Source organism: Dermatophagoides pteronyssinus, unplaced genomic scaffold (assembly GCF_027571235.1).
Source record: "Dermatophagoides pteronyssinus isolate colony J.1.1.1.1 unplaced genomic scaffold, Derpt_VIB-CSIC_2022.12 sq0001, whole genome shotgun sequence".
In the NCBI taxonomy this organism is placed as follows: domain Eukaryota; kingdom Metazoa; phylum Arthropoda; class Arachnida; order Sarcoptiformes; family Pyroglyphidae; genus Dermatophagoides; species Dermatophagoides pteronyssinus.
Window position 1 is genome coordinate 282,209 of NW_027461525.1, and position 106,734 is coordinate 388,942.

The window sequence follows — 106,734 nt, forward strand, 5'->3', positions numbered from 1 at the left end:
AAAATAACCAAATAAAAATTCATTCCAAAAAATTTCAAAAAAAAAGTAAGATTTTGAAAATATTGTTACCTAAGTGTTATTTTTCCTCTGTTTGCTTCCTCCATTTTCGATGATGATCATAATTCATGTTGGGCGCTTTTGTTTAGTGTTTTTTTCGGAAGGAGTTTCTGTTTAATTGTTTTCCAATTTTCATCAATCAATCGATTGATTGATTGATTGATAAAGTAAAAGCCACATGATAATTATTCATTTAAAATTGAATAATTATTATCATAATCAAGCAAGTTTTTGTTAACAAAGTTTACAAACAACAATTGTTTGATAATTGTTTTTAATTGATTGATTGATTGATTGATTCAATGTCAAAACATTCATTCATTCATTTTGTCAATTAAAAAACTAAAATTAAAAATTTTTTTTTGTTGTTTGATTTGCGGAAATGTCATTTCTTTCTAGAAACTTTCTCGAAAAACAAAAAAAACTTTCTCTTCTCCCTTTTTGTCTTTTGTCTTCGTCTTCTTCATTGGTTTTTTCTATGTCAAAACATTCAGTGTGTGTGACTTGTTCATTCATTCATAATGATGATGATTCGCATTTGTTTTCATGCAAAACAAAACAAAAACAAAATGCAAATACAGTTCCGGTATATATGATTTCTGTTTCTTTCAAAATATTATATCCGCATCTAAATTTGTCGAATAATCATGAGGATGATGAATTTCAAACACAAAAAAGCAAAACTAGAAAAAATAGACCATGATTAGAATAAGAATTAATGATGATAAAATCTGCTGCTTCTGGATTTTTCCATTTCTTCTTTTCGAAATTTGTCAAAATGTTAGTTTCTTTAGATAAGATTTTCGAAATTGAAAATTCGGCTAAAGAAAATCAGGTTGTGTGTGTGATATGAGTGAGATTTTTTTCGCTTTTTTTTGGATGATGGCACCCTGATTTCTCTCCCTATTTAGATTAGCAAGAAAAAACTTTTGATTTCATTCAATATCGGCAACACAGGGTGTTTTTGTTTGTGTTTGGTTTGATTTGGTGCAAAATTGTCCATGTTCAACAAGTTTATCAAATAAAACTTTGATCAAATCAACAAATATAAATCAAAAAAAAAAAGTCAAGCAAAAACAGCAGAAAAAATGTTTGAAACCGATTAGATTTCTGAATGATGCAATTTCTTTTGCTTTTTTTAGCCACAGAAAATAAATCAAAATCAACAAACAAATGGAAAAAGCTAATCAGGAAAAACAACTTGTTTAGGGAAGTCAATTTCTTGAATTTTAAAGGAAAAAAAAGTTTATTTTAAAAAACCAATTTGATAATCGATTCGGTTGAAACTTTAAACTAAAAAACTTTAAAAAACTGAATCCTAATTGCCAATTATTTATTTTGTTTCTTGATTAATTAATCAATTAATTATTCAGCCCTTCAATGTCCTTCTCTTTTCAATCATCCTGTGCAGCCATTATCAGCCCTAAAATCATAATAATGATAACTTGATGCATGATGTTTCAATTTTGAATCGCGAGATATGTATGAATTTTTCAAACATCTGTAAACATATTTTTTTTCTAATGTAGAAAAAAATGACAACGAGGCGTTCGCTGAGCAGAGAAAAACAGTTGAAAAAAATTTAATTAGAAGCAAAAATTACAAAAATGAAAAATTGTCCGGCTAAATTATCAATTTTTTTCTTTCATTCAGAAAGATGTCTTTATCTTAATTGTTTTTTGCGTTTTGTTTTTCTAAACCAATTTCAACAAAACAAAAACAAGCAAAATCTAATTGGGCTTGTCATGTTCGTTGTTCGTTGTTCGTTTGTTGTTTTCATCATCATCATCCATAATCATTAATTAATGGATAAAATTCATTATTTTGAAATGAAATGAAAAATTTCATTCATTCAACACACACCGCACACACATACATTTTGATAATTTTTCTTTCACCTGTCTTCGATGATTGTTTTGAGATTTTTCATTTGTTTTCTGTTTTTGTTTTCGTTGAAAACAAAGCAAAACATTGTAATCATCATCATTGAAATTGCTTTATGTTTCGTTTTTGCCATTTTCAAGTTTGTTTTGTTTTTGTCACGTTTGTTTGTTTGTTTGTTTGAATGATGAGAGAAATAAAGAAAAGAAAATCTCTTTTTGTTCTGTTTGTTGATCAAAAAGTGTTGATAGGATTTTTTAAAATGTTTTTCACTTTTTTCTGTCTGTGTGTAAATCACGTTACTTCATTTAAATTTTTCTATTAACACTTTTTTTGTTTCTTTCTTTCGTTTGTTTTTCCATTCAGATCCAGGATTCATCCATATTGTGAAACAAAAAAGTTTAATTTTGTTTTTTTTAATAATTAACTGATGTCATCAACAACAACGACATAACAACGATAATGTTTAAATAGTTGCGATAACGTCGCTATTACGAAAACAACGATTGTGATCATTGTGTCATCAACGACGACGACGACGCACATTTGTGATACCCAAAATACACACAATCCATTGACAAATCAATCGATTTCATCATTTTTTTCAAACGAATTTTCAGGATCGATTCTTACCTTCTTCGACACACACACATACTATCATCAACGAAAACGAATTTGAATACTGTTTTTGGGAAAAAGTTTTTTCCATTCCATTCATTTATTATTCATTTTTTTCCCAAAAAAAAAAGTTTCTCCAATAGTTATTGGCATATCCAGGAAATGATTTTCAACAAACTTCAACAACAACAACAACAAAAATCATTCGATTATAATACAATCATCAAATCAAACTACAACAACAATTTTCAACAACAACAACAACAACAATTGATCCATTCCGAATGTCTTTTATAAATTTTTCAAATCAACAACAACAACAACCATCGGTTGTGTCCATAACTTCAACAACAGCCAATAATAATAATAACAGCAATTCATCACGTCGTGGTTCCATACACAACAACAATGATATGACAAGTAATAATATTTCTTCCGGTGAATGGACCGCTCGTACTGAAACATATAATTCATATAATGATCCATTTGGTGATCAAATAAATCAACAACCAAAACAACAAAACGATTTTGAATCACAACCATTAATAGATCCATTTGATCAGAATCAAAATCATACAAGAACTGTTATTAGAAAATTAGGTTTAAAAAGAAATAGCCAAAGTAATAGTTCATCGACAACATTAGATTCAAAGGTAAGTTATATGTTTTGTTTGTTTTTTTGTTTCATTTAACTTGAATTAAAATGGCCTTTTGATGAGAGAAAAAGAAAGATTTATAACTTTGTAACAATGTTTGTTTCTATAGAAAAAGAAAAGAAGAGAAAATGTATCTTCTCAACAGAAAAACTAAGATGTTTAATTTGAGAACAAATGTACGGAGAAAAATAACTGAAAAAGTTTGTCATTTGGAATGTGAATGATACAAAACAAAAAAACAAAAACAAAATCCATGACTATCCTTGACTTGGATTTTTTTTCGTTCCTGTTTTATTTTTCACAATTAAACAATAATAAGGCCATTGATCGATCGATCGATTGATTGATATTCAAGGTTTTTATCTGTATATCATTAAATTAAAGCAAATTTGTTTCAAACAAATCTAGAAATAAATGTCCGGTTTTCTAATATCACCTTATAAGATGATGATCATCAGGTGATGATGATAATAGTGATTAAAAGGCAAGGATAAGGCTATTTCTACTCGAAATGAAAGATATTATTATTATTATACCAAACTATGTCTATTTTGGACAAAAAAAAATCAAAATCGAATCGATCAACCGTCATTGAATCAAATCGGTTTTCTATTTTCTTTTGAAATCTTTTTTTATTCGAATCGCTGGTTATATAATCGAAACGATATTTTCTTGTTTTTTATCTCACTCTTTTCATTCTCCTGAAGCCAGAAAAGATCAATCAAAAATCAATTCAATCGATATTCAAGCGTAAAATTTTTATTGAAAAAAAAATCCAATGATCAATTTCATTCGTTTTTTTGTTTTGATCGATTCGATTGAAAATTTGATTTGATTTCTTTTCTGAAAATTTTTTATTATTATTTTGGTTGTTTCAAATATTAAATTTAACCCTACTGGACATCACTTTAAATGATTGATTCGTTGTTTCTTACTTGATACACTTGGTTATTACGAAATTCAAGTTCAAATTTCCAAACAGAAGAATAATAATGATGGCAAACAGAAGAAAAATTAATAAAAATAAAGTTTTTTATTCGTCTTCTGAATGATAATGACAATTTTCGTTGTCGTCATTGTACCATTATATCATAATGGTCGATGGTTTTTATTGATTTTTAAATGAATTCGTTTTTTTCTTCTTCTACGAATACCGGCTGGTTGAATAGATAGATAGATAGATAGGGTTGGTTGAATATATTTTTGTTTTCTTCTGCAAATACATTTTACCTGTATTCTCTATACCTGTAATGTGTTGTTGTTACCTGTGTATTGTGGTTAACGTTAATGTTTCGTAAAAAAATGACCTTGTTCATGATACTTGAATTACTTGGCAGTTTTCATTTCTGTTTTTCGTTCTCTCTCTCTCTCCATTTAACATTTATCGATTCTTTTTTGCTGTTTTGTTTACCCTGATCATCATCATTGAAATTCGTTTCTATGGTAGTTTCGAGGGGGTAGTTGAATGTGTTTTTTCTCTGTGAAAATCAACCACCACCACTACAAAGTTCGTGTATAAAATTTCTACTCAACCTTCAAAAATAAATGTTTGAACTTCAGCCTTTTGTTTTTTTTTATTTGCTGAAGAAACCTGTAAGCAAACGAAGCAATGTTTTTGGTTATTATTCTGCATTTTGCCTCTCGATCGAAAGACTTGTTGCTGCTCAGTTTTTGGTACAGGTGATGTTTACATTTACAATGTTGTGGTGGTCGTCGTTGGATGAATCTGAAAAAAAATAGAAAAAAAAAGATCATTGAACAATAACGAAACGAGATAGAGAGAAGAGAATAACATGCTAGTAGCAGGCATGTTTATCTTTGGCCAGTTTTTTTCCCAATCTGACCATCATCATAATTTCAAAAATACGTTACTTGCAAAACATCCAATTCTTCTTCTCTCTCATTATATGGACATTGTTCTCTTTTTTTTCACCATAGTGAATATATTTTGAGTTTTTCAACTTTGTCTCTCTCTTTTACTGTGTGATTTTCTCTCTCTGGATTTTTGTTTTTTCTAAATGCCCAATGTTCAAAAATATGTTTCACATTTTAAACGAAACAAAAACTAGAGAAAAAAAACATCACATCACCCAAAACATAACCAATATGGATATGGTGGTAGATTGTTTTTTTTTTTTTTTTTGTAAACATGGTGGATCAATCACCAATTATCATCATTGATTAAATGAAATCATCACCATAATCAACATAATCTCAATCATGTGATATCAAAATCAAATTTTCACTTATAAACCACCGCCATAACAACAACAACAAAAAAATATCATATCCATTGTCATTTTCCTGTGTGTGTTTGTTTGTTTGTTTTACTTTTCTTCATTAAACATCCATTGTTTTGTTGATTGTGTTGTTGTTTTCAATTTTACCAAACTAAATTGTAAAAATGAAACCAATGTTTCTCAATTTCATTGATGATTTTGATGATGAAAATCATCATCATCATCATATGTAATTTACATTAATAATTAATCTACATTAGATGATTTTTCAGTATGTTTGGCCGTATTTTGTGTGTGTAAAATGATCGTTTGAATGGAAAAAAACACTCCCTTTTTTGTTCCTGGCTTGTAATAATAAATCTGTCAAAAAAGTCATATTTTCATCATCATCATCGTTTTTGATCTACAACGATATTTACTACATCCATTTAGATGATGAAGAAGAAAACCAACTTCAAAATGAAAGATTATTATTAATATTAATAATTTAATTTTGATTGACGTTTCGTAAATGATAAACAAAACAACATTGCCATAGAAATTGTTTTCATTCATTCATTCATTCATATAATTTTCCAATCTAATCTAGTTTCAGGTTTACCTCACTCACTCTCTACAGATCAATTTAAATTAGATTAGATTAGATTAGATTAAGCGTTGCTCGAGCCAAAAGTGATACCGAACACACATATTGGTTAAGAGAAAAACATCAACCTAATACGATCATTTAGTGACAACCAATCAACCAGATGTTAACATCAGAAGAAAGAAAATGACATTTTTGTTTTTGTTTTTTGATATCGGATTGAATTATCCAATTGCCAATTTGATGATTTTATTTCATTTCAATCAAATGAAATGAAATCGGATTAATTTTCCCGGGAAAAATAAATGGAAAATTTCCGAAAAATTTCCAATGAATTCTTTCTATATTCGTCGGTCATTGAATCTTTGTCGTCCTTGTTGTGTTGGTGGTTGTACGATCACAATGATCAAAGCACATTCACTTTGATTTTGATTTTTTGACTTGTAATCATCATTATTATACCCTTGTTATATAACAAAAAAAAAAACGATGAATTAATCAACAACGAAAACAAATGAGAAAAAATCATTGTCAATTTCAAAGTTTATCGATCTTTTCATGTTCTGTGTTCAGTGTGTGTGTGTGTTTTGGTGAAGTAAAAATCTGTGTGTGTTTAGTTAAACCAGATTGAAAAAATTACCGTTTATTCTGGTCGACGCCCGGAATATCATTTGGATCATTGCACTGAACCAAAAAAAAAAAAAAAAAAAAATGTTAAAAAAAAGATCCGATGATGATCCAACCTTATGTGTGTTTGCGTGATAATTTCATTTTGTCACATTTTTTGTTTTGTTTTCGTGATAATTATCAGTGTTGTTCAACAAAACAAAACAACAACAACAATGATATCAACAACAACAACAACAATGAAACAAAAATTAGCCCTGAGAATCTTGATCTGAATCTGGTAGCACATCTCATCATAATAACGGCAGCCATCAAAATTTAAAATTTAAAAAAAAAAAAATAATAATAATAACCACCACCTACATTCTTTTCTCTGAAGATATGTTATTCCTAGTTTGAATTGATATTTGGCCAACAGCAAACAACAAAGATTGATTTTTTGAAAATGATGATCATTTCATCACTTTTTTCGTTTTGATTGCTTGCTTGTTTGAAAAGAAATCATTTCGGATGTGATTTTTTTTTTCGTTTCGTTTCGTGAATCGTGTTTGAATTATTATCATTTTGGTTATCTGAATTCTCGCCATAATCATCATTATCATCTTCAACAACAACAACAACAACCGAATAACATTAATTTTCCAAACAACAACATTGGTCATCATCAAAATCACTAAAGTTTCTTTTCGTTGAATACTTGATTAACGAAAACAGCAATCAAAGAAAAGCAAAAGAAAAATCGTGATTCAATCAATAATCTTTCTACCTGAAGAGATTCTTTTTCGGAAAAAAAATCAATGACAATCAATTTTTTTTTCTCGGTTTCTGTAAATTTATTGTCCGACTAATCATCATCATTGTTGAAGAAAACCATCATATAACCTACAACAGCAAAAATGGACAGTGAAGTGGTCAATATTAACAACAACAACAATCAAACAGGGTCAAATTGTGGATCAAATAATGTTGGTGGTTCAAATGGTTTTGGTAGTCTACAATTTAATAGTTTTATTAAATATCCAGAGGTAGGATTTAGCTTTTATTGAATTGAGTTTTGAATCAAGAAAACTACTACCACCACTGTCAATATCCTAACGCTACAAATAAACATCCGCCGCATCAATCAGAAAGAAAGAAAAAACATCTGGTTTTTGGTTTTGTTTGTTTCGAGGTTTTCTGTTTTTGTTTGTTTACAAGGATTGATTATTAGCCAAACACTGATTGTGTGTCTGTGTGTGGGAAACAAATGTGTTTTTTATCCTTGGATCCTTTATGGTCTGCTGTATCTGTTTGTTTTTTGATTTTATCATAAATCAAAAACAAACCGAAAACAAAAATGTCGTGAGTTTGTTTTTTTTCATGGATGTTTTATTCAATGTTTGGTGTGCGACAAAGAAGAAGAAAAAAAAAATTTACTTTTTGAAAAATTTTACGAGATTTTTTCATTCAAGATTTGACCGAAAAAACATTCATTTTTTCTCACACACAACATTGACATTTCAAGTTCCGTTCACACACACACACAGGATTTGAGAATCATCATCTGACTCGTGACTTTTGTATTTGACTTGAGTATTTTGTGATTACGAAAAAACAAAAGATTTTCTTTTCCCAAAAGGATTTTCAATGAAAATCAAAGAAATTTTTCTCTGTTTTTTCTCTGTGATGTTCTGTCTGTGCCTCATTTAATCTAATTAATCAATGTCTAAGTATGGCAAAATGAGGATTTTACTGTTGTTTTTGATGGATAAGATTTTGTCGAATGTCGATTTGATTAGAAATCAGATAATCGATTGAGCTTTTCTCTAGGATTTTCTGATTGATAAACATTTCAACTGATGATCAAATTGATCGGATTTTTTTCCCCTTTTTTTCTTGATCCAAATTCAAAGATTTTTTCCATCCAAGTTATACAATAATCCCCTCTTTTTTAGTTTTTCCATTGCGAAAATTCTTTTTTTTTGATAATCAAATTGAATGAAGAAAACGCCCGGGTGTGTGTGTTGTACATTTTTGTTTCTTTTGATCAACACATAATCAAGTTAAATTATTACAGTTTTTCTGCTTTTTGTTTGTTTGTTGTGCGTGTGTTTGAAAATTTGACAACAACCAAAAAAGAAAAAAAGAAACTCTAAATAGTCATTTATGACATGATTCACACCTAAAAAAATCATCATTTTTTGTTTTCGTTTGCGTGTTTTGTTTCCATTTTTGACACCGGAAACTTTTTTTCCCAAAAAATTTCTCTGTTTGTTTTGTTTTGGATTACATTTTTCCAAAGAAAAACAAAATGCCTTTTGATGATTTTGGACGAAACAATCTCAACTTTGAGAGAGATAGAGAGAGATTAATCCGTTTAATGTAGAAAAAAATGAAATATTTCTTGATTTTGACCATTATTTTGGCCTAATTTCATTAATGTTTTTCATTGTTGTTCATTCACCAAATGATTATTACAGGTATTTTTTTTATGTGTAATGGGTTCATTCAATTCTTCTTTGTTTTTTTTTTTTGGTGCTTTTTTAACGATTGTTGTTGTTGATTGTAATCTTTTTAAATAAAATATTCAGAAACACTAATAATTTGCATCATCAAACACAATACCTGAGTTTATCATCCATTTTTGTTTGGTGTTTTACTACACACCAAATAGCATCTCAGGCATACTTCTACATAGGTAATGTGATGACCAAAAAAAATGATGATGGTCATAATATTTTTGCCAAACAAGAAACAAAAATGTTCATCAATTTTGAACTATGGGCCATATGATGATGAACAATTATCCCTCTCCCTCCATCTCCTTGTTTTCCTCTTTGCTTGTGATAATTAATCCATTTCTCTCTCTCTCTCAACCTTATTTCATTCATTCATTCATTCATATCTCTTTGAAAAAATATGGATGTTTTTTTTTCTTGGTCGGCTGAATGGTTAATTTGTTTTTTTTAACAACAACAAAAATCAAGATCATCATCTTGATGATGATCAATTTATTTTCTTCATATCTTTCAATAATGATGATTATCATCATTTAATGAGAATGATGATTATCATCATTTAATGAGAATGATGATTATGATGAAAGTCTCTTTAACCCTCGGCTATCCATGTGGGGTCAAATTTGACCCCAACGACATTTAAAACTTCGCCATTCGAAAATCTATCGACATAAATCAATTTTCTCTTGAATGATCAAAGATCTATGTTTATTGAACATGATAGGCAATTTTCACCGTTTTCCGACTAAAAATAGTGGAGAAATCATCGATTTTCGGGATGAAGTCTAAATGTGCATAACGTAAGTGCTGTAGGATCCCTACCTACAACACTTACGTTATGAACAGACCCGAAATTTAATAGGAAAATCAAAATTTGTTTGCCGCTTTGTATCATTAATGATATGCTTTTAAGATAGAATTTTTTGATGAAATTTTAAAATTGATAATATTTTCTAAGAGTTGAGCACAAAATTTTAGATTATTTTAACTTTCTAACATAATTTAAAAGCGATCAAAGTTGGGGTCAAAAATGACCCCACATGGATAACGACGTGAGAAATGCTGCGTGAATAGCGGAGGGTTAAGGATCTTTTTTTTCTTCGGTTGATTATTATTAAAATCTTTCGGAAACAACAACAAGAAGAAATTATTATTAGCATCATGATTATCCTCATCATCTTGATGATGTTTGCCAATTTAATTTTTGATTTTTTTTTTGGGGGATTCTTTTCTGTTGTTTTTAGATAGAGAGAAACAGAAACCTCGATTGAAACTCGATTCGGTTTTAAATTGATTTTCTTTGGAATTTTGCTAGACGCGATTAAATTGCTAATTGAATGATTTTATTCTATTTTATTCCCGGAAAATTTCCCGGTTAAAAAAATACACTTCCGTAAAGATTTTTAAATTGACCAGACTAAGATTTTCAATATCGATTGATCAAGAAGATTTTTTCATTTCAAAAATCAATTTTTTTTTGCACCCTCAAGGCATTTACCAAAATATTTCTTTTTCGGAAACTTTTTAAAATTGTTCATTTTAACCCGTCTTCCAGGGCAAAAATTACATTACGAAAAGTATCTAGTATTTATCAATTGATAATTTGTCCATAACCATAATTGGATTCTATTCCATTTAGTAAACAACAACAGAAAATTTCTTTTTTTCTTTGAATGAAAGAAAAATGATGATTGTCGAAACTGAAGACAAAACAAACCTGGAAATGAAACTTTGATTTGTTTGGATTTTTTGATTGGATTTTTGCTGATTTTCTTGTTTTGAAAAAAAGTTTATTGTAATTTGTAAAAATGTTTTCTTCGATTTTTTTTCCGTCCAATCACTTCCCACTTATCCAAAAGTTTAGCCAGATTATAATCAGTTTTTTTTTCTTTTTCTAAATTACATAAATGATGAACATCTTTGCATCTAATTATAATGATGATGATGATGATTTGACTTTTGAATGATTTGAAATGAATTTTATGAATGAAATGTTGACCAACACCTTGAATTTTCTTTCAATTCAAATCAAATCAAGAATCTAAATCACTGTCTTCCAGTAGAAAACATGATGGATTGAGTTGAAAATTATCATTTTTTTTGTTGATGGATGCTAAACAGATATGTAAATGAAAAAAATTATGTAACAAAAAAATGTTGATGCGGATCGCCAACAATCGTCAATGATCGATGCTTAATTCATCATGCTAAATTTAGCATTCAATCATCATCAATTCATGAATGTGATAATCAAATTTCTAAAATGTTTTTCGTTTTTTGCTATCAATTTTTTCTAGGTCAAACTTGATCGTGTCATTGGTTTGACCGTTTCAAATAATGCCTCATTGGATTGTGATTTTTATTCCGGAACGGTTGTTTATACATCTGGGTAAGTTTGTTTTATTGCAAATTGATTTTTGATCTGCTGATTTTTTTAATTTTTTGAATTTGTTTTCAGCTGTGTATTGGTTTTATATAATCAACGAAAAAATAAACAATTTCATATAATAAATTCATTGAAAAAACCAATAACATGTTGTAAATTTTCAAAAGATGGTAAATATATTGTTACCGGTGAGGTAAGATCAATGATTTTTTTTTGCTGAAAATTTCCTTCTTGTTTAATCAACGGTTATCCATTTTTTTTTATTTATCCATTCATCGAATACCAGTGTGGCCATCAACCACAATGTAGAATTTGGGAAATATCAACTGGTGAACAAGTTGCTTGTTTATCTGGCCATAAATATGGTATCAATTGTGTGGTATGTATCCTATCCAAATCTTGATCAAAAACTTTCAATCAAATTATATCCTTAGATGAATATGCATTGATAGTCCAGTCAAATCAAATAGAAATTATTATTATTATTAGTTAGTTTTGACATTGAAATTTTGAATGGAAATCTTCTTCTTTTCATTGTCATTGCCATTCACATTTGAATCACTTCTTATCATTTCAAAAGAAATCAATTCTAAATAATTGAATTCAGCAAACAAAAACCGATATTATTATTATTAAGTTAGTAGAGAATTTTCATTCATTTTTTGATTATGATGATGGCCATAATTTCATTCTTTTTCTTTTCAAAAGACTGGTTTTTTTGGATTTTCTCTCATTCCATTCCCCATTTGATTGTTTTATCACAACAACAACTGGCCAACCAAGGTGGTCAGTTATTGTTGACCCATTTGTGTTAAATATATCTGTTTTACCTGTTTGGTTTGCAGTTGTTTCGGCTCTATTTTTTTGCAGTTATGTAAGTCTAAGACAACAGTAATTTTCGGCAAAAACTGTACATCTCGTCTTTTTGTCTTTAAGAATATCCTTTGAATGGAATGGTTGTAATTGAACCGATGATGATGATGATGATGGCTTCCAAGCACAATCATCATCAAGCTGTCAAGCCTTTTTTTTCTTGATGATGATGATGACGGTTAATTATCATATGGTTGTCAATTTTAGCTGTTTTCTTTTACCTTGATTTTTTCTTTTGGTTTTCTGTTCGCAATAAAAAAAATGTTCAACCATGTCAGTCAATTTTAAAATGACATTGATTGATTTGAAAAAGGTGAGGTTCGATTTGAAAAGGTGTCGATTAATAGGTGTTTGATTCAATGTTGTGTTGAAAGAAAAAACTTGTCACCACCAAATTGGTATTTATGTGAAGAAAAAGAAAAAAAAACATTTATCGTATTTTGATTGATCGGGTAACCCATTTTGGCTTCCAATTTATTGGTAAAAAAAAAATAAAATGATAAAAAAAATAATAATCATAGTAAAAGTCATCAACCTAACCTCACTGAACTATGAATCACTGGCATAGTCATAGTCATCAACCTAACCCCACTGAACTATGAATCACAGGCATAGTCATGGTCATAGTCATCAACCTAACCTCACTGAACTATGAATCACAGGCATAGTCATGGTCATCAACCTAACCTCACTGAACTATGAATCACAGTCATAGTCATGGTCATCAACCTAACCTCACTCAACTATGAATCACAGTCATAGTCATAGTCATCAACCTAACCTCACTCAACTATGAATCACAGGCATAGTCATAGTCATTAACCTAACCTCACTCAACTATAAATCATAGTCATGGCCATCAACCTAACCTCACTCAACTATATAAAAATTGATCAAATCTTTTATTCATTATTTTAAAAAAAAAATTCATTTTGCATAATTCGTGCGTTTCTAATGATGATGATGATGTGAATATTTTATTTGGAATTAATGTTGTTGTTTTTTTCACACAATTTTCAAACAACAACAACAAAAACAAATCGATAAGATTAAGATCTACGATTAAGAAGAAAGAATGAAAAAAATTGATCAAATTAGATATTTTATTCATCATCATTCAATCTGATAAACAAAAAAAAATCATTCGTATAAATCGTGACAAGAGAAAAAGCTAAACAGATTGATTGATAATGAGGAGATTTTCACCTGTATGATCAAACTCTATGTATGTATGAATAGATAGCCACGAATTATGTTTGAATTTTTGATGATGTTGATGATGATATGAATAAAATAACATTTAATCAATTTCAAGTTTTCTTTCTTCAAATCTTGATTTGATGAAATGAAATGAAATGAATGAATGATGAGATGGCGAAAAGAAAAAAACATGAAAGATTTTCGTTGTTGTTTTTTTCGGGGTTAATCAAGATGATGATGATGATGATGATGAATGTTTCAGGTGCGCGAAGGGTTGTTTATGGCTGAACATAATATAATTTTTTATTTCAAAAACTTTGCACATTCAAATGGATGCTATTGTTTTTCGGTTTTTTTCCAGGTAAATTTGTTTCATAAAACATCATTGTTTTTTATGATTCAAATGATGTTGATCACCTTTTTTTTCACCTCCTTTGATAAATAATGCTCTTATGAATGAATAAATAAGAGAGAAAAAGCTGGAAGGAAATCATTTTTTTTTCTTACCTACAATGATAATGATTTACCTTTTTTTCTATTGTTACTTCATAATATTGGATAATATTCACCGCTGGTTGTAAATCAAGGGTTATTATTATTGTGAATATATATTTGTGTTCCATTTATTTTTTCTATTTGAATTGTTCAATTGTTCAATATATATTTCCCCCCAATTTTATGGACGACCTTATCTCAATCTTTGAATATTTTTTCATTTGTTTGTTGTTGATTACACATTTATACAGTGATAATAACTATACACAGACAAACAAAAAAACCTATCCTCTTGGTTCAGTTCATCAAATATTTACTTTCATCATAATCATCTTTTATTGACCGGCGCCAAATATGATTTTTTTTTCTTCTTTCTGGTTGTTGTTCATTCGTTCATTTCTGATCTGGTTCATTCATTCATTCATTCTCGATTGTCTTCTCACAATTTTAATGGCTTTTTTCCCCTATTCAAATATATACAATTTTTTTCCAATGTAGATCGACCTGGAAAAAAAACATACTCAGGATGTTTTTTTTTCAATTTAGTTTTTCATTCATTCATTTTTCATGGCTATTTTAAGAATTTTTTTTCCATCAATTTCAAATTCAATAGTTCACCATAAACAGAACAGAAAAAAATAGCAAACCAAACCGAACACAATCATATCTCGATAATGTTAAATTGATTGGATTTTTTTTTCGATCGATCAATATGAACAATTGTCACCGATCGATTACCGAAATTGATTGATTTGGATTTTTCTTTCTTTCAAAATTTGTCAGTTTACCTAAAATAGCTTGCTGAATTGTGTGACTTTTTTTTGTCAAATTTAATTTCTGTTTCAAATGATATGACGCCTTGTAACTTTTGCTTGATCCTTATCATCATCATCATCATTTTTGAATATGATGATGATTTAATTGAAATGGCAAACTGAATTGGCCAAAATGATGTTTGTTTTTCACATGTAACTTTTGACTTTCAATATGACATTTCAATATTCAGTGTTGATGATGATGATAGACTTATGTAAGAAACAAAAAACCTGATTTTCAAGATTAAAATGAATGAATGTCAGCGAGATGAATGAATGTTAATTAAGTGAAAATCTTTTTTTTTTAATTGAGCAATTTGCAAATTCATTTGAATAATCTTTTTCATTTACTTTCTCTCTCTGTAAATATCTTAGGCATTTTCACCTGATGGGAAATATGTTGTTTCGATCGGTTCACAACATGATATGATGGTTAATGTTTGGGATTGGCGTCAAAATCATATTGTTGCATCGAATAAAATTTCAGTAAAAATAAAATCAATATCATTTGCTGAAAATGGTCAATATTTTGTTACTGTTGGTAATCGTCATGTAAAATTTTGGTATCTTGATTATCATAATGATACTACCAATGCCAATAATCAAAATAAACTAAAAAATAAATTTGAATCATTACCGTTGATGGGTAGAAATGCCATTTTGGGTGATCAACGTAACAATTATTTTTGTGATGTTGCTTGTGATCGTCGTGGTAGCAGCGGTGGTAACGGTAGTGAATCAACATATGCCATAACTAAATCTGGTCTACTTTGTGAATTTAATAATCGTCGTTTATTGAATAAATGGGTCGAGCTTAGAGTAAGTTTTTTGTTCAACGATTTTTGGTTTTCCGTAAACAAAAAAACTAATTTTCCCTTTTTTTTTATCAACAGACTGAATCTGCCAATTGTATAACTCTAAGTCAAAATTTAATCTGTGTTGGTTGTTCACAAGGTATTATTCGTTGTTTTCGTCCACAAACATTAGAATTTGTAACATCATTACCACGACCACATCAATTGGGTATTGATATTGCAAAAAATTTTCAATCATCATCATCAAGAAATGAATCGTCCAAAACAATGTTGATGATAAAATCGATGCCAAAATATCCGGATACAATTGCCATTGTTTTGGATGATTTAAATAAAATTGTTACAGCTATTTATTCGGATCGTAGTATATATTTTTGGTCATTCAATGATATGAAAAGAATTGGAAAATTGAATTCATTTTTATATCATTCTAGTTGTATATGGGATATTGATGTTCGTATTTGCTTATTTTTAATTGATTTTTTAATGAATTTTTTTCTTGTTTCACACAGGTATATCCATATAATAATTCGAAAAACAACCGGCCCTTATTACCACCAGGTACATTTCTTACCTGTTCAAGTGATGATACAATACGTTTATGGAATATTGAATTGGATATGAAATCCGCAGCAGCATCATCAGCGAATTATATTTATAAGAAAAATTTTTACAGTCCAGAATTGATGAAAATTCTGTATATGGATCCGGATTTAATGTATTTATGTGATCAGGATTTGGTTCCACCACCGTCAACAACAAAATCGACGACAACAGCAACAAACTCAAATGGAAATACCGATCAATATGATAGTAAAAATGGAATACGTGCCATAAAATTTTCAAATGATGGAAAACATTTAGCATCAGGTGATCGTTGTGGAAATATTCGTATATTTGATTTAGAAATGCAAAAAGATTTGTTTAAAATTGAAGCACATGATGGTGAAGTTCTTTGTTTGGAATATTCAAATGAACAACAATGTGGACGAGCATTGCTAGTATCGGCAAGTCGTGATCGTTTCATACATATTTATGATGTACATCGACAATATTCTTGTATACAAAATATTGATGATCATTCATCATCGATTACATCCGTTAAATTTGTTTGTTGTAAACAACCAAATTCATTGAATTTAAAATTAATCAGTTGTGGTGCCGATAAATCGTTAATATTTCGTCGACAAACAGATCCGGATTCGGATTTTCGTCTGGAACATCAGGTGGCTGGAAAATGTACATTTTTTGATATGGCTGTTGATCAGAAAAAGAATCATATTGTAACTGCATCACAAGATCGTCTAATTCGTACGTATGATGTTTGGACGGGTAAAAATCAAAATAATTTTAAAGGATCACTGAGTGAAGATGGTGCATTAATCAAGATTGCTTTTGATCCAAGCAATACTTTTCTAGCTACATCATGTACAGATAAAAGTATTTATATTTATGATTATCAATCGGGTGAATGTTTGGCAACAACAAGTGGTCATTCGGAAATAGTAACTGGATTAAAATTTTCATTGGATGGACGACATTTGATTTCTGTATCAGGTGATGGTTGTATATTTATATGGCGTTTGCCAATCGAAATGACTAATGCAATTGCATCAAAATTGGGTTTACCATTAATATCTGATTCATGTCATACAACAATGTTAACAAATCGTTCACTGAATATTCCTTCTTCAATTCATAATGACCAAGATGGTATTCTGAATCGTTTGGATGTATCAACATTACCGAAATGGGTACGAAAACAAATGTTTGAAGATAGACAACAACAACAAGATAAATATTCACCATCGAATTCTGAAACAAAAGAATTTTCAAAAACATTACCACGTGGACGTTGGGCACATCGATTTATGGAAGAAAATGGTAATGAAATGAATCCCGGTCTAGTCAAAGCATATGCAACAAATTTTGAAGCATTAGCATCATCACGTAGTCAACCAACAACACCATCTGGTATTGGTTCACCATCGTTTAAAGATTCACTGAATAGACAACAACAACAAAATAATAATCGTCTTAGTATGATCAATATTACTAGCAGAGATAATCCAAGAACAAAATCATCAATGTCAAGCGGTGTTGATGAAGATGATGATAATACAACCGATTCTGATAATACAAATGATTCATCATATAAAGTGAATAAAATTATAACCAATGATCATCATCATCGTGGTTCTTCAAGATTATTAGGTACGAAAAATCCAAATGATTATTCATCAATGGTATCATCAATATCGATGGCAAATATACCATATGATGATGATGATTATAATGATGATAATCAATTATCAAACGAAATGAATATAAAAAATCAATATAATTCCTTGTATATAAGTCAAGAAAATTTAGAAAAAATTGATCAAAGAAATCGTTATTTGAAAAATGTTTTTGAAAATTTAGATAAAAATATTAATAATGATAATAATTCAGATGATTCGGGTATTAATCAAATTGATAATCATAGCAGTCTGAGTAGTAATAGTACATTAGTTAATCATCAACAACAGAATCCGAATTCATTATCACCACCACAGCCAAATATACGTCATAGTCTTTCATCAAGATCATCAACAACAACGAATAAAATAATCGAATCACCACCATCGACGACAAATGATAGTAAAGATTGTAATGAAACAATAACAGATGACGCTACATTAAGTGATATTACCGATATTAATCCAGATCAAAGATTATCATCATTATCTCCTGAAGGGTTAACAACTACCACCAATAATGAAAATGATTCGACAAAATTTCCTATATTGGATACAATCAATGAACAACAACAACAACAACAACAATCATCATCAACTTTGACTAATAAGGAAAATGGCGACGGCGGTAAAAACTTATCGTCGACGTCCAAGATCAATAATAATTCATCAAGCGTAACGCCAGCAACGGTCGATACCATCACCAAAGACAGTAAAGACAATGCCAAATCAACACCAACAACAACGTCAGCAACGACACAACAACCAACATTTATATCAAAAAAACGTGAAGAATTATCAAAAACATTAAGCGAAGTTAAACGTAGATTACAATCGGTAAGTTCATTCATTTTTTCATTCATGTTTCCTATGATATGATTATCCACCATATTGGCTAGTTTGTTTTGTTTCTTCTTTTGTTGTTTGGTTGGCTCCCTAAAAATAAAAATACCATATATAACAACAACAACAACAACAACAATGATAATCTTATGTCAAGCTTCATGTACTCTTCTCATGTTTGATAATAATGATGATGATGATCTTATCGTGTATGTGATTAGGTAATGTCATAAATGATAATGATGAAAATATTTATGATTTTTTTTCTGTGAAATAAAAAAAACTGGACAACTCTAGTTAAGTCAGTTGTTTGGTGCAACACCTTAGTTGTAGAATTTATTCATTATTCTTTAATGATGATAATAACAGGACATTTTTTTTTTGCTGTTGTTGTTGAACTAATGTTGTTCATTAACATTCAGTGTGATTTTTGCTTTGACCTTTTTTTTATACTTTACAATGAAAAACTCTCAAATCGTTTTTTATTGTAAAAAAAAAGCTGAATACGAAACAGCAGCAGCAAAAACAAGTTATTTCTTTATTGAGTTTTTTCGTTTTTTTTTGGGATTTCTTAATGGACATTTTTTTCCTCTATAGTTTTTTCACATTAAAATATCAATTTGCTAGAAGCAACAGGTAAAGCATGACACATACACGATGAATGCAACAATTTTATTGCAATCAAACCTTTACACAGGTAATAAAAGCTAGGTAGAAGAAAAATCAAAGAAAGAGAGAAAAGATAGCGAAAGAGGAATGGAAATTCGGGCGCCATATGCCATATAACTACTACTACTGTTAACTAATGATGATGATCATCGAAATGAGAGAGACTTCCAAAACACTGAGTATCATCTGTGAATAAACCATTACTCCTTGCATGTTTCGTTCATTGATTGAAATGAAAAAAACAACTACGCGACAATTCAATTCGTTGTTTGGATCGTTTTTTTTCAATCGTTCAGATAGAGATTGCTTCGATTCGTTTATTGTTCGCTTGTTGTATTTAGTCGTGTTGTTTTAGTTATTTCAGTTCGTCATCATCGATCGATTGATTGCGATAAAAATTTGAAATTTTCATTTTTTCTGTTCAAAATATTGACATTATACAAAGGATATATCGTCTGTATATCTTTTCTTCTATCTATCTCACTCTCTATGCGTATGTGAATGTGCATGTTTTATGATCATCATCATCATTAGTAATTGGGTGTAAAAATTAATCAAACAACATTATTTGATCATTGAAATATCAAATTCCATCTGTGTATTGTATTGTTGTATGTAAGTTGATTACATTCATTTCATTCCATATTGATTGATCAGAATCATTAGAGAAATAAAGCTTATTAATAATCTTTTTGTGTGTGTGATTGTTTGATTTTTGTAATCAGAATAAATCATTGTTCAGTTCATCGAGTTCATCGTCATTTTCAATCTGACTTTCCTATCAATCAATCATTTACTAAATTAATGTTCATTATTCGTTTCGTTATGTGAATGTAGGTTGGTTCAACAACACCAACATCATCATCATCATTGATGACCAATTCAAGATCGGTTATAAATCTTCGTCAATCAACATTATTTTCAACTGCAGAATCGGATAATCAACAACAACAACAACAGCAACAATATTCACATCGTAATATTCGTCATAGAAATCGTCGTATTGATTTAACTAGTGGTGATGATGATTATGATAATGATGATGATGATGATGGTCAAAATAATTCCTATCATAGTTTATGTAAGTAATCATTTTTTGCAATCAAATCAATCAATGTTCTGATCGATCACAAAAATTCAATCAATTTTTTTCCTTTTCCAATCAAATAGCTGTCGATGCATTTCGTAAATCAATTTCATTAAGTGATTTATCACATCATTCATCTTGTACATTACCAAGAAAATTGAGTATATATCGTGTCAATAATCAACAACAAACTGCACAAACATCAATGAATAATTGTAAGTAAAAATCAAGTCAAGTCAATGGACAAAAAGTTGTCGAGATTTTCGTTTCGTTTTGTTTTGATTGAATTTTTTTCACATTATGGCCATCATCATCATTGTAGAAATCTAATAAAATCTCTTATGGCCATGGTTATCATTCATGATTTTGAATGATTCGTTTTAGCAGATCAACAAAAAAATATCGTTCCGCATGTGCCAGGTTCCTAATAATTTTTTTTTCTCTATTAGATTTTTATTGCTATAGCAAAAAAACTAATTCAAAACAATTTTCGTTTGTTGTTTCAATTGTTTTTTTCTCTTGACAAATTCATCTATCTTTGTAGTTTTGTTTTTGTAGTTTTTTTTTCTTCAAATTGCATTTAGTTCATTGTTTTTTTTGTTGATCAAAATTGATCCAGTTTGTTTTCGTTTTCAAAGTTTTCAAAGTTAGAATTTTCATGTGATGATAATATGTGATGTTTAACCATATCAACCATATGTTGTTTGATGTTGTTATTTGATATCTCTGTAGGAAGCATCGAATACATACATCCAAAATGGATTTTTCATTTTTGAAATGTTTGTTAGCCAAGTGCTGACAAAACCACACATTATATGGTGATTTAATGTGATTTTTTTTTGTTGCATCCTTTTTTTATTGTTTGTTTGTTTGTGTGGTTATTGTTGTAATGATGGTGTTTTGTTTGTTGGAAAATTTTCCGGGAAATTTTCCTGTTTCGTTTATGTGTTTGATTTGATTTTGATGTTTGTTGCTGACAAACTTCTTTCAAAAGAAAACGAAAAAATTCATCTTAAATGATCAAACAACTGGTCACTATCATCATAATCACCCGAAAAATGTCTGACATTTCAAAGTTTTTAATCATCCTCGTCTCCACATTGATCTCATTTATTTTTTTTTATCAGAAAAAATCGATGATTACGATGATAGATTTGCATAAATAAACTATTTGATTTTCCCTTTGCTTATCATCCACGTATATATCTGACAACAACAGAGTGAATCCCAGACAAACAAACAAACAAACAAACAAATTAGGTAACTCAAAACAACAACAACGATTATCCCCCTTTTTGTTAGTCAAGTTATTGATTAGACAATAATAATCATAGACCATTGATTGATTGATCGAAAATCATTTAATTATTGGTTATCTCAGTAGATTTTCAATCTCGAATCAAGTTATCCTTTGTTGCTTCTTGATTTATTTTTCATGCGGATGATTTCAAATGAAATTCGTTGATTTCTTCGTAAATTTAGATTTTCTTCATTTTGATGGAATTTTTCCGTTTGAAATTTTTGTTTGTCCAGTTTTTAAAATTATTAGATCAAAAAAATTTTCATTTTAATTAATAAAATGAATTGAAAACAAAAACTGTCATGATTTTTCTGTTCACCAATCATCAATTTCAAAAACAAAGTTGTCAGATGATTAAAAAATAATGAATTTTTTTCTGGATTACAAACCTTGTAATTAACCTTAGTTATTTTGTGGTTGTTAGTTGTTGCTCAAAAAGGTCATCGATCATCATCATCATAGAAATAATATTTCAATATAGACATTATTTTCATCAAGTGTTTTGCATTGTGTTCATCAAGTGTTATTTTTTCAATGAAAATTTAAAAAAATCAAATGAAGAAGTGTAGGGAGATATGAAGATGAAATGTAATTTTCAATTGAATTTTTATTCAATAACAACAACAACAACATTATTACCAAAAATGGTTAGAATGATATATAAGGGTTAAATAGGAAAAAAATGTAATTTCATTCTTGTTTCATCGTTTAAACATCTTTATATCATTTAGTTTTTGATGGCATAGTTTCTCCCTCATATGCTACTTTTATGTTAATTTTTTAAGCTAATTTTGCATTTGATGATGCTATAATTAAATCGTCGTTCAGTAAATCGATCAATCCAATCAGCAGTTAACTCTGATTTCTCCCTATTTGAATATTTCATTTCATTTTTTCACGTTTCCCATTTCGTTTTTGGGATTTTCCGAAACTCTTTTTCTGATCATATTCAAGATGGGAAAAAAATAGTTATCAGATTTTTTAATAACTTTACTAAACTTGTCACTTGTTTTAACACTGTGTGTGTGACTTTATCTTTTATTTCGTTACTTAACCCAAATATAAAGTTTAAAACAAAAATTTATCCCGAATTGAAATTGGGTTGAAAAAAATGACTTCTATTTTTATGAAAACTTGATTTTTTTTCTCAAAAATTTCATTTTTTTCCATTTTTTCTCCCATTCATTTTTTTACAGATCAATTTGCACCACTTTGGGATCAACGACGTGTTGGTCAATCAGCCACAAACGGTACAGGTTCATTATCACGAACACCAAGTTCAAATCAATTGAATAAAGTTGATATGATGCGTTCACAATCAACACTTTGTCGTCAACCTCAACAGCAACAACCTGGATTATGGAATAATTCTGCTGTTAATACAAATCAATCGCAGGCATCCGGTACACCGGTTGTTAACCCTGCAGCCGTTCATCTGAAACCACCACCAACAACAACAACACCGAATGGAATGATAAATCCACGTTCTGGTCGTAGTTCGGCACCACCATCACAATTTCGTAAATCAATTGCAACCGTATCATGTGCTAGTTCATCACGTCGTGGTGATAGTACTGAAGATGATGAAGAAATGGAAAATGATGGTGGTTCAGCAATCAATTCTGATGATGATAATAATTCAACATCGGATGAACGACGAATTTTACGTCCACCACGTCCAGTTACACCACCAAAACCAAATATTTTAAAACAAATTCGTCGTAGTTCAAATTCGGCCAATGTTAATGGTAATGGTAATCCAATGATGATGATGACTGCTGTAGCATCACCAAATCCATCACCTTATCTAAATCAACAACATCCACATCAACATTATATTCAAAATCCACATCAACCAATAATGTCACATCATCATCATCATCATCAACGTCCTCGTCGTTTATGGTCAACAATGGATACATCGATGAGATCATCAAAAAGTGAATTTAATCTGGCAAATATTGGTCGTGATGTACCATTATCGTCATCTCCATTGTCGTCGACAATGATGAGACGACGAAATCATAGTGGACAAATGTGGCCACCACCACCAAATGTAGTACCAAATCCAGCATTAATCAATAATGTTGATAATCGTTTAGATTTATACATGACTAATCCATCATCAATTCCATGTAAGTTTTCCAAAAAAAATATTTACGAAAATTTTCTCGATTTTTAACCCTTTTCTCCCCTACCAATAGTATCACTTGATTTATGTCAACATTTAGTTAATGAAATGAATTTCCTGACAAATTATGCCTCGCGGATTTATGAACGTGCATCATATTCAGATAATCAAACTACAGTTGTTGATTATCTTAAAGAAACATTAGGACAAGTTAGTCGTGATATTCAGGGGATTGTTGGACGTTCACCAACGATGAACAACAAACAAGCCATCAATGCTAACAAACAACCAGATATTGTTAATATTCATAATGATAAACAGGGAGCAAATGGCGCCCAGCAAAACCTTGATAATCCCTTATCGTTAAACAACAACAGCCAAAATAATATTGAAAATGATCCACAAACACAGCAAATGTTTCAACAATTTATGACATTTTTAAAAATGACAAAAAATGTTAATAGTGGTCAATTAACACCAACAGCGCCAACAACAACATCTTCGTTAATAAATGGTCAATCAAGTGCGAATCATCAACAACAACAAACTTCGAATAAAATTATTACCAATAATGGTAATGTGAATAGTGATTGAAAATCAACAAACACAAAACAAAGCCAACCTACCTGCCTACAGAATGATAAAAGAAGAAGAAATTCTTTCATTGGAAACTTGAATAGATTTTCTACCTACGTTCCTTCGTATAAAAAACCCTTGATTTTTTCCCTTAAATATTCCACATTCATTCATTCATTGATTTTCAATGTCATTTTTCATTTCAAAAAAAAAAAAAATCATTTGCCTTGTTTTTTTCATTATTTATTCCATAAACAAAAAATTATAAAAATGATTTTTAAAATCGATTCAACTATAACTAACTTAATTAACATTCTGTGATGATGATTATAATTATAATTATTATTTTTTAATTATTTTTGAAATAAAAAAAATATGAATTTTTTTCTCGATTAAATATTTCCTAATAATAAAAAAAAATTGTAAAATTTTTTAAAATTTGTAAAAATCTTTTTATTTTCATCGGATCCCAATAGATGGCGATCAAATTTGTTCAAAAACGAAAAAAATTCAAATTTTTTCTTATCCGCGTTTTTTTCCAGCCATTTTTTTTGTTTTTGTTTTTTTTTCGATTACCATAATGGACAAAGCAAATAAGTTTATCCACTGATAAGTTTATCCCGAATGCCTTCCACCCTCCCAAATAAATCATTCAGGTGTGTAATACCAATGCAAATCAAAATGGATTTTTCATCAGAACAAAAAAACGAAAATACCGTTTCCTAATGAAGAATGAATGAATGAATCATGAATTTTTCATTTCATTCAAAATTATCTATTATTATTAGATTTAATCACGATTATTAACCCAGACCAATATCAAAGATAGGCAAATTCTCTCTCCCTGTGTAAATTTGGATCGAATCAAAAACATTCATAGGATTTTTTTTTTTGTTTTTTGTGATTCCCATATGATTTTGTCCATAACAACAACACAAGGCAGGTCCCCATTCACACAACCGACTCTGATCATATATATAACAGACAGACAGACAGACAGATAGATATTTTGGTCCAGACACATGGCACATGCTCGTTTGTTTGGGTTGTTTTGGTTCCAAAAAACATTTCTCATTTTTGTATAGACGCGCCTTGTTGATGAATTCTGGTCTGATCTGAAAAACTATATAGAATGCGGCATTTATGATTCACCATACGGTTTTCCACGGATCCGGATATTTATAATTTGAGTGATATTTACTGTCTGTATAATAATCGTGTTGTTGTTGTTGTTTTTATTGTTGCATTTTGTTGGCTATTCGAAATCATCATAGGCACACAACAAACACAAAAACAATGATAGTCGACGACGACAATAATAACCATTTATTATTTCACTGAGAAACACTATTTTAGAAATCCTGTGAAGAAGAAGTGATCATTAAGTGCAAGCAATCAAAAGAAACTTAGAAACGAAAGAAAATCTATTTGGAAAAAACTTGAAATACATTTCATCATTCAGCTAATTCTCTGTTCAATTTCATCAACAACAACAATATTTTTTTCTGGTTGACTTGTGCTGGCTGCTAGAAATACAAAAAACGAAACAAAGTAAAACTGACTGACGACAGACTGGTTAGCTTTTTCATTTTTTGCCTTTTTTCGCCTTTTTCATTTCTCCTCGATCGACAATATTGTTTCGGCGTCACATTATTGTTGTGATTCGAAATTTTTCATCATTATTTTTCTTCTAACACTGAATGACTCATTCGGTGTCTCTTCTGTGTGTTGGTTTCTCTTGTTGCCTTTTTTTTTCCAACTCATTTCACTCATCAAATTTTTTTTTTTGAAAAATTTTAAAAATTTTTGAAAAAAATCTCTTTTTTAAAATCGATTGATTGATTGATTATTGGCTTTTTTTTTGCTGTGTCTGTGTGTGTATTATTGGTTTTAATTTCGAATAGAAAATCATCATCATCATTCTCACGCTCAACGCTCGACTTTTTCAATTTTTGATTTTTTCAGTTTTAAGTAAAGTCATCATCATCAAAAAAGGTTTGACAAAATCAAAAAAATGTTACTTTTAATTTTCCGTTATTTAATATTCGGTGTTTTTTTTCTTTACAAGTACAGGACTTTCAGATTCAAAAACGACAAATCAGTCATTCAATCAATTTTTGATTGTCATAACTGCTGGCATATAAATATAGGAATAACCAAAGAGTCTCAAGTCATTCTTTTTCAGCAACGAAAAAAGATCAATCAAAAATCATTTTTATTATACCGTTTTGAAAAGCGATAAAAAAAGAAAACCATACTAATAAATCATCAGATAACAATTTTGGAGAAACTTTCAATCAAACAACAAAAATCATAAAAGTAAATACGATTTGACATTTATACCGCTTTCTTATCAACGATTGCAACAACAGCAAAAAGAAGAAATTTTCCTTTTTCTACGACGAGATTAAGTGCAGGTAGGATTTTCTTTTCACAAAAATTCTGATGCTGAATTGATTCTGATTCTGGTTTTTTTGATTTTTCTGATTTCACAGATATCAACAACAATGGAACCTGATCATCAAGAAACGGAAAAAAACAATGAAAAACTTATTGATATTTCAACAATAGCACCAGCAGCGACAATTGTCGGTTCATCAACAACAAACGAACCGGGTGAATCCGCAAATTTTTTCGAATTGGATTCAAATTTTTCAATAATGAATATTAATGATGGTAAAAAACAAGAAGAAAAATTCCCCGATAACCAAGCAAAAGTGATGAATCTTAATGTTATTGATGAAGTTAGTTTGTCATCATCATCAACAACAAATGATCCTAATCAATCAGCAATTACCGATCCAAATCCCGATGATTATCTAATTGAACCGGGAAAACAATCAGATAATTTTGTTGATTTAAATTTTACATTAAATCAATCAAAAGTTTTGGATCCCGTAGAATTGAAACAAACGAATCCAGCAGCAGTGTTATTTGAAGAAAAATCTAACGATAATGATTTGAAAAAATCACAACAACAAGCCGATTATTCATTAGAAATCCAAGATGATATAACAAATATACTTGATGAAAAATTTGATCTTCTGGAAATGTCCAATTCACAAATATCGGATAATAATAATCTGGATTCAATGAATGAATTACAAAATGAACAAATACCGATAATGATGATGAATTCTTCTTCAGTCGAAATAGCCTCCGAATCATTACCATCGGAAATAATGGATTTACAACCGAAATCGATAAATCAAACTGATAATAGCGTTGTTTCAATGGATTCCAGTGTTGTTGAACAACAACAACAACAAACATTTCAAGGATCAGCATCTGATTCATCTCACGAGTCACAAAAGTCATTTATTGAAAAATTCGATGATTCGAATGTTGCTGATATGGATTTTCCAGCTACCACCGCCACCACCAACATTACCGAACAACAAATAATACCACCGATTGAAGTAGATCGTTCTTCAAACATTTTGGAACAACAGCAGCAACAACCATCATCGGTGGCTACTTCATTTATAGAATCAGAAGATTCCAGAATTTTACCGGTTCAATCTTCAATCGATCAATCTTCATTAATGGCCGGTGATTCAATGAATTTATCATCAACATTTAAAGTTTCTGAAATTGTTGATATACCACAAGATTCTAGAACTGAATTTGTTGAACCTTTAATTGTTGATGAAACGATTGACAGTGGTGAAAAATTGGTTGAAAAATTGGTCGATCCATTTGATACGATGGCAACGACAATTTCTTCAAACACAGTGCAATCTTCGGAACAACAACAAAAACCAGTGCCGGAAAATAATCCAAATGTTGATTCGAATGAAATTTCAGTTTCAGAAAAACAAGTTGTTCCTATGGATGATAATGTTGAAAATAACTTTGGTGCTGCTTCTACTACATTCAATCCTTTACCTGATAATAATGATAATTTGCTGTCCGGTGATGCTTCTACTACCTTATCATCATCATCATCATCGATGGCAAACAAGCCAGATAATTTGGTCGATGAACAACAACATTTGGCTACATCAACATTGGTTGCAGCTGCTGCTGTTGAAAAGGCAATATCAACAGCAGTATCACAAACATCGGCGGTGAGCAGCAGCAGTGTTTTATTGCCCACGTCAGCACCATCAACAACGAAAATCTTATCTTCCGTGGACAATGCTGACGACGATGATGTTGATGATGTTGATGATGAAAAGCAGGTAGAAAAATCAAAAGAGATTTTTGAAAAATCAGCAAAGTCTACGTCTACTACGTCGATCAAAAACGACCAAATCATCGATGATGATGATGATGATGATTTTATTGAAGAAAAACCAGTTACTTTAAATCGTCTTGAACAACCACAACAACAACAACAAGAAGAAGAAATTTTCAGTGAACAACTACCACCACCACCACAATTAGAACCAGAAGAACAGCTATCGTCGTCTTTGTTGTTGTCGTCATCAAACGTCTTGTCGGCAAATATTGATGATCATCATTCTTTTGAACCAAAAGAAATTGAAACAACAACAACAACAGCAAGTTGTAAACAACCAGAACAACAAGAATCCGATTCTTCTGAATTAATATTTCAAGAATCATTATCATCAGAATCACCAGCAATTGAACCGGTGTTTGAACAAAAACAAAAACAACAAGAAAAATCATTGAAAAAAGAACAACAAATCCTTGTTGAAAACGAACAAAAAATTATGGGCCGAAAAAATTTTCGTCAATATTCATCTGATAATTCATCTGCAGCCAATAATTTGGAGCCAGGTTTGTTTTTTTAAAGTTAACTTTAACTATAATTAATTAACACTAATTTTAATTAACATTTTTCCTTTTTTTCTGCACATGTTTTACACCACGAACACACGAACACGTGGCTTCTTCATCATCGTTAAATTTCTTGAATATTATTACACACGTACATTACACATCCTATGTACGTGTACATATTGATTAATTATCTCTGTGTCTGTCTGTGTATGTTTATCAAACACTGCCGGCTATTGATCATTATCGATTATTGATAATGTATAACCGATATACAGATTGTCTACAGAATTTTATTCAATCATTATTTGGACCATGTGGTAAGTAGTTTAAAGAATATTCTTTATATAAAGAAAAAAATTTGAAAATTGCTGGTTGGAATCCAAATACATATTATGCCTTAACATGATTGTTATTCTTTTTGAATTCTTTTCAATTCAATCAGTCAGTCTCCTACCACCACCGTCATCATCATATAAACAAAAATACTGTTAGAATTGATAATGATGATGACAATGCAACAGCTTCTCTTGGGAGCTATAAGCAAAACAGCAAAAAAACATTACATTTTTTTTGCCCGTTGAGTGTTTGGAGTTTGTATTTTTTCGTTTTTTTTGTTGTATATCTATAAATATAGAAAGGGAAGAGAAAAGATAGTTAACCTATTTCTTCTTCTTTTTTGATGACGATGATGACTCCAACTTGGAGCGCCGACTCTATTCGAATGTTTAAAAAAAAGAAGATTATTTTCGAGTGGATTCGTTTTCTGTGTGCGGTGCGGTTTAAGCAAATGTTGTTGTTTTAGTTCTGATTCTGATTCTGTTCAGTTTTTTTTCATTTGGTTTCATTTGAGAAAGGAATTATTCTGAAAGTTGTTAGTTGCTGTGATCTCATCATATTTGTTAATTTTGTTTCGTTTTTTAATTATTTCACCGGAATTCAAACGAAAAGAAAAGCGATTTATACCTGTAGACCTTTTAAATTGTTTTTCCGGCTGTTTTTCTCCATAAGTTAATTAACACCGGTGCCTTGTTGTTGTTTCCATATAATTAATCTTTTCTTGAAAAAAACATTGTTTTATCAATCAATCAATCAATCAAACTAATCAATGTCACCATCAACAACAAAAATGATTGAATGTAAGTTTATCAAAACATTCGAAATGTATTTTTTTTTTTTGTTATCACTTTTTTTTGAATGTCGTTATCTTTATCACTCGCACGCGTTTTTGCTTGTGTTTCAATCGAAAAAAGTTGCTTTTTTCCTTGGCTATTTCGAAGGAAAATTTTTCGTTTCGCTTTTGTTTCGATTTCCGTTCCATATTTTTTCTCATTTGTCGTTTTGAAAATTTGTTTTTTTGTCGTCATTGTTTTGTTATGCAAAGAAAGCAAATTACTGTGAAAAAAAATATTTTGAATATTTTTTTCCACATTCAACATTATTATTAGGTTTGTTTTCTTGGCAATCATACAGCGAAAATTCCTTTCTTAGCTTTAATTTGAATCTATTTTTATAAAAAGAATTTTCTATGCAAAACATTTTCTGATTCTGTTGTTAATTCCCGTTGTTGCTGTTTTTCATTTTTTCTATTCTGAGTTTTCGATTCGATTCGATTTTATTCTTGTTTTGATCAATAGATGGCAGTGTTGTTTGAATCTATTTCGAATGTTTTTTTTTTTTTTTTTTATATGACGGAACCTAAATTTTTACGTTGAATCATCGTTATCATCATCATTGTGATTAGGCATATAAAAAAAACAAAAGTTTTCAAATAATGAATTTCTGATGCGATAAATATAGATCATCATCATCATCATCATCATAAGATAAATGATGTGTCACATTTTGCTGATCTGATTTAGCTGAGTTTTGTTTTCGTTTTTTAATTTCCATAGAATCTATTTATTTCAGAGAATTTACTGTAAATCGAAAAATCGATCCTGAAACTCAATACACATATGAGTCATCGGCTTTTTTTGTTTTTATCCTGGTATATTTCGGGTAATGATAGTGGTGGGTACCCGATCATCATCATCAATTGAATCCTGCAGCCATCCACATCCGTATATACCACTGCTTTTTTTCTGGTTTCTTATTTTTCTTGGTTAAAAAAAGAAATATTGTCGCTAAGGGATATTGTTGTGTTGTTTCTCGAGTTTTGCTTTTCTGGTATTATGCAAAAGAGAGAGAGAAAAAAAAAGGCGCCAACCGATCCAGCAAGAAGAAAATATCCATGTTCCAATAACCACTACAACCAACACCCTCTATTCTCTTTTTGGAAATGATGATGGAGAGAATTCAGGTTGAATCATCATTACAAATATGGTGGGAGAAATATATGTCGCCAATGTTGATTTGGTTTTTTTGGTTAGTTAAAGTTTGGGTTGGTTAGTCATCCTTGATGTTTTTATTTTTCTGGTAGTGGCATCCGTTTGAAAAGTAGCAGCAAAACCAAAACAATAAAAAAATGTTTCACATCATCCTTTTTTTTCGTTTGTTTTGTTTGAATGGACAATAAAATAGAGAAAAACTCTATTATTTTGGTGTTTCTGGTTAAAAATCCAATTGACTGAAAACATCATCATTATCCTCCTCCTCATACGTAGTAGTAGTAGCGGTAGCCATTTCTCTTAAATTGCGATGTTTGTTTTTCTTTTTTTCACTTATACCAAAAAAACCCTCTCGATTCCATTGAATTTTGTTTATAGAATTTTTTTTCCTGGTTTTCGATTTTTGATGAGATTTTTTAAAAAAACCAAAACAATAACAATAACCTCGTTTATCTCATCAACAAAATTATTGATTTTGTTTTGATTTTTGTTTGTCTCGGTGAAAACAATATTTTTTCAGCAAAAAAAAAAAAATCATTCCACCATAACACTGTGTCATTCCATTTGTCAATTGTTTGTCACACACACACAATACTCGTTTCTCCATTTCAATTTGATTTTCCAAAAAAAAAAAATTGATTGGTTATTGGCGAAAAAAACAACAACAATTTTTCCTCATTTCTTCTACCTCAATTTTGATTCATTCATTTTGACAACGAACGAAACATAGCCACTAGGCAATAAGGAAAAAAAGCAATTTCAATTTTCTTCTTGAAATTACATCATTACCATCATCATTTCATCAAGTCAGTCCGAGTTAAACTTGAAGGATAATAATTTAAAAAAACGAAAGAAAGTTTGCTGTTTTTTTTAATCAAAAAAAATCGAACAATCATTGTTTTTGTTTTGTTTGTTTGCTTGGACCCCCTTTTTTCGATCTCTATTAACACTCAACATCCTCATCCTTTTTTTTTTTTTTGAAGATAAAATTCATCAACCAGTGGTTGTTGTTAAAATACTCAAACATTCATTTCATTTCAAACTTCGACAACACACGTCGTCGTCGTCATCATTGAATGATAATTCAAAAAAAGTGTGTTTTGTCTGTACATTTTTTTTTTTTTTTTGATTTTGATCATATCATCATTATTTAGTTGACAACTAAATATCGACTTTTCGAGAAAATCAAATATATATACACACAAACGCACACATACATTGAATTTTCATTGTTATTTTGTAATTGAGTACATCATCAATTACAATTTTTTATCATTGATTTTCGTTGGTCACATTTTCGATATTTCTGTTTTTTTATTTCCATTTCACTTCAGTTCGAAGTTCTTCAGCAAACACACATATTGTCATTTTGATATTCTCCATTTTCAAATACACTGATCTGATATATATTTCTTACCATAATAATTCTCATCAAAAATGAATGAATCATCAAGTACCAGTTCTAATAAATGTTGTTCATTATCATCATCAGCATTGGTAAAATTATTTCGAACAATTTTTATCAAAGGTTTGTTTGTTTTTTAATTTCTATTTCGAGGTTTTTTTTGGTTCACCTATCTCTGTTTGTTGTGGTCATCTTATCCATAAATATCGGTTATGTTTGTAATGATTTCGAGCTTTTACTCATAACTACATTACATTTTTCTGAGATATTATAATTACAAAACATTACAAATTACACACTTACAAACAAGATTCTCATCATAAATGATGATTGCGCCCGTTTTTTTGTTTTTGTTACACCTCAATGATAATTATTATGTAATGATTTTCATCGTAATCGTCATCATCATTATTTCATGCGTTTCATACTTGACAAAATGAAAGAAACATTCTTTTGAATCATTTATGTCATTGAACCTTGAATCTATCATCATCATTATCATAATATAATACAAATAACAAACAACCAGCGCCCTGATTCAAGTAGAAAAAAACATTCAACCTTTGACCAAATAAACATAGTCAAGATCAATGATCCAGGAACTGACTATATAGTAGGGTAGTAGTAGTCAAAATAGTCGATGGCGCGATATGCGACCAATTTGATTCACTTGATGGAATTTTTTTTTTAAATTTTGAAGGTGGTGATAACACAATGTAGCATATTTTATTTAGCTTTTTTGATTTGAAATGGGTTTTTTTCCCATTGATTAATGCACACTTTGGGCACACGATTAATGAAATTTTTATCAATTTTGTATTACTTTAGTGATAAAAACGAATCTTATCTTTTTTCTGATTAATCGATTGATTATCAATAATTTTTTTCTCTGTTTGATTTTTATAGCTGCAGACATTTTATATTGGCGTGATCCGAAAAATTCCGGAGCAGTTTTTGGTATCGGTTTGGTCATATTATTTTCATTGACCATATTTTCGGTCATATCGGTTGTTGCTTATACACTATTATTTACACTGTTGGCAACATTATCGTTTAGAGTTTATAAAAATGTTATGCAAGCCGTTAATAAAACTGATGATGGTCATCCATTCAAGTAATTATAATTTTTTTTTAAATATTTTAACGTTTTTTAATTTTTTTTTCTTTTTTTGCAGAGAATATTTGGAAGTAGATTTAACACCGAACCAAGAACGAGCTCATGAAATTGCTGACCAAATATTGTCCCATTTTAATTGTTTTGTTAATCGTATGAGAAGTGTATTGTTGGTTGAAGATTATGTTGAATCATTCAAGGTTTGTTTTCGTTTGATTATTGAAGATTGTTTTATTTGATAATCTTATTTTTTTTATTCACACACATCAATAGTATTTGTTTATGTTTTGGGCATTAACATTTATTGGTTCATGGTTTAATGGAATGACATTGGTCATATTGGCATATATTGGTGCATTTTCATTACCAAAAGTTTATGAAATGAATCAAGCTCAAGTTGATCATTATATTTCAATGGTTGTTTCAAAAATTAATGAAATTACCGAAAAGTAAGTATTTTTTTTCTTCTAAATTTTAATTTCATAACTTAATTTTCTTCATTTTTTTACTAGAATTCCTTTCTTGAAAAAAGCAACGGCAGCCGTAGCCGAAAAGAAAGATAATTGAAGAAGAAAAAAAGATTGAAACCACAACATCAAAGCATTTCTGGCCTATGTTATTATCGCCAGATAACTGATTATCAAACACACACACAATTTCAATTCTCTCACTTTTTTTTCATTCATTCTTTCTTTCTTCGTTATTTCATTATCTTCAGTTTTTAACATGTTTACCCGTACTTATAAACCAACAACATCTTATCAAATTTAAGAATTACAATGAAACATCCGTTTGGCAAACATAATGATAATGATGATTAATTAAAATAATAATATATATTACAAACAACAACAACAACAAAGTAAACAGAATAAAATTGATTTGATTTTTTTTTAAAAGTTTTATTTTTTCTGATTTGGTTTTTTTTTTAATTTTATTTTTGGTTTTGATTTTTCGTTTTTTTTTTTTTTTTTTGGTTTTTGGTTTTGGTTTTCATCATCACACAGACAAAAAAACAAATTGACGAAAGTAGTTTAGTTTTCACATAATACATATGCTATATATTTACTCATTTTGTAAAATTATAACCAACAAAAAAAAAAATCAGTTTTTTTTTAATTAAAAACGGGACGCGATTGCTATAATTCAAACAAACAAACTAAACACACAATATTTATTTTATTTCAAAGCAAAAATCTGGTTCGAAATTCTTTAAAAAAAATTTATAAATGTATAAAAACAACAAAAGTTCATTATACTATTGGAAAAAAATATTTGAAACATTTTTTCATTCATTCATTCAATTTATAATCAGTGGTAGCAAGATGATTTCAGATGTAATTGAAATTTTATCGTCAAAATCCCTACAGCCATATAATATATATTCGGAAACATTTTTATCTAAAAAAATTTTCTTTTTGTTCTTTTTATCGGAAATAAAATTGATTTTGAAAGTTATTTTTTGAATTTCATTTCATTTCAGATCGATTGATGCATAGATGGCGCTACGTTATTGTTGTTGTTCTGTTTGTCCTGTTGTTTACGATTGAACGATGATGATGATGATGATGTTGGTGATGTTGATCGATCACGTGTTTCATTTTAAGTAGAAATAGCAAAATGAGCTCTATGTTATTGTAATGATAAATGGCGGAACGTCAATTTTAACACAATACACATGTTTCAGCCATTTTGTTTTGGATTTTTGTCTTGATTAACATTTGTTTGTTTGTTTGTTATTGAATTAACTGAATAATGTCAAGAGAAAACTCATCATATCAGATGGACATTGATCTGCCTGATCTTATTCAAGGTTTGATTTGATTTTTGGTTTTGAAAAAAAAGTAATTTTAAAAAATATTTTTTTTCAAATGACTAACTTTAGATGGTTGGAAACGATGTTTATTTTGTCGAAAAATCGGTATTAAAGATAGTTTTTATGGGAAAAATAAAGAATATTGTTCAAGTGAATGCTATAAATGTCATTATAATTATGTTGATGTTAGTAATAGTAATAGTAATCGTCGATCATCACAAATCAACAACAGCAGCAATAATTATAATTATAATTCAATATTGCCTGGTTCACCTGATGATCCGTTAGTTTTTCAACGAAGATGTACATCAATTCAACAAACAAATCAAATATTTCCGATACAGAAAAATATTAGTAAAATTCTTAAAATGACCAATACAAAAACAAAAGGAAAAAAATCTAAATTATCTATTAAATTGGATACTGATCTTGATGAAAATACATTTATTCCATTGGAATCAATGATCGAAGGTGGTATGTTTCATCAAGTAAATTCCTTGCATATGGCATTTGAATTACATTCATTCGCTCCGGTTCGTGCATTTCATCATACACCAATGAACGATTGTTGGGATGATTTATTTAAAAATCGTGTTGTTGTCGATGTTCGTCAACCATATCGTGATCAATATTGGCGTGCAGAATTGGTTGCTAGTTTTGGTTATTTTCTTAAATGTCGTTATCTTGGTCCAGGTCCTGGTCAAGGTAATTCTTATTTTCTTGCTAATCCTCGTACAAGAAAATTATTACCAATTATTGAACGTAATTCGGATGGTCAAATTATTAAACGACAATATGTACAGCCGAATTTTATGCGTTTAGCAACAATCGAACATATTTTTCAACTGTCAAAAAATGTTACAACATTGGAAAAAAATCTACATGAATCATTTGAAGATTGTATCGTATCAGATCAATATGATTGGAATATTTTCTACGAAACAATTGATCCAATGGATGCATCCAGGTTTTTAATCTGTAAAATCATTTCACGTTTTGGTGATTGGTTATTAGTTCGTTATGAATATCCGGATAATGATTTAAGAGAATCAAAAACTGTTTGGGTTCATCCGAAATTGGGTTTTTTCCGCGTTCTTGGTTGGTCACAATTAATCGGTTATCCAATTTATGCACCAAATACTTATATTGCATTATCATTATATACATTAACTAAATGTGATTCAATTGTTGATGAATATCTTGTTAATCCGGGTTTATTTCCATTCGAACCAAATTCACCGAATCATTTTCAAATTGGTAAGGTTTTTTCATTTGTTTTTGCCTTTTTCAAATTTTCCAATTTTCCAATTCAAAATTATAGGAACTTATCTTGAATTATTGGATCCATTAAGTCATCGAATGAAAATTGCAACAGTTGTAAGAAAATTACGTTTCGGTTTTATTGTACTTGAATATGAAGATCAATCGTTGATAAATCCGGAAAAATTAACACAAATCGTACAACATGTTACATCACCATTACTATTTCCAATTGGTTTTTGTCATCGTAATAGTATACCACTTTTTGTTTCAAATGGTAACTACAAAAAATCCATTTAACTTTTACAAAAAAAATAACCAATTCTCCATTTATTCACTAAATATAGATATAAGATTTGATTCAAAAATGATAAATCTGGCACAAAAAATGAAAATGAAAGCTGCCCAATCAAATTGTTTTCCAAACATACCAAATTTGAATAATATTTTCAAACAAGGTATGATATTGGAAACATTCAATATGGTTGGTAAAGGTATTATTAGCTATGCAATGATTGATCGTGTTGTAGATCGTTTGATTTCGCTAAGATTCATCAATCAAGAACCATCATTTCAAATGTGGGCCGAATATACTAGTCCTCATATTCGTCCATTCGGTTTTACACATATGTTGGATATTGATTTTAAATCACCTGTTCAACTTTATATTGATAATATACGATTCGGTTTGTTTTTTGTTATTCTTTAATTGAGCAATTTTTAATCGAAAATTTCTTCTTCCAATAGCCGATTTACATACAAAAATTTTACAATTTAAAACATCATTACGTGAATATATACGTTCGATGAATACTCAACTTATACGAGAGGTTAGTCTGGCTAATAATAAAAATCTAATTCCATCAACATCATCATCATCATCATCGACAATGGACAAATCTTCTTCATTCATAAATTCTCAAGAACCATTGATCAAAAGCAACAATATTAATACTAATCCATCGAATCAAAGACCTATACAGACATATACACAACAACAACAACAACAATCGACAAATTCACAGCAAATTGTTTATAAAGTACATGGAACGGATTTTGGCCGCTTGGGTAATATGATGATTCGTACAGCACCACAGGAAAATAAACGTGGACATTATGTACATTTTCCTAGTATTAAAATTGATACCAGTACCGTTATACCGGATATTTATTCCAAACCTAAACAAACATTTTCCAAAGTATTTTCTCGGAATTCAGCGAAAAAATCCAAAACTATTGATGATGAGGATAATCAAAAAGAAAATACAGAAGAATCATTATCGAAAAAAGTTAAATATGATTATTCTGAAATGAATCAAAAGAAAAAAGATAATTTTGGTTATAATATTGATGAATCGGATATTGTTTCCGATAATATTGATAAACAAGATTTATTTAAAGAATTTAAAGAAAAAGTTTATAAATTAGCTGAATTAAAACAACCAAATCTTAAGGATTTAAGTGATAAACCATTGGAATGGACTGTTGATGATGTTCAAACATTTATGAAAAATAATTTAATTGATTCGGAAAATTTTCAATTTCATCCATCCAAAGAAATTAATGGCCAAAAATTTTTACAAATGGATCATATTGAATTCAATAAATCGTTGATTGAATCATCAATGTCTTTGGCAATACAATTACATTTATTAAAACTTAGCCTTATTGAACATCTTAAATTAGATTTGAATGAAATTTTTCCGAAAAATACCTGAAAAAATTGCCTAATTCGGGAAATTCGATCGGATAAACGAACATGTTTTTTTTGTGTGCCGGTCACCGGTTATTGATTTTGTACATGCTTGAAACACACATCTATGATGGTGTGTTTTATTTACATAAATTGTATTTTGTTTCTTTTCTATCTTTATCATTATTTCATTTGATTTTCGCCATTGTACAATAATAATAAATGATTATTATGAAAATAAACAAATTTTTGATTTGGATTCGTGATTTGAAATCATCAACATCAACATTCGTAAATTATGCTCGATTTTTGTTGTTGTTGTTAGCCTGCTTGAACTATGGATTAAAAATCATAATCACAGAAGGTTTAAAGGTGTTTAATTAGCTTGAGAATATCATATATCTCATTTGTCGAATAAGATTTACATAATTTAACGAAGAAGAGTGAAGATTTTTTTTCAAATTTTAAGCTTGTCAGATTTTGATGGAAAAAGTGTGTGCGAGTTGTTTTCAGGGAAAAAAACATGTCAAATAAATTTTTGTTGTTGAAAAAATACACCTTTCATTCGAATTTCGAATGATAATGAAGCTAATCACCTTTTTTGTTGATTTTTTTTCAAAAAAAAATCTGAATTGAATCGACCTGAATTTCATCAAAGTTCAATGTTTTTTTTGTTTCTTTCAATTCATGTTTTGAATGACATGTGAAGGATGGAAAACAGTGTGGAAAATATGACGATGCTCGTTCTGAATGATGCAATGATGCATTCATCATATCGATCAAAATGATGATGATGATGATTGGAGTTGTTAATTTTATTTCAAATGAAATTTAAAAAAAAAAACAAAAAAAAAATTCAATACAAACCTTTTCATTTTGGAAATTTTTTTTTTCTGATTGAATGATTCGAATACTTCGTGAGAAGACTGCATAAAGGAAAAACAAAAACCAGTTTCGAATGACTATTTCTACATTTCCTGTCATTTGTTTGTTTATTTAGAATCGAATTCGATTCCGGTGATAAACAAAATATTCGATTTTCATAAAAATCAACGATTTTTCGCAAAAATCAAAACAAAAAAAATTTAAAGAAAATTTAATTTTGATTTGATCAAGTAGCCAAAAGAGAAATAAAAAAATTGATGTAAATCATCATTCATTTTTTCGTTTTGCCTTTAAAAAAAATTCATCATGTTTCTTTATCTATTTATGTTATCAAAAAACATCCACAATTTTGTTGTTGTTTATAGATCAAAAATTAATGGCCAAAAAAAATCTATATCCATATTTGTTCATTAAATGCTTGTTACTTGATGATGATGATGTTATCATAAGGATTAAATAGATCCTTGTTTTTCTTTTTCTTTTTTTGGTGAAGATAATCAACTCTCTTGTGTCCAATACAGCCATATTAAAAGTGGAAAAAAAACATTCATCTTTGCTTTGGTTAATCATCATCATTAATCTATCGAATTCCACCAAATCGAATCTACATTTATTTTGATTATATCTTCGATCATCATCGTCATGTTATAATCATCATTATCATTATTATGTTCATCTAAATCAAAAAAGAAAACCCCAAGATATTCAAATCAAGATTAATTTCCTGGAAATACAAAAACAAAAAACCTTTGCCATTAATAATAAAAATTAAATAAAAAATGTAATTTCTCATTACATTTTTTGTTGTTGTTGTTGATGATAAAGGTGATTTATTAATGGGCGACGAATCAAAATTGAAAATGAAAATTTTTTCAAGTTTTTGTCGCTATTTTAACGAAAAAATCATATCCGAAATATCAAAAAAAGTAAGTCTGAGTAAAAATAGCCTAAATTTTTTTCTTTTTCCGTTTTTTTTCGGCAAATTAGGTTCGAAAATAAAAATACTTGTTTTTTATGACGACAAGTGACAAAATTGGATGCTAATAAAAAAAGATTTTAACCTGGAATGTTGTTGTCGTCGGTAAAGATGCATCATATCATAATAATTATTTTAAACAATAAAAAATATATAATTGCAAAGCTTTGCATCTTTTTTATTTGCATCTTTCAAACATTTGCTCTGGTTTCTCTCTTCTCTAATTTATTCGTCGTTTGAAAACCAGAAAAAAAGAGAACATCATTTGGCGTCTGGTTTGGTGGATCATCATCATCATTCAATTTAAAAAAAGATTGATTAAATTTTGTTTTTTTTCTGTGGCTTTCTTGGCAATGTTTATGGCATTTTATTATTGTAAACTTTTTTGTTTGTTTGTTTCCTGAAAACAATCAAAAATCAAGAATCTTTTTCGTCTGTCTTCCTCCTTTACTTTCAATGGAATTTGCCTTTACTTTTCGTTGCTGATGTAGATGTTTTTTGTTTTGCTAAATTCCACCGTCAATTCAATTTCCATCATCATCATCATCATATCGATTTGATATACAAACCAAGACAGTCTGAAAAGCAAAAAAAAAATCTCAATATTATGGTTGTAAATCCATAAATCTTCAAAAACAGCCAAATCGATAACGATTTGTCGCCAAACTTTTGTTTTATTTGTCTCAATGTGTTTGACACAACAATTCTAATATTTTTTTCTCTTTTTTCATGCTACAACAACAAAAAACATCATCATCATCAAGCTGGGTAAGTAAAAATTGATCATTTGCTTTGGTGGTGGTGGTGGTCATCTTGATATTGACAGGGGGGGAAAGTTAGAACCATTTTTCAATTATTCAAATAATATATCTTAGTGACATAGTGAGAGAGATACTCAACTACTAAAGTGAATTAATTATTTTTCACGAAGAAAAATTTCAAATAGGATGCTTCAGAGAGTGATAGAAAGAGAAAAAAAAGGGTTAAAGTTGCTGTAAAATTTTTCTACTTTTTTTTGAGTTGTCAGTCTGGTTAACTTGACCATGGCTGTTCATTATATCATTTTTTTTTTTGATTTCAGTGTTCAGATCAAGGTCGTTTGATGATGATGATGATGAAACTCGTCAAATCATTATCAACTACCTTAAAAATGTTTTGTTGCTGTTGTTGTTGTTGTTATCGATGATGATAATCATCATTGATGATCATGATAAATTCTCACCTGTTGTTGTGGTAAAAAATTAATTGATTTTTCATGGCCAGTCAATAAAGTAGAGGGGAAAAAGAAAAAATTTTGGGGAAAATTTTCTGTCATTTTTTTCAATGATTAATTTTTTTTCGGGGAGAAATTTCTCAAGACCCTATGCCCTATGACCAGTGTGTGGTAGAAGCATAATATCGGTCAACAAAAAAAAAAAAAAAATCTATGGGGACCCACCGTTATTCGGTGTGCTTCTTCTTCTTTTTCATTTCATTTCATTCAATTGATTTCTGTTTGTTTTCTCTGTTTAACTTAGGAACTTGCTCGAATTTTTTTTTCTTCAATAACAACAAACAACAAACAAAGTGAGAGGGAAAAAAATTGATTGTATGAATGAATGGAATCATTGAAAAATATTGATAAACAAAAACAATCAATTTCAATTGAACAAAATTCAAACATTTACTATACTGATTCATTGATACTGTCGTCGTTTGAAACTTTATTATCAACATTATTATCCCAACCAGCAGCAACAACACCAACAACGATTGGCATAGATTCAAATTCTTTTGATTACTGTTGTTCATGGTGTTCAAGTTTGTTATCATCATCATCATCATTTCATTTCATTGCTATCATCATCATCATCATCGTAGTGGTTGCTGAATTTATAATCAAGAAAAAAATAAGACCAATTCGGTTATTATCATTATCAACATTAGTCGACTGTTATCAACAACATTCAAATAACTGTTTCTTTACAAAATTATCATCATTATATTGGTTGCTGTCAAACTGGATTTTCACTGCTTCCACATTATTATTATTATCAATCCCGTTATTTGTGGTAGAGGCAGCCAAAACTGATAACAACAACAACAACAACAACGATAGTCAAACAAACGCCATCTCCATCAATAGCATTATTCGCGATCAGACGCCATTTGCCATTTGTAATAGTAGTTTGTCGTCATTCGTTGATTCAAAATTATACAATCCAATCATTCAACAACAACAACGAAAGGCGGATTTATTTGATTCAACAATCCTAATCGATCAAAGTGAATATTCATTCTTTTACAGAATAGATTCTATATCCAATTCAGGTTTAGTATTTTTTTCGTTTTTTATTTTCAAATTTCGTTATTTTTTTCATGTTTTTGTAAATAGATTTTGTTTGGATTCCAACCGGCTGCAATACCGGCAATCATTGGCAACAACATCCACCGACCAATGATTCACAATCGATAATAATTGTTCTGACAGAATTGTTACAATTTTTATTTATATTTCTTTTAATTCATCTGTTATTATCGGATAAATTTTGGAATTGGTTATTAACGACAAAAAAACAACAACAACGACATCGACAATTAATTGAAAAGGAAGATTCAAACGAACAACAACAGCAGGAACAAGAACAAGAACAACTTTCTGATTTATCATCATTATCATCATCAAATGTTTTTGATTATGTGAATAATAATCAACAACAAAATAGTGACAATAGTTTTGTTGATCATCAAGTGATATCACCATCATTATCAGTGAAAAATAGTGTTGAAAATAATCCATTAATTTCTTCTAATCATCAACATTATCAACATTTATTTTTACAACAATCGGAAATTGAACAACAACAACAACAACAATCATTCGAAAATCAACAACAACAACAGAACAATAACGCCGATAATAGTAATAAAATTATCATTGTTAATAATACATTATTATCATCAAATTGTCATTTAATTGATTATAACGATAATAATAACAATAAAATGGTCGATATGATGCATCAAGGACCATATATTATGAATAATACTTCACCAAGAATGATGGGTGTTGCTGGTGGTACACAACAAGATGGTGGTTATATGGAACAAGAAGAAGAATGGGAACGTGAAGGTTTATTAGATCCAGCATGGGAAAAACAACAAAGAAAGGTTAGTTTGTTAAATTCTTTTAATTCGTTCAACATCATCATAATTATGACTAGTCCATATTTACAAATTGAATTTAGGTAGGATCAGTATTATTTATTGTTTTTTTTTATTGTTTTGCATCCATGAAATATTCTATTTCCCCGGTCTATAAAAATCCTTGTTGAGTTTTTTTTTTGTTTAGTTCCAAGATTGAGTTTGCGCTTAATGATCCATCATTATGGTACACACTGGTCATTGAACTATAGATAGATTCCTTTGCAAATTTTCAATTACATTCCAAAACATTACTTGAATGAAAAAAATCTAAATAACTTTTGTTTTTTGTTACAAAATTTTACATTTTAATTAACAAAAAAAAAAAAAAAAAAAAAAAAAAAAAAATGAATTATGATATGTTTTTACCAGGCAAACGAAAAAAAAATTATCAAATTTCTTATTTTTGTCATCATCATCAATTTTAATAATTTTGCAGCCTGATTCGTATGTAAAATTTTTGTTGTTGTTTTCTATTACTCAAATAGGACAAAATAAATGAAAAAAAAAATTACATGGAATGTATGCCAAATGGATTCTATTCTAAGTAAAAAAAAATTTTAACCCGTTTGATTGATGTGTTTGCCAATTTTGAGAATTTTGTTTTTGTTTTGAAGCTTTGATTGTCGTTCATTGAATTCATCAGACACACTCTATATATTATTATATTTTCTTGTGTAACAGTAGAAAAGAATTCTGTCATGTTGAAAGAATTTAACATTCATTTTCACTTATAAATGGTGACGAAAGTATTTATTTTGAAAAAAGTTTCTAAAATTAGTTCTCAAAGGATAATATTATTGAACAAAAAAAAATGAATGATGAACAGAACACATTGTGGAAAGGAAATGAAATATTTTGTTTGTGTTGTTTTAAAAGTATGTAATGTAATGTTTAACCCGAAAAAAAATGTTAAGATTTTTTTTTGTTTCCATTCATTTTTCCCTTGACTTGATTTTTTTTTTTGAACAAACATTGTTGATGTGTGTGTGTTTGGCCCAAATGTTTCGCTGGTTTATATATACAATGTATACACGAAAAGATTTTTTTCGATTCGAAAGATCATCGATCATTTTTTTGAAGAAAACAACAACAGCATCATATCCATATTGATTGTGAATGGATTGATTGTCATCATACACACACATGTCATTTGCTTCATTAGAAAATCTAGATTTAGAAACACAGAGGGAAAAAACTTTTATTATTTCATTATTATTAATCTATTAATATCGATGTTTTCAATTCAATTTTGTTTTCAAAAATATCGATTACATATTGATGATGATGATAGGTTGATAATAATGATATTTTCATGATTTATTATGATGAATATGATGATGAACTAAACAAAAAGAAACGAAATCAGGTTTTGTTTTCTATAGTGAAAAAACCGCAACTGTTTCTCAAATGTTTTTGTTTCTCGAAAGCCAAGAAAATTCCTTCTTTTTTTGGTTGATATTTTGATTATTCTGAAATATTTAAGATTCCACAATTCTCGAATGACGAACGTAAGAGAGGGAGAGGGAAAACCAAAACGACATTCCTTTTTTAGTTCATGATTGTAATCTTTTTGAACATGAAGAACATAAAGGATTGTCTCTGTGTATGTGTGTGTGTGTGTGTGTGTGATGTATGTATTGATGAAATGAAAATAGAAATGACAATTTTAGAAAAGTAAGTAAGTAAAGAGCTAAGTTGAGCTAAAGAATTTCGATGAAATTCTTCTTTTTGGTATTTTTTTCTATTCATCTACACTCGATTTATATATCGAATATATACCGAGTCAGCATTGTCAACAACAACAGTTTTTTTCTAAATTTTTTTTTATTTTTAAATTTCAAAATAAAAAATGAATGACAACAACATTGAGTGGAATGAAAACATGAAATTCGTTTTTTGAAAGAAAACCTTCAATGTCAATCGTCGATGTCAATGTGTTAATCAAACTAACGAAAACAAAACTGTTTAATGGATTAAATTAACGGGTTAAATTTGTTAGAAATTGAAAAAATGAATGATTAATGACAAGTGTAGATTTCATCGAAAATTGTTAATCAATTTTTCCAATCATATCATTGATCGATTGATTCATAATTAATTGATGAAAATTTTCCATTTTTTTCATTTATAATTTGTTATTCGCCTCTTTTCTCTACTTCGGAATCAAAATAAACAAACTGTTTTTTGACTGTTTGTCAAAAAAATTATTTTGTTGATTTCCATGGTGATGATGATCATGGTGCAATATTGGTCATGTAACACTTGTTGCTTTGAATGATACTTGAACTTTCTCTTTCTTTCCATCTTCTGACAAGTGTCAGGCAGCGAGGAGAAAAAAGAAAATCCAATGACCGATGATAATCAGTGACAAATGTTTGAATCTTGTTTTTCTATATTCAACGATAATGATGATGATGACCACGACAAACGATAATAATCGTCTGACATTCTCTACTTTGATCCAATTTTGCTCCGAAAAAAAATATTTCCGTCATCATTTTAATCTTGAATAATCGATTTTTCTGTTTTACATCATTTTGAAATTTTTCAAATGTTTAAAGCTTGCTTTAAAAACTCCATCCTGATCCTGATTTTTTTTTGCTTTGGAAACTTAATCGAAGCAAAAAACACTACCGTTTATCTTCGGTGATTTTTTTCGATTCAAATCCTTTTTAAGAAATAAAGATATTTTGTTGTTGGCGCACCCGTTTTGTTGTTGTTGTTGTTGGTCGGGATTAATCCTTTGTTATCCTTCATTGTTTTTCATCAATTGTTGTTCATAATCATTAAATCGCGCTAAAGATAATCAGTATAGTCAAGCAGTGTAGCAAACAACAACAACAAAATGAAATGAAATCAACAATAGAAAATTATTAGGAAATGAAATCATTTGACATTTCGTTTAATCAAAAACATTTGATTTGAGAAAAAAAAATTTTATGCAGAAATGGCCACTGAAATTACAAAAAAATTCAATTTGTAATCCCTTTTTTTAATGAAACTAAAAGAAAATTTGGACTATTTTTTCCTCATTTGCAATTTAACCAACAAAAAAAATGTTGTTGTTGGAAAATCACGAAAATTATGATTCAGTTCAGGTGTGAAATTAGAAAATTAGATTTTCAGTTCTGTTTTCATGTGTTTCCCTTGTGTGTGTGTTCTACATATTGATGATTTGATTTTGATTTTGATTTCAAGCAACAAATTTTGATTTTTTTGATTTTTTCATTTTGTTGTTTGAAAAAAAATTTAAATTGTTTTTTTGTTGGTTGGTTAAAATTGGATTATTATTTTTGCTGCTGCTTCTTTCTAAATGATGGATGACTGTTGGATATTGAATTGTGGAATCCATTTTTTTTTGAACGAAGAAACGTAATCTTTTTTCTGTAATTTTTCTGGCTGTTGTTGTTGTTTTCGCTATGTGCGTAGGTTTGCTGCTGCCTGATATGATATGGATATGGATATTCGATTGGATTGGATTATGATGATGATAATGGTGGTAATCATATCGGCGAATGAAAATCATGTTTATAATTTGTTGTTGTTGTTATTTCTCAATTTATTTATCGAAATGAAAACAGCAAAAAAAACTAGAGCTTGTCAGAGATACACACAGACACAGAGTTTCTATATTCATTTTTGTTTATATTAAAAAAAATGACAACTGGGAAAAATTATCGAACAAAAAATGACAACAAAAATCGGCCATATTTGAGCAATTTTCCGTTTCGTTTTTTTTCAGTTGTTGTTGTCGATGATGATGAAAATCCCTTGAAAAGTTTATGGAAACAAACATTTGTTTTTGCACAAAAAAACTAACGAAAATCATTGCCAAAAACAACAGCCAAAACATTTTATTTCATGACTGACAATCATTGAATTGCATTCAAAAGTAATAATCATTTCATTTGTTATTGATTCATTCATTCAATGATGATGTTTTTTCTGTCTTGTTTTGCCAGTTTTTTCAATGTTTTCATTGTCATCATCATCATTTTCACATCTGATACGGATGTGATCGATAAATGTGAATGTCAATCAAGACAGAAAAGGTTTCCAGATGTTTTAAGCGATTTTGTTTCGTTTGACAAATCCTGGTTCTGACACCAGATTGATAGAAACATTGACAAAATCTGACATTTTTCTGATGTCGAAACATTTTTTCAAAAATTGTCACGCACGTGATAAAACAACAGCCGTTTTTCGTTTTTCTTCTTGACCTTTTTTGATTTTGAAAACAATCAAAAAAATTGTAATTTTCAATTTTGATCCAATTAGTCGATCATTTCGTTTCTTCGATCATTATGATCATCATCATTATTTCTGGGTTGATTTTGTCGAAATAAATAAATGAAACAACGGGTCAATCTCGTTCGGTCATTTCAACAAAATGATGATTGCTTTTCGTCATTTTTTTCTTTTCTTTTTTTTTTTGATTGACGTTTGATTGTTCACTTGAATTGTTTGTTTGTTTGTTGGTTGTCTGTTTCATTCCTTCAACTTGTTCTTTTCACTTGTTGCTTATTTATTATTCCGAATTTTTTATACCGATCATCGTGATCATTGATCGATCTTTGATCGATTTTTTTTGCTACCGAATGTTTTTTTACCCACTGTATTGGAAAAATTTTACATTTTTTTAACCCACTGTACTCCACTCATTTTTGATTCATTTACATAATTATGTGCATGATTAGATGTGAATAATTTTTATCTTTGGATTGATCCGATAATAGTTAGCTAATGTACTTTGGAATGAAACAACAATGATAATTAGATGATTCTTATCCACGTCAACATTGTTGTTTGCCAATCATCAACATCATTTTTTGAATGAAATTTTAGCTTTGTTATGAAATCATAGCTAAGCTAAAATTTATTCAATAATTATGATGATGATGACAAAACATGTCAAAACAAATTTTTTTGAATTAACACAAATCATTTTTTATTTTTTATTATTTCATTTCTGACTTTTAACCAAATTAAATTACAATTACATACAGAAATTTCGCTAGAAAAACCATAAAACACTTTTGCTTTATTTTTATCTAAAAATAACGTCTGAATTTTCTTGCTAATTAAACCTTGATTATGATTTGTAGTTTAATTAGCTTTTTTTTGAAATTTTTTTTATTGAAAGCCGGTGTTTTTTTGCAATGTTTTACGGATGTGTTGTTGTTCTGTATCCTCGAGGTGCAAGATTTAGACCAAAAAAACTGGTTCAATTCAACAACAACCAAAAAAAATCAACCGCATTTAAAGAAGATTTCTTTGGCCTCATTTTGTTGCTTAATATGATCATATCGAATATTTTGATGATATTTCCTCATTTGATTTATGTTAAAACTTTGTAAATAAAAAAAAAAGTAAATTCCATTGTAGATCACCCAGGTATTTGTCGTTGTTGTTGTATAACACATATGTAATCTATCCATGTAATTTCAATATTGGCCATGGCCATTTGTATGGATTTTGTTTGCTGGCTGGTGGATTTCACTGATTGATTATTGTTTTTATTTGTAAAAAACATTAAGCATATAGGAATTTTCTCTGTCTCTTTGTGATCCGATAATCTGATTTTCTTTCGGGTAATACTTTTTTTTAAATACCATAGACAAACAAACCAAACAAATATGATCGGTAAATAATATGATTTAAATAATCCATAATGCACAGCAGTAACATTGACTGACCAGGAGAAAATATATTTTTGTTTCCTTCGTTTATTTTAAAAGATTTTTTTCTCGGACATCATTAAGAGTTCAAATCGATCTAAATGATCTGTATATGATCATGATGAAGGAAACGTAATTTTTTTTCCTGAAAAACAAACTAAACGAAAAAAAACTAATGAAGAAATTAAATTAGTTAAAAAATTTTAATTACTCTTTGGTTGATCTTTTAATTAACAAGCATAATGTGTGGGCGTTTTTTTCCTGTTTAAACGCGTTGTTTGATAAACATCCTTATGCAAACAAACATGACAACTTGTTGGAATGTCTTGTTCATTCATTCTCTTTCTCTCTCCCCTTTCAAACAATGTACAATGTTGTTGTTTGTAGTAAACGATGATGATGATGGTAATTAAGCCAAATCAAACCAACCGATCAAAGAATTGATAAAAATAGAGTGTGCGCAAATAAACAAAAAAAATCAAATGAGTTTTTTTTTTTGTTGATAAACATTTTGATATGATATTTAAATTGTATAGTGAATTTATGATGATGAGAATTGTTGAAATCAAAAAAAGTTTGCTAGACTTTGATTCATCATCATCATTATTATTATCTTGATGATAATGATTTCATCATCATCAAAAATGGTGTCATTGATCTTACCGATGATGATGATGATGATGATTTTAGACAAACTACGACCATAGACGACGATAGACGATGACGATAATGTCATCAATATATTTCGGTTTGGTTTTTCTGATCAACATTTCAATGTTTTGGTTGTTTTTGGTTATTCATTTTCTTTCAAAGTTGAGAAGAAAAAGAAAAAGAAAAAACAATAGTCTATGATGATTGTATAACTACCATTTCGATATTGAGAAAATTGATAATGGTTTTTTTCTTTTTTGTCTTGTCTTTTTCTTGGCAATCATTATCATTGTCCATGTTGTTGATGAAGTTTTTGGTTTTTCATTTGATTGCAATTCAAAATGAACCACAAGACAAAAAGTTCATTATATTTTTTTTCCTGAATGAATTCACAAAAAAGAAAAAATTCAAATTCTCTCAATCAATTAGCCCAAGAGAAAAATCCGTGTAAAATATACCTGGATTATCATTGAGTGTTAATTTTTGTTTTTTTTTGTCATGATATGTTTTGATAGCAATCTTTTTTTCTGATTTCTGATTTGTCCGATTATTATGAACAGGTCTTAACAAAATCTAGAACAGAAATTTTTATAGACAAAAAATAACCATGTGGGCGCCATATCATCATCATCATGTTCGAAAAAACTTTTGGTCAGTTTTGATTTAGATCTTGAATGATGAAAAAATTAAAAACAAATCGTGTCCATTTCATTTCATTTTTTCGGGAATTTTATATTTTTTGAATGAATTTAGATTGTTTTTTTTTGTTGTTTTTTGGTTAAAAAAGAAGTTTTTGCGGTCATCACCATTCAGCGACCATCATCTTTGCTTGAAATCATTTTCTGCATGATGATTGATGCTCGTGCAAAAAGCCCGAAGACAAAAGATGATCTTTGTTATTTTTCATTTTCGTTTTGGATATATAAAAAAACATATTCACGAAAAACTGTGTTGGTGGTGTCTGTTCCAGTTTTTTGTTGTTGTTGTTGTTGTCGTCGAAAGAATGTGCATAAATAACCCCAGAAAAAAAATTGCATAATAATTTTATACAATTTTTCGAAGAAAAAGAAGTGAAAAAACAAGCTTTTTTTTCATCTTTACAAACATTTAATTTTGGGTTTTTTTCTTTGGTCAAAGAAGAAGAAGTTATTATTGTTATCACCATATGGATGGATGTAACGACAACAATAAAATAGTTAAATGGAATGTAATTGTTGGAATAATTTTCTTCCAAAAAATGAATCCATTCATTCATTCAAAAGGTGTTACGAATAATTTTCTTGAAATTGAAAAAAAAGATTTGCAATGTTTGAAGGTAACATCATCAAATGATAAGAATACCTATCAATTATCTCCAAGAAATGATATACATTTTTTTCTTCGTTCGTTCTTATCAATCCCAATATTTCACTGTGAAAAACAGATCAGAAGACAGATCTCGACCAGAAAAAAAACAACCTTTTTTTTGTTGTTCAAAAAAGAGGCTAGGTTTCATCATATCAACATGTTGATCTGATTTTGGTGATCAAAACACCGAACGAAAAATGATGAATGAATGAATTTTGTTGATTACGATCATCATCAGTATGATGATGATGATGATGATGGATTAGGAGTGAATGAAAAAAAATAACAACATTAATTTAATGTTGTTTTCGTTTTTTTCTCCATATAAATAAATAAATAACCATCGATATATATCGATTGAGAATGTCCAATATTTTGTTGATGAAAATTGAACAAGACATGATTGAGAGAGAGAGAGAGAGCTCAGTTACTTGATTAGCAGAAATTTATTTATTTGTTTTTCGGTTGTTGTTTCGGGTTTTTTTTATATACTAAAAATGGTAATTATAATTAGCTGCTACATCATTTAATCATTAATTCGATCTCCTATGTTGATGATTAGCGTTATTAGTTATGAGAAAATGGATCATTCTCTTTGCCCCTTTAAACACACACACACAAACACGAAAAAAATATTACAAAGCTTCTGGTGATTGATATCCATTTACATCCGAAAAAATAAGCCTTTTGTATTCGGTTTTTTCCTTGTTGTTTGATGATGATGATGAGTAGTCTATTATCCGAATAAACCTTGTTGTTGTCCGGTCGATCAAAGGCATCTCTAAACTAAACTAGAAAAAGACTTGGACTTTAGACAACTAGAAAATAATAATTTGTAAAGCAACAAGTGTATAATAATAATATTGTTATCCGACCAATTTCCCATGAAATATTATGAGAATTTTTCATTTTTCTGCTGTTTTTTCTTTTTGGGATTAAATGCTCAATACGGATACAAACGATGATGATGATCATCTGACGACACGCTTTGGTGATGGACATAAATATCTTTGTTTATTGTTGTTCCATTCTGTTCTTTGATACATTGTATTTATTCCATGAACATTATGAAAAAATGAAGAAATTTTTTTCATTCACTTTTTAAACAGAGACCATAATTATGTATCATCATCATCATCCAAAAAGAAACAATATTTTTGTATTCGATCCTCGATTATTTTTTATTTGTTCATTGCACGAATTTTCAATAAATAACTATTGTTTATTTGTAAAAAAAAATAGTTTTCGTCAATGAACAAAATTTCGGAATATTTTTCCAGTGATTTTCATCTCTAAACAAGTGTTTTGATTTCGTCTTAGAAGGAATCCAATCCTTCCTTTTTTTCGCTTGTAAATGAAAACCGGTTGTTGTTGTTTGTTGTTGTAAACCATATCACAAAACAACAACGGGAAAAAAATAAACCGGCTACAAAAAACCGTAAACTGATATTTGCTTTTCCGAGCTTGGCTAACATTTTCTTTTCTGATTTTTTTTTTTTTTTTTTTTTTTTTTTTTTTGTTTCGTTCAAGGGAAAAGAAAAAATCCCACCAATTTTTTCGTTTCCAACTTTATAATAATAATTATGATTTGAAAACTTTCAAGGTTATCAAAAGAATCTGAGAAAGATTTCTTCAAAAATTTCAAAATGATGATGATGATGATGACAATTGATAAAGAACGAAAATGACAAACGACTTGTAATTTGTCTGGAAGAGAAAATGATGATAATGATGATTGCCCATTAGCAATAAAAAAAAGGAAATGTCTTCGCTTGTCTTGATGTTCAAAATGACAAAATTTAAAATTGAAAAAACAAAACAAAAAAGAAATGAAAAATGTGACAATTTGTCAAACGACACAAGAATCATTTTCTTTCAATGATGACATTCAATTGATATTTTGGATGAAAAGATAAAGTTGAGAATATTATGTGTTATCGATCGTTATGATTGTAATCGATTTTTTAATTTTGATTTTTTTTTGTTTTTTTTAAATAAAATCTAGACATTTACTGCATGGTGTAATTCACATCTAAGCAAAGCTGGTACACAGATTGAAAATATTGAAGAAGATTTTCGTAATGGTCTAAAATTAATGTTATTATTGGAAGTAATATCGGGTGAAACATTACCGAAACCTGATCGTGGAAAAATGCGTTTCCATAAAATTGCCAATGTTAATAAAGCATTGGATTTTATTGCAAGTAAAGGTGTTAAATTGGTTTCAATCGGAGCGGAAGAAATTGTTGATGGTAATTCTAAAATGACATTAGGTCTTATTTGGACAATTATTCTACGATTTGCCATTCAAGATATTTCTGTTGAAGGTTTGTGTTTGTTTAATTTTTCTGTTTATCAATTTCAAATGAATTTTTTTCCACAGAAATGACCGCCAAAGAAGGTTTATTATTATGGTGCCAAAGAAAAACTGCCCCCTATCGTAATGTTAATGTACAGAATTTCCACTTGAGCTGGAAAGATGGTCTGGCATTCTGTGCATTGATACATCGTCATCGTCCAGATTTGATTGATTATTCAAAATTGTCCAAAGTAATTAGCCATTATTATCTGTTTTCAATAATACACATTTTTTAACACTTTTTATTCTACTAATTTAAGGACAATCCATTAGAAAATTTGAATACAGCATTCGATGTTGCTGAAAAACATTTAGGCATACCAAGAATGTTGGATGCGGAAGGTATGTTTTTGTGTTTTTTGCCATTTTAAAATACGATATATTGTCGATACAGTTACTACAGTGACTAGATGTTTTCATTCATAGGTTTTTTTTCATAATCTTCTTTCTTTTTTCTTCACAAAATAAACAATAAGCTGTTCAGATTATTGTAGATTTTCTCATTTCTCTTCCAACAAACCAACAAAAAAAAAGCTTTTTTCTTTCATTTAGTTTATGGATTTTATCTGTTTTTTTCTGATTCTGATTGAAAATTTTTTTCTCTGACAAAAACTAAAGGACAAAATAATCAAAAACATCCCACTCATTAGTATAATATCGTTTGACCTTTTTTTCCTTTCTTTCTTTAATGATGATGATCTTTTGGTCATTTTTTTTCTTATAATTTCTTTCCTTTTTTTCTTAATTTTTCTCATCTTTTTTCTTTTTCAATTCACAATAATGATAATGTAACAACCGAAAAAAATTCTTGTTTAAAACAATCATTATGATGATGATAATGACCGTATCATATGTGTTAAAAAATAAATAAATTTTTGGTCATTTAAAATAGAAATGGTCAACATGGTCAAACCAGATGAACGTGCAGTGATGACATATGTTTCTTGTTATTATCACGCCTTAAAAGGTGCTCAAAAGGTAAACGTTGAGCCAACAAATGAAGCTAAAAAAGGTTTTGGAGTTGGTGGTGCTGGTATGCCCATTATACCCAACACCAATATCGACAACAATTTCGTTTCCCCTATTGGAACTGCATCATCAGTTCCATACAACAACAAGATGGTCGGTAACATCATGCCTTGTTGCTGCTGTTGCTGCCTACCTGCCTGTTGCTCATTTTTGATTTTTTATCTCTTTACATAATTTCAATGCCAATTGCTAATTATTTATCAAAGAATTTTTTTCTCGTATAATTTAACCATGAATGAATGAATGAATGATGTGAGAAAGTGTAAAACTAAAATAATTTTATCAAATCAAAATTTTTGCACTAAACCTTAATTGATTATTAACCTCTTTTGCTTTATATTTTTTTTAAAAAATTTACTTGGCTTCATTTCCATCTGACCATTATGATGATTCCCAAACATAAAATTGGCTTCAATATTTCCTTGATTGATTTGACGAAAAATAATAATCCCAGATATTAATATTAGTCCGCTTCCGGATGAACGTGCCGTAATGACTTATGTTTCATCATATTATCACACCTTTTCTGGTGCTCAACAGGTATGATTTTTTTTTTTGTTTCTAGTGATGGATCTTATTAATAAGTGTGTGTTGTGTGTGTGTTAACAACGAGAAAAAAGTTTGCTTCAATTTTATCCACCAAAAAAAAATGGACATGCTTGTTGTTCTTTGTTGTTTTCAAAGCGCCTTTTTCATTAATTAACGAAATAAAATTATTAATTTTGTTTCTTTCTTTCTTAAAAATTCATTGTAAATTATTCAGGCTGAAACTGCTTCTAATCGTATATGTAAAGTTCTTCGTGTTAATCAAGATAATGAACGTATGATGGAAGAATATGAACGTTTAGCTAGTGATCTTTTGGATTGGATCCGACGTACAACACCATGGTTGGAAAATAAAACTACTGATAATAAATTAAGTACAGCACAGAAAAAATTAGAAGAATTTCGTGCATATCGTCGTATGCATAAACCACCACGTGTTGAACAAAAAGGCAAATTGGAAACAAATTTCAATACATTGCAAACCAAATTACGCCTTTCAAATCGACCAGCATATATGCCATCCGAAGGTAAAACAGTACGAGATATTAATAATGCTTGGAAAGGTTTAGAACATGCTGAAAAAGGATTTGAAGAATGGCTTCTATCGGAAATGATGCGTTTAGAACGTTTAGATCATTTGGCACAAAAATTCAAACATAAAGCCGATACACATGAAGGATGGACACAAGGAAAAGAAGCATTATTACAAAGTCAAGATTTTCGTAATTGTCGTCTTTATGAAGTGAAAGCATTGAAAAAGAAACATGAAGCATTTGAAAGTGATCTTAGTGCTCATCAAGATCGTGTTGAACAAATTGCTGCCATTGCTCAAGAATTATATTCACTTAATTATCATGATTCTGCATCAGTTAATGCACGTTGTCAACGTATCTGCGATCAATGGGATCGTTTCGGTACGTTAACACAAAAACGACGTCAAGCATTGGAAGAAGCGGAACGTGTTTTGGAAAAAATTGATCAACTTCATTTGGAATTTGCTAAACGTGCTGCACCATTTAACAATTGGTTGGATGGAGCTCGTGAAGATTTAGTCGATATGTTTATCGTACATACTATTGAAGAAATTCAAGGATTAATCGAAGCACATGAACAATTTAAACGTACATTAGGTGAAGCTGATCAAGAATATAATTCAATTATTAAATTAGCACAGGAAATTCAAAGCTTTGCTACTCAATATCAAATTCCTGGTGGTGTTGAAAATCCTTACACTGTTTTGTTGCCATCGGTAAGTGTTGTCTTGTCATTTTTTGCTTGCAAATCTAAATGTTTAATAACCGTATTTTTACCTGTAGGAAATTACTACTAAATGGAATGATGTTAGACAATTAGTGCCAAAACGAGATCAAACATTGCAATCAGAATTGATTCGACAACAACGAAACGAAGGTTTACGTAGAAAATTTGCCGAAAAAGCTAACGGTGTTGGTCCATGGATTGAACGACATATTGATGCTGTTGCTGCCATTGGAATGGGAATGCAAGGATCATTAGAAGAACAATTGATGAAATTACGTCAATATGAAGAAGCTGTTAACATGTACAAAGTTCATATGGAAGAAATGGAAAAGATTCATCAAGAAGTGCAGGAAAATATGATTTTTGAAAATCGTTATACACAATATACAATGGAGGTAAGTACTATGGATAATGTTCAATTTTATTTACTTAATTTGGTTTTTTTTCTAGACTCTACGTGTCGGATGGGAACAGTTGTTAACATCGATTCAACGAAATATTAATGAAGTTGAAAATCAAATTTTAACTCGTGATTCGAAAGGAATTACACAGGAACAGCTTAATGAATTCCGTGCATCATTCAATCATTTTGACAAAACTCGTACTGGTCGTTTGAATCCGGATGAATTTAAATCTTGCCTTATTTCGGTTGGTTATAACATCAGAAATGATCGTCAAGGTGAAAATGATTTTAGACGTATCATGAGCCGTGTTGATCCAAACAATACAGGTTACGTTACTTTTGATGCTTTCCTTGATTTCATGACTCGTGAAAGCACCGATTCAGATACGGCTGAACAAATTATTGATTCATTTAGAATCCTGGCAAGTGATAAGGTAAGGCTTATTTTGTCAAAAATGAGACGTTGTTTTCTAATTCTGTTTCTTTTTTGTTATAGCCTTATATTACCGCTGAAGACCTCAGAAGAGAATTGCCACCAGATCAAGCTGAATACTGTATCCAACGTATGGCACCATATAAAGGCATTGGAAGTGTTCCCGGAGCATTAGATTATCGTTCATTCTCTACTGCATTGTATGGTGAATCGGATCTTTGAAACCAGATAGATGGATAGCTAAAAATCTAATTTTCTTTAAACGTTTTGATGTCTTTTGACAATCATAAACCATAAAGACCTTCACTTGATGTTGATTTATTTCTTTATACCTTATTATTCTTATCAAACATTAATAACTAGTCAAAACATATATTTACAAAACACCTACACATAATTCTACCCACCATTGTTGTTGTTGTTGGAATTAACAATTACACACAGTCAAACAAAAAAATACACTTATTTAATTAACTTGTGAATGAAAAAACCATCCATATGGATATTTACTATCTTTACTAATAATTTTTGACTAAAATGGTGAAAAATCGTTTGAATTTATAAAATTAAAAAATAAAAGGTAAAAGCCACTTTTGAAGTCTTGCTACAAGTGTTTGATGAATTCTTTGGAATTTAGTTTCAAAGAAAAACTTTCAAAGTGCTGCCATCTTGAATTCGAAAGACAAAACAAAATTCGTGGAATTCTGTAAAATGCAAAAAAAATTGAACACAGGAATTTAGAAAATTATAAACTTTTATTCAATTCGAAAAAAATCGAACCATTCTCAAGAATTATCGCAACATGAATACATTTTCGATACAAGTTTTTTTGTTGTTGTTGTTATTGATGAATAATTTCTTCATTGAAGGAAACAAGCAGATTATTTTCTGGATGAAACAAAAAACAATCAAACAAAACAAAAATAACAAAAAAAAGCAGTAAAAAAAATTATATATTCATGACGTTAATGAAATAAATTAATAACTGAAAAAAATGATTTAAGAGAGAAAAATATAGCAATAAAATTTGTTTTTTGTAAATACAGTTATTCATTCTATCATTTATATAGATTTCAAAAACAGAACAGATAATAAAAAACAAACAAAAATGACTATTTCGGCTGTGAAAGAAAAAAAAATTCAAACAAACAAACAAACAAACAAAATCGTGTCATGTTTCTTTCGTGATATTATTTGAAGAATGTGTTGATTTGCAAACAGTTTTCGATTATATTTATAATGGGTGCATTCAATAATTAATGAGATGAGATGAGAGATATGGTGAAATGAAAATTTTGAAGAAGAAAAAAATTCAATGAAAGAGAAACAACATATATTATAATGCACCGTTGATTTTGTTGAAAAGTGGATGAATTGAAAGTGAGTAATTTTTTTTTTGAATTTTATTTGATTGGTCGATAATAAAGTATCAGATCGCCACTGGATTTCCATATAAAATGTTTAACAGTTCTTAGATCCATATTTGGATCTAAAACTTGATCTTGACAAAGTAATTCGACACGTTCTTCCGCTGCAGTCGAACAATAATTTGCGGCAGCATCATTATCTTGTCCATTTTCTTTGACGGCTGTTTGCCCATTTTGATTCAAAGGACTATCCGAGGTAGTATTACCATTTGCAGCATGACATGAAGATGAATGTCTACTGCACATACTACCAGCACTACTAGAACTACTTGAACTTCGTGTACTACAAGTACTATTACAATGTTGATGATGATAATGATGATGGTGATGATGATGATGAGAATTATGGCCATGGGATTGATGGTGATTATGATTGGTGGTATGAGGATTACCTGTTGTCAATGATTTATTTCCATTCATTGCACCATTATTAGCTGATTGATAGGAAGGACCATTATTCGTAACTGGCGTTGAACAATTGCTGGAAGAACTATTGGTTGGACCAACTGTTGTATGTTGTTGTGATGACATTGAATTAACATTGCTTGAATGTTGATCAAACAATTCTCTACATATTTTTGTATAAACATGTTCAATCACTTTGCGAATCAGTAACATATCAATGGCACTAAAATGTTCTTTTTTCGAGTTTTTCAATTCCATCGATGGATGAGGATGTACAAAAAAAGATATTTTATTGAACGCAGGCCATTTACGTTCGACAACAATATTATTCACCCAAATAGGCACCATTTCTTGTAAATGTCCATTTTCATTATCTTGTTTTGCTTCACAGATTCTTATTCTCAATAGTGTTCGATGTTGCGAACCACCCGGACTACTATTCTCACTAATTATTAAAGGTGTATGTGGTGGTATCGAAAAATATCGATTAATCGGCCCTTGCAAATCGGGATGATGTCTTGAAGAATATGATCCACTAACATTGCCATTACTATGTGAATGATGTTTATGCGAATGTTGATCATTACCATTACACATGGAAGAATCACCATGAGAATCAATAGTTTTCGAAATATCATTATCAACTAGATGAGTATGACTTTGAGGCCAATATTCAAACAAAGCTTGAAGTACTAAACAACCAAGATTGATTTTAGCATCCTGTTGTGTCGATGATGATGATGATGAAGTATTGTTTGTTGTAACATTTCCAGTACTGGCTTGACTATCATTATCACTACTGCCAGTTCCGATGGTTTGAAGACCAAAATCACGAGCTGATACATAGGCGCTAAAACAATCTGGTTCTTCTAGGTGTATGGTCAACATACCCATTTTTAAATCAACCGAAAACCAATTTGGTACATAAACCATTCGGAAACGTCGTTTAATTTCAGCATCAAAATCTGTTTTTCCTAAATCTTCTACTTTTGATGCTTTAAGGACATCATATATGGCTACATTATCATCATTATCTTTGGTAATAATATAACGTCGATCATTAAGAATGTGATAGCTACGAATAGCAGGATTACCACGTATTATTAATTCTGGCCGCCGATTAAGTGGTTGTAATTGTAATGAATCATTACTTTTTTGTGATTCAGTAATCGATGATGATGTGGAAGAGATCGATGATGCATTCGATATTTTACGATGATTATTGCTAGATGAACCATTCATTATTGTTGTTGAAGATTGTGCTTGAGAAACGTTGACTAATTCATTCGTATATCTATTACAATCTGATGGTAAAGATGTTCTTTTATTACTGGTTAATGACCAGCATTTAATACAGGAATCAGTTGTAGCCACCCATATATAACGATGATCTGGCGGTGTTAGTAACAGTTTCAAAACGGAAGCATTCTCTTCACATATCACAGTTCGATTTTGAGGTTGACGAACATCAGTCATCATTACACGATGATCTTTACCACCCGAATAAACAGTATTGAATGTTTCATTGGCTTGTAATGTCCAAACACCTTCATCATGAACCAAAATGGTCGCTATACAACGTTGTTGGCCTAATGACCACAATCGAATAGATCCATCTGAACTGGCTGATAGGCACTGTGTACCATCACGACTAATAACCAATGATCGTACATTATCGGTATGACCACGTAATTTCATTATTTTATTTGATGTTCGTGTATCCCAAACACGAAGAACATTTTCGGTTGAACCAGAAACAATTATTGTACCAGCTGGATTTAATGCTAATGAATAGATTGAATCACGATTACCAGTAAACGATGTTGTCGTCACTGTATTATTTGATGTAGTTAATTGTGTTAAAGTGTTAACATCCCAAAGATAAATTGCTTTGTCTAGACCGGCCGATGCAACCTTTCGATGAGGAGAAAATAGAAATAAATAAATCAATCATTGAAAAAAAATCCAAAATCAATAAAAATTAATTAAACATACCAATTCTTTATCTTTAGCATAAGCTAATGCTTTAACATAATCACGATGTGTACGTAATGTAGACATACAAATACCTTTATGAGCATTCCAAACTTTAACAGTAGTATCTGAAGAAGCGGAAATTAAATTCCGTCCATCACAGCATAAAACAATATCATTAACCCAATCGGTATGATGTTCCATTGAGCATAGATAGTAATCATCTTGGTGATGATGTTGGTGATTATGATGAGCAGTATGAGATAATGATGATGATGATGATGATGAATAATTCATACCATTATTATTATTATTATTATTACCACAAACATTTGATAATGATGATTTTATTGGCTGTTGTTGCATATGGCTACCGGGTTGCATTAATGATTTTGTTTTTGGATTATAAACATTCCAAATACGTATTATTGAATCTCTACCAGCTGAATATAATCTTCCTAAATGCGGATCATATTGTAATGAATTTATACCGGAACGATGATAACGTTCTTGTTCCGAACGTATTACATATGATACGGTTTTTTTTCTTGCTTGATGGCTAGCCATCGTACGTTGATGTAATGAACTAGTCATTATTTTTTTCGTTTTGTTTTTATTTGATTAAAACAGCTTTTGAATTGCACTGAATGAAAATCATTTGATTTATTTGATTTAAGACATTATTATTTGAGCATTGCTTTTTATTCTACATTTTTCTACATAGTATGAAGTAATGATGATAAATGCTAAACGAAAACAAAGAAAAAGTTATTGTTATTCTGGTTTGAAACAAATATAAAAAGAATATTCTTACCACACGGCTGAATGGAATTCGACACTTTATAAACTTTATATAAAAAAAATTCAAACATTAATAAATAATTCGTATAGAGATTATTGCTTTCATTGCGAAATCAGTGGAGAAAAATGATAATAAATTTCTTTTCAAAGTTTTCAATTTATCAATGAATAACAAAAATGTTTTGAAACCAGCGAAAAAAATGAATGAAATTTGAAGACAGCGAACAAAAAAACAAAACAAAAACAAATTAGATCGCATCAAATATTTTGCTAATGTGATGATGATGATTATGTTGATTATGTGACTGATGATGACATAATATTTTTGTTTTGTTTAATTGAAATAAAATGTTGTTTTTGGAAAGTTTTAATCAATTAAAACCATGGTTATGTTGATTGATTGATTAATTGATTGATCAACATTCGATATCCGCAAACAAAATGATTTTTGTTTTTGTTTTCAATTCAATTCAATATAAACAGTTTGTCCAAATATGAAGTTGGTATTTTTTTTCTTCTGTATCTTGCTGTGATAATTATTTCCTATTTGAATTTGAATAAATAAACAAGATGTAAGCGATACTGAATGAATGTGATGTTATGCGATGTGCAAAGCTGAAGAATTACATCAAATCTTTTTTTCACCTATCAACAACAATCGACTGAACTTTTTTTTTTTCTTCAAATAACGTAATCATTCAAAAAAAACAAACCAACGCCAAAGACAAAAATGAGCAATTCATATTTCGAATTGAAAACAAAACAAAAAAAAAAACATTGAAGATTTAATCTTCAGACAAACTTGTGGAACAAATAATAAAAAAAAATCGAATGTTTTTGTTTTAGAAGAAAAAAAAATAAATCATGACACAATTGTGGAAAGGTGGAAAACATTTGACGGCAAGAAAAACAGAAAATGACAAATCTCGTTAGATAATATCTTGTTTACCACATACAAATAACAATAACATCATCATCATCATAATCAAAATAAAAAAAGACAGAATTATTGATATTGAGAAAATATTACAAAAAAAAAATTTATCATTTTTTTTTTGATGATTGAATTGGATGATAGCGAAAAAACCGAGAGAGAGAGAGAGAGAGAGAGAGAGAGAGAGAGAGAAACATTTAACAACGGATAGCACAGTTAGATAGGTAGTGGCACATTTTTAACAGGGGATACATTTTCCAAATGATCCAAAAATGGTAGTAGTAGTAGTAGTAGGATGTATCCTGGATTCAGAATCCATTGGTATCACAAGCTTGTGCTGCTAGTTTTTTTCGAATGTTTTTTTTTTCTCGATGAGGTTAATACACATTCAAATAAAAAAAAAAATTGAAAAATAGCGGCATCTATGAAAGTAAAATCAAATCAAAATTCTGCTGTTTCGGATTTTTTGAGCCGAGTGATTTCGACCACGAAAAGAAGTGGTTAAGAATACTCTATTCGGGACCATTCACTGAATGTGTGTGAAAAAAATGTTAACATTCGAATCCAAAAGATGGAGCATTCGATTTTTCATTTATTCGATTTTTTTGTTTGTTTCAAAATTTCAAAATTTCAAAAATGAAAAAATGAAAAAATAATAAATTTTATTGAATTTCAAAAATATTTTCTTATCAAATGATAGATTTTTGTGTGTGTATTTTGATGGGAGAAAAAATGAGAAATAAATTGTAATAGAAAATTTCGAGATCAATTGGATCATTATATAATGTGCGTGTTTTATATACAAAAAGAATAATAATAATTTTCGAAAAATAAATCTTTGTGTATCATCATCATCATTTGCAATATATATTAAATAAATGTACCGAAAAAAAATTTAAAGTTTTGTGTTGTGTTTTGTTGTTGATTTCAAAATCATTTCAATGATGATAATTGATTCTGTAAACTAACAATAATGGTATCTTTTTTCTCTAATTTTAATTCTGCTTCAATTAATTTTAATTTTAATTGACGATTTTCATGTTCCAGAAAACTAGCACGTATAGCAATTTCATCTTCTTTCGCCCGACGTAAATCTCTTGAACGTTTAGCTGCTTCATTATTTTTACGACGACGTTCCCAATATGCTTCATCTTTTAGATTTTCCGGTAATGGCCGAGCACGTTTTCTACCCGATGATGATGATGTTGATAGTGATGGTGATGCTGCTGTTGAAATAGTGGTAGAATTTGGAACATTTATCATCGGCATGACAAGTGATTGATGATTATGATGACTATTCGTTGATGTTGTTTCATTTATTGCCTGATTTATTGAACTTTGATCATGATCAATCATACCATTTAAACATAATGAACTATTTGAACTATTATCATCCGATGTAATATCAATGGATTTGGATGATGAATTTGATGATGTATTATGTGATTTACGATTCGATGTTGATTTTCGTTGTTCCAATGAAGAAGAAGATGTTTGTCTTTGTTTTGACATTGATAACATTTGTGAACGAAACATTAAATATGCTTGATCTGAACCAAGTAATGAATCAGTTGCTGAATTTTCCAATGGAAATGATGATGATGATGCAGCCGTTGTTGTTGTTGTTGTTGATGATGGTGAATGTTTTTGTGATAATAATGGTAAATCTTTATTATTATATAATGCTTTGAATGGACGGGTATATTTTGTTGTTGTTGTTGACGGTGTTGAGGTAGATGGATTATCAATTAATGTTGATAAGGTTGATTCATTTTTAATACGATGACCATGATGATGATGATCATCAAGGATTAATGATTCTGATGATAATGTTGTGGTTGGAGCTGTGGTCAACAACAGGCCATGGCCAAGTCCATCAGATATCAAATTCTTCGATTGTTGATGATTAAGATGTTGATGAGAATGGAAAAGATTTTTTGGTGATAATAAATTCGTTGTTGAATGAATCGATTTTATTGGTGATAATATTTGATGATGGTGATGACCATTCTGCTGACCATTCTGCTGACCATTAACTTTTGTCAATAGATTTAATAGCTGTAAAGCTTTTGAATTTGATTCCGAATCATTTGATGGTAATGATATTTGTGAATTTTGTTGTTGTTGACAATTTATTTTAGCCAATTGTAATATTGTTTCATTTAAAACTTGTTGTTGTTGTTGAGAATAATCTTTTGTTGTTGTTGTTGTTGGATTGATTGTAGTAGTCATTTGTTGTAAAAGTTTTCCAAAAATTGATTCCTGTTGTTGTTGTTGCTGTTGTTGATTGACTAATGATGGAATCGATGATTGAATATCTGGATGAAACATATTATTGTTGTTGTTGTTGTTGATGGCTGTTGTTGTTGTTGTTAATCCGGAATTTAATTTCGATAATGGTGATTGTAATTGATTAATTCGATGTTCAGGTGGTGATGGTGATGGTGTTGTAAAGCAATGATGTTCAGATTGTTGCTGCTGTTGTTGATGATGATGGCGTTTCGAAAATTTTGGATGAACTTTTTTATTTGATTTTGATGATAATAATGGTTCTGGCTGCTGCTGAGGTATTTTACATATTTCATCATCATTAAATGATGATTGTTTTGATGAAAAATCTAATGGTTTTTCATCATCATCATTAACATCATTATCATTATTATTGTCTAACATTGTCATCATCATCATTATTGGTTTTGGACTTGATTCATTTGGTGGTGATGATTGTGGTGAATGATAAATAGTCGATGTTGATGTTTTTTGTGATGATGATGTTGTTGATGAAAATGTTCCATTTTGTTGTTGCTGTTGATGATATGGATTATAATGCGGATGATGATGATTGGTAATGATCGATGTTCCAGCTGAAGAACTCATCTTTTGTTTTGTTTTTTAATGGAAAAAATATTCGAATGAAATATGTCTTTTTTCTGTAAATAATCAATGATGTTGATTAGATGATAATGTTATTCAAATAAATAAATAAATAAAAGCAAAGCGATGAAAAAAAACAAGTTTGTCGCAATCAATGAATGATGACCTATCGTGATTAGAATTTGAATGACATTCGAACATTGGTCAATTGCATTATGATTATATATACGAATGAAGACAAACAGAACATATATAATGTTTCTTACATATCGAATCTTTAACCTGAACTATGGTCATGATGGTCAACTGAATGATGATCATAGTCCTCGACAAACTATGATGTATGGCCACTTGGACACTGGTGAAGGGGGGGAAAGAATGAATAAAGGGATCACATACACACACATAAACACATACCGTTAAAATAAACCACACCACCACCACCACCACCACCACTACACTTTTTATCATCAAAATTAATGATGAACCAGAAGAAGAAGAAAAACAAAAACTGAATTGGGTGAAAAAAAACACAGAAGGGGAAAAAAATGCGCTTGTTGTTGATGAAATGAATGAAAAGAGTGCGCAACAATCCAAAATCGATCTATTTTTAGTAACTAAGTTAGTGTGTATAAATAGGGATCAAAGAGTAAATTGTTATTATATGAAAAAAGAAGAAGAAGACAAGATGTGTGAAAATAGTCGCAGTGGTGGTGGTAGTGGTCCATATCTATGCACCGCCCATTTTTTCTGGCTGACGATCAACTTGATTGGTTGATTTGGTTCTAGGTTGGTCAATTTATATAGCTGTATGCATGAATAATAGTGAAAAAAAACATTCGAAAAGAATTTTTTGGAAAAATCTTTCAGGAAAAAAAAGTTACAAATTTTTGTAAAAATCTATTCTTTTAATTACAAAAAAATTAATAAAATTCTAATTTTTTTCAAAAGAATCATGTGGTCAAGGGAGCCAGACTGTCCGGCGAAAGAGTAAAAAAGCGAATCAAATTTTCAACCAATATCGATCACTTGATAATCGATGATAAAATGGGGAAGAATCAACCACAATGATATAAATCATCAATGCAATTTCAAATAAAACATTGTATTCGCGATATTAACAAACCAAAAAATTGAAAATTTTTGACTTTGGCGGCTCGCGTGCTTATGGTTTTTGTACAGTTGTTGTTGTTTTGTTTTTTGTATTCATTCGATTGATATGTGAGAGAGAGAGAAAGACAACAATACTCAAGTCATCGTCGTAGTCGTTGTCGGCAAACCAAAGAAACAATCCAAAGAAACTTTTGGTCGACGACAACAAGACTGGATAACACACAACTGAACCAAACAGCCAAACAAATGATAAACATGACAGCAATTTTTTTTTCTCTCCAAAAATAATTTGATTTTTTCATTTTTGTAAACCAAAAAGAAAAGAAAAGAAAATCAATTTCAAATCATGCAGTTTGGAACCAATCAGTGATTAATTAACTTTCATTTATTCATCATCGATCGATCGATCGAACGATCGATTACAATCGGTGGTACACAATCGATTATCGACATTTTTTTTCGTCCATTGTTTCTCTCTCTGGCCATTACATAGACATGGCACCGAAACAAAACAAAACAAAATCAGATCATATCTTTTTTTCTGCTTGAACAAAATGGAAAGTGATCCATCAAAAATGCAGAAAATTTCATTATTTAAGTATTCAAAAGGTTTGGCTCAATAATGAAAAACTTGAAAAAGTTTGAAAATTCTTTTGTTGATTCAATTGAAATTCCTGAATTATAATTATAGGTTTTCATCGATACGAAAACAAGAAAATATAGATCATCATTCTGATAACAAAGAAAATTAATTAACTTTACCTTTTGTAATTTTTTAAATGGTGTGCTTAATCTTCGTTTTTTTATAAATTACCCATTTGTAAAAAAATGTTTGTAATTACAAAAGTTGGATAAAAAAAACACAATCATTTGGATGCTGTTGACCGATTCAAACGATGACCACTCGTTTTGATGATAAACTAACGAAAAATCATATCTAATCAAAATCACAACTAAACTAAACTAAACTAAAACGGATACGGCGACAACCGACCAAAAATCAAAAGTCCAAACAAAACTTTGTAAAATTCAATGACCTTTTTGGGGGGAAAATTTTTTTTTCATTTTTTTCCAATATAATCAATATGCGCACATTGACAACAAGATTGTGTCACTAATTATCAACAGACAGAAAAAAAAAATTTTCTCGCTGTCGTCAACGGCCAAATAAAGCCCAAAGGATTTTCTCACACAAACACAGTAACGATTATCATCAATGATGATCATTGGTCAAATATGGAAAACAAAACAAAACAGAAATCATAATCACAACGTACCACAATAAATGTCGTTGACCTAATGTACTTTTCTTTATTTCGATTCTTTTCTGGACAAAAATGTTTTTTTTTTTTTTGGTGCTTGAAAGAATATCTGCAGAATATTTTTTCAATTTCATTATCGGATAGCTAAAAAAACGAAAATGTTCAGGTTCTTGAACTTAACCAATGGTTAGTTTGATGGGAGATTTTTGTTTGTTATCAGCGAAAAAAATATGACAAGTGAACAAAAAAAAATCATAACTTTTAAGTAATCTCTTTACAAGATTTTTTTGGGATATCAAAAATCGTGGTGCGTATGTCGTGGTCGCGTAATAATACCAGTAACTGAATTATAAGAAAAATATATATTTTATTATGCAAAGATTTGACCACTATGTGCTTTGACCACTGTGTTTTCAAGGACAACTGAATAAAATTATGGAACCATGTGGTCAACAGCAGAAAAAATATTGAAAAAAATATGGACATATTATTATTATTTATCGAAGGAAAATTATCTTTCTCTCTCTCTGGGGCCAATGTCCTTATCAAGTTTGGTTGGACAACAACATTTAGCTAAAGATATTTTAGCTAATAAGATTTGTTTTCACTTCAAAAAGAAAGAAAATCTCTAAAGAGTTACATCAAATTCAAAAAAAAAACATATAATTATCGATCCAAAGTTTGAATGATGAATTTTGCTTTTGGTCAAGGAAAAGAGAAATTCGTTCAAAGTGATAATTTTTTCTTTCGCTCAAACATTGCATTTTTCCAGAAAAAATACAGGGAAAACATCCTGAAAAAAATACCTGCATGATTGACCAAAGGAAAAAAACTTTTTGAGTAATCATTGGGTAACAAACAAACCAATGTTTTGCCTATAATTTTTGTTCATCATCAAAATAAATAACCCCGATAGTAATTATTACTCCTCCCAAAGTGATGATGATGATGATTGTGAGAACTGACAAAAAAAATTACAAAAAAAATCTCAAATAAACACTATTATCCATTATAGTTATTTTAGTTCACAAACAGCAATTATAGTCAGAAAAAAAACTATATTTGAATGAACCGAAAAAACTAGAGCAATAAAAATTTTTATTGCTCTAGTTTTTCGGTTCTAAATAGCCCTCATTCGTAACGCGTAACGTAATAAATAACCCAGTGTAGCCAAACTGATGTTTTATAGTTACTTTATCTAACACATTTGTATTGCATAACATTTTTGCACTGAAATGTGATTGGCTACAAACATTCAACCAATCAAAATGGACGATTTATCAATTCCAGATTCAAACATCATGGATTATAGTTGTTGTTGAATAATACTGTTGATGACGTAACTTTTGGCTCCACCTTTTTTTCAATGCATCAATCCGGATTGGCTTCAAATTGATGATGATGATAATGGGCAGGCAGATGTTAAATATGTTTGTGTGTATTTGTGGTGTCTATATAGCCGACTAAATTATTAATTTTTTTTTTTTTTTGGTTAATTTTAGCTGTTGAAAAGAGAAAGTTTATTTCATCTGCAAAATGATTTTAGCAAAAAAAGAATGAAAAATGTTCAAAAGTGCAAATTAAAAAATTCCTATTTTTGAAATTCTACAAAAACTTTGAAACAAAACAAAACAAAATGAACATTGTCTATTTACACTCAAACATAATGTTTTTTTCAAATTAATAAAACTTTGAAAAATGGAGCAGAAAAAAATCTTCTTTCTTATCTTATCTTGAAGAACAGCAAACACTATCAACCAACCGACCAACCAACCTACCACGCCTATTAATTGTATTGTCAGTTGATTGTGGAAAAATAATGAAATAAGATTTACATTTATCATCATCATCATCTTGGACTATTTTGACTATGACATGTGCTTAAATTCATTTCTTCGTCGTCGTCGTCGTTATGAACGAGTTATCATCATCGTGCATGACCACTGTGTGTGTGTGTGTGTGTATGATGGTGGTCAGTGGTGATGATAATAATCATCATTCCATAATTAGCTTTAGAAAAGCAAAAAAAGTCAGTTTGTCTCAACCAATCTCTCTCGCTCTCTCTTATCACACAAGACACATCATCAATTCAACTTATTCAATCCACTCCTTAACCCCTCGGATACCCTACTGTGTGAAATTATTTGATGATGATTTGCAGAAAGAAAACTGGACCGGACAGTCAAAAAAACAACAACAAATTCTCTGGGTTTTTCAAAAATGGAACATTTTTTTTGTTTTTGTTTGATTTTTTGGCTGGGTTTCGGGTGGGAAAAAAACTAATTTAACCAGATTCGAATGAATGACAGGTTCAGAAAAACAAAAACAAAACGAAGGAATTTTTGTTTCAATCGAGATTTTCTGAAGTAAACAACAACAAACAAACAAACAAGAAGTTAGAGAATTTTGTTTTCGGGAATCATAAACAGAATGAAATTTGAACCATAAATTTCGGTAGAATTTTTGTTTTTTTTTCACCAAAAAAATCTTATACAATTCTTGGGAAAAAATCCGAAGAAATTCACAAAGTCCATATGTGTGAAATGTTTTGTTTTGTTTTGTTTACAATTTTACCAAAATAATCAACGATAATCATAATAAAAATTAATTTCAACCAAAAAATATCAATCAATTCAATTTTGACCTTGAAAAATGTTTTCATTTTCACCATTGACCATCGATGACCTTCAATCATTATGAAATTGTATCGGGTACGAATATTTACAAAGAAAAACCAAACTAAAGTAAAGCAATCATTCATATCAATGTCGGTCGATGATGATAAAACACTATGAAATTTCCATAAACTTTCACTTGAAAAATTCATTCAATTTCGTGTTTTTCTCGGATTGTGCAATATAACCTAACCTAGCCTAATCAAACAACTGAACCTAGCCCAGTCGTCCATTGTGTTAAGCAAAAATATCATAAAAAACGTTGCTGGTCAACGATTTTTTTTATGTTGATCAAACAAAACTAGAGCTAAAAATGGAATCAATTAAAAAAATGAAAAGGGTAAATTTACCCTTTCTTTTTTTGGCCAAAAAAAACGACATTATTCACATGTCCATCATCATCATCGTTTTCGTCATTTGAAATGTGCTGTGTCGACACAAAACAAAAAAAAAAAAAAAAAGAAACCAGGAAAAAAAATTGAAATGAAATCAACCAATATGAATAACTTCGACAACGAGAGAATTACTGGTCAAAAAAACTACAATTTCCCTACGGCGCTTAAATTCAGATAACTAACCCAAAAATAGCATTTTTCTCATTCGGCTGGCTAGTTTTAGTTTTGGTTGTTCTTTAACCCTTTTTCATACACCGCTGATTGTTTGTTTGTCAATGCAACACACGCAATAACGATTGTGTGTTTGATAACAAATAAACCTGAACTAAACTAAAAAATTATATAAACGACAACAAAGAAAAAATTACCTAAAAATAGTTCACTTTGGTTTTTTTATTATTATTCAAAAATGTAACGATTGTGAAAAGTTTTTTGCGCGTTTTTTGTTCAAATCTTTAGTCGCCAATTCGATGATTCAATATTGAAAAGAAAAGAAAGGAAAAATTTCTGAATTGAAACGAAAATCACGCAATACGAGAAAAAAAATAAAGTTTGCTATAAGGCAGCTGCTTGATTGCTTTTTGCCTGTGTGTTACATATTATATAGAAAAGATGAAGTGAATGACAAGAAAAATATTATCCTATAATGGTGTGTGGGGTTAATTCGCGATTCAAACCAGAGAAAAAATTTTCAAGTGGATCGAGAGAAAGAGAACAAAAAAACCATGTTTTAATCGATAATGTAATGGTCATTTCATTCGATCAAAAACGGTTCAACAAAAGCGGTTATTCAATGTATGAAAAATAACACAAAAGTTCATTTCTGAGGGAGGTTTTTTGAAAAAAATAAAATCTCGCGAACAATCGATCCATCGAGAAGAAGTATAGAATCCCTAATGCATTAACACTGCTGCTGCTGTCAATCAATCCCAAAAAAAAATTATGAAATGGATCGACGAATGAATGATGCATATAGGTTTCGACAATCGAAATTTTTGAATTGAAACTTTTTAAAACAACATTGTCGGTTGGTTGGATGGTTGCAGATGCACATGATGACCACACAGATGATGAAAACTTTCACTTTTTTTGCTTGTGTAAAAAGCTTTTATTTACATTTGAAAAAAAAGGGATTTAAAATCCAATAACATGTATGGTTCGATTATTTTTCAGAAAAAAGAAAAATTTTTGGATTCAAAATTGAATGATGATGATTCAAGCAGAAAACAAAACAAAACCCAAAAAAAAGAACAACATTTTTTTTCCCAAAATAAACTAAAGTAAAAGTGTCCAATTCTGTGTTAATTCGTTTTCGCTTTCTTTGTTTGTTTGGATTTGAAAATTAAATGAACTCTGGGTAGATCATTTTAGACATTTAACACACACACACACACACACAATACCGAAAAAAAAGGGATAAATATAGAAAGTGAAATTGAAATTGAAAAATTTTATTTTTTTTGATGTAAATTGGACGAGGCCATTAATAATAAATAATAATACTGTTTTCGGATTTGTTGAAATGTTTTTCATTTGTTGTTGTTGTTGTTGTTAAAGCTTGAAAGACAACAACAACAACAACAGCCAAATGGAAAAATTATCATTATTTTGACAACAATAGATGCTGTTCTGTTCTGTTGTTGTTGTTGTTATTGTTGCCCCTAAAAATAGAAACAATCCACCCACATACTTTATTTATATAAATATAGAAAAGCGAACTTGAACTTGAATTCAAATCATGACAATGATGTTAATGATGTTACCGAGGATTGACCGTTTGAAGTTTCATTCAAACAATGATGTTGATTATTGTTGTTGTCCAGTGTTTGTTTGAGAATATAATTTACAGAATTTGATCAACCGAAAACTTTTTATAAAAATTCTCAATTTGACATCATCATCTGTGTCTGCAGCACCATTGTCGGTGGATTTTCTGAAACAGAATCCAGAATTGTCAAAAATTGAATCACGTTTTTTTTGATAGATTCCGGTAGCTAAATGCTATTGTGTTTTGGTTTTTTGCTACTTTTTTCATTTTTTTCATTTTTCCCACTGAAGGGTTAAAGATAAATCAAATCACTTACGAAAATACATAGATTTGTTTGACCAGCATTACAAATTCATCATCAAATTTTATTAAGCGTGCAAGCACGTGTTTGCAATCTCTTTCTTTCTATAGAGATTTATGGAAAACAAAAAATTTCTTCTAAAGAAAAGATTTGATAAATGCGCGTGCATTGAACATAATTGTTGTTTGTTCGTTTTTCGTTATTGTTCATCATAATTCAATGGATGGGATTGAAAATTTTCAAAAGAAAAATGAAATTTTTTTTTTCTTCCGAAAGGATTCAAAATTAAGGAAAAAACTTTTGATTTTAACACCCACACCACATTGTCGTTTGTTTTTTTTTTTTTTTTGCTGTTCGGTTCCACAATTAAAGCTCGTAAATCATATTTCAATTTCAATTTTTTTTTTCAATTGTTCCATCCATTCTTGGTGACATTTCAGTCGATTGAAATGAATGAAATGGCAAAAAAAAAAACAAAGGTGAAGACAAACAGACTTGGTGAATGTAGAGAAAAAAATTTCATTCAAAAGTTTGTTTGTTTTGTTTGTTCAATTCAATCGAGCAGAAAATAAAATATGGTGCAAACAACAACAACAACAACAAAAATAATTTAAAATTCATAAAAGTATTCAAAGAAGAAGAAAAATAAATCATTTTTCACACTTACTATGTGTGTAAAAATACGTGTGACTTGTGCAAAAAAATATGAATAATTTTCATATTCATTTTTCATCAAAAAGAAGTTGTAAGAAACAATAGGATTTTTCTTCTTGGATTTTCTTTCGAAAAACCCTTTCTTTTTTTCTACACATTAAAGGTGACATAAGGTTTTTCGGTGGATCACAATTCGATCCAAGAGTAAAAAAAAACGGAACAAATTAAATCTGAAATCCACAATGGTGAAATAGCTGAATCCTAAGGCTACCAAAACATATGTGTTGTTGTTGTTGTTGTTAACCCTTTTTTCTCCCATTTTCTTCAATTCCCTTCAACGAAAATATGATATTCAATATTTGATCATCATCATCATCATCAGTCATAATCGTCATTCATTATTATGCATGTGTTTTTTTCACTTATGAAATCACAAGAAAAAAACGAAAAAACTCTTTCATGCAACCGGTAATATTGAATATTTTTTTTCGGTTTTTCGTTTGTTTTGTTTTGAATTGATTTGAACAAGACAATGGAAAAAATCTTTCTTCTTCTGATTTTTATACAAACACATCTGGCTCGCGTGCACCAAACATTATGAATAATGTGAACATATATAGTGAGTGAGAGTGGTCATCAGTCATCATCAACATCGTTTATTGTTATAGAAAAATTTGGTGACCTTGAGGTCAAACGTTGGTTTTGTCCAGTTGAATGAACCGAACAACAACAGCCAAAAAAAATTGAATAAAAATCATACATAATACTGACAAACACACAAATAAGCAAACACAATTATGATTTTAAAAATTATGATGATGATGATGATGATGAAATGGTCAAAAATAGATTCTATTCGATATATCAATATATAGGCCTTTCACTTTCATCATCAGGATTTCATTTTTATTCAAAAAACAAACAAAAAAGCTACGTAGATGCATGACCTTGAAAAAAAGAGTATCCAGGAAATCATCATATGAATAAATGATATATAACCCCTTTGATAACAAACAAAAAACAAACAGCTAAAAAAAGTAAAGCATGTTGACCATTGATATATTTCACACACAAAACACACACGTAAAACACACATTTATAAATTGATTGATTGGATGGATGTTTTATTTATTTTAGTTTAGAATAGCAGCCAATGGTAAAAGCTACTGGTCATTGTTATGTTTTTTTCTCGTCCAAATTTTGTAGATTTTTCCGTTTATAGCAGCCAACAGAAAACAAAAACGAAACCAAATAAATCAATTATCAATTGGATGGAAAGTGAAAAGGGGGAAAAACAAAAAAGATTATTTTTAGGCGACAAAATCCTTTTGCCATGGATAATATTTGATGATGACGCGTGCCAAGCGTTGTTGTTATGTGTTTCACATTTTTGTCAATTGATTTTAGTGTTCGATCAAATCGATTGTACAAAACGTGTATGGCATACATAGATAAAAAAGGGTTAAAAGCGTATCGAATTTTTTTTTCGCGCTGCGAAAAAAATAGGATACACCTACTCAATCAATATCATCATCATCAACTGGTTTGCTGTGTAAATCAAATTTGGAAATTGGAAATAGTTTCCATAAAAAAAACAAAAATCCCAACTTTAACGTTATAAGATTTCTCAGAAAGTTTCTTTGTTTTCTATCATCCATCCTTTTTCAAGGACATCATTGATGATGATTATGATCGACATTGACGTTTTCGTAATGTTACCCAAAAAAAAATGTAATCATCGTTATCTTCGTCTTGCATATTCTTCTTGATCGTTTCGATAATATCGATCTCACAGCACGAACTTATTTGTATTTGATTGTCGACCATATCAACAATTCAAGATTCAATTTCCACACACTCTCGCTTTGAAATAGAAAAAGTGACCACTCTACATTGACCACCATCAACCAACCGACTAACTGACCAATCACAAATGACCAATACAGTGAAATATAAAAAAAATAACTGACAAAATAGTTCAATGTCAATGTCAATGTCAAGGTCGTCGTCATTGCGAAAAGGTCATGGTATTTTTTTTAAAGCTGTCATGCAACATTCACACAATATTTTCACTTTGAAAAAAAACTTTGGGAAATTTTTTTTTTCTTAGATAAAAAAATTCTTTACCCAAACTGGAAAAAGAATTGTGGAATTTTGTTGTTGCTGAAAAAATGACTGGCGTCATTAACCCCAAAATGATTTATTACAATTACAACGGTTGTTCCGTTAAAAAAAATAATAAGATTTTGATGTCAAGATTGTAGTTAGTTCTGGTAGTTCTTTGATTTGATTTGATTGCCAAAATTGACCAAAAAAACTAGAAAAAATCCTGTTATGAAAAAATCAAAGATTATCGCTGAAAGATAAGATAATTTTTAATCAAAAAAAAAAACCAAAATCTTTCTGTCAAGTGTGAGTGGGTGTTAAGTTTGTGAATTTTTTTTCTAAATTTTCTCATTGTCAAATGAGATATCACATCATAATCGAATGGCCGGGATATTTTTTTTCGTTCGTTCGTTGGTAGTTGGGGGTTAATGTAATTTTAATGAAGTATCAAGTGGTCAAAGTGCGTGTTTGTAGATGAAGATGGAGAAAAAAACCATTGCAAGAAAAAGCAATCAAGCAAAGAAAACAACCTTTTTTCTCACTGAACAAAATAAATGAACAAAGTTCCGGAAAAACCTGGGTTATGTGAATGTAAATGTGCGAACCGTTAACCGATATTTTTTCATTTCTCTGGATATAAATCAAACATAGAGAAACTCAATGAAGAAATTCAATCAAGCATAGCCATAGCCATCTTAGGGTTCTTTTCTGAGTAGGCAAAATGCAATTTCTTATTTTTTTCAAAAAACACGTATTTTCAATCCTTTCATATGGCCATTTGTGGTTGAATATGAATGAATGACCTTTTCTTTCATTCTTTTTTCCTTTGTGGATTTACAAATTGAGATTTTTTTTCTCAATTGAAACCACTGAACACCAAACAAATCAAACCGATTTATATGATTTATTGCACCATGTAATCATCATGTAAAGACGAATAATGAAAAATTGAGAAAATCAAATCAATAACAACAAATGAAAAATCGATGACTAATCAATAAATATAAAAAATTAATTGAAATACAGACGAAATGAAAGAGTTGATTGTTGACTGAAATCAAGCAAAACTTTCTAAATTTAGATCGAGGTTTTTCTCGTATGGAAAAAAAAGTGCCTAAAGGAGATAATAAATAAATACCGGAAATATCGAACGACATACCGTTAATTAAGAGAACGGAAAAAAGTAAATTTTAAACGTTTTTTAGTTTGGTTTGTTTGGTTTATTATAGTTTTTGAAAATTGAGATTTCAATTTCAGATCGACAAACTGTGATGGTGCACTATTTGTACCACCTTGATAATGAAGACTTTCGTGAAGAGAAAAAAAGCTATTTTTCACTATAAGTAATCATCATCATCATCAAAGGTAATCGAATCAAGCACTACTCATTTTAAAGGTATAGGTAAGTTCAGGTAAGAAAAAAGAGAGTTTGAAGGAAAGAAAATAACCGTTATTTTACCAGGCAGGCAATAAAAATGTCATTGACAATTTGGCTGTAATTTGTATATTGGGTATTTGGTAGAAAATGCTTATATGAACAAAATGATCAATTCTTGGAAGAATACGAAAATAAAATAAAATCATCATCATCATTATCAACTGGAAAAAACACTAATAAAGTACAGTGAGTAAACTTACCCGATATTTTTTTTTTCGTTGGTGGTTATAATTTTCTGTATTTTAATTCAATATCTTTGGATGATTATTATTTACCGAAGAATGTTTGATAGATCGTAAAGAAATGAAATAATAAACAGAACAGAACAGAAAAACAAAAATTAAATTAGTTATTTTGTTTCTGCAATCAACACCGGTAAAGAAATTTTGGATGAAAAATGGAAAAACGAAAAAACGAAATTTTGTTTTTGAAAAATTTCAGCTTCGTTGTTGGTTGCTGTTCAAATGTGATTTATGTATGGCGAAAAATTGAATAATAAATATTATGTATTGATGATGACAAACAAATGACAAAATATTTCATTTCATTTTTTGGATGATGATCACGCAAATTGCGTTTTGTGTCATCGTTGAATCGTTTTTTCTCCTTTCATTTTCTGTCATTGGCTATTATTTGCATGCGTTATCAATTTTGTTTTGTTTTGTTTTTTTGATTTGATTTTTGATTTTTTGTGTGTTATCACATCATTCATAACCATATAATTATTACCACTATCATCATTTTTTTAGGGCTAATATAATCATCATCATCAGTCATGATGATTGTATGATTCGAATTTGAGTTGACCATTACCATCGTGATACGGTGATGATGATGATGATGATGTGTGAAACCAAACACATCTGTTATTGTTGTTGTTGGAAATTTTTTTTCAAAAAAATAAATATTTTTTTGATTGATCCCTGTCCAAATATTTTTTTTTTTTTTTTTTGGTCCAAAAAAATATTGAACAAATTTTTTTTAATATTAAAGAAAATATTTATTCAAATATGCATAACCCTTTTGCTGCTTTTGACATTTGTCAAAATATTTGTCAAAGAAAAGAAAAGAAAATTGATTCTTTTCTTGTACCAATATATTTCTTGATGATGACAAATGTCAAATGTCAAAAAAAAAAATTGTCAATCACCGGATAACAACTGGACAACAAACAACAACAAAATCCATATTTTGTATTCGTTGTTCCATAAATCCAATAATAATAATAATGTTTCGTTTTTTTTTTGTTACCTGACTGATTTTCTGGAACAAGAAAAAAAAAACCTGTGTTTTCACACGAACAAACAAAACACCTGAATAATAATAATTTGATTTTCAAATTTGTTTCATAAGAATCAAATCAAATTGACAAAAAAAAAAAGTTTGACCTGATGATCATAGGTTATGAGGTGAGCAAGGTTGCGTGTTTGGATAATTTTTTTTTTCGTTTGGTAATGCGCAAACTCATTTCGAATCAGAAAAATTCGAATTTTGGGATTTAAATTTTTTTTCTTTCGTTCGATTTACGCTTGCGCACTATGCAACAAAACAAGCGCACATTTTCCAACCGCCAATATTTTGTGTTTGTTTGAGTTTTGTCATCGTGTTTTTAACTGATTTTTTTTCTGTTTGTTTGTTTGTTTTGTAAATTAAACTTGAATCGTTTCATATTAATTGTTTTGTTTTCTTTATAAAAAGCCAATTGTTTTTCTGCTGGTAATTTATTGATAATTCGAAATTTTTTTTTTAAATAAAGATTTTCTTTCTTAATTTTCAGTTTGTTTACATTGATAATTTTTCTCAGTTTTGATTGCATTTTCGACAAGTATTCTGATCATCATCATCTGCAAACGAAATTCATCATAATGGAAGTTGATCGTCAAATTCGTTTGAATGAAAATGATCTACAATCTGCTTTTCAATCTGGACCATCGATCAAACCATCGGCTATGAGTAATTTGATTCCAGTTGAACAACGTAAAAAAGGAATATCATTAATCAGCGCTAATACACCGGCTAGTAATCGTCGTAAATTGGGTAATCTTTCCAATACACCATTTCAATCGTTGAAAAAATTACAAAATGATAAAAAATCTAATGGAATTCATCAACAACAATGTTCAAGTATGAAGATTTCAAAACAGTTAAAATCAACAACAGCAGCAGCAACACCAATGTTGTCCAGTATTGATGAAATTGAAAATGCTTATCCATTGAATCATCAAGAATATCGTGAACAAAATTTTCCATCCGAATTTAGTGATTATTATATTGAACATTATCATCCGAAATTAATGTTGGCACCATTTGAAGATGAAATTGAATCGAAACGTTTATCTAAATTGAAACAAATGCAAGATGAATTATCGGTTGAAGATTATTTTGCCGATTTTATCTAGAATGCATTCATTTTATGGCCTTTTTTTCTACTTTACTTTTACATTTCATGAAAAATTTTCTCACTTTGATACGGTTAATATTTGATTGAAACACCAAAACAAACAAACCAAACACTATACACTCATATTCTCAATGACTGATTTTCATTTCATTTGTTAAATTATCTTAACCCTTTTTTACTATTTATATTCTTTTCATTCAGCAAATAATAATAAAACTTTTTTTTTCCACATAGGATTCTGTTTTTGGATTCGAAAAGAAAAACAGAATTGAAGTTCAAGTTCATCGCATCACATCTGTGACTATCGTCGATCGTTTGATTATCATCTAATTATTACCAGCTTATAGTAATGCTGTTGGTAATACAATTGGATGCTGATCATCAATGATGATGATGATGAAAACGTCATTTGACATTGTCAATTATCACAATATACTTATCATATTATTTGTTTGTTTGTTTTTACGAGAAAAAAAATTAAACTAGACGAGTTCATTTCATCCTCATCACCGTCCAAAGTGTTGATTTCATTCAAACTACGTTTATTTCAATTCAATTGTATTCAGTTGGTCAGTTGTGTTTAGTTATGTTTGGTTTGATGATAATCTAATTGGTGTTTTGGATATAAAAACTCTAATTTCTCTGATAATAGTGGAAGAATATTATAGTTTCGAAAAAAAATGAATCCAAAATGCTGTTTTTTGGGTTATTTTCAATTCATTGGAAAGAAAAAATGAAAGAAAAAAAATGACATGACTTCCAAGGAATTTCTGTTTTTCGGTTATATGTTTTAGATCATTTTGTAACCGATTATGCGGATTTTTTTCATGGAAAAAAACATGTAACCAGAACTTTTTTTGAGAGAAAAAAAAATTTGATAATGATTATATGATGATGATGATGATCTTTTTCTATGGAAAAACAAAAATCAATTATTCAAAACAAGAAAAGAGAAAAAAGCTTTTTCCAAAGAAACCAACCAACAACAAAAAAATCGTAATATGATATCGATTTTCTTTTTCTTCACTACTTTTCTTGATAATTTTCCAATTTCATCATTAGATTGACATGTGAATGGTATGTTTGTTTGTTTGTTGGTCATTTTGAAGGACAGAAGACTTTTTTTTCTGTGGTATGGATCATTGGTCAATCATTTTCAAACACAAAAAATTTCGGTCAAATCAAATCGAAATTGAAGACAGGATACAAATTGATGATGATAAGCGACAAATAATCATCAATATTGATACAAAATTCATTCATTCATCAAAAATAGACATTTTTGAACATCTTAATCGATCGATGGACAATGACAATGACACACAACACGTTCACCTTTGACCCTCCAGTTTGTTTTGTTTTGTTACACATTGTCAGATAAAAAAAAGTTTCAGGATCAGGCCTTTTTTTCAAAAGAAGAAGCCATTGGAACAAAAATACGCGTGAAATATTTTTTCAATTGTGAAAGAGTTACTGTGGTTTTTTCTTCTTTTTCTTTTTCTTTGGATACACTACTACTATATCGTTTGACACATGCCGACCGACGACCTTTGACATACAGATGACAATAGATGTCTTGATCTTTTTTTCTACTTTTTCGCTCAACAAAAAAAGGGTTTTTTTCGAAAAAAGTTCATTTTTCCGAAAGATTTGATTGAGAAAAAAATTACATCGAACCTCCGAAAAAAAATAATGATTATGATGATGATGATGATGTAGATCAAAGTTGAAAAAAAGTGTGCCAAATACATGTGTCATTTTTTTCATTTTGACAATCTTTCATCTTTTTTTTTTTGTTGTTTTTGCTGTTCCGAAACAAGATGAAAGGGTGGCTATGGTGTACACACACCACCAAACGAAAAGAAAAGAAAAAAGAGATTATTTTGATTGGTCATTTCTTTTGACAAACTTCTTTGGCCCAAAGAAATAAAGTTTGTCGGTCTTAAATGTATCAACATGATGAAAAAGAAGAAAAAAAGATTAAAGATATTTGGTGGTGGCTTGGCTGGGTTAATGCAAAAATGAATCCTATAGGTTTTGAATATGAATATTTTCCATAAATTCATCGAATAATTATCCCAAATGGTAACCCACGAAAAATATTTATTCATTCATTTACCACATTGACTTACATATGTTCTTATGGAATTACACCAAGGAAAAAAATGAACAATTTTTTCCAATGAAATAATAATGAAAAAACCGAAAGAAAAAAGGGTTGAAATGAAATGAATACCCTGAGATTAACACCAAGCAAGAAAAAAGAACCAAGATCGGAAATTATCAAGAAAATGAAAAAAGAGATTAATATTATGATGAATTACTTCGGTGGTTGTGGAACATATGTTATATCTGTGTGTTTGAAAGTCTTTTTTTATTTTTTTAAATAATGAACAAAATAATATCATTGGAAAAAAATACACAAATTCAAATTCAAATCAAATTACAAGTTACTGAATGTTGATAGGGTGCTTGATGAATATATAATTTTTGTTTTTGTTTTGTTGTGCAAGTTTTACATATATATGAATCGAATATAAAAATTGGTCAAACATTAACTTCATCATGTGATGAATTATCCGAATCATCCGAATCATAACGGCCAAGTGTTTCAAAATTTTCAAATACATAACGCCAATCATGTAGATCGGGTGATTTATATAAACACATATTTAAACGACGACATTCACAGAATTCAATAAAATTTCGTATAAAACCATAGCTATTGAAATATAAATTAAGATAAATTCAAGTCAAATCACATTACACATGATAATTTTCAACTTACTTGTATGGATTATGAATATTTCCCGAACGTTTATTCTGTTTAAAATATCGATAACGATCGGCATTGATACGTTCATTAGTGGTCATTGCAAGGCAAGTTATCTAAAATTAAAACAAAATTAAGATTGAAAAAAATGATTCGAATCCAAAAAGATATTTATACCTGATATAATTGAAAAATTAAAAGGCAAACAACCCAAATAACATGAATCAAAGCATTGACTAGTGACCATGTAATCCATCCATTATATGTAACAACATTTGACCAAACATTCATAAATGTTTGATGTTTTCTATTGGTGGCTGATATAATTTCTTCATTAGATTCATTGATATCATCTTGATGTATGTCATCAAGAAAATCCCAATCTACAATTGACAAATTTCAAAAAATTAGAAAAATCTCCCAAAATGAATGAATGAAATTCACTTACAATGTACGGTAGCAACTAAATAACAGAATAATGTCATTGCTAATGTAATAAGATACCAGATAAAATATTTATGATTACGATAACCAACACAATTTCCAATCCATGGACAATGATGATCAAAACGTGCTACACAACGATTACATAGTGAACAATGTTTTGAACGTGTTGGTTTACGTATCAGACATGTTGAACAAAACCATGCTGAATCAAAACCCTCATGTTCACCTAATTCAATTATGGTCTAAAAATTGTGATTATTAAGAAAGAAATTGAAAAAAAATCCATTAAAACTTACCTTAACCTGTTCTTCACGACTATTGGAAATATAGCCAGGATCATTTTGATAACATCTATAAAAACTATAAAATAGACCCGTCGAACATAAAATGAATATGAACAATTCAATCGGTGATAAAACTATCAAAGAAATAAAAGTGTTAATCAAATTGAAAAAAAATCCATTTTATAAAAGACACTTACCGAAAAGAAAATATTGAAAAAATGTTATGTAAAGCCAGATTTTTGTGGATAAATATAATGAAATGGCTAAAACATTCAATTGTTTTACATCGAACATATATCGTATCAATAGATAAAGAAAACCGACTAGTATTATTAATATTAGTGCTTTACTTGATAACATTAGATCACTTTCACATAGTTTTCCAAACAGGTAATAATAAATGAACGGTGTTAATGCCATTACATAATAACGAAATTGTGGATCACACCATTTTGGTATACGAATTTCAGTGTTTGGTGCAATTTTTATTCTTGCTAATGGTTGTTTAGATTCGTTTTGTTTTTGATGTTCAACAAACAAACTATGAATAAATTTGGCATGAAATTTGACAGACATTTCAATCGGTGTATCTCCGGCAATATTTTTTAGATTAGGATTGGCGCCATGTTTGAGCAATAATGATACGGCAATTGGATTCCTTGCTAATACAGCACGATGTAATGCTGTATTACGATTTCGATCAGTCAATGATAGATTAGCTCCTAATGTTATCAAAAGTTGAGTAGGGTCGATCCTATTACACAGAAACGAAAAAAAATATTCAGAATTTTCTTGAAATATAAGTTTTAACTGAAAAAACATACGAATTGTTACGAAACGAAGACCACATTAATGGTGTCATTCCATTTGTATCGGGAGCATCAATATCTTGTCCTTTGGCAATAAAATAGGCAACAATTGATGTATGACCAAATTGAGCTGCTAAATGTAGAGCATTATAACCATCACCATCTAATAATGATGGATCGGAACCATATTTCATTAATAGTACAATCATTGGTAAATGTCCTTGTCTGGTTGCCCAATGAAGAGCTGTAGATTGAAGATCACCACCAATAGCATCAACAATGGCACCTTTCGAGATGAAATAATTAACCAATTCAAGTCGATTATTAATTGAAGCCCAATGAAGAAGTGTAACATTTTCACGATCACGTTGATTAACATCATAACGTCCTGAATCGATTAATTTTTGACATAATTCTAAATTTCCATATTGTGTTGCTCGAACAATTTCTGTTGTAATATCATTATTGGAATGTTGTTGTTGCAGTTGTTGTTGACTTGATTGTGACATTAGCTGATCATTGGAAGTTGATGTTGGAGGCAAAGGCGGTGTCGGTGTCGCCGAATGACTAAATTCATTATCATTCAAATCATTTGATTCATTTTCCGAATGAATTTCAAATAATTTATCAATTTTATTTTCAATTTTATCACCATCATCACTAAGAAGATTCTATTTAGTAAAGAATTTTCATGGTTAAAAACAAAAAACAAGTTTATTTATTTAAAAAAAACAAACCGTATTCGAATCATTTTTTGAATCATTCTTCGGATTCATAATCATCATTATTATTTTGTTTTTTTTTTTTTGTCGATAGAATTACAAAATAGAATTACAATAATAATAAATTACATTCTAATCGGGGTGATTAACCCAAACAAATTATAATTTTCGTTTCAAAAGAAAAAAAAATCAAAATCTTCAAAATAAAATGTTGCAGCTGAGTTCATTGTGTTTATGCGAGATGCGATTCATTCGAATAGGTAATACGCTTGCGCAACAGAAAATATGAAAATTTTTCCTTTTTTGGAACGTTTTTTTCCAATTCGAATGCCAAAAAAAAAACATTCGAAATTGAAACATTCGAATCGCCATTATTGAATCAAATTTTCACTTTTTAAAAAATATTTTTTATTATTCAAATTCAATGACAATCATGTATGTATAAAGAGAAAGCGAGAGAGAGAGAGAGAGAGAGAGAGTGATGAATCAAGTATTACAAATATGAATTTTTTTTGCGGTAAGAAAAAAAAATTCAAATGTTAAATCCAAAAAAAATGAAAAATTAAAAAAAAAATGTTAAAATTAGGTGAACGAGCTGTGTGTGTGTATATTATAGACATTTTCTTTTTTGCTGATGCTGTGGCTATATGTCAAATTTTCTTCATCTTTTTTTTGGTTTGGTGAGTTTTGTTTCGTTTTTTTTGTTGTTTGTTTGTTTGGATGGAAGACAATCATACCTGATTGTGATTACCCCCTCGTCAAACCATAATTGCGTTAATAAAAAATGAAACAAAACCAAAAAAAATATATTTTTTTAAAAAAGAGTTATCAATGTGCGTGTGTTTTTTTTAATCTAAACATCATATTGTAATTAAAATTTGCAATAAATTTCTGGATTTGAGAATATCATGTTTGTTTCTTGTTCCCGCCATCTTTAAATCTTCAAAAAATCAATCTCGTCTAGCTTTACGTTGACGTGGTTTTTGTTCGGGTGAACTTTCAACCGATTTATCCTCGATAACTTCTTCGATTTGTGGTCCATCATCATCACTATATTCTACTTCTTCTTCTTCTTCTTCATCATCATAATCATCTTCATCGGTTCGATCTTTTTCGGTATCATCATCATCATCGTCATCATTATGATGCTTATTACGTTTGTTTTGCATATTATCTTCAGTATCATCAATAAGATCACCCTGTGTTGATGGTTGTCGCAAAATATCATCACTAGGTTTGGCAGGATAGATAATGTCAATGGCGCCAACAATAAGCTATATTAAAAAATTGAAAATTAAACAAATTTAGCTTTTTTTCCAAAAAAATTATTCTTACTAATCCAAGCATTGCACCGAACAAAATCGTTACGAATGCAAATAAAATATATGATCCCCAATATGGAATGCCATAATCTTCGACTAGACTATTATGTAGTGCTCGAAGTGTCATAGATATTTTGAAAAAATTCGATACAATCGACATTCTATATTTGTATCCAAAAAACAAACAATGAGTGAGATGAAAAATTAATATAAAATGAATCTTACGGGATTGAATTTGGTGATTTCCATGAACTAATCGGTTCAATTGATTGCCATTTTTTCTCTTCAATAAAACTAACAAATGTATTCACATCACGTGTTCCTTTATATTGACGAAATATACCATCTTTGACGCTAAATAATTGAAAGAAAATTTTGATTTTGAAAAAATCGATTTGATGATTATGACTATTTTGCTTACTGATAAATTGAAGGCAAAGCAGTAACCATAAAACGACCGGATAAACCAGGATTAGCCGTTACATCTACGGCACCAACTTTAATACTAGAAAAAATTCAATCAATCAATTTTGTTTTAAACAAACAAACGAAAAAAATACAAACCCAAGATCTGAACCCCAAAATGAAAATGATTTCCATTCAGGTTGCAAAGCTCGACAAGCCGGACACCAAGGAGCGTGACTGAAATATTCGAATGAGAAAAAAAAATTATTTTGAAATTAAAAACAAAAAAAAATCGACTTACAATTCAACCATCCATTCACCTTGAAGCATTTGATCCCAATCATCTTCATTGATTACAATCAATGATGTTTTCGAACTAGGTTGTTTCAATTTATTTTGATTCGATTTTGAAATGGTTGGATTTGGTTGTTGAGAATCAGTCGATTCAATAGTCGACACTGTAGTTATCATCAAACATGATGATGATAAAATTAATAATAAATATTGAGTAGTGGATAAAAATTTCATTTTTGAAATTCTCGAAAGGTCGGTAAAATCAACAAGTTCCAATTGAATCAAAAAAAATCTTGTTCAAAAACAATCAAATGAGGCGTATATATTTACAAAGATCAAAAACAGGAGAAAAAACTGATGATGAATTGACAAATTGAATGACGTTTACTTTTTTTCGATCAGATGAAATATTTATTTATCATTAAACAAAATTGTTCAAATATCGGTATACGGATTGTCAAAAAAAAGAAAAAATATTTTAATTGTTGTTTTTCACTTGTGTTTTTTCTTTCATCAGCCAAAATCACTATTTATAATGTGTGTGTGATTCAACAATGCAATATGATGATGTTTGCTAAGCAAAAAAATTTTTTCTTTTTACGCGAATCATACATGCGCATTTCATTTGAGGCTATTTCAACCTAATCAGGTTAACATAACCATGAAGAAAATATTTTCGAAATGGAATTTTTTCAAATTTTTTCCTTGTTTAATTTAAATAAAATTTTTGTTTGTTTTGTTTTGTTTTAGTCAAGACTTTTATCGTCTTGATGATCGATACCTGGATGTTGTTGTTGCTGTTGATGATGAATGATGATGATGGTGACCATGGCGACCATAATCCGGTGTAATTGAACGAGATCGATGTCTTCGATGTTGTTGTCGATAATGTTCTTTAGTTCGATGTCGAGTTTTTGATCGTGATCGGGACCTAGATCTTGAATGATACCTTTTTCTTTTTTCATATGATGATGATGATGAAGAATCTGAATCAGAATTCGAATTTGAACTAATGGATGATGAACGTGAAGAATTTGATGATCGACTACGAGATGATCGTCTTTTCGATCTGGAATTTGAAAAAAACAAATTTAACAAGAAAACGAATGTTGCTGAAACAAACAAACCTAGATAATTTATCAAATTCTTCACGACGTTCACGTTGTTCTAATTTTCTACGTTCCAAACGATCATTTTCTGCTTTTTTATCCAATTTATCTGATGGATTTCCAAAACAAAAAAAAACTATCATAATTTTGTCCTAATTTGTTTGAATGTTAAACATACATTGTTTATCCAATTGAGCTTTCATCAAACGTTTTAAACGTTCTTGTGGTGTTATTATCAATGACGAATTGGATGAATTGGATGTTTGATTGGATTTCGAACCTGAACATGTCATCAACTGTTAAATTACATTTGAAAATTATTAGTAAACAAACAAAAATTCAAAAAATTATTCATCAAACAAAATGAATAAACCCTGTGTTTCAGTTGTGTCACACAATTAATTAATTAGAAATGAACCAAATATATATAGAGGTAATAATTGAAAAGACCTGCCAAAAAAATTTTCAATACTGACATTAGCCATTGATGATGATGAAGAAGTTGAAGTTGGTTTTGTTGATGATTCGTTGACAGAAACTACAGGCAAATTTGATCTATTGTTTTTTCAAGAGAAAAGAATTATTCAAGGGAATTTTGATGACCAAAAAATCACCTACTTTGTTTTCTCGTCAGAATCAATGTTTCGATCTTCATCATTACCATCATCACTATGATCATCTTGAGAATCAACTAAATCATGACGATAATATCGTTTAATTGGTGGTGATTTTTCTTTTTCCAACAAATCGATTGTTTTTGTTGATTTGTTAGTTTCATTGATTGAATTTTTATCAATTTTATTCGATGTTTTTTCATCATCAATATTTCTATCTCGAGAATTTCGACATTTTTTTGCATTCGATTCAATTTTTTCTAATAATTTTAATAATTTCTGATTATCATCATTCGATTTGGCATCTTGTTTAGTTCGAATAGGAAGAATGGGACTTTGACTAGAAGATTTTCGAGTTTTTTCTTTTTCACGTCTCGAAGATCGATCAGATCGTCGAATATTAGTCGGGCTTCGACTTTTTGATCTACTTCGTTTTCGATATGATGATGAAGTATGATTTTTACGTCTTGGTGGTGATCTACTTCGTCGATATTTTCTATGCACCGAATTCGAACGTGACCGTCGATATCTTGATGGTGGCGAAAGTCGACGACTAGATCTTCGTCGATGACGATCTATACTGCCATCACTGGAAGAATTATCATCACTTTTCGAATTATATCTTCGTCGTACACTTGGTGAACGACGACGACGACTACGAAATGGACTGTATGAAGGTGATCGTCGACGTCTAACGTTCGAAAATTTTTCATCATCATCATCATCATTCGCATTACGAAAACAACGACGATTTTGTTTAATATTATTCGAACTAGAATTAAAATGAATATTTGAATCAATTTTCGATGAACCGACTGCTACATTATCATCAATGGCCGGCAATGATGGACCATAGATCAATGAGTTGTTTGTTGATGAATTTTGTTTAGATTTTTCCGAAGCAGAAGAAGATTTCTTTTTATTCAATTCTTTTGGCAATTTTTTCAATTTCTTTTTATTCACTGGTTTTGTCGATGGAATTTCCTCTTCTTCATTACCAAATGATGTTATAAATTCAATTTTTCCTTCTTCAATTTCACTTTTAGAATCATCATCATCATCGTCATCGTCGTTTTCAGCTGATGATGAATCTGATTTCTTATGTCGCTTTCCTTCTTCTTGGTTGACAACAGCAAAATGATCAACTTCACAATCATCCGTATTGATTGAACGTAATATTAATAGACGTTGTTGAATTAAAACTTTTCGTTCACGACGAGATTTTCTCCCTACAAACATTGATTTTTCATTTTCAATTTCTTTGGCAATACGTAAACGATCCGATTCTGATTTATCAGCTTGCATAAATTTCATAAATTCACCATATTTTATACCATATTTTTTGGCAACAATATTCAAACGTTCACACAAATCTTGATCCAATTGATCAACAAAAACGATAGTGTCAAGATCTTCAAATTCTTCTTCATCATCATCCGAATCATCTACTGATTCGCTTGATGTCCCTCCGCCATCATCATCATTTCCAGATGGTTTACCACCATCACCATTATTATTATCATCATAATTATAACCAATTGCATTCTTTTTCTCTGCCAATTTTTTCTTCAATTCATTCTTTGTTTTCAAATTGTTTGTCTGTTGTTGTTGTTGGTGGTGTTGTTGTCCCCATTTTTCTTTTAAAAATATTTTCTGTAAAACTTTTTGTTCATTATTTTCAACAAAATCATTTTGAACAAGATTACGATAACGTTCATAATTTAGTTGACATTCTTGATCAGATGTAAGTAATCCACCACCATTATTATCATTGTTGTTGTCATTGTTTGTTGTTTCCAAATCCGATGAAGTTGTTGATGTTGACGGTAGACAATCTAAATTAGCACGAACATCAAAACGATCAATCATATTATTATCATCACCCATCCATGGTACTAATGATGATTCGGCTGCTTGTGATATTACCGGATCAATATGTATTTTCATTTGTTGGCCATGTATCTGAAGATATGATGCTGGATCAAGACGTATACTTTCATAAAATTCTCTACGTTTTTCTGCTCGGCGTCGATGATCGATCATAATACCACGAATTTTTTTCTCATGTTTTCTTGCTTCATGCCACATTTTTTTCGGATTATATAACGATCAAAATGTAAAATCAAATTTTTTTCATTGTGAAATCAATGAAACAGCTGATCGAGCATAATAAGTGATGTGCGAATCATTCACTTGTGTAAAATATATTGACAATCGATTGCGGCTCAATGTTTAATAATCGATCGTATGCATGTGACCAAAGAATAATTCTTTTTTTTTGAAATTTAAAAGATTTTTCTAAGATTTTTAAATTTTAAACTAAATTTAATTCTGTGATGTCATTCTCTAAGTTATTCTTTACAATATTTTTTCATTTTTTGATATTTTCGACTGTCAATTCAATTGACGATTCCGATATTTCAATAGATCCAAATGGCTACTTGCTTTATTGTCCTTGTATGGGTATGTTGAATATTTGTTTTCAGAAAATCTGATCATTTTTCCATTTTGATTGATTCATTCTATTCAGGGCGATTCGGTAATCAAGCTGAACAATTCCTAGGAACATTACAATTTGCCAAATCAATTGATCGAACATTAATTTTACCACCATTTATTGAATATGTTGATTATAAAGTAACATTTCAACCGTTTGAAAATATTTTCGAAATCGACCATATCAATGAATATCATCGTGTGATGACAATGAATGATTTTTTGAAAAAATTATCACCATTAATTTGGAAACATGAAAATCGTAGTATTACTTGTTATGATTCTAGACATTTTTCCACCAACAACAACAATAAAAAAGAAGGCTGTAATCCATTTGAAGGAAGTCCTTTTAAAGAATTTTGGCATCATTTAGGTGTTCAAGAATTTCCACTTGGTTCACTTTATTATAAACCATTACATACTGATTATAATTATGCAAATGATTGGAGACAAAAATTTCGTAATGTTACTGTATTAGCTTTAGTTGGTAAGTTTTTTTGTTTTTTCGCTTAAAATCGATTATCGGTAATGATTATTATTATTTTCAGGTGCACCATCATCATTTCCAACAAATAGTGCAGCCGTAAAATTATCAAAATATATTTATTTTACCAAAAATATTATGGAAAAAGCAAACAAATATCGTATGGACAGAGGATTTGGACAAAAACCATATTTAGCCGTTCATTTACGTCATGGAATTGATTGGGTAAATACGTTCATTGACATTCAACGATTTTATCTCTAAAATTTTTTTATTCAAAACAAATATAGATACGAGCATGTGAACTTATACATTCAAATCCTGATTTAAAACAACTTTTTAGTTCTCAACAATGTTTAGGTGATAAAGATAAACAACATCGTTGGTTAAATAATCGTATAACATTTGATCTTTGTTATCCTTCATTTGAACAAATAATCGACGGTATAAAATCATCCATACAATCATATAACAACCAAGATGAAGTTAAACGAAATGAAAAACAACCAATCAAACATATTTACATAGCAACCGATCTAAATAATGAATCAATGTGGTTAGATTTAAATCAAACATTAGCCAAACATTTTTCATCATCATCATCAACATTAACTTTGATAACACCAACACTAACATTGAATACAATTGATGGAACATTCAGTGAATATAAAAAACCATCACCACATTTTCTTATCGATTTATATCTTTTATCACATTCCAATTCATTTATTGGTAATTGTATTTCATCATTCAGTGCATTCATCACTAGATATCGTTTATATCGTTTACATTTTTTTCATACTACACATTTTTTTTCATTTCATCGACCAAATTCTGTTCATTTACGTGATGAACTTTGAAATTTTTTTTTTGTTTGTAAATAAATTTGTTTTTATTAACAAAATATAAATGTAAAGATTATACAGATAATAACCCTTTTAAAAAAGGCTTTTGATTCATTTTATTTATACATGCATTAAAAATTAAAAATCAAAGTTTAAATAATGATAGAAAAGATAGTCAAATCTGTAAATAAGGTAAATCAGTGATTGAATTGAGTGTGACTTTTAGTTTCGTTATTTGACAAGATTTTTTTGTTAAGCTCATGAAATTACCGAAATGAAAACAAAAAAAAAGATAGATTTTCGTGTATGATATTCTTTTGATAAAAGTAATAAACTTTTGATTCGCTATCAATCAAATGTTTTTGGATCAATAAATACAATCAATTCAGCATCGCTCATTTTTGACATTGGACATATATTCGATTGTGCACTGGTCATTAAATCATTTTGTTCGTTTGTCGTTGTTGTTGTTGTTGATGATGATGATGTTGTTGCCGATAATACTGTATCATTATTATTATTGCTTATTATTGTAGATGTACAAATGTTTGACAATGAATGATCCATCAATGGTGGTTGATTTTGATTCGTTATCATCGATGTTGGCGTTGGTAATATTAATTCATTCGATTTGTTTGCTGTTTCAGTAGAATTGGACATTATAGTCATTCCGAAAACTTGTTGTTGTTGCTGTAGTTGATTTACTGATTCAGGATTATTCAATTGTTGCTGTTGTGGTGATAAATTATTTGTTGTTGATGTTGTCGATGTCAAATCTTGATGACAATAAGATGCTAAATTACCCGAACCTATTAGCATATCAACTTTTGTTGTCGATGATGATAATGGCGGTGATGATATTTGATTGGTATTAATAATCGTTGAATTTGATGATAATGTTGGAGTAGGATCAACTGACATGGCTATATTTTGTAATTGATTACCGATAGCATTAACAGCTATAATGTTGTTGTTGTTGTTGTTTAGCATCTGATTTGCAACCTGTTGTTGTTCGAGTATGTTTAATGTTTCAGGATTTATACAGGATGTTGTTGTTACAACAATATTTGGTTCGGTAATTGTCATTGCTGATTGTGTTTGATGATGTATGGTGGTCAATGGTGGTGGTGGTGGACAATCATCATTTGTCATCATTGGACATGGTATTGTTGATGGCTGTTGATTTCCCGATTGACAGGCTAATGTTATCGCTAATGAATCTTGATTATTCGTTGATATTGGTATTGTTTGCATAAAAGAATCTAATGATTGATTTGGATTTGGATTATTTTGAACAGTTGTAGTGTTTGTTACCGTTTGATTCAATGTATTCATTATTTGATCGATTAATTGTGAATTTGTACTGTTATTATTATTATTATTATCATTTGTATTCGAAACTAAAAAATTATTTGCCGTCGATGTTGATGTTGATGTTGATGGTGATGATGATGAATAAGATCCATCCAAAACACCTTCCATAGCCATTGTTATATTAGTAGCTATATTTGATTGTGTAACTGGTTCGATAATCGATGATGATGTTGTTGGTTGCTGTGTTGGTAAAGGACAACCACCAACAACAGCGACAGGTTGTTGTGTAACAATTGCATTCAATTGTTTATTTAAATCTTGTAAACTTATTTCAGGTAATAATGACGTTGTATCGATAGTAGTATTATTCGTAATTGGATTATTGGTTACTAAAGAATTTGTTTGCTGTTGTTGTTGCTGTGGTGGTGAAAGATTTGAATCATTTTCATTTTTAATATTTATCATTGGATGATCAATTGATGAAACAAATGATGATGATGATGATGATTGATTGCCCGTAACAATTTGCATAGAAACATTTGCTTGGTTATTAAAATCCGGTTGTAAAAATGTTTCCGATTGTTGAACTGTTGCGTTGGTATTATTGGTGCCTAGCAATTGGGCGCCAAAATGTGTACCATTCAAATATTGTAATTGTTGTTGTTGTTGATCCGATATCAAATTTGCTCCCATTGACGATACAGAACTAGTACATTGTTGTTGTTGATCAATTTGTACTGTTTGTTGATTTGTTGATTGTTGATTTACATTCAAAGGATTACATCCTCTTATTAATAATGTATCTAATAATTCTTCTTGTTTGATAATATTTGATGATATACTACCACCACCACCACTGCAAGATGGTGATGATGATGTTGATGATGATAATGTATTCGCTGATGATGATGATGATGATGATGATGATATTGATGATGGTGATGGTGTTAATGATACTTGTTCTATACAAGGAGCCATAATATTTTGATTCGAAATAAATGACATTATTGTTGTTGATGATGCTGCTGTTGTTGGATCAATAATTGTCGGTGATGATGATGCTGATTGTGTTGATGATGTTGATGATGCTGATGGTGTTGTTGATGATAACATTGAATATAAATTATGTTGCTGTTGTTGTTGAATGTTTGTTCCATTGGTTATTTGCTGTTGCTGAATCGATTGGTTTGTTTCATTAGAGTCTACGACTGTTGCTGCTGCTGTTGATTGATGAGTAGCCGTCGATGACGATAAAGAGGTAGTAGTGGATTGTAAATGATGATCAATAAATTCCAAATGATTCGGATGTGGATGTGGATGATGTCCAGCACGATGACCAGTATGAGGATTATGATGATGATTATGATGAGATAGATTCATATCCATAATTAAAGTGTTTTCATTGGTCTGATGATTTATTGTTGATTGTAACGTTTGGTTATTTTCAACAGGAACAATAATCGATGAATTTAAAGCTAAGTTGTTCGAAGGTAAGTTTGTAGCTAAAGGTAAATTTGTAGCTGTTGTTAATAAATTGTTGTTATTGTTTTCATTACAAACTAAATTAGGAATAGATTTTTCGGATGAGCTTAATTCATTCAAATCATTATTATCATTCAATTCTTTACTATTATTATTTAATTGATCATTATTAGTGATCATTGTTGTTGTTGCTGTTGGCGGCGGCGTTGTTATTGTTTGTTCAACGGAAGGAATTATAATCTGATCAACCGCTTGACCACAAGATTGCTGTTGTTGTTGCTGTGCTAAATTGGTCATTATCATCGGCTGTTGTTGTTGTTGTTGTTGATCATTTACCATCGTGACAGATAAATTTGGTGATTGTAAATCTGTTTCCAATTTTATTTGATTTCCAATAAAATCAAGTAATTCCGCTGCTCTAGAATTGTTTATCGTTGTCGCCGATGTTGATGTTGATGATTCCGTCATTCGTCTTCGATTTCTCATCATCATCATGTTATCTATCGTTTGCCATCAGACATCGAGAGAGAGGTGAAAAAGGTTATTTGCGTCATAATGGAAAAATTCGGAGAGAAAAAGAAAAATGAAAAATGAATTTTTTTGTTTAAACACACAGAGAGAAAAAAATTCAAGGCTAAAAAAGTTCAATGAGGTTAGGTTAGGTCAACATTGAAATTTTTTTTTATGCTGAAAAAATTTTTCTGATAAAACATACTACCAGTGTTTGATGTTTGTTGTTGTAAATTTGAACTTGAATTATTGATTCGATTATCTGGCAAACGATAATAAAATCTATGTGAATCTGAACATTTTCCACCACTTTTGACCATTAGAAAAACTTCGATTAATTTTTGATCGGCTGTTGTTGCCGCTGATGAGGATGATGATGATCGTGTCTGTATTTGTTGAGATAATTTTGTTGTCGTTGGTAAATCATATGGTGGAATTTTACAAATCAAATGTGTCTGTGAAAAAAAAGAAAAATCAAAAAAAAAAAATTATTGAAAGCAAAATTCAGAAAATAGTGACAGGAAATATCTGTTTGTTTTTTTTTGGCCAATAGGTCAAAGGTTTCTCAATGGAAATATTTTATGGGTTTTTTTCGGTTTCAACTACGTCAATTTGATTGATTTTTGATTGAAAAATGGATGATAAAAGTTTAGTTTTGAAAAATGTTTTTACCGATTTAAGATATTCACGATTTGGTTCAACAATTTTCATCCATTTATCATTACGAAATATAACTTTAGCATCTTTTAGAAAATTTTTACCAATTATAAATAATTCTTCACCACCATCCAAATGATTACAGATGGTCATTGATTTTTTATTAATTTCAGGTGTACCTAATGGTTGTGTACTGATCGATTAATCGATTGATTGGTCGATGATTGAAAGCAATATAAAAAACATTATTAGCAACTATGATTGGAACAAAGGGTTAAAATAAAAAAGAAATAAATACCATAATATAGGTGTGCTAACTGTTTGTAAAATTTCCATTGTTTCAGGTATTTCACAACGAAATACTAAACGACAACGTGTTGAACGTTTAATATTTGCCACTGAATCTAGATCATTATTGATGGTGGTGGTCATATTGCTATTACCATTACCATTCTCATTGATATTTTTTTGAAATTTATTCAATTTTTGTTCAACATCAACATTACGTTCTTTCAATATACCGATACAATCAACATTTATTTCCATATTATTAGCTGGTGATGCTTCCATTGTAATTATACTTGTACCATCAATTTTTTTTAACATACAATTTGTTGAATTCTTCCCGGCAATTTTCGATGCCTGATAAAATAAATGCGGTACACCAATATGTTTATCATGTCCAATAAAACATTGTATTTTAATTGGTTGTCGGGTATAACCGAAAAGTTTTACAATTGGATAACCATGTCCAGATTTATCTTTTATAGCACCACGACTACCTTCAGTCAGATATCTTGCTCTACACACGGAAAAATATTATTCAATCAAATCAATAAATCAATCAAACACCTGAACTGAACTTACCTATGCTGTTCTTCAGGTTGCGACAAGATTTTCAATTCATAACGATTATTTTTTGAACGTGATGGATATGCACATGGTGCAAAACGATTATTAATTATACTATTTTGATTATATTGATGTGGATTCATTCCTAACGCTGTTGTTGTTGTTGAATGATTATGATTCGAATGGCTATTAGATTTTTGGTTACCACCATTACGAATCGACGAACTTGATGATGATGGTGGGGATGACATAATCATCATATTATTATTATTCAACGAATTTGAAACACTATTTGATTGTTGTTGTTGTTGATTTGTTGTTGTTGTTGTTTGTGACATCGATATTGATGAATTACTGCTACTGCTACTACCGTTATCAACTAAAAGATTCGATGTTATTCCACAACCAGACGATAATAACGTTGATGATGATGAATTTGATGAAACATTATTATTATTAATTTGCTGTTGATTATGTAATGATGATGTTGATGATGTTGTTGTTCCAAAATTTGTAGGCGGTGGTGGTAAATAATTTAAAGTTCTTCGTGAAAATGGTTGAGCTTTATTTACTGTTTGTTGTTGTTGTTGTTGTTGTTGATGCAACAGGTGGTTATGATGATGTTGTTGTTGTTGATTATGTGAATGATTATGATGTTGATGTTGATGTTGATGTTGTTGATGATGATGAAGATGTTGCAAATGATTAACACCAATATTATTATTATTAGTTACCACTGACGACGATGACGATGATGATAATCGTGTTGCGTTAGTGTTAACAGCGTTGTTGTTGTTGTTTGCAATATTTTTAACATGGCCATTTATATTTGTCATGATATAACCACCACCACCACCACCACCACCAGATGGATGATGATTTAATCTAGATGATGCGGCAACGTTGTTGGTAGTAGAATCTCTATTTATTAAATTAAATCTTGCAACTTTTGTTACAGGAATATTTGTTTGTAATAAATTATTAGTTTTTTTCATTGAATTTATTTGTAAATTTAAATCCAAACAAGAAGAAGAAGAAGAATTATCCGATAACGATGATAATGATGATGATGCGGATGATGATGTTGATGTTGAACCACCATTACAACTACTACTACTACTATTACTACTACTATAACTATCAATTATACCTGAATCTTCATCTGAAATTGTAAATAACGTTGATGATGATGATGATGTTGGAGATTTCCAAGGTAATGATTGTTGTTTTATTAATATTGTTGATGATAATGATAATGGTGATGATGTACGAGATGATGGTGATACACTTGATGAACTTGTCGGTGACAATGATGATAATGATGATATTGATGATGGTGATGATTGATGATTATTATTGTAAGCGAATCGATTATTATTATTATAATGATAATGATGCTGATGATAATTGTTTGTAACTTGTTGTTGTTGTTGTTGATGATGAATATCTTTACGTTTTAATTTTCCCATAATAAACAAAAAACAAAATAAGTGAAAAAAATTTGTTTTTTAATTGATCAAATTTGATTTGATCAATTAATCAATCACAGCAAAATAGAACCAAATTTAAACAAAAAAATCGATCGATCAATAATTGAAAATTGATTGCACATTTAGGATGATGATCAAGACAGCATTGCCTAAACAGAAAAATGAAAAAAATTTCATGATGTTAGTGTGGGGTTACAAACGCGCGCGTTTTTTTGTTTTTTTGTTTTTTCAATCTGACTTGATACCTTGTGAAACACAAGAAAATGATATTATCAAATCACAAATGCTTCTGTTTTTTTTTGATGATAACAGAAGGTGATTATCAAGTGTGATTGTCGCAAGTTGGTCGTTATCAACAATAGTTTATTATTAGTTCCTTATGATGAATAAATTACTTACAAAAAAATCGGTGATAATAATGAATATTATCAAGGAATGATGAGTAACAATAACTATTTTTTTCTGGATTCTTTTTTTATAAAAAATGTTACAACAACAAAAAAAACTATTTCAACTCACCTGAGAATTATTACAAGATGATTATTACACACACACATATATTAGTTTCATAAAAGAATTTTTAAATAAAAATTTCATCAATAAATTAATTAACAGAAATAACAGAAAAACTTTAATATCCTCATTATTATAATTATTATTGTAATAAAACATTTTTCATTAATAAACTGATTTTCTGCAGCAGCGGCAAACTAAAATCTATTTCTTGATTTTATTTTTGAAAAAAATATCTGTTGCTGTTGCTGCTATTATCCTGATCATCGTCATCATGATACAGTGTCAGTTTTAACCGAAAATACTTTACTTTTACATTAAATAAACTTGCACAAACAAAAAAAAACAGATTAAGGGAGAGAGAGATACAATCCACATTTCGGCGACATCATCAGAAAAAAACTGGCTCTTCATATATTTCTTTTTGCTGCTGCTAGAGACACTTGTCAAGGGAAACAGAAAAAAAACTATTTAGAAAAATGTATCAACACCATGTGTGTGTGTCTATGGATGATGATCAGAGTTTGTAAATGATATTTAGCGAAAATATCAACTGTTTTTTGGATATACAGAGATATATTCAGCATATCATCATCATCATCATTATCGTTAGTTGATGTTTGCTGTTCAGGATACAAACTTATCCAAACAGATATAAACAGTCGAAAAAGAAATAGGCACAAGGAGCCCAAAATCCTCCCCCTCCTCTTCCAAATATATGTGATAATCGACGAATCAATCAATCATTCAAATTATTTAACACTTTAGCCGTATCAATTATGTAATATCCATCATTATATTGGGAATGTTGAATTTTACAAAAATTTTACAGAAAAAAAATTTTAAAAATTTTTAACGAAAAAAAGCCAGAAATCAACGTTTTGAACAATGCAATTTTTTTTGAATAGTTCCAGCCCATTTTTTCAACACCCATTTCAAATCTTTCAACTGATGTTTTCAATCACATTGTGTTTGAATAACAAACATCTGTATACAAAACAACAAGCAAATGAAAAAAGGTTACCACCTACTTTTAATGTCTATGTGTGTGTTTGGTATGTCTAATTTTGTTCAAAAATCATCATCCAAAAAGAAAAATATAAACAACATTAAGTTCAAAACTTTATTGATGATGAAAATATTGCATGTTGTTTGGTAAAAAGAAACAGAGATAGAGAGAGAGGCCGATGGCATGACTCCTTGTTTGCCTGGAATTAATGTCATCAATAATAAACACAAATCCACAACATAAAATCTAATATGATGATGATGATAAGATTTTTGTTTCTTTTGGTTCGATGAATTTTTATTGACAAAAATTTTCTTATTTTTTCTGGTTTTTTGCGATGACAAGAGGAAAATCCAAGTGTACATTTCTGGTTACAAAATTTGTCAATTTTCTGGTTATCAGTTAAAAACCTCGGATTGAAAAAAAATTCTCTCCCTTACATTTCTTTATCATTTTGGAAAGAAGAATGAAACTAATCAAACAAGGAAGATTTTATTATCATCGATGAATCGATTGATTGGACAAAAATCTTTTAATATTTTCATTTGAAATAATCAAAAAATAATTAAAATCTCACAAAATGAGATCAAATTTCCCCCCTTATTTAATTTACTTTTATAATCTCCATTTTGTTGTTATCATTATCATTATTATTTGAAACAGGTCATTGACATAAATGTACCATGTAATATCTGTATACATGGTGTTAATGTTATTGGTTTTTCATTTTATTTTGTTTTGTTTTGGTTTTGATAAACAAAAACATACTGTAAACATGTAATGTAATTTGAAAATGACAATATATTGAATATCCTAACCACCACTATGTATTCGAAAAAAAATGACGAATGAAAAAATATTACGAAGAAATCATCATCATTAGATCAATGGCCAAAAACAGTTTTTTCGCTTTGTTTTGTTTTGCTTATGTGAATTTTTTTGTTTATCCTCATCATGATCATGATGATCATTTTCAGTTCTTAACTTAACTTTATTTGATAAATATCGGTAATAATTTTGCTTGAGAAAAAGTAACAAACCATGTGGGGAAATGAATGAAAAATGATATTCATCATTCATTCATTCTTCGCAAACACCACACACACACACACATCAATCTCTTAAACACCGTTCGAAGTTTGTTTTTAAATAGGGTGGATCATCGGTTTTTTCATCTTGGCATTCATTAATCACTTTATCAACCAAAAGACCGACTAAATGAATATTTATTTCCCATTGCAATAGTCAATTAGGATATCTTTTTCTTTTTCTTTTAGAAAAAACGATGTTACTTAATTTACTTATGCAAACAACATCTCTGTGTGTGTGAGATATGTGAAGATTTGTCACAAGACTGCAAATCTCTTTTCTCTGTTTCTCTCTTTTCGATCTATCATTTTTGTATTTACAATTGCAAATGAGATTTTGAATTTGTAAACTTTTTTTTTCTCTCTCACTCACTCATTCGCCAGTTGAACCAGATTTGATAAATCTAGATCATTATTATTTATTGTCGGTTTAATTAATTTGGGAAACAAAATATTTTTTCAATAACATTCAGATCTGATATCGAAAAAAAGCATGCATAGATAGATAGAGTTAGTATATTTCATTTCGGGTTCCGTTTATCCAGTTTGGTTAATTTAAAGATAATCATTTGGTTGAACGACAAAGACAAAGAAAGTGACGTTGACTTCCACAAATTTTTTAACCATCATCATTATCAAAACATAAACAGTCAACATTGATCAACGTTATAAAAAATTATTCAAGATTTTTAAGCGGTTGATTGACTGATTACAGTTTCCATTTGTTTTTGTTTTCTGGTTTTTTTGGCATCCACTGTAAAAAAAAGCAAAGCCGGCATATTTTTACAAAGAAATAAATACAGGAACAACGACAAAAAATGTCAACAATCATTCATCATATTCACATTTCATGCTCAATCTGCTGAATCATTTGATTATGAAAAAAAAGAATTGAAAAGAAAATTCTGTATAAGATGCTTCCTATTCTGCTAGATTCTGTAGTGTTACTGCTAGATATTTATATGAAAATTATTTCATTTTACAAACAAAAAAAACATTGAAAGAAAAATAAACTGATTTTAATGGATCAAGGTTTATGTTTTTTTTTGTTTCAATCAAATCAAAACAAACAAACAAACAAATGTGATGCGTATTTTGTGAATGAAATGAAATGAACGGTGAAATACACTATTCATGTGATACATACTTTTGTTTTGACGTTTAAAAGAAGAAAATACGGTACTTACGTATTAGAAGCAAGGCCATTCAAGTTAGCATAGAAGTGTTGCTCGCACAACACTTCTTTGCTAACTTGCTACTTATATAAAGAAAGAATAGGGCAGATGAACATTCTTTGGTTTTTAATTAATCAAACTTAATCTAGGCAGGTTAGTTTAGGTTAGGACAGTTAGGTTTTCCGGGTAGGAAAACCTAACTGCTGATAAAAATATTTGATTTAAAAAAAATATATAATGCATTTAAGTTCTTTTAGAACTTTCGCCTTGCGTCTAATACGTAAGTACCGAAAATACGATTATTCATTCGTGTACTATGCAAATTCATTCAATAAAAATCATTTAATTTATTCGGAAAACACTTTTCAAGGATTTCAACGCAAAAAAAACGAATATTATTACCCGCCATAAAACAAACAAACATGAAGATTTATGACATTTTATACATATTTGTCATAATGAATTAATGTCAAACAAAAAAAAAATCTTTTGCCTGAAAAATAAAAATATTGATTTCTGTGCATGCTTGAATGATACATTTCATCATCATCATTATTTATTGATTTTGACAATATGATAATCTTGATTTTTGATTTTTTTGGGATTTTAATGAATGGACGCCCAATTAAAATGCTTTTCGTCAATCATCAAATGATGATGATGATGATGATCAGATCATATATCAGATTATGTTTAGGCGGTTGCGGCAGTATTTTTCAAATAACGATGCTAACGATTTTAGAAGGCGTCATTAATTTACTCAAAAAAAGAGAAAGAGAGAGAGGGAAGTTCAAAGGTCTTGTGACCTTTTTTTTCTGCTGGTTAAAGGTCAAAATCCAATTTTAGAAAATTTCAGATAAGTAGTTTTGATTTATTTAAATCATTTACACCGCCACCATCATTATCATCATTGATAAAATTTGCTTCTTCCGATTAATTTTTTTGTTGAAAGAAAAAGAAACAGAAAAGAACATGTACAGTACTTGTGTTTTTTTCTTCTGATTGATATCATCATCATCATATGGAATTAAAGTCTCAAAATAACTTACTGTTATTGTTGTCGGTTGGTTTGATTGGTTGGTTATGTCTCTGATTTGATTGTCTGATTGTTTACAAACATCAAAACAAAACAAAAACACAAAAAAAACATCGATAAAATCAATCAATCAATACAATTGATTGATTGATTCCTGAATGAAAACATGGATAAATAAACTGAATATGATAGCAATGAACGAACATTATCGAAAATGATGATGCTATTTGTTCGTTTAATTTTCAACAGAATTTTTAGGCAGAATTTTTTGTTTTTTGTTTTTGTTTTTGATGAAAGAAAAGTTTTTTTTTCACAAAAATCTTGCACGCCTTATTAAATAGCGATCATTAACATTAATGAATGAATGAATGAATGAACAAAAAGAGAGTAAATGAGCGAGGCGTCATTAATAATTAAGCACATTATAATTATAATTAGATTAGCTGTCTTGCTCTTTCTTTAAATTCAAGGAAGAGAAATGAAATGAATGAAATTATCTTATTAGTCATCATTCATTCATTTTGGCTTGGGATATACTCTCATTATTCAATCTTGCGTTTTGATTTTTGATTTGATTTTGTTTGTTTGTTTAAATTATGTAATTTTTCAACAAATATCGACTTTCATTATTTTTAAATTAATTAAGTTAAATTTCAAAAGATCCAACAAATCGATAATATTCAAATTGGATAAACATCAAGAGCATAATAATAATCATCATATTTGGGAAAAAAGAGAGATTTCATTGAAATCATTTTTCTCTCTCATTCAATGTTCAAGTTGAAAATCTGCTATAATTTTTCAAGTGTTTTTCCATTTTACTTCAATTTTTTTTTGTTTTTACCATAAATTAATATGATAGATGTATGATCAAGGATCAGTGTAATGTCATTTTCTTCCATCGTTTGTTTGTTATTCAGGATTTTTTTCGAAATAAGAAGATTAATTCGGTCGTATTTAGAGATGTGATTGTGATGATGGTGGTGGTGTAAATGATAAAAGTCACGTTGACTTGTTGTTGATATTATTCTTTAAATAATTTTCAGTTTTCAGGAGAAACAAAAAGGACATTTTAAAATTGTTTGTTTGTTTATTGCCTGTATCGTTTTTGTTTGTTTGTGTGTCAGGAATGTGCAATTTTCACATTTCCAAAAGCCAGTGTGTGTGTGAATGAACATTGAAGATTTCTTCTTTCAAAGAATCTTTCATCATAAATATTTTGAAAAGAGGAAGAGAGGAAAACAAAACAAAATATGTCAATTTTTTTTTGAAGAAAAATAGTCAAAGTCATCAACCTAACCTCACTGAACTATGAATCATAGTCATAGTCATAGTCATCAACCTAACCTCACTGAACTATGAATCATAGTCATAGTCATAGTCATCAACCTAACCTCACTGAACTATGAATCACAGCCATAGTCATAAACCTAACCTCACTGAACTATAAATCATAGTCATAGTGATGAACCTAACCTCATAGTAGTATAGTAGTCGATGATTATGATTATAAATTTTTTTTTAAAACTTAATTTTCTACTTTTGATTCTTGTTTAATCAGATAAGAAAATGATTAACAGAAAAAAAATTTGCAAACAAAAAAACAAATCATTTACCAAGACAAACACATATCAAATGTTTGTTTAATTAACCCAGAAAACAGTCGTCGACATTTTTTTTTTTTTCATTTTCTGATGGTCACATATACACACATCGATACGAAAAACATCAATCTATTAAATAGAAACCAATGATGATGACAATTTAGTTGTCAGACAAACTACATCTCGTTACAAAAGATTAACAAAAACAAAAAATCTTTTCTTTTTTTTGAATGATGATAACCAAAAAAAAAAAAAAAATAAAATACTAATTGAATAACCCATTTTTTTTTCTCAAAATGTCATTTATGGTTGGTATGATGTTATCATTTTTTTTAGGTTTCTGGCTTTAGGTTCAAACTGTACTAAAAAGCCATAGCCAAAACGTACATCCATAAAAAACATTGGACTTATTGTTTGTATCTTTTTGTTGGTTGGTTTCCCCCTGTTGATAATTTTTTTATGTAACCTTTTGCAAAATCAAATTAAATTTGATAACCTAGACTTATGATTTGATAATTTGATAATTTGATTTGTTTTCCTTTTTCCGGTGGTCGAATCAAATCAAATTAAACAAAAACTCTCTAAAAAAAATTTGTTGTTGACTTCCTTGATTGCTTATGATTCAAGGATCAATAATCGCCCATACATACATAATACCCAATTCAAATATCAAATAATAATGTAAATGTTGTCTGGCCAAAGTTTAAATTTTCTGTTTTTTTTTAAATCAAATAGATACCAAAACATTGTTGTTAATTGGAAGGATATTTCAATATGGTACATGATGATGATAAACGATTATCTGTGTCATATAATTGCTGCTGCTTGCTCTGTCAATGTTTTCAATGATGATTGATAAAGAATAGGTACAATATCCACAACAACAACAACAAAACAAAAAAAAAAAAGCTAAATGTTTATCATCATCATCATCATCGATCGTACATTAATTTAATTTCTGAGAAAACAAAACAAAACAAAACAGACAGGATAGATGTATATATGGATGTTGCACTGGAAGTAAATAATAAAAATAAAAATATGGTTTGCTGGTTGTTATCAGCAATAAATTGCTTCGCCTTTTTTTTCACAGGTTTTTGTCTGGTTTCAACGTTATTTAAAGTCAGTTTAACCAGAAAAACTCCACTGAACTAAACTAAAC

General features: G+C 29.5%; 12 protein-coding genes and 1 long non-coding RNA gene across 20 annotated transcripts; 6 read left to right on the forward strand and 7 right to left on the reverse strand.

The window, feature by feature from the left end:
• The first annotated feature begins 2,289 nt into the window (after nt 1-2,289).
• LOC113796468 (uncharacterized) lies at nt 2,290-24,990 on the forward strand. 2 transcript variants are annotated; one of them, XM_027346747.2, is made up of 11 exons: nt 2,290-3,209; nt 11,461-11,552; nt 11,622-11,742; nt 11,836-11,928; nt 15,308-15,751; nt 15,826-16,200; nt 16,260-18,824; nt 20,337-20,580; nt 20,670-20,801; nt 23,083-24,021; nt 24,091-24,990. In XM_027346747.2, the coding sequence occupies exons 1-11, from the start codon at nt 2,841-2,843 to the stop codon at nt 24,609-24,611; spliced, it is 5,895 nt and encodes a 1,964-aa protein (XP_027202548.2). In that variant the 5' UTR covers nt 2,290-2,840; the 3' UTR covers nt 24,612-24,990. The 2 variants fall into 2 exon arrangements, with proteins under 2 accessions (XP_027202548.2, XP_027202549.2); XM_027346748.2 differs by lacking the exon at nt 2,290-3,209 and adding an exon at nt 7,451-7,690.
• A 1,445-nt stretch (nt 24,991-26,435) lies between these two features.
• LOC113796472 (uncharacterized) lies at nt 26,436-35,091 on the forward strand. The gene is made up of 8 exons (XM_027346753.2): nt 26,436-26,588; nt 26,667-27,010; nt 27,089-29,339; nt 29,618-29,659; nt 33,981-34,188; nt 34,250-34,388; nt 34,462-34,637; nt 34,701-35,091. The coding sequence occupies exons 3-8, from the start codon at nt 27,101-27,103 to the stop codon at nt 34,753-34,755; spliced, it is 2,859 nt and encodes a 952-aa protein (XP_027202554.2). The 5' UTR covers nt 26,436-26,588; nt 26,667-27,010; nt 27,089-27,100; the 3' UTR covers nt 34,756-35,091.
• Nucleotides 35,092-35,700: 609 nt separating this feature from the next.
• Nucleotides 35,701-39,216, forward strand: LOC113796473 (MBT domain-containing protein 1-like). The gene is made up of 5 exons (XM_075823829.1): nt 35,701-36,001; nt 36,074-37,261; nt 37,326-37,541; nt 37,612-37,950; nt 38,012-39,216. Exons 1-5 carry the CDS (start codon nt 35,944-35,946, stop codon nt 38,980-38,982), a joined length of 2,772 nt encoding a protein of 923 aa, XP_075679944.1. The 5' UTR covers nt 35,701-35,943; the 3' UTR covers nt 38,983-39,216.
• Nucleotides 39,217-42,401: 3,185 nt separating this feature from the next.
• Actn (alpha actinin) lies at nt 42,402-58,308 on the forward strand. Of its 3 annotated transcripts, none has more exons than XM_027346750.2 (10): nt 42,402-43,128; nt 43,193-43,968; nt 53,686-54,007; nt 54,064-54,230; nt 54,300-54,381; nt 54,932-55,161; nt 55,832-56,863; nt 56,931-57,269; nt 57,325-57,711; nt 57,774-58,308. In XM_027346750.2, exons 1-10 carry the CDS (start codon nt 42,417-42,419, stop codon nt 57,930-57,932), a joined length of 4,206 nt encoding a protein of 1,401 aa, XP_027202551.2. In that variant the 5' UTR covers nt 42,402-42,416; the 3' UTR covers nt 57,933-58,308. The 3 variants fall into 3 exon arrangements, with proteins under 3 accessions (XP_027202551.2, XP_027202552.2, XP_027202553.2); XM_027346751.2 differs by having other exon boundaries at nt 54,932-55,017; XM_027346752.2 differs by lacking the exon at nt 54,932-55,161 and adding an exon at nt 55,523-55,608.
• Nucleotides 49,086-50,705, reverse strand: LOC142646158 (uncharacterized). The gene is made up of 2 exons (XR_012847143.1): nt 49,894-50,705; nt 49,086-49,839 (listed from the first exon to the last, which is right to left on the reverse strand). It is a non-coding gene; the product is annotated as an uncharacterized LOC142646158 (long non-coding RNA).
• A 138-nt stretch (nt 58,309-58,446) lies between the features above and the next one.
• Nucleotides 58,447-62,958, reverse strand: LOC113796469 (WD repeat-containing protein 48). The gene is made up of 3 exons (XM_075823640.1): nt 62,331-62,958; nt 61,538-62,262; nt 58,447-61,456 (listed from the first exon to the last, which is right to left on the reverse strand). The coding sequence occupies exons 2-3, from the start codon at nt 62,108-62,110 to the stop codon at nt 59,114-59,116; spliced, it is 2,916 nt and encodes a 971-aa protein (XP_075679755.1). The 5' UTR covers nt 62,111-62,262; nt 62,331-62,958; the 3' UTR covers nt 58,447-59,113.
• Nucleotides 62,959-63,892: 934 nt separating this feature from the next.
• Nucleotides 63,893-78,507, reverse strand: LOC113796478 (uncharacterized). 2 transcript variants are annotated; one of them, XM_075825264.1, is made up of 2 exons: nt 78,038-78,507; nt 63,893-66,181 (listed from the first exon to the last, which is right to left on the reverse strand). In XM_075825264.1, exon 2 carries the CDS (start codon nt 66,126-66,128, stop codon nt 64,185-64,187), a length of 1,944 nt encoding a protein of 647 aa, XP_075681379.1. In that variant the 5' UTR covers nt 66,129-66,181; nt 78,038-78,507; the 3' UTR covers nt 63,893-64,184. The 2 variants fall into 2 exon arrangements, with proteins under 2 accessions (XP_075681379.1, XP_075681378.1); XM_075825263.1 differs by lacking the exon at nt 78,038-78,507 and adding an exon at nt 66,392-66,523.
• A 915-nt stretch (nt 78,508-79,422) lies between these two features.
• Nucleotides 79,423-80,747, forward strand: LOC113796489 (uncharacterized). Of its 2 annotated transcripts, none has more exons than XM_075819491.1 (2): nt 79,423-79,553; nt 79,615-80,747. In XM_075819491.1, the coding sequence occupies exon 2, from the start codon at nt 79,703-79,705 to the stop codon at nt 80,234-80,236; it is 534 nt and encodes a 177-aa protein (XP_075675606.1). In that variant the 5' UTR covers nt 79,423-79,553; nt 79,615-79,702; the 3' UTR covers nt 80,237-80,747. The 2 variants fall into 2 exon arrangements, 1 of the variants encoding a protein (XP_075675606.1); XR_012846053.1 differs by lacking the exon at nt 79,423-79,553 and having other exon boundaries at nt 79,562-80,309; nt 80,473-80,747.
• A 1,951-nt stretch (nt 80,748-82,698) lies between these two features.
• Nucleotides 82,699-85,515, reverse strand: LOC113796484 (palmitoyltransferase ZDHHC17-like). The gene is made up of 8 exons (XM_027346773.2): nt 85,289-85,515; nt 84,567-85,222; nt 83,940-84,496; nt 83,755-83,876; nt 83,460-83,700; nt 83,189-83,394; nt 83,027-83,127; nt 82,699-82,960 (listed from the first exon to the last, which is right to left on the reverse strand). Exons 1-8 carry the CDS (start codon nt 85,334-85,336, stop codon nt 82,786-82,788), a joined length of 2,106 nt encoding a protein of 701 aa, XP_027202574.2. The 5' UTR covers nt 85,337-85,515; the 3' UTR covers nt 82,699-82,785.
• Nucleotides 85,516-85,908: 393 nt separating this feature from the next.
• Nucleotides 85,909-87,838, reverse strand: LOC113796487 (thioredoxin-related transmembrane protein 1). Its single transcript, XM_027346776.2, has 6 exons — nt 87,302-87,838; nt 87,160-87,237; nt 87,017-87,100; nt 86,821-86,949; nt 86,609-86,756; nt 85,909-86,547 (listed from the first exon to the last, which is right to left on the reverse strand). The coding sequence occupies exons 1-6, from the start codon at nt 87,526-87,528 to the stop codon at nt 86,224-86,226; spliced, it is 990 nt and encodes a 329-aa protein (XP_027202577.1). The 5' UTR covers nt 87,529-87,838; the 3' UTR covers nt 85,909-86,223.
• A 143-nt stretch (nt 87,839-87,981) lies between these two features.
• LOC113796483 (uncharacterized) lies at nt 87,982-91,201 on the reverse strand. The gene is made up of 5 exons (XM_027346772.2): nt 89,022-91,201; nt 88,880-88,958; nt 88,582-88,699; nt 88,422-88,512; nt 87,982-88,363 (listed from the first exon to the last, which is right to left on the reverse strand). Exons 1-5 carry the CDS (start codon nt 91,103-91,105, stop codon nt 88,054-88,056), a joined length of 2,682 nt encoding a protein of 893 aa, XP_027202573.1. The 5' UTR covers nt 91,106-91,201; the 3' UTR covers nt 87,982-88,053.
• Nucleotides 91,202-91,235: 34 nt separating this feature from the next.
• O-fut1 (O-fucosyltransferase 1) lies at nt 91,236-92,872 on the forward strand. Its single transcript, XM_027346775.2, has 4 exons — nt 91,236-91,480; nt 91,548-92,000; nt 92,062-92,222; nt 92,288-92,872. The coding sequence occupies exons 1-4, from the start codon at nt 91,354-91,356 to the stop codon at nt 92,855-92,857; spliced, it is 1,311 nt and encodes a 436-aa protein (XP_027202576.2). The 5' UTR covers nt 91,236-91,353; the 3' UTR covers nt 92,858-92,872.
• LOC113796482 (uncharacterized) lies at nt 92,860-99,213 on the reverse strand. Of its 3 annotated transcripts, XM_027346771.2 has the most exons (6): nt 97,673-99,206; nt 97,104-97,607; nt 96,821-96,998; nt 96,354-96,603; nt 95,785-96,138; nt 92,860-95,715 (listed from the first exon to the last, which is right to left on the reverse strand). In XM_027346771.2, exons 1-6 carry the CDS (start codon nt 99,124-99,126, stop codon nt 93,191-93,193), a joined length of 5,265 nt encoding a protein of 1,754 aa, XP_027202572.2. In that variant the 5' UTR covers nt 99,127-99,206; the 3' UTR covers nt 92,860-93,190. The 3 variants fall into 3 exon arrangements, with proteins under 3 accessions (XP_027202572.2, XP_027202571.2, XP_027202568.2); XM_027346770.2 differs by having other exon boundaries at nt 92,860-96,138; nt 96,357-96,603; nt 97,673-99,213; XM_027346767.2 differs by having other exon boundaries at nt 92,860-96,138; nt 97,673-99,213.
• Between the last annotated feature and the right edge of the window lie 7,521 nt (nt 99,214-106,734).

Excerpts from the sequence above, each read along its gene's own strand:
- LOC113796468 (XM_027346747.2), top strand. The coding sequence starts at position 2,841 with ATGTCTTTTATAAATTTTTCAAATCAACAACAACAACAACCATCGGTT. Across the intron at positions 11,743-11,835 it reads AATATATTGTTACCGGTGAG|TGTGGCCATCAACCACAATG; the intron begins GTAAGATCAATG and ends ATCGAATACCAG. Across the intron at positions 20,581-20,669 it reads TAATTCCTATCATAGTTTAT|CTGTCGATGCATTTCGTAAA; the intron begins GTAAGTAATCAT and ends CCAATCAAATAG.
- LOC113796472 (XM_027346753.2), top strand. The coding sequence starts at position 27,101 with ATGGAACCTGATCATCAAGAAACGGAAAAAAACAATGAAAAACTTATT. Across the intron at positions 34,389-34,461 it reads ATTATGTTGAATCATTCAAG|TATTTGTTTATGTTTTGGGC; the intron begins GTTTGTTTTCGT and ends ACACATCAATAG. Across the intron at positions 34,638-34,700 it reads ATTAATGAAATTACCGAAAA|AATTCCTTTCTTGAAAAAAG; the intron begins GTAAGTATTTTT and ends TTTTTTTACTAG.
- LOC113796473 (XM_075823829.1), top strand. The coding sequence starts at position 35,944 with ATGTCAAGAGAAAACTCATCATATCAGATGGACATTGATCTGCCTGAT. Across the intron at positions 36,002-36,073 it reads TCTGCCTGATCTTATTCAAG|ATGGTTGGAAACGATGTTTA; the intron begins GTTTGATTTGAT and ends GACTAACTTTAG. Across the intron at positions 37,542-37,611 it reads ACCACTTTTTGTTTCAAATG|ATATAAGATTTGATTCAAAA; the intron begins GTAACTACAAAA and ends CACTAAATATAG.
- Actn (XM_027346750.2), top strand. The coding sequence starts at position 42,417 with ATGGAATCATTGAAAAATATTGATAAACAAAAACAATCAATTTCAATT. Across the intron at positions 57,270-57,324 it reads ATACACAATATACAATGGAG|ACTCTACGTGTCGGATGGGA; the intron begins GTAAGTACTATG and ends TTTTTTTTCTAG. Across the intron at positions 57,712-57,773 it reads GAATCCTGGCAAGTGATAAG|CCTTATATTACCGCTGAAGA; the intron begins GTAAGGCTTATT and ends TTTTTGTTATAG.
- LOC113796469 (XM_075823640.1), bottom strand. The coding sequence starts at position 62,110 with ATGACTAGTTCATTACATCAACGTACGATGGCTAGCCATCAAGCAAGA. Across the intron at positions 61,457-61,537 it reads ATGCTAAAGATAAAGAATTG|GTTGCATCGGCCGGTCTAGA; the intron begins GTATGTTTAATT and ends CCTCATCGAAAG.
- LOC113796478 (XM_075825264.1), bottom strand. The coding sequence starts at position 66,128 with ATGAGTTCTTCAGCTGGAACATCGATCATTACCAATCATCATCATCCG.
- LOC113796489 (XM_075819491.1), top strand. The coding sequence starts at position 79,703 with ATGGAAGTTGATCGTCAAATTCGTTTGAATGAAAATGATCTACAATCT.
- LOC113796484 (XM_027346773.2), bottom strand. The coding sequence starts at position 85,336 with ATGATGATTATGAATCCGAAGAATGATTCAAAAAATGATTCGAATACG. Across the intron at positions 83,701-83,754 it reads GTCGTGAAGAACAGGTTAAG|ACCATAATTGAATTAGGTGA; the intron begins GTAAGTTTTAAT and ends CACAATTTTTAG. Across the intron at positions 83,395-83,459 it reads TTTAGTTGCTACCGTACATT|ATTGGGATTTTCTTGATGAC; the intron begins GTAAGTGAATTT and ends TGTCAATTGTAG.
- LOC113796487 (XM_027346776.2), bottom strand. The coding sequence starts at position 87,528 with ATGAAATTTTTATCCACTACTCAATATTTATTATTAATTTTATCATCA. Across the intron at positions 86,757-86,820 it reads AAATCACCAAATTCAATCCC|AATGTCGATTGTATCGAATT; the intron begins GTAAGATTCATT and ends ATACAAATATAG. Across the intron at positions 86,548-86,608 it reads TCGGTGCAATGCTTGGATTA|CTTATTGTTGGCGCCATTGA; the intron begins GTAAGAATAATT and ends TTTTTAATATAG.
- LOC113796483 (XM_027346772.2), bottom strand. The coding sequence starts at position 91,105 with ATGTGGCATGAAGCAAGAAAACATGAGAAAAAAATTCGTGGTATTATG. Across the intron at positions 88,700-88,879 it reads CATCATCATCAATGGCTAAT|TTGATGACATGTTCAGGTTC; the intron begins GTCAGTATTGAA and ends GTAATTTAACAG. Across the intron at positions 88,364-88,421 it reads GAATTTGATAAATTATCTAG|ATCGAAAAGACGATCATCTC; the intron begins GTTTGTTTGTTT and ends TTCAAATTCCAG.
- O-fut1 (XM_027346775.2), top strand. The coding sequence starts at position 91,354 with ATGTCATTCTCTAAGTTATTCTTTACAATATTTTTTCATTTTTTGATA. Across the intron at positions 92,001-92,061 it reads TACTGTATTAGCTTTAGTTG|GTGCACCATCATCATTTCCA; the intron begins GTAAGTTTTTTT and ends TATTATTTTCAG. Across the intron at positions 92,223-92,287 it reads TACGTCATGGAATTGATTGG|ATACGAGCATGTGAACTTAT; the intron begins GTAAATACGTTC and ends AAACAAATATAG.
- LOC113796482 (XM_027346767.2), bottom strand. The coding sequence starts at position 99,126 with ATGGGAAAATTAAAACGTAAAGATATTCATCATCAACAACAACAACAA. Across the intron at positions 96,604-96,820 it reads ATCGTGAATATCTTAAATCG|ACACATTTGATTTGTAAAAT; the intron begins GTAAAAACATTT and ends TTTTTTTCACAG. Across the intron at positions 96,139-96,353 it reads ACAAACATCAAACACTGGTA|ATAACATGATGATGATGAGA; the intron begins GTATGTTTTATC and ends GGCAAACGATAG.